Here is a 120,420-nt window from a genome sequence, read left to right on the forward strand (position 1 = left end):
TAACTGCAAAAGCAAGATCATGTCTTACATTAGCTTCTCCATCCATGCAGGCTTAATAGATCACTTACATCAATCAGGGAAAAGGGAAGCCCTTGGCAGATTAAAAAAAAAGATAGTCAGTTGTGGGACAGTTACTGTCAACTGAGTAACAGTTGTAACAGTAACAATATTGGCAAAATCCAAAAATCCTACTAGTTTTGCAGTAGGTGGGTCAGATTACATATCCACTGAGAGCTTTTTATTTATGGTCTCTTTACTGAACTAACAAAGCATAACAAATTAATCTCTAACTGCTAATCACAAAGTCCACCAGGTATGTTTATAAAGAACTGAGTTTCCAAAGAAAACCATCCATTACTTTCCAGACACATCCCCTCTACAGGTTGGAGGAAGATTTAAATTGTGCTTTCCAAAAATCAACTTATTTGGGGATTGGTTCAAGATGGCGGAGTAGAAGGATGTGCTCTCACTCCCTCTTGTGAGAGCACCAGAATCACAACTAACTGCTGAACAATCATTAACATGGAGACACTGGAACTCACCAAAAAAGATACCCTACCTCCAAAGACAAAGAAGCCACAATGAGAGGGTGGGAGGAGTGCAATCACAATAAAATCAAATCTCATAATGGCTGGGTGGGTGACTCACAAACTGGAGAACACTTACACCACAGAAGTCCACCCACTGGAGTGAAAGTTCTGAGCCCTACATCTGGCTTCCCAACCTGAGGGTCCAGCAACAGGAGGAGGAATTCGTAGAGAATCAGATTTTGAAGGCTAGAGTGATTTGATTGCAGGACTTCGACAGGAATGGGGGAAACAGAAACTCCACTCTTGGAAGGCACACACAAAGTAGTGTGTGCATCGGGACCCAGGGAAAGGAGCAGTGACCCCATAGGAAACTGAACCAGACCTACCTGCTAGTGTTGGAGGGTCTCCTGCAGAGATGGGAGGTGGCTGTAGCTCACGGTGAGGACAAGGGCACTGGCAACAGAAGTTCTGGGAAGTACTCCTTGGTGTGAGCCCTCCCAGAGTTGCCATTAGCCCCAACAAAGAGCCCAGGTAGGCTTCAGTGTTGGGTTGCCTCAGACCAAACAACCAACAGGGAGGGAACCCAGCCCCACCCATCAACAGTCAAGCAGATTAAAGATTTACTGAGCTCTGACCACCAGAGCAACACCCAGCTATACCCACCACCAGTCCACCCATCAGGAAGCTTGCACAAGCCTCTTTGATGGCCTCATCCACCAGAGGGCAGACAGCAGAAGCAAGAAGAACAACAATCCTGCAGCCTGTTGAACAAAAACAACATTCTCAGAAAGACAGACAAGATGAAAAGGCAGAGGGCTATGTACCAGATGAAGGAGCAAGATAAAACGCCAGAAAAACAATTAAATGAAATGGGGATAGGCAACCTTCCAGAAAAAGAATTCAGAATAATGATAGTGAAGATGATCCAGGACCTCGGAAAAGCAACAGCGGCAAAGATGGAGAAGATGCAAGAAATGTTTAACAAAGACCTAGAAGAATTAAAGAACAAACAAACAGAGATAAACAATACAATAACTGAAATGAAAACTACACTAGAAGGAATCAATAGCAGAATAACTGAGGCAGAAGAACAGATAAGTGACCTGGAAGACAGAATGGTGGAATTCACTTCTGCAGAACAGAATAATGAAAAAAGAATGAAAAGAAATGAAGACAGCCTAAGAGACCTCTGGACACCATTAAACGCAACAACATTCACATTAGAGGGGTCCCAGAAGGAGAAGAAAGAGAGAGAAAGGATCAGAGAAAATATTTGAAGAGATTATAGTTGAAAACTTCCCTAACATGGGAAAGGAAATAGCCACCCAAGTCCAGGAAGCGCAGCGAGTCCCATACAAGATAAACCTGAGGAGAAACACGCTGAGACACATAGTAATCAAATTGGCAAAAATTAAAGACAAAGAAAAATTATTGAAAGCAGCAAGGGAAAAACGACAAATAACATACAAGGGAACTCCCATAAGGTTAACAGCTGATTTCTCAGCAGAAACTCTACAAGCCAGAAGGCAGTGGCATGATATACTTAAAGTGATGAAAGGGAAGAACCTACAACCAAGATTACTCTACCCGGCAAGGATCTCATTCAGATTTGATGGAGAAATCAAAAGCTTTACAGACAAGCAAAAGCTAAGAGAACTCAGCACCACCAAACCAACTCTACAACAAATGCTAAAGGAACTTCTCTAAGTGGGAAATACAAGAGAAGAAAAGGACCTACCAAAACAAACACAAAACAATTAAGAAAATGGTCATAGGAACATACATATCAATAATTACCTTAAACGTGAACGGATTAAATGCTCCAACCAAAAGACACAGGCTTGCTGAATGGATACAAAAACAAGACCCATATATATGCTTTCTACAAGAGACCCACTTCAGACCTAGGGACACATAGACACTGAAAGTGAGGGGTTAGAAAAAGATATTCCATGCAAATGGAAATCAAAAGGAAGCTGGAGTAGCAATACTCATATCAGATAAAATAGACTTTAAAATAAAGAATGTTACATGAAGCAAGGAAGCACACTACATAATGATCAAGGGATCAATCCAAGGAGAAGTTATAACAATTATAAATATAGATGCATCCAACACAGGAGAACCACAATACATAAGGCAACTGCTAACAGCTATAAAAGAGGAAATCGACAGTAACACAATAATAGTGGGGGACTTTAACACCTCACTTACACCAATGGACAGATCATCCAAAATGAAAATAAATAAGGAAACAGAAGCTTTAAATGACACAATAGACCAGATAGATTTGATTGATATTTATGGGACATTCCATCCAAAAACAGCAGATTACACTTTCTTCTCAAGTGCGCACGGAACATTCTCCTGGATAGATCACATCTTGGGTCACAAATCAAGCCTCAGTAAATTTAAGAAAAGTGAAATCATATCAAGCATCTTTTCTGACCACAATGTTATGAGATTAGAAATGAATTACAGGGAAAAAAACGTAAAAAACACAAACACATGGAGGCTAAAACGTACATTACTAAATAACCAAGGGATCACTACAGAAATCAAAGAGGAAATCAAAAAATACCTAGAGAAAAATTACAATGAAAACACGAGGATCCAAAACCTATGGGATGCAGCAAAATCAGTTCTAAGAGGGAAGTTTATAGCTATACAAGCCTACCTCAGGAAACAAGAAAAATAATCTAAATAATCTAAATAATAATCAATAAACAATCTAACCTTACACCTAAAGGAACTAGAGAAAGAAAAACAAACAAAACCCAAAGTTAGCAGAAGGAAAGAAATCATAAAGATCAGAGCAGAAATAAATGAAATAGAAACAAAGAAAACAATAGCAAAGATCAATAAAACTAAAAGCTGGTTCTTTGAGAAGAAAAACAAAATTGATAAACCATTAGCCAGACTCATCAAGAAAAGAGAGGACTCAAATCAATAAAGTTAGAAATGAAAAGGGAGAAGTTACAACTGACACCGCAGAAATACAAAGCATCCAAAGAGACTACTACAAGCAACTCTATGCCAATAAAATGGACAATCTGGAAGAAATGGACAAATTCTTAGAAAGGTATAACCTTCCAAGACTGAACCAGGAAGAAATAGAAAATATGAAGAGACCAATCACAAGTAATGAAATTGAAACTGTGATTAAAAATCTTCCAACAAACGAAAGTCCAGGACCAGATGGCTTCACAGGTGAATTCTATCAAACATTTAGAGAAGAGCTAACACCCATTCTTCTCAAACTCTTCCATAATTGCAGAGGAAGGAACACTTCCATACTCATTCTATGAGGCCACCATCACACTGATACCAAAACCAGAGAAAGATACTACAAAAAAAGAAAATTACAGACCAGTATCACTGATGAATATAGATGCAAAAATCCTCAACAAAATACTAGCAAACAGAATCCAACAACACATTAAAAGGATCATACACCATGATCAAGTGGGATTTATCCCAGGGATGCAAGAATTCTTCAATATATGCAAATCAATCCATGTGATACACCATATTAACAAACTGAAGAAGAAAAACCATATGATCATCTCAATAGATGCAGAAGAAGCTTTTGACAAAATTCAACACCCATTTATGATAAAAACTCTCCAGAGAGTGGGCATAGAGGTAACCTACCTCAACATAATAAAGGCCATATACGACAAACCCACAGAAAACATCATTCTCAATGGTGAAAAACTGAAAGCATTTCCACTAAGATCAGGAACAAGACAAGGATGTCCACCCTCACCACTATTATTCAACATAGTTTTGGAAGTCCTAGCCATGGCAATCAGAGAAAAAAAAGAAATAAAAGGAATACAAATTGGAAAAGAAGAAGTAAAACTTTCGTTATTTGCAGATGACATGATAGTATACATAGAGAATCCTAAAGATGCCACCAGAAAACTACTAGAGCTAATCAATGAATTTGGTAAATTTGCAGGATACAAAATTAATGCACAGAAATCTCTTGCATTCCTGTACACTAATGATGAAATATCCTAAAGAGAAATTAAGGAAACACTCCCATTTACCACTGCAACAAAAAGAATAAAATACCTAGGAATAAACCTACCTAGGGAGACAAAAGACCTGTTTGCAGAAAATTTTAAGACACTGATGAAAGCAATTAAAGATGATAACAACAGATGGAGAGATATACCATGATCTTGGATTGGAAGAATCAATATTGTGAAAATGACTATACTACCCAAAGCAATCTACAGATTCAATGCAATCCCTATCAAATTGCCAATGGCATTTTTTACAGAACTAGGACAAAAAATCTTAAAATTTTTATGGAGACACAAAAGACCCCGAATAGCCAAAGCAGTCTTGAATGAAAAAAACGGAGCTGGAGGAATCAGACTTCCTGACTTCAGACTGTACTACAAAGCTACAGTAATCAAGACAATATGGGACTGGCACAAAAAAAGAAATATAGATCAATGGAAGAAGATAGAAAGCACAGAGATAAACCCACGCACCTATGGTCAACTAACCTATGACAAAGGAGGCAAGGATATACAATGGAGAAAAGACCGTCTCTTTAATAAGTGGTGCTGGGAAAACTGGACAGCTACATGTAAAAGAATGAAATTAGAACACTCCCTAACACCATACACAAAAATAAACTCAAAATGGATTAGAGACCTAAATGTAAGACTGGACACTATAAAACTCTTAGAGGAAAACATAGGAAGAACACTCTTTGACATAAATCACAGCAAGAACTTTTTTGATCCACCTCCTAGAGTAATGGAAATAAAAAGAAAAATAAACTAATGAGACCTAATGAAACTTAAAAGATTTTGCACAGCAAAGGAAACCATAAACAAGACGAAAAGACAACCCTCAGAATGGGAGAAAATATTTGCAAGTGAATCAATGGACAAAAGATTAATCTCCAAAATATATAAGCAGCTCATGCAGCTTAATATTAAAGAAACAAGCAAGCCAATCCAAAAATGGGCAGAAGACCTAATAGACATTTCTCCAAAGAAGACATACAGAAGGCCAGGAAGCACATGAAAAGCTGCTCAACATCACTAATTATTAGAGAAATGCAAATCATAACTCCAATGAGGTATCACCTCACACCAGTTAGAATGGGCATCATCAGAAAATCTACAAACAACAAATGCTGGAGAGGTTGTGGAGAAAAGTGGACCCTCTTGCACTGTTGGTGAGAATGTAAATTGATATAGCCATTATGGAGAACAGTATGGAGTTTCCTTAAAAAACTAAAAATAGAATTCCCGTATGACCCAGCAATCCCACTATTGGGCATATACCCAGAGAAAACCATAATTCAAAAAGACACATGCACCCCAATGTTCATTGCAGCACTCTTTAGAATAGGCAGGTCATGGAAGCAATCTAAATGCCCATCGACAGGCAAATGGATAAAGAAGATGTGGCACATATATACAATGGAATATTACTCAGCCATAAAAAGGAACGAAATTGGGTTATTTGTTGAGATGTGGATGGATCTAGAGACTTTCATGCAGAGTGAAGTAAGTCAGAAAGAGAAAAACAAATATCGTATATTAATGCATGTATGTGGAAACTAGAATAATGGTACAGATGAACCGGTTTGCAGGGCAGAAGTTGAGACACAGATGTAGAGAAGAAACTTATGGACACCAAGGGAGGAAAGCCGCAGGGGGGTGGGGATGGTGGTGTGATGAATTGGGCGATTGGGATTGACATGTATACACTGATGTGTGTAAAATTGATTACTAATAAGAACCTGCTGTATAAAAAAATAAATAAAATAAAATTCAAAAATTCAAAAAATAAATCACATAACTGTGGTCACAGGAGAAATGGGAAATCCTCAGATGGTAGAAATGAAGGGGTAACTGCAAAAAAGCAGTGAGCTTTGGAAGCTGATGAGCACCTTTCCAGAGAGATTAGTGGTCCTGGAAGGCTTGCCTGGAGATTTTTCTTTTAACAGCAGAACATTGGTCTGGGCCCTTGAGCAACTGAAACTGATACCACTACATAAATTTGAAACCTTTAAAAGATTTGCATGGTGGTCCAGTGGGTAAGACTCTGCACTCCCAGTGCAGGGGGCCCAGGTTCATTCCCTGGTCAGGGAACTAGATCCCACATGCCGCAACTAAAGATTCTACATGCCACAATGAAGATCCTGCGTGCCACAACTAAGATCCAATGCAGCCAAATAAATAAATAAATAAATATTTTTTTAAAAAATAAAAGATTTGCCTCCTAAGTAAAAGGGCAGAGTACAGAAAACCAAAAACCCAAACCCATGCATCAGCACTAAGAGACGATAAGAAAAAAATAAATAAATAAAAAAATAAAATAAAAACACCTATAAATGGCAATGTTCAAGGACAACCATTATAAGAACTGAAATGGAGTGTAAATCTTCCAAACCAGAAAAGAGAAAGAAATGGAATAAGAGAATAAATATGTCACAGGGCTTCCCTGGTGGCGCAGTGGTGAAGAATCCACCTGCCAATGCAGGGGACACGGGTTCGAGCCCTGGTCCAGGAAGATCCCACATGCCACAGAGCACCTAAGCCCGTGCACCACAACTACTGAGCCTGCGCTCTAGAGCCTGTGAGCCACAACTACTGAACCCGTGTGATGCAACTACTGAAGCCCACATGCCTTGAGCCCATGCTCTGCAACAAGAGAAGCCACCACAATGAGAAGCCCATGCACCGCAACTAAGAGTAGCCCCTGCTCGCCGCAGTTAGAGAAAGTCCACGGGCAGCAATGAAGACCCAACACAGCCAAAAATAAATAAATAAATAAATAAAAAGAAAGAAAATAAATATGCCACAAATTCAATATTTTAAAAGAAAAGAGAAAAATATCCTACAAAAGAAAACACAAAGTAAAATGGCAGGAACAAGCCCAAACACTTAATCAACAAAATGTAAATGGCTTAAATATGTTAGTTAATATAGGCTTAGAATGATTTTGAGAACAGTAATACAAAATTCAGCCATGTGCTTTTACAAAAGAGATATCGAAACCTTACAGACATGGTAAGGTTAAAAGTAAAAAGAATAGAAAAAGATGAAACACATAAATCCTAAACAAAAGAAAGCTGGTGAAAATATATTAATTTCAGATAAAATGGACTTTAAGACAAAAAACATCTTTAGGAGCAATGTAGTCTCTACATAATATTTTGAAACCTTTAACACTAGAAAGATGCTTCAACACAGTTTCAAAAACAAAGTAAAAATTTATAAAATTACCTAGAATTACCAAGAGGAATGGAAGAATTCAGCATCAGAGTGAAATATTTCAATAAAAAATGTGCAATTATTGGGAGGTGAAACAGACAAATGTTAGGGTTGTGGTGAGGATTAACTGATAAGGTGTATCATTTCACGTATAAAATTTTGGCTGAGCACCTATTTAGTGTTAGGGCACTATTCTAGACTTTGGGTTAGAGGCATGACACACAGATGTGGTCCCTGATCTCGAGTCAGATTCCAGGACCTGGGGTAGTGTGGAGAAGGTGGTCAGGACACCCCCTCTCCACGGTATGAAATTTGGAGGTGTAGTTCACATAGTTGGGACTTAGGTCTTCTTTGGGTCTCGTCTGTAGCACTTAGGAACTGCACGTATTGGGACAGTAATTTAATCTCAATCTATATATAAAATGGGATGCAGTGCACACCTCCAAGTGTAGGTGGGTGACATAACATAAGGTATTTGAAACTCTTAGCACAATGCTTGGCATAAGTTCTCAGTAATTGATAGCATTTACTATTACTTGTTATTTTTCAAAAAGCTCTGAATCAGCAGTTGCTGCTGAACCTGATGATAAAGTTTTAATAACACTCTGTTTGAAAGCAATGGTGCTTTGTGGATGAATATCAGATGGATGAATCTATTTTCCCACAAATCCTAGTTTTCCAGTTTTTTATTCTTTTTAGCTAACTTTATAGTTCTGCATATTTGAGGCCCACAGTAGGCAAACCTGAATGCTATGTTTACTTTTGGCAGTTCTTAGCGTGCTTAGAATTTTAGAGTCAGGGTAATGCAATATGTCTTTTTTAGCATCCTGGTCAGAATGGTCAATGTCTCCTGGCCATGCCTAGACCGTCTAACATGATATTTGCATAAAACTCAGAATCTGAAACCATTAACTCTTTAAAAAATTTCTTTCATCAGTGGTTGCCTGTTTATATGAGCTGCCATTTCATTTTAAGAGATTAGCACCAAATGTGGCAAGGATTCACAACAGAACAGGTCCCAGTGCATTTCTGCTATCTGTCATTTTTAAAATATTTCAATAAATATTTACTAAATTCTTCTTAGATGACAGACACTTTTCTGTGTCAGGCATAGCAGAGAGCACAATCATGAATAAGTCATGATTCCTACTCTGGAGGATCTCACTGTTTAGTGGGAGAAATAAGGCAGATTAAAAAAAATTACTCTCCCTAAGATCAGGAAAAAGGCAAGGATGTCTACTCTCACCACTTCTACACAACACTGGTCTGGAGATAATAACCAGTGTAATACACAAAAATTTAAAAAGAGAAATAATAACATAAATAATGGAGATGAATAATTAAAACTCTTTATTCTCAGACAACTAAAAACTTCTTTGTATTTTGTCACAGTCTTTGTTTTAAAGTCTAGTTCGTCTGATACAAATATTGCTACCTCAGCTTTCATTTCCATTTGCATGAAATACCTTTTCCCATCTCCTCACTTTCAGTCTCTGTGTGTCTAGATCTGAAGTGAGTCTCTTGTAGGCAGCATGTACATGGGTCTTGTTTTTGTTTCCTTTTGGCCACTCTACATCTTTGATTGGAACATTTAGTCCACCTATATTTAAAGTAATTATTGATAGGTATGCAATATTGCCATTTTGTTAATTGTTTTGAGGTTGTTTTGTAGTTCTTTCTTGTTCCTTTTTTCTTCTTTTTCTCTCTTCCCTTGTGATTTAATGACTATCTTTAGTATTATGTTTGGATTCCTTTCTTTTGTGTGTGTGTGTGTGTGTGTATATCTATTGTAGATTTTTGGCTTGTGGTTACTATAAGGTTTATATATAGCAGTCTCTCTCTCTTCCCATTTATATATATATACTTATATATATGTATATATGATTATTTTAAGTTGATGACTTCAAGTTCAAATGCATTTTAACAGCCTTGAATTTTTACCACCCCCCATTTAATGTTTTTGAAATCATATTTTACATCTTTTTGTTTTGTCTATCCCTTAACTACTTATTATAGATATAGATGATTGTACTACTTTTGTTTTTTATCCTTCCTACCAGCTTTATAAATGGTTGATCTACTACCTTTACTCTATGTTTGCCTTACCAATGAGACTTTCCTTTTGTAATTTTTGTATTTCTAGTTGTGGCTTTTCTTTTCTGCTTAGAGAAGTCCCTTTAGCATGTCTTGTAAAGCTGGTTTCTTGTTGCTGAACTCTTTTAGCTTTTGCTTGTCTGTAAAACTCTTGGTCTCTTCTTCAGATCTGAATGATGGACTTGCTGGGTAGAGCATTCTTGGTTGTAGGTTTTTTCCTTTCTTCACTTTAAATATATTGTGCCACTCTTTTCTGGCTTGTAGAGTTTCTGATGAAACTTAAGCCGATAGTCTTATGGGCGTTCCCTTGTATGTAATTAGTTACTTTTCCCTTTTAGTATTCTCTCTTTATATTTTGTCTCTGCCATTTTAACTACAGTGTGTCTTGGTGTGATCCTGTTTGGTTTGATCTTGTTTTGGACTCTCTGTGCCTCCTAGACTTGATGCCTTTTTCTTTTCTCAGGTTACAGAAGTTTTCAGCTATTATGTCTTCAAATATGTTCACTGTCCCTTTCTCTCTCTCTTCTCTTTCTGGGACCCCTATGATGCAAATGTTAGTATGTTTGATATTGTACCAGAGGTACCGTAAACTGTCCTCATTTTTAATTTTTTTTTTTGCTGTTCAGCTTGAGTAATTTCCACTACTCTGACTTCCAATTTACAGATCTGCTCCTTTGTATCATCTGATCTACTCTTGACTTCTTTAGCGTATTTTTAATTTTAGTTATGGTATTCTTCAGCTCTGTTTGGTTCCTCTTTATATTTTCTAATTCTGTTAGAAACTTCTAACTTCTTACTGTGCTCATCCATTCAACTCCCAAGTTCTTTGAGAATCTTTATAATCATTATCTTTATAATCATTACTTTATTGGTAGATTGCTCATTTCCACTTCACTTAGTTCTCCTTCTGGGGCTTCATCTTGTTCCTTCATTTGGAACATATTCCTCTGTTGCCTCATTTTGTCTAACTATCTGTTTTTATTTCTATATATTAAGTGGGTCAGTTATGTTTCCTGATCTTGGAGAAGTGGCCTTATGTAGGAGATGTCCTATGGGGACCTGCAACACACTCCCCTCTGGTCACCAAAGTTATATGCTCTAGGGCTGTGCTCTGTGTGGGTTGTGTGGGCCTTTTATTATAATGGGTTGACTGCTGTGGACACACTGGAAGGCATGGTTGGCCTCCAGCCCAGTTGGTTGCTAGGTCCTGCCTAATGCAGAGGCTGCCAGCTACTGGTGGCCAGGACCAGGTCCTGGCATAGCTGTTTACAAGGCCTGAGGAGTCCCATCTTGGTGCTGGCCCACTAGCCGGAGGATCCACGTATTTAGGTAGCTGCTTGCAATACTGGGGTTTCCAGGGCTCATGCCCACCCACTGGGTGGCAGGGCCAAGTCCTGGGGCTGGGGCTGGCCCACTGGTGGTTGAGGCATGATCCTGAGGTGGCTGGCTGAAAGGCCTAAAATGTTCTGGAGCTGGTGTCTGCCTGCTGATGGGTTGGTGGGGTCAGGGCCCAGGGGGTCCAGGAACTAGCACTGGCCCATTTGTGGGTAGAGCTGGGTCCTTGGGTTTCTGGCTCAGGGTCCTGGAGGTCCTAGAGCTGATGTTGGCCTGCTCTTGGGTGGGTCTGTGTCCCAACAGTGGATAGCTCGGCCCTGAGGGTCCCAGGGCTAGTGCTGGCCCAGTGGTGGGTGGAGCTGGGTTCTGGTCCCTCTGATGGGTGGGGCCATGTCCTGGGGTGGTTGGGGAGCTAATGGGGGCCCATGGTGGCCAGTCTCCTGGTAGGTAGGGCTGTGTCCCCATGCAGCCAGTAGCTCATCCTGGGGTGTCCCAGGACTGCTGCTGACTGGCTGGTGGATGGGTCTGGGTCCCAAGGCTGATAAACTAGAGAGAGGATTCCAAAATTGTGCTCACCAGCACTAGTGTCCTCCTGGTAAGATGAACTCCCCAAAATGGCTGCCTCCAGTGTCTACGTACCCAGGGTGAGTCCCAGTTGCCTCCTGCCTCTCCTCTCTGGGAGGCTCTTCAAGATAAGCAAGTGGGTCTGACCCAGGCTCCTTTCAAATTACTACTTCTGGGTCTCAGCGTGTGTGAGATTTTGTGTGCATCCTTTAAGAGTAGAGTCTCTGTTTCCTATAGCCTTCTTGTTTTCTGCAAAGCAAGTCCCTCTGGCCTTCAAAGCCAAACATTTGGGGGGCTCATATTCCCAGGGCAGGGGTCCTGGGCTGGGGAGTCCAATGTGGGGCTCTGACTCCTCACTCCTTGGGGAGAATCTCTGATATTGTGATTATCCTCCCATTTGTGGGTCACACACCAGGGGGTGTGGGTCTTGACTATACTGCATCTCCCCCCAACTCCTACCCATTTTGTTGTGGTTCCTTCTTTATACCTTAAGGTGTAGAAGATCTTTTGTGCTAGTCTTCAGGTCATTTATATTCATAGTTGTTCTGTAAATAGTTGTGATTTTGGTGTGACTTTGTGAGGAGATGAGCTCAGGGTCTTCCTACTCTGCCATCTTGGCCACTCTCTCCCATGTATTAACTTTTTAAGAACCCCAAAGTAGAGTATAATACAGAAGCTCTACCTGTTTCTCCCCACTACTAAATCCAAACACCTGGTGACATTACCACCCAGTTGTCTTCCTCTTCTGTGTCTGGGAAGAAGTGTCCCTTCCCCTCCTCTGCAAAGCTAGGTTCCCTATTTGTGCTCTGGATCCCACCCCTTTTTTTTGCCTTATAAGGCTGTTCTTTCCTTTATTAGGGATTCTGCCTCCACCTCTCTTTAACCCTTCACTCTCCATTGGATCCATCCAATAAATATTCAACATTTGTATACTATCCTTGTTATTCTCATCTCCTCCAAGTATTGCCCCAATTTTCTGCTTCCTTACTTAACTACACTTCATTCAAGAGCTGTCTGTGTCATGTCCTCACCTCTTATTAATCCTTCAGTGTATTCACTTTCAGCTTCTGCATCCTCCACTCCATAGAAACCCATTTTCCTAGGTCACTACATGGTGCCGAAGCCAACGGTGTTTTCTCTGTCCTTGCTTTACTGGACCTTTTTGTAGCATTCTAAGCTGTTGGCCACTTCTTCTTTCTTGAAATATATGCTTCCTCTCTTGGCTTCCATGACACCATACTACCCTGGTTTTCTCCTAACTCCCTGGTCTTCTCAGACTTCTTTTCCAGCACCCCTGTTCTTCCTCCCCTCATCTGAACTCTAATACTTTGAGCTCTTCAGGGAGCAGTCCATGGACTTCTTCTCTTCTCCCTTTAAATCCTCATCCCATCCATTCCCATGACGTTTGACATTACTTTATATACTCTGACCCTTAAATGAGTATCTGTAGCCCAGACCTTTCTTCTGGGCCTCAGACTCTTATATTTAATGACTTATTTGATATTTCTAATATCAAATGAAATGGCTCACAGGAATCTCAAAATTAACATGTACCAAAGAAACTTTTCATTCCCCTATTCCTGGCCCTTCATCATTCTTCTTCATCTGGGTAAATTTCATTCAGGCAAAACCAGCTCTATCTTTCCTGCTACCTTTCCTCATTCACTGCTCCTCTTCTCCCAACACACATTCTAATTCATCACAAAGTGCTATTGATTCTATATCTAAATCAATAGTCTTGGAATCATTACGGATATGTCCATATCCATCTCCAGAGAGCTACCTCAGGCCACCACCATCTTTTGTTTAATTCCTGCCTAACGTCTAACCTTGTTTTCCTGTTTCAACTCTTGCCCCATTTCAATCCACTCTCCATGTAGCAGTAAAAATGATTTATAAATGGGTGTAAGATAATGTCTCACACTTACACATAAATTGCACCCACCCCCCATGATGGAAAACTATCAATGGCTTATTTCACTTAAAACACAATAAAACCCTTACCATGGTCTCAAGGCCCTGCATGATCTATCTCCTCACTAACCTCCCCTTGAACTGCTTTTCCACTCACTCACTACACCAATTTCCCTCCTCCCATCAGTACTTCAAGTAACCAATCCCTTTTTCCATCTCAGGGAGTTTTTACAACCTGTGTGCTCTGCCTAGAACATTCTTTCCACCACTCTTTGCCTGGCTAACTCAGTCAACACTCAGTTCTCTCATCACTTCCTCAGTATGGCTTTCTGTCTGCTTTTCTGTCCCTGACAGCCCAGTGTTTTCCATTGTAACAGCCCAATTTGTAAATATATATTTATTTGTGTGTTTGGTTTAATTTCAGTTTTTTTCTAAATATATTTAATCTCTGTGAGGGTAGAGACCAGGCCAGTTTTGTTTGCCGCTGTACATCAGTGGGTTCAGTTCCTGGTCCATAGTAGATACTCAATAAGTATTTGTTGAATGAATTTATTGTTGAATATAATATACATAATGATAAGTTCTCCAACTCTAGGCCAGGATCAATTGTCTGTTTTTCTGTGTAACTGTCCCTACTCCCTTAATCTCTAGTACAGGCAGGATGTACCATTTCTTCCTACAAAGTTCTGTTTTAAAGCCCTCTGTATTTGCATTTACAATGCTACTAATGTCACATGAATGAGAAATAAATCACTGTTCCTATAAATTATTGAGATTTGGGGGGCTGCTCATTGCCACCATTTAACCCGAACTACACTGACTGATGGACTCACTTCCTTGAAGTTAGATGTAGCCAGTGTTACTAGTTCTGCCAAGAAAATGTGGGCAGAAGTCACATGTATTACATGTATCAATTGGTCATATCTCTCCAGGCTTCAGAAGTCATACTTCTGGGTCCAAATGCAGTGGGGAACAAAATGCAGAGATTAGGTATTTATGACTTGGTAAAGAGAGAATGAGATTGCCTGGAAGAAGATCTTTTATATCTAATATAAGTGTGCCTTGACTCTCTCATCCAAATCCTTACTTCTGCCTTTGGGCCACGCAGCATTTTCTTGGATAGAAACAGACCTAGTGGTCCTGAAGTCCTGGATGTCAGAGACTTAGTCCCATCTCTGCTTGGCTCCCCACATGTGAAGTGAAGGGACGTTGTGTACTTACTGCAGCCATGTGGCCTAAGGCAGGCTCTCAGGAGGGGTTCATTCTCCTCATGCCTCCTGGTGGTTGCTGGTGTGTCCCAGTGTGGGATTCAGGAACTCTCCCCTAGGAAGTGTCTAATTGATATCACCAGTTTATTGACAGATGCATCTGGCTGGTAGGTTCTTGGGAGAGTGGCTAAAATACAGTATAAAATACTGCCAAGCTCCAACTTCTGCTTCAGGAGACATTTCCTGAATACCTGCTCTATTCCTGAAAATTAACAAACATTTCTTCTTGCAACCACCAGATAAGGAAAGTATTATCTCCATTAGACAGATGGGGATGTTGGTTCAGAGACCATAGGGATCTTATCCACGGGTGCAGAGCTAGTGAGTGAAGAACAAAGGATTTGAACACAAATATTTGAATCTCTTTCTCTGTCTCTCTCTGTCTCTGCCTCTCTCTGTATGTTAGTGATGTTGTACATACAACTAAATGTACAACTAAGCTCTTAACATTCCCTTCTCTAAATCTCATCCCTGGAATCTTTTTCTTGAAAGCTCTTCCTACTGGCCTGGTGTTAAAGGACATTTTTCAGTCTCCTGGAAATTATTGCTTTGTGACAAAAATTAGTTCATAGAAGTTTGATGGAAGAGCCCAGAGGGGCAAGCCTTGGGAATCAAAATAGTAAAACCTTCTTTCCTGATTCCTGTTGGTTACTCCAGCACAAGCTGTGCTGGGCTGATGTAGGGAACCAGGGATTCATAGAGCTCCCAGCTGGAGCCGCTGGCCCGAGACAGTCCTCTCTGGGTTACTTCATACACCTGAGCCATCACTGTTGTCCAACTGAATACAGTAACATAATCCAGAAGAAGAGACCAGCTGTGGGGTCCGTCTCCCCAGGACACTTCTCAGAACTAATTGTGGGCTTCCCAAGTTGGAGGGCATGCCATAATTAAGGGGATCTGCTGGGGAAGCCACAGGCACCCACAGCCCAGACAGTGCCTCCCATCCCTCCCACCTGCTGCTGCCATACCTGTCCTCAAGGTGCTCTACCAGCTCTTGAAGGTGACTAATTATTATGTGATGGCTCTGCTGGGCATTTCAGGGCCTGTGGTCACTTGGGCCTTCAGAGAATTCCTGGTGGGAATTTGAGTGGCATGTCTGTGTTATGTTAATCTTTGTACAGAACAGTGTCTTCCCACCCTCTTCCCTGACATTTCCCTTCCTTTCAGTGGATGCTGGTAGGAGAGGGCTGGATCTCCAGGCCCTTACTGAAGGAGAAGGCAGGTACTAGGTGTATGAAAGTGAATGCAAAGTTGGGCTCTTTAATTTAGGTAGTGTCAATTACCGCTTCTTGGAGTTGATATCTGCTTACATACCCTATTCTTTTTTTTTTTTTATTTGAAGCAAAATTTATTTTTTATTGAAGTATAATTGAATTACAATGTTGTGTTAACTACTGCTGTACAGCAAAGTGACTCAGTTATACATATATACATTCTTTTTCAAATTCTTTTCCATTATAGTTTATCACAGGATACTGAATATAACTCCCTGTGCTACACAGCAGGACCTTGTTGTTTATCCATTCTATATATACCAGTTTGCATCTGCTAATCCCAGAACTCCCACTCCATCCCTCTCCCACCCCCGCCCCCTTGGCAACCACCAGTCTATTCTCTGTGTCCCTGAGTCTGTTTCTGTTTCATAGACAGATTCATTTGCGTCATATTTTAGATTCCACGTATAAGTGATATCACATACCCTATTCTTACACTCTGGAAAACTGGCCTTTACTGACAGGTGCTGGGCTTTAACTTATTCCTTATCTCATCTACAAAGTCCAGTACAGCACTATGCTGCTTCCTACACAATATAAAACTGAATAACATCTTCCCCACCCCATGTCCAAACAGAACGGGACTGAATGTGAGAGGGCACAGAGGGAACCTGGGGAGACCTTCTGGAGGAATAAGGGAGGCTCTGCTCTGACAGCCCAGCAGGGCAGTTGTTCCTTTCCAGAAGGGAAGTAAGAAGAGATTGTTTTAGCTTTCCGGGGATTTTTCTAGCGTAGGAGCAGTCAAGCCTGTGGTCTACCCCTTCCGGTCAGAGCTGACTCGGTTGGGTGCAGTTAGGTTTGCATGATACCACTGGAAACCATGAGACCATGGGAGTGGGCAGATGTTCCTGGCTCATCCTCCCTCTGCCTGGGGTTGGCTTTCTTTGAGCTACTTCCTGGTTTCCTTCCTCATCCTCTGCCCAAGCCAGTTTCCCCACTTTTCCTTTCTCACTTTCCTTATAATCTTTACTTGTCCATTTCTGGACCACTTCCATCCCTTTAGCAAACACTGTTTCCAAACCCCTTTCAAAATGTTTCTTATAAGAGAGCACCCAGCATTGCCCATGACAGATTTCCAGACCATGAGTAACTCCCATTTGACCTGCTGTTTTCTGGAAAGTCCTATTTCACTTAAGCTAGCATTTCTGGTGACTGGGGTTTACTTAAGCCAAACTCACTTCCCAATCCCTGGATTTTCATTGTTGGTTGTTACTATTTTGTTTTATAAATGTTGAGGGTTTCCTCCCTGACTCCTGATTTGTCCAAATCCAATGTTGATTAGATCTCTGCACTGGTCAGTTACCAGGGTCTACATGAGCTTGTCAGTCATAAGAACAAGGGGGGTGCTTAAGTCGTAATCTCGGGGATCCAGTAGAGAGGAAAGAGCACTGAAACTGGAATTAAAACCTGGGGTTCAAGTTCAAACTCTGCTGTTCGCTCACTCTCAGATCTATTTCTTCAGATGAAAATGGGGCATATAACATTATGTAATACTTATGAGGATACCATGAATTGATGTACATGAAAGAGCTGTAGTGCTGTACAAACCATAGGGCATGATGATGAGTGCAGAGAAGTGTCATGATAAGAATAAGTGTGAGATTAAGATGATTTTCTCTCTGGATGGGAGGGAAGCAGACTTAGGTAAAACATGTGAGAAGAATCAGTGCCTTTCCCTCAGCCCTTTATAGCTGAGCAGAGGTCATTGAACAAATACTGATTGACCACTACTAGAGATACAAAAAAAGTAACATCTAGTCTGTTTTATGCCGTACTAGAGGTAGACATAAAATATATTGGAAATAGACGAGAGAGCAATGAATTTTCCTTGGTGTGGTTGTGTGTGGAAGTCTGAGGCTATGGCCTTTGGGGAGCTGATTGCATTTAAGCTGAGCTTTCAAGGATTTCATTATAGGGAGAAATGGGGAAAAGGGGTTCTAAGCTGAGGGAGTGAACTGGGAAAAGGCATTGAGGTTTGGTGGTGAGTTTAGGGATTGGGGAATAGCCTATTAGCCAAAAGATGGGTTGCGTGGGCTGGGTCCAGATGGGTCCTGATGGCACAACCCTGTATGCTAAGGCAAAGTGGTCTGTGCTGTGGACTCTTGGTCCTTCTCACTGCGCTTGGAATCTTTCTGTTTGCATTGGTTTGAGTTTTAGGAGAGGTTTTCCCTTAAAGCTGTGAGTCTTTGCCACTGCTCACCTACTTTCCCTCCTCTTTAATAATATTTATACAAGCTGTTGGAAGTGCACCACTTTCCAGGCTCACTCCCAATATTTGCAGGTACAAATGGAAGCCCATTTGCTATATGTTTACATATTTAAAAGTTGTAAACCAACTTAACAAATGTTAAATCAAGAGGTTCTATGCTCCTCACTTGACAAATGCACCTTCGTAATCACCTTGAGGGCTAGGTTTTAATTTATAGTTTATGGACTCTGCAGTGAACTGCCCTCCCCCGCCTCATAGTGCATCTCCCCTTTCCACCTTGACTTCCCATCCTCAGCTCTGTCCCACCCTGTGATGGTCTTCTCTCAGGCGGATGAGTGGATAAGGCAGCTCACAAATCCAAGCTATGCCCACTGTCCCCAGGAGTCACCCTCCGGGGACCTCAGGTTGTACATATCAGGAGCCAAGAGATGGTCATACTAAGATCACAGCTCTCCTTTGCAGGAATAGATCAAGGAAAATGGCCAGATTGGGCCTTGGAGTGAGCTGGGGCCATTTGGTGGGAACCCAGGTACTTAGGGTATGCTATAAAAGGGGGAGTGATATAGGCTATGAGTGGTTACTTTCCTTAGGCCTAAAGGACCTCTCAACCTGTGGGGAGGGGAATAACCACAGGAAAAATGGAGAAGCGTCCTTTAAAGGGCAGGCCCAGGACAGGGCCACCTCTTGCTTGGGCCTCAGGGTGGGGCTGTGATGAGCAGCTCCTATCCTTGGTGAGTCCTACTTTCAGGGTTACTGGGCTGACTTTGTAGGCGCACCCAACCTTGCCGGCAGGAAGACTTCTTGTCACCTCCACCCCCCAATAGATCTTTTAAGGGAGTCAACTCTATGCATTGGTGGACAAGAGTCTGACAACATATTTCATAATGCCATAAAATGTTATGACTATTTCAGAGGCTTACTAAGGAGAGGATTACTCAAGGATACTCCATATTAGGAAATCCTGGTCCAAACAGTTATATGAAAATGATAAGCATAAAATAAACTAAAGCACTTCTATCATCTGATATTATTTTCTTTTCCTTAACACTCTGGCTACACTGATGTTGCACAAGAGTTGGGAGTGTCCTGATAGCAACGCACAACTTGTTCAGAGATGAGTGAGGCTCAGAGGACATGAATATAAAGCACCGTTGCACACTTGAGCAGGCTATGCCATTGGAAAGAAGGATGCAAAAAAAAAAAAAACAAAAAAGTCCAAGTATTAACCCACACCATAATACCCTAGTATGACAGAGCTGGAAGAATATGTGGAGTTTTATAGATAGGAAAGGGTCTTGCTGAAAGTGTCAAGGAAGAACAGATTCTTGGTTGTCACCTGAGTCTCTTGTCTCTTAGACTGAGACTCTTTCCATGGCTTCATCTCAACGCAATGTTTGGTTGCCAAAATTCTCTAGATCAGTTGAATGAGGGCTCTGTTTCATAACAAAGGGATGGGAAGCTAGAAGATTTTGCCTTGGAAAAAGATATTCTTTTTTTTTTTTGGAACAAGTTCACAAACTCTGCTCATAGACCCACCATTGAGGCACTCTGATTTAGCCTCCAGGCAAGGTGCTTCATGCATTTCCTGGGAGCTGCTACTTCCCTGGCACCCAGACATGGCTACTGGGGCTGTGTGATTCATTCACAAGATCCTTGTCACCGTAGTTCCTACTTCCATATGAGATTCTCAGAATAATGGTGATAATTAGATAGAGGTGATGAATAGGGGACATTTAATATCACTGATAGTGATCAAGACTGAAAAATTATAGTTGCCAGGTCACTAAGGACTGTTAACTATTCTGGCCTGGCTAATCACCTGGTTCTAGAAGACGTCCAAGAATCACAGAGGTAGGAAATTAGACTAAGAGGCCATGGAGTGGTCCCTGAGGTAACTTCATCATCCTTGGGAACCACTCTATTTTTCCTCCCTTTGGGTGTTCTGTCTTCCTTCTTGTCTCCTTATGTCCTAAATCTATCAGGCCCTCAAGTGTCACCTATAGGGGGTTAAAACCTTTCCCATCCAGGTTCATGTTCCCTTCATGCTCCAGGAAGCTACCAAGCCACCAAAGGGTACTGTTTTCCAGAAGCTTCCTTGTTCTCCTAGAGAAAAATGGCCAAGTCCAAGTGTCTGGTAGACCCTGCAAGAAGACTCCTGCCTTTGCCCTTCTCTGCACATCCTGGGCCTGGGATTCTGGAGGAGTGGTGACAGTAGTCACATGGCCTGTTTCATCTGCTTCTCTCCTGGTAGAGTGAGGCTGGGACCTGGGACCTTTTTCTTGGTCCCCAGGGAGTCAATTTTCAGATGGGTGACAGCTAAGATTGCACTGACTTCTTACTGTCTGTTTCTTCTCTCTCCCTAGAACTCTTTTACACTTTACATTTCCTTTGGGATTATAGAATCCCTTAAGATTCTTGTACTCTGACATCTTGTAGTCTGACAATTTCTGTTCACTGGGTGATCTCTGTCTATGACGCACTTTATGGGGACTGTAAGAGTAAAGACAGAGATATAAACCATCTCTGTGTATTTTCAGAAGACAGACCTGAACGGCGCCAAGCCTGCTTCTGCCATACTGCACACCATTCTCCTTGTTGTTTCATCCCCTACTCTACTCCTCTGATTCTCTCAAGGTCAAAGTTTCTCACTGCTGATACCTCTTCAGTGTTAAGTGAGACTTTTATCAATGAAGCAGTTTCTCCCCTGCCTCCAGCCCCTATAATAGGTGGTGTTGAGCTAGGAAAGCCTAGTCTCTGCTCTCTATTGCTTTCAGAAGATTCTAGAATCAGAGGAACTTGGGTTCAAATCCTGGTTCCCCCTTACCAGCCATGTGAATTACATAACCTCTCTGAGTCCAGACAGCTTTTTCATATAGAAAACAAGAAATGATATCTATCTTATAGGGATATTGTAGAAAGTAAACGAGATCCATATAGAATGCCAAATTTAGGACTTGGCATATATTAGTGGCTTCATAAATCTTTGTCCTCTTCAAAATGTCTCCTACTAGGGAGGTGATTTAACTTTGACCAGTAGACTAGCCTTAGGACTGGAGGCCTTCCGTTGCAGCATTTATAGCAAGAACTATATACTCTCCTAAAAGACCTTAAGGTTACTTGCTAGATCAGTGAGGAGATGTGGTCGTCTTAATTTCTCCAGTCATCACAAAATGTACTAAAATAAAGCTAACAGCATAAGAAATCTCCTTAACTCACTCAATGAGAATCGCTCAGAGTGCTGTGAAGTGGATGCAGCATTATAGCTCATGAGATTACAATTCGCGCTTCAGGAAAATGGCAAATATTATGCCATGAAGCTTTGGGATTACCCACAAATGGCTAAAATCTCAAATATTAATCCACAAATGTCAAGGATCAACTAGCTTTCAAGACTCTGGAGAGAAGGGTAGACTTCTTCCAAAAGTGTAAAAAAGGATGGAAAGGAAGGTCCCATCAGCAGTGGACAGCATCGGCCAGGCATGGACAAGACCACCAGGAAGGACTCGTGCGGAAGGGAAGACTCTATGCAGCAGATTGCTCCAGTTTCCTTTTCCTCTCCTTGAGCACCGGGAAGACTGAACTTAGTCTCGAGAACAGGTCTGAGGTGGCCAGCTTGCTCTCTGTCCCTGATTGCTTCGGGAACTATGCTCCCTTTTTGGGCTGTATGCCTTGGGATGTAAACAGTAGTTTAATGGATTTTTTTAAAAAGCAGGAGAGATGGTGTTCCTTCTTTTTTAAAGGAAAAACAAAGCAAATAGCATCATTAGCAACACTATGTTCCTGTGGAGAGTTCTGGTTCAAGGACAGATTTAGAATGGGAACAGCAGGTGATCTTCCTATACACTCTTGCACCCTGACTTGACTTCCCAGAGGCTACTGTATTAAAACTAGGGAGGCAGCCCTGGGAGGTCTGAAGGAAGCTCTCAAGTTTTCAGATCATAACTATTTAAAAAATATCAATATATATACGGGACTCCCCTGGTGGCGCAGTGGTTAAGAATCCACCTGCCAATGCAGGGGACACGGGTTCGAGCCCTGGTCCAGGAAGATCCCACATGTCACGCAGCAGCTAAGCCCGTGCACCACAACTACTGAGCCTGCATGCCACAACTACTGAAGCCCGTGCGCCTAGAGCCCATGCTCTGCAACAAGAGAAGCCACCACAATGAGAAGCCTGCACAGCGCAACGAAGAGTAACCCCTGCTTGCCGCAACTAGAGAAAGCCTGCGCACAGTAACAAAGACCCAACGCAACCAAAAATAAATAAATTTATTTAAAAAAAAATCACTATGTAAGCCTGAAATCTGCACCTTTGCTTTGGGGAATGGTGATATTTAGGAGGGAAGGTAATGTTCTGAAATGTTCAGTTTCTGAAATGTTGGCTCAGAAATCATGGATTACCTATAAGGTAAAATGAGGGTGTTCTTTAAGCCTCTTTGACTCTACCAAAGCCTGTCATAGTGCCTGAGACAGGGCAGAGTCCTATTAAAGTTGATAAATGAATGGGTGTGTGAATATTGCCTTGTACAGAAGTTGCTCTGAGCCCATCCTTAAAACAGAATTGAGGATGGGGACACTAAAGGCCAAGGATCTGGGAAGGAGACCAAAATTGTCTTCTGCTCAGGGGCCCACAATCCTTGGTGGCCATCATTTACACACGCAGCTTTGCACATGGGTCAAGCCAGACATCTGAGCCGTGCTCCCTTGCCTTTAACTAAAACCAGGTCCCCTCATTGCTCTAATTCATTCGTTTGTTCATTCAGTATTCAAGAAATATTTCTTTCTTTCTTTTTAATCATTTGCTCCGTTTACATGAGAGAGACAGATCTGAGCTTATTTATAGAGAATTTGATTACTCTTGGGACTAACAAAAGACTACAAAGAAGAAATTTCAAAATACTTCTTGAATAAATATTGTGTTCACCATACCCAGGCAGTGTTTTGCACTGACAAAAACACATTAACACATCTGTCTTTGGGGAACTTATTGTATTAGTGAATGTAATCCTAGATGTTGTAACAGACAAACCCAGAAATCTCAGTGGGTAAATACAATACAAGTTGATTTCTTGCTCCTAAAAAGTCAAATAAGCAACAAGGTAGGGGAGGAGAATGCTCAGATCATTGTAATATTTATTTAAGGACTTTGGCTGACTTGAAGCTCTGTTATACTTAGTGTGAGTCTTCCAAGATTACCCTGGACATTGACATTAGCGATCAGAGAGTGGGAGAGAAAATGGCAATCTGGAGATTGTGAACATCACTTTGATCCATATTTCATTAACCAGAACTCAATAATATAGCTTTATCCACATGTAAGGGGGCTGGGAAATGTCGCACCTGGTTGGCAATTGTTTCCCAGCAGAAACTCTCTATTAGAAAAGGAGGGCATGAATATTTGGTTGGCAGGTAGACACATCTGCCACACTTACCTTCTATTAGGTTCAAGTACATAGACAATACACATTTAAGTGAGTACATTATATAGTATTTCAGATGATAATAAGAAAAATAAATCAGGGGAGAGGAACAGGGCTGCAAACAATTGTGAAAATAGTTTTCCCTAATGGTACACATTCGGCCATATTGCCTACAGAGTGTATGTGAGTTGATCCTTTGAATGAGCAAAGTAGTAAGGACTCTCCTTCCTGAGTTGTGCTGGAGCAGCTCAGATTGGAAAGAGAGACTTTACTTGGTATCCAGACAAGCCCACATTTTCATCATCACAATGATGATGAGATTATAGAGTTTATTGAAAGATATTATTGGAAAACATAATAGGTGCAGACAGATAAAGCGGGTTTACATTTGCTTCTTGGCCTTTTCTACTTTTTGAGCTTTTTGTCAGCAGTATTGACCCAGGCAGAAGTTCAGGTGCTTTTAGTTTTGACTCTGTATCCACTTTTGGATAATACCACCTTGTTGGTTCTAAAAGGATCTACTTCGCAGATGTACATAGAAAATCAAGGGTTGATTTTCTCAGTAGTAATAGAGTAATGTGGCCTTTATGCTGAGGAATACTAGCTGGTTACCTAATATCAATGACAGAAGTTTAGTTGGAAAGAAGCTGGTGAGGGACTTTAAATGGTTCTAAGAATGTATGGAGTGATGGGAGAGAGTTCCACATTTGGCAAAAGGCAGAGGCTTAGACATTTCTGAAAACTCAGTTCATTCCTTGCATTGTGGGCTTAATTCAATGGGCATTTATTGATCCTTTTTATATACCTGGGCACCAACAATATAGTAGTAAACGGTTCTGCTCCTGATCTCAGGGGCTCACCATCCAGGCCTGAGAGAAATACTTCAACATCCAGAAGGCTGAATTTCAGCTGGACTGAGAGTACCCATGAGTGCTATGCTAAAAATCTTGGGTTTTATGCTCCTAGTTAGTGAAGAAGTATCAAAGAGATGCTTTTTCTGCTGGGTAGTGGGTGACAGGTGTAGAAACCGGTACTTGCTTACTGTGAGACAGTTGGCAACTCAACTTATCGGACCACCATTTTCTTTGTCTGGAAAGGGAAGATAATAATAACTTCCCTGCTCATCTTGCAGGGCTTTTATAAGGATGAAAACAAATCACATTGTGTGAAAGAAATGTTATTCAGTTGTTAAGAACTATTATTAGGACTGGTTAATAATCTAGACATCTGGGAGAACAAGGGAGGACTTAGGTGCTGGGCAGTGATGTTCTGAGAATATAGCAAAATCTTTCATCTAGAATGGGTGTATGTAAGAGAGAAACCAGTCTTAGCTAAAAAAAACAGAAAACCCAACAACTTAGTAAAAGATAATCTAAACAATGGAATATTTTGAAAGAAAGGTGATTTTTTTTCAAGTAAAGTTTGTTGTAAGTGAAGGAAGTGAACAGGGGATGCCTGTCAGACACAGAAAAGATGCACATCTGGATTCAAAGAGAGGGAGTGAGCAGACCAGAGGCACTGCTGCCCAGGCAGGTTAAGGGCTGGCAGTGAGACTTCTGAAGGGAGCTGGGGATCTGCTAGGGCACAAGCTACCAGAGAATCAACTCAAAAGCAGCAAAGGCTCTACAGCTGTCGACCCAACCCAGCCTAAGCCTTCAGAGAACACGCCAAAGCTTTCCTGAATTGCTCTTCCTCTTTTGCAGGGAGTACTTGGCCCCAAGGGGGCTCACTCTTCCAGAAATAATGACTTGGTTCTTGGCAGCATTTTCTCTCTTCTTATCTTTTATGATTTCCTAACAGTGTTGTTCCAAGAGGAAGAGGTCTGTGTCCAGGAGGCCTCAGGGTTTATCTGACTTTTCTGTGGACTTTGGGACCTCACATGCCAATGCAGTGCATATTATAAACCAAGCAGTCCTTAGGAAAATGAAGCAAATTAATGTCATGTAAGTTGTAGTTGGCCTATTTCAAGACCATGAAATCCCGTTATTCAGCCCAAATTTGAGAATGCATCCCAACGTTGAAAGCATATACAGAAGGTCTTCAGCTTGGGGAAGACCTAATTTACAGCATCTTGAAAAACTGCAGAGAAAGACATGGTCACAAATATTCTTCTGAATTAGAAGTAATCATACTAAGTCAAAGTATCAATATGTCAAAGTTTTGTTACATCTCAGTTTTATAGAAACTAGTTATTACAGAAATAAAATCTGAATGACAACATAAGCCCTTATTGAAATGTTCCATAATAACAGTGGAATTTCTTCTCCAGATAAGAGAAAGAGGCTAATGATTGGCTGAGTGGGAAGTAAATCAATCCTTACAATCAGTTCTCTGTATCCACCGGTTTCAAATCCACAGATTCAACCAACCAAGGGCAGGACATTTGATCCACGATTGGTTGAATCCACATATGCTAAACTGTGATTAGGGATATGAAGAGCTGACTGTGTTCATTGTACTCTAGCCATTTTACATAAGGGACTTGAGCATCTGTGGATTTTGGTATCTGGAACCAATCCACCACAGATACTTTGGGACCAAAGTATATGTTGAGTATTTACTATGGGTAAAACATCTAACCTCTGCCTCATTTAATTCTCACCAGTGTGGATTCCTACACAGCTGGTATAGTTAGCCCCATTTCATAGATAAGGATATTGAAGCCAAGAGAGTGATTTTTGCCAAAAGTCACACAGAACTGGTGGAACTAATATTCAAGTTGTCTACCTAACCCCAAACCTGAGCTCGTTACTCAGCCTTCCCTCTTTACCTTGAGAGTGTCCTGGTGCTTTGGCTAGAGACTGGCTAGGAGGAAGTGGAGGTCTTGTAAAGCTGGGTAGATCAGTGAATAGGGGAAAAGCCTCTCCATCACAGAGGTGTGGGCACTGTTGGGAGAATTGACCCATTACAAAACACCTACCCAAGCTTAACTCCTCTACCTCTCCCAAACTCCTTCCCTCTTATTCCTTTTAAGGCAGGATTTCTCCATTGACATTTTAGACCAGATAATTATTGCTTATAGGAGGCTGTCCTATGCATTGTAAGGTGTTTAGTAACATCCTTGGCCTCTATCAATTAGATACCAGTAGGAACCTTCCCCAGTCATGTCAATAAAACTGATGGAAGAAATGTACACATATTGAGGTATGGGGAAGTAATTCTGGCTTATATATGATTTAACTTAAACTTTATGCTAACTAGAACAGCTTGTTTTGTGACCTATTAAACTACATTATACATATGCTTTAACCATTAAAGAAAAGAGTGCATTGACCAGAAGTAAAAATGTCTGTTTAAAGATAAAGATTAAATGCCTCCATTCCTGAGACACCAGTGCTAGTACACTTCAATGACAAGGATCCTTTCCCAGGCGCCAAGGCTGTACTGACTTGTGGTGTACATGCTGATCTGTCGTCTTTGAAATCTTGAAATAATGTACGCTTGTCATGTTTGATGTTCTTTGTTCTGACAGGATATAAAACTGTGCTGAAAACCATGCTTCTCAGGATCAGTTCCTCAAAGCAATCTGAGAGTCTGAGGCTATAGTCCTCAGTAGCTCGAATAAAGCTCTCTTCTATTTGTATGGTAGATTGATTATTGATGATTTCCTTTGACATTACTTTGTGTAGTCAGCAAGTTATCAGAAAAACCCACCTGAGGTCACCTGGAGTCTACTTTGGACTCAGTACCTAGCACAGACCCCTTGAGTCCCCACCGCCCTGGCTTCAGAGAATTCTTCCGATGCTTTGGTGAGTTCTTCCTGATATATGGACCTCCTTATCTTAAGTTTGAAGTTCCTGTGACTTTTGTTCAAGTTGTCATCTTAAGCCTTGAAGTTTTATTGTGGAACTGGTACAATTCCTAGGTAGAAAGGATCTAGGAGGAATCCCTAGGCAGGAAAAGCCTAGAAGAAATTTTTGTTATATTTCCTAGGTGAAAAGGACCTAGGGAGAATTTCTAAGCAAGAAAAGCCTAGAAGAAACTTTGGAGTGCTTTCCTAGGCAGGGACCTAGAGGTGATTTCTTACCCAGGAACCTAGAGGGAATTCCTAGGCAGGAAAAACCTAGAAGGAAATTTAGAGTTAAATGTGTTGGCTGACCTCTTTTTCAAATTTGGCTTAAATTGGAAAGATTTGTATGTATATATTATGAAGAAGCTCTTTGAGAGCAAAATGAGAGACTGAATCCATTCAGCTCTCAAAAGAAGGGACACTAGTTCCTTCCAGACCAGAGGCATTCTCAGGCAACCGACAACCTAGAGGAAGTGTCTGAGAAATGATCATCATAACGAGTAGTGGTCCCATAGGGAACCCCATCATGACACTTTATGTAGTTTATAGCTGTCCTGGGGATGCACATAAGAATTTGTCATTCAGTGCTCTGAGCCCACACAGTGGTTTTAGACAGCTGGCTGGAGAACTGAGACACAAAAGAGCTGAGCTGACTTGAGGGCAACACCTTGATGAGCTAAGCTCACAAGTAGCACACTTCTTTTTTTTTTTTAAGTTTCAGTTAAAGTTAAAAATTTCTGCCAAGCCAAAACCTCCCTTACTCTACTTTCCCTTGTCCTATAAAAAGCCTGATCCTACTTAAATGCCGGAATCATCTGGTCTTCCAGTAGCCTCGATGCTCACCAGCTGAATAAAGCCTTTAACAAATTTTATTCTGTCATGCAAATCATTTTGTTTTGACAACTAACATATTTACTTTAGACTTTCATTTATCTTTTCTCTCTAGAGTCATGTTTTCTTCTTTTTATTCATTTCTGCTGTTTCATTCTGATTTATAAAAAACTTTTATTCTTCCTTGTCTTCCTCTGCATTTTTTACTTGAATATTTTTTAGATTTTATTTTGCAAATTATACATATTATTCTTTTTCTTTTCTTAGGCAGTTTTAATATTTTAACAAGCATTCTAACTTGAAATATAAAGTTTATCAACACCCCTAATAATACAAAGATTTAGAGCTTTGTAGTTGCAATCACTTTAAAAAATTTGCATTACTAATTTATTATTTATGTTGTTTTGCTTAAACCCACAATTAGATATCAGTGTTGGTGTTTTTGTTATTATTGTTAAATAAAATTAATTATTGCTTGTATTGTGTATTTTTTCATGACATATTTTCTAATATTTCAAATTTCCATCCAGTTAATCCTTTCTTTCTTTCTTTCTTTCTTTCTTTCTTTCTTTCTTTCTTTCTTTCTTTCTTTCATTCTTTCTTTCTTTCTTTCTTTCTTTCATTCATTCTTTCTTTCTTTCTTTCTCTTTCTTTCTTTCTTTCTTTCTTTCTCTTTCTTTCTTTCTTTCTTTCTTTCTTGTGAGTTGTATAATAAAAAACTGAAATTAGTCACATTTATTGATAACAGTAGAGTCTATCATAAAACCATAATTGTGAGTTACTGAAAAGGGGGGAAATTGAGACCATTGGAGTACACAAAGTCTAGAAATTTAGATGCCAATATGTTGGAGAAATCATCTAAGTGAGTTATAAAAATCACCAAGAATTACAACTGGGATAGCATTGGAAAAAGTGACAATAATCTAGTTGCTAAGACATTCAAGAAACAATGACCAGGTATGGCAGATGAATATTACAAGGAAAGCTAGCAGTCAGTATGACCTGATGTACTGTCATAGCATTCTTTTTTTTTTTAAACATCTTTATTGGAGTATAATTGCTTTACAATGCTGTGGTAGTTTCTGCTATATAACAAAGTGAATCAGCTATATGTATACATATATCCCCATATCCCCTTCCCCTTGCGTCTCCCTCCCACCTTCCCTATCCCACCCCTCTAGGTGGTCACAAAACACCGAGCTGACCTCCCTGTGCTATGCAGCTGCTTCCCACTAGCTATTTATTTTACATTTGTTATTGTATATATGTCAATGCTACTCTATCACTTCGTCCCAGATTACCTGTTCCCATACTCATGTCCTCAAGTCCATTCTCTGCATCTGTGTCTTTATTCCTGTCCTGCCCCTAGGTTCTTCAGAACCAATTTTTTTTTGTTTAGATTCCATATACAGGTGTTACCATATGGTATTTGTTTTTCTCTTTCTGACTTGCTTCACTCTGTATGACAGACTCTATGTCCATCCACCTCACTACAAATAACTCAATTTCATTTCTTTTTATGGCTGAGTAATATTCCATTGTATATATGTGCCACATCTTCTTTATCCATTCATCTGTGGATGGGCACCTAGGTTGCTTCCATGTCCTGGCTATTGTAAATAGTGCTGCAATGAACATTGTGGTACATGACTGTTTTTGAATTATGGTTTTCTCAGGGTATATGCCCAGTAGTGGGATTGCTTGGTCATATGGTGAGGAAACACAAGCTTTAAATGACACATTAAACAATTTGAACTTAATTGATATTTGTAGGACAATCCATCCAAAAACAACAGAATACACTTTCTTCTCAAGTGCTCATGGAACATTCTGCAGGATAGATCATCTCTTGGGTCACAAATCAAGCCTTGGTAAATTTAAGAAAATTGAAATTATATCAAGTATCTTTTCCGACCACAATGCTATGAGACTAGGTATCAATTACAGGGAAAAAAACCTGTAAAAAATACAAACACAAGGAGGCTAAACAATATGCCACTGAATAACCAAGAGATCACTGAAGAAATCAAAGAGGAAATCAAAAAATACCTAGAAACAAATGACAATTTTAAAAAAATGACCCAAAACCTATGCGATGCAGCAAAAGCAGTTCTAAGAGGGAAGTTCATAGCAATAAAATCTTACCTCAAGAAACAAGAAAAATTTCAAATAAACAACCTAACGTTACACTTAAAGCAATTAGAGAAAGAAGAACAACAAAAAAAACCCCCCAAAGTTAGAAGAAGGAAAGAAATCATAAAGATCAGATCAGAAATAAATGAAAAAGAAATGAAGGAAACAATAGCAAAGATCAATAAAACTAAAAACTGGTTCTTTGAGAAGATAAACAAAATTGATAAAACACTAGCCAGATTCATCAAGAAAAAAAGGGAGAAGACTCAAATCAACAGAATTAGAAATGAAAAAGGAGAAGTAACAACTGGCACTGCAGAAATACAAAGAATCATGAGGGATTATTACAAGCAACGATATGCCAATAAAATGGACAACTTGGAAGAAATGGACAAATTCTTAGAAAAGTACAACCTTCCGAGACTGAACCAGGAAGAAATAGAAAATATAAACAGACAAATCACAAGCACTGAAATTGAAACTGTGATTAAAAATCTTCCAACAAACAGAAGCCAAGGACCAGGTGGCTTCACAGGTGAATTCTATCAAACATTTAGAGAAGAGCTAACACCTATTCTTCTCAAACTCTTCCAAAATATAGCAGAGGGAGGAACACTCCCAATCTCATTCTATGAGGCCACCATCACCTTGATACCAAAACCAGACAAAGATGTCACAAAAAAAGAAAACTACAGGCCAATATCACTGATGAACATAGATGCAAAAATCCTCAACAAAATACTAGCAAACAGAATCCAACAGCACCTTAAAAGGATCTTACACCATGATCAAGTGGGGTTTATCCCAGGAATGCAAGGATTCTTCAATATATGCAAATCAATCAATGTGATACACCATATTAACAAACTGAAGGGCAGAAACCATATGATAATAGATGCAGAAAAAGCTTTTGACAAAATTCAACACCCATTTATGATAAAAACTCTCTAGAAAGTAGGCATAGAGGGAACTTACCTCAACATAATAAAGGCTGTATATGATAAACCCACAACCAATATCGTTCTCAAAGGTGAAAAACTGCAAGCATTTCCTCTAAGATCAGGAACAAGACAAGGATGCCCACTCTCACCACTATTATTCAACATAGTTTTGGAAGTTTTAGCCACAGCAATCAGAGAAGAAAAAGAAATAAAAGGAATACAAATTGGAAAAAAAGAAGTAAAGTTGCCACTGTTTGCAGATGACATGATACTATACCTAGAGAATCCTAAAGATGCTACCAGAAAAATACTAGAGCTAATCAATGCATTTGGTAAAGTAGCCAGATACAAAATTAATGCACAGAAATCTCTTGCATTCCTATACACTAATGATGAAAAATCTGAAAGAGAAATTAAGGAACCACTGCCATTTACCACTGCAACAAAAAGAATAAAACACCTAGGAATAAACCAAACTAGGGAGACAAAAGACCTGTATGCAGAAAACTATAAGACAATGATGAAAGAAATTAAAGATGAAACAAACAGATGGAGAGATATACCATGTTCTTGGACTGGAAGAATCAACATTGTGAAAATGACTATACTACCCAAAGCAATCTACAGATTCAATGTAATCCCTATCAAACTACCAATGGCATTTTTACAGAACTAGAGCAAAAAATTTCACAATTTGTATGGAAACACAAAAGACCCCGAATAGCCAAAGCAATCTTGGAAAAGAAAAATGGAACTGGAGGAATCAGGCTCCCTGACTTCAGACTATATTACAAAGCTACAGTAATCAAGACAGTATGGTACCGGCACAAAAACAGAAATATAGATCAATGGAACAGGATAGAAAGCCCAGAGATAAACCCATGCACATATGCTCACCTTATCTTTGGTAAAGGGGGCAAGAATATACAATGGAGAAAAGACAGCCTCTTTGATAAGCGGTGCTGGGAAAGCTGGACAGCTACATGTAAAGAATGAAATTAGAACACTTCCTAACACCATACACAAAAATAAACTCAAAATGGATTAAAGACCTAAATGTAAAGCCAGATACTATAAAACCCTTAGAGATAAACATAGGCAGAACACTCTATGACATAAATCACAGCAAGATTCTTTTTGACCCACCACCTAGAGAAATGGAAATAAAAGCAAAAATAAACAAATGGGACCTAATGAAACTTAAAAGCTTTTGCACAGCAAAGGAAACCATAAACAAGACGAAAAGACAACCCTCAGAATGGGAGAAAATATTTGCAGACGATGCAACTGACAAAGGATTAACCTCCAAAATATACAAGCAGCTCATGCAGCTCAATATCAAAAAAACAAACAACCCAATCCAAAAATGGGCAGAAGACCTAAATAGACATTCTCCAAAAAAGATATACAGATTGCCAACAAACACATGAAAGGATGCTCAACATCACTAATCATTAGAGAAATGCAAATCAAAACTACAATGAGGTATCACCTCACAGTGGTCCGAATGGCCATCATCAAAAAATCTACAAACAGTAAATGCTGGAGAAGGTGTGGAGAAAAGGGAACCCTCTTGCACCGTTGGTGGGAATGTAAATTGATACAGCCACTATGGAGAACAGTATGGAGGTTCCTTAAAAAATTAAAAAATGTAGCACACTTCTGATTCCCTACACTGTCCTTTGAAATTGTTAAGACCTTATAAATAAAATGAAAGTAAAAGGTAAACAGTACTTGCAAAGCCTACCATCTCCCAGATGGGCAGCCACCCACTAGAACTCCAGCTGAGTTCATGTACCGTTGGTACTGAACCAATACAGTACTATCAAGTACTTATCTGGGGCTTCCCTGGTGGCACAGTGGTTAAGAATCTGACTGCCAATGCAGGGGACACGGGTTCGAGCTCTGGTCTGGGAAGATCCCACATGCCGCGGAGCAACTGGGCCCGTGTGCCACAACTACTGAGCCTGCGCATCTGGAGCCTGTGCCCTGCAACGGGAGGGGCCGCGATAGTGAAAGGCCCGCGCACCGCGATGAGGAGTGGCCCCCGCTTGCCACAACTAGAGAAAGCCCTCGCACAGAAACAAAGACCCAACACAGCCATAAATAAATAAATAAATAAAATAAATAAAGTAGCTATTAAAAAAAAAAAAAGTACTTATCTGGCCCTAAAATGACCAGGATGGGGCTCTTTTGACATTTTGAAACTAGTTTTTACATATGCAGCTAGAAAATAAAGCTGGCTTGATATAATATCTTTTCAAAATTCTGACCCATAGGGAACAAAAGTATTTCTAGGAGAAAGCTTGAAGTTATAACTTTTACTGTGTCCTTGAAATGTAAACATAGCCTACATCTCCTGAGACTATGGCCTTGGCTTAATCAGTAGAACCTAAAACTTGAAACAAACAAACAAATGAAAAAACAAAAAGGAAGAGACCTTTTCAAACTCAAGTAGGAAAACTATGAGATCTCTGTCTGTGTATATCTGGATGTATGTATGTCTATGTATATGTCATAGACATGATATGTCTCTACCTTCAGGTGGTATTATCAAAATTAATTTGTAAAAAATCTCTATTTAAATAGCTTAAACAAATAGGTGCTTATATAAATTCTCAGAAATATAATAGAAATTTACTCAAAGGACTTTTGGGTTCATGAGATCTGGGAAATATTCAATATTAAATTAATATTCAGTATTAAAGTTAGTTTAAGTTGTTGGTATAATTAATACAGACATGTTTTTAGAGTCATCAACATTAGAATAATACTTTAATTGTACCTGGGTTTATGAGAAGTCAATAGACTCCTGTTATCTCTGTTGGAAAATTTGTCAATAAGAAAATTAACTTGGTATGATGATACTTTCATAAGTAATAAAATAGAAATAAATGGTTTTTAGGTAGATTCTTTAAGAATAATTATGTTTTATGGTATGTTTACTTAAAAATAGTTTCTCCAGATTTTTGTTTACTTGAAACTTTAGAGTTTTGCTAAGTTAAGTTTGATGATGGGAATTCATTTAATATCTAGATCATTTTTAATAAGATAAAATACTGAAACATTAATGCTAAGCAAGTCAATGTTTACCTACTTTTGTCTTTTATTAGAGAAAAACTAAAGATGTTTGGTTTATTGGACACACATCTTGTACCATATTGAGGAAAGAAATTATGCTGTGAGAATATGTATGTTTCTAAGAGGTTATGGAATATGTACATAAGTTTGCCAGTCAGGAAATGCTGGTATACAGACAGTTCGCAATTGTTGCTTCTTGGTTTTTTGCTAGCGATTGAGGTTCTTAAGGGTTAAAAATTGTAACATATATATAATTAAACATACTAGAAAAATAAGAGAAACATTTCAGTATGCAAGGAAAGTAGGATGTGTGAATCCAGTAAAAGAAGATATGAGGAATGGAAGTGCATTTTGTTAAGGTAAAAAGAAAGTGACTTTGTCCTGAATCTGGTTATTTCTAATGGGAAAGAAAATAAGAGACAAATTTGGATATAGAATGTTGTGGGAGGTTTGTGGAAAAGGCACCCTGAGAAAAGTGGTGGTCAGGACTGGCTAAGATGAGATTGAATTTAAAGGTAAGCTGCTGCAAAACTAGAATTTGGTTCTCTCCCTGTTAGGAGGACAAAGTTTTCTTGGAATATTGATCTGTTTTGATAACGGATTGTAAAACTTTCTTTACATTTTAAGCAATCTGTTGTCTTTCTGTATTTGCCTTTGAAATATTTTATTGTCACTTTGGCTAAGTGAATGACTAAACATTTTTTTCACAGTGACTTATTTGACTGTTTTAAAAACCTTTTTGATATCTTTGAAAAACTTTCCCAAACTCAAATTCTAAATGAAGTCTTTTGGTTTAGAACTAACTTTGAGATATTTTTCTCTCCTTATAAAAAGAGAGATATTAAACTAATTAGGCATGTTGTCATGGGAAACACTGTCAATAAATAAAATATTCAGCTTTCTTTATGTGGTAATAAAAAGTAATATTCAGCTTTCTTTATGTGGTGTCCATACATATGGACACTACATATGCATTTTAAGTGTTGCAGACACTTACATGCATTATAAATGTTCCAGAAATTATGTGAAATTCCTGTAAGTCTTATATGTCCTGACATAAAATGTTATCTGTCATCAAAATTGAGGCTCACACTAAAGTGACTGAACTCAAGTATAAGGGAAATGCCCAGCAGACTTTCATGCAAAGGCAAAAACAACAGAATCTGTAAAGATTATGGCATGTATAAAGTCCATTCTACTTCTGCAAAAAATTAACCCCACACTGTCAGACTTTTGCCATCCTGATGTCCTTGTAACATGGCAACAGCCTGCTCCTAAATCAGAGAAATAGAGATGAGTAAGGAATAGCTGTAAATTAAATAGTTGGGCCTTGGAAAACCCAAGACAACTGCTTGGCTCTTCCTGGATCCCTGGCAAACTCCCTTTTTCATTTGATGGGTTAAAGCCTTCCCTTACTGCAAGGCTGGTGCCCTCACTATGACAACGAAACTGTTAGAAAATGTTTTCTACTTGGGGTATACCTTGCACAGTCTCCAGTGATCAATGCACCCACTTTCCTGCATAAATTGTAGGAGCCTTAACAAAACCCTTGCAAACTTCTTGAAATTATCACTGACACTGTTGCCTTCAATCATCAGGCAAGATCAACAGAACTAAAGGAAATATTGGACTCAAGAAGAACAAGAATTAGTTACATGGGATTGAATGAACTGATAAATATAATGGTAATTTTAGTGATTTTTTTGTCTGAACTATTACTGACTCATGGATTCACATCTCTCATTTAAAAAAGTCCCCTCTACCCAAGTGGACTTTGACACCTATTTCTGACCTAGCTTTCACTGACTGAGGCAAGTACCATCAAACCAAGATGAGAAGAAGACATCAGTGGTAGGCAACGGACCCAAGTATCTGCACCAAGCCTGTAAGACTCGCTCTACCAGTTCAATTGAACTGTTTACCAAATGTTTATCTCTCTATCAAATTGAAAATTATTGTTTTATTTCTAGCTTTGCTTTTGCCCCAATGTTCAGGATGAAAAGAACATTGTCTAGTAAAGTTGTCACAGCGTATAGCTACTGAGGGCAATTTAACAGATTGTTGGATCTGTCATCAAACTCCTCAGTGAATACAAGACTGATTTAGGCCCCTCTTAATACCTGTCACCGACTTTTCTGATGTTCCAAACATTACCACTCATCTAGAATGGCCTCTCTCTGGCCTAACATTTCAGGTTCAAATTCTTCAACATATTAATGTGTCCATCCCTTGTCTGATACTGTCCTCAGTCTTTAGAGACCAGATACAACATACCCTAGGACTGCTTCACTCTGTTCCTAACTTAATTAACAGATGTCTTAAAGAGAAAAACACGAGTAAATTATGCCAGCTACTCTGAAATGTCAAATGCCATACAGATAGTTTTTGGAAAAGCTGCAAGAAAAATGATCCGTGGTTTAATACTATGTTAAGAAAACTTCCAATTAACAAGGCTATCAATGAGACTGCTTGTGCTTCCCCAGGTTTTATCTTAGCATGTGGTATTAGAATTGACCCACTTTCCCAAAGATGGGCATATAGATGTCTTAATAGCTGGCAAATAGAATCATTATGTTTACTGGTACATTATGCTACCCCGTTGTTTCTATATAAGGCAATAGATGAACCTCCTTTCTCTGTTCATTACAGAGTCAAGAGATCCATTTTAGCAGGATACCAAGATACCTGGTGGGAAAGTCTTTTGGGAATCTCGATTTGTAGTGCAGTAGTATATGTAAGCAGAGAGATGATCAGAAATCTATCAGTCACCATTGGCCAAATAGCTGAGGACACTGCAAAAAGCATTGCAGCACAACAGACAGCCCTAAACTCCTTCGCCCAAGTAGTATTTGATAACAAGGTTGCCTTAGATTTTCTGCTGGCTTAACAAGAGTTGTTGTGCTATTGCTCACGTTACTTGTTGCACTTATATCAACACCTGTGGAAAAGGAGGCATACACTTTGGAAAAAAATTCCCAAAAGACAAAAAGGCTAAAAGATGTGTGGGAAACTAACCCTTTAAATAATCTCTTTGGTTAGCTTCCTTCAGTAATAGGTCTTTTTTTTTCCTGCTTTGCTTTATAGATGATTGTCATTGTTGTAGTATGTATTATTATTCTTTTCCTAGCTGTCAAGGTACTCATGACATGTATCACTGTTTGCTCTAAGTTGACTGCTCCAAACACATGTATAAAGTTTGTGCAACAATTTGATATAATTGATAATATAGCCTATGTTTATCCATCGTCCTATACCTCTGTGTTTACTTTGGTTGATGAATTAATTACTCCCCAATGAGAATAATTAGGCAACTCTTTTCCTAGAAAAAAGAAAAAGAGAGGAAGTCCTAGCACTGAGGGACATGTTGGACAGGCAGCAACCACTCTGGCATCAAGGGACAAATATTTTGGTCATCACTGCTTTCTTTTGAAAGATTTTATTCAATCAAAAAAGGAAATGATGGAAGAAATGTTCACATATTGAGGTATGGGGAAGTCATTCTGGCATATACATGGTTTAACTTTATACTAACTAGAACAGCCTGTTTTGTGACCTATTAAATATACGTTGTACACTTGCTTTAATTGATAAAGAAAAGGCTGCATTGACCAGAAGTAAAACTGTCCATTTTAAAGATAAATAGTAAATGCCTCCTTTCCTGGGATACCAGTGCTGGTACTCCTTTGATGGTAAGTCTCCTTTCCTAGGTGCCAGGGCTTTACTGACTCGCTGTGTATGTGCTGATCTGTCTTTTCTGAAACCACGAAGGGATGTACTCTTGTCATGTTAGATGTTCTTTTTTCCGACAAGGTATAAAACTGTTCTGAAAACCATGTTTCTCTGGAACTATCGGAGACACTGTCTCCTGGAGTGTAGTCCTCAGTTTGGCTCAAATAAAACTCTCTTCTATGATTATTATTAATTGATTATTGATGATTTCTGTCAACAAAACGTATCCCCAGACATTGCCAAAAAGGCTCCTGGGATGAAGATCCCTCTTCCCCAGTTAAGAACCACTGTTTTATGCTGACCAATCATCCTGGTTTGCCTTGGACTGAGGGATTTGCCAGGGATTTAGTGCTAAAACCAAGACAGTTGGAGACAAATTGGGATGATTAGCCACCCTACAAGTGGAATTTCATCTCCTGCTTTAATAAAGTCTGTTGTGGAGAGGGGCATTGTGTTGATAACATGGTGGTTGTCCTGGCAGTCTTCAGTTTCTGTAGATTATTTCTGTACCAAGCACATCTGCCCAATACTGCTTTCTTCCCCGCTCATATTTTTCAAGGGGTGTAGGGGAAGTGACCTACTTCACAGAGGCCAGCTTAGTAGAAGAAGACCAGAGAGAATGCTGTTGTGTGTGTGTGTGTGTGAGAGAGAGAGAGAGAGTTGGGAGGGGCAGTTGGGTGCTGGACTTTAGAGCCCATTGGTGCTGCCTGGGTAGGTGATATGCATGTGTGTTTACACCAGGAGTTAATGGACACTGGATGGGGGAAGGTTTTCAGCTCTGTATTAATTTGGCCTATGCCTATGAGATATGCACATTTTATTTGGTACAGTATTTTGAAATATTTTTATGAGTTATTCTGACAATTTAATCAAGGGTATTTCCCTGAGAGAAACAAAAGGAAAACCTCAGAAGTGGTTTGTTATCAGGATTATTTTTGCTGTGCTGTTGAGAATACATTTGCAATAGTAATAAAAATTTTGGTTGTTTGCTTATTTATGAAGCACTTCCAAAAATACATCATTTGTCACTCAGCCTTTTGCTCTTGATGTCATTCATTTGTCCATTTACAGGATGAAGATAAGTGAGTTCTGAAAGTGATAAGAGACCTGCTGAGGTCAAATGCAAGATTTTGCATCTGAATAACTGTACTCTGCCTCTTATGACTCCAGACCCCTCCAGGCTCTGGGAGAATGAATCCTGCATGTAAGTTCTGAGTCTGGGTTGCTGTAAACCTAAATGGTAAAATGACAAGTGTAGACGCGGAGGGTGTGAATCATCTCTATTGCCGGGACTGTCACTATGACCATGGCCCTTCCGCCTTCTCCGTCTTCAGCAAGTGGGAAGATGAAGCAGGCTCTGTGAGGGTGGTGCCTAAGACCCACAGTCATCTGGCACCAAGGCACCCTCCTTGCTGATATCTGCCTGTGCCTTCCTCTGTGCTCTTCGACACAGGTGTTGAGGGTGTGATTTGCTGTGTGTGATTGCATTTTCCTTGATTATGTAAACGGGTGGCTTTTGCCAAGAACTCTCCATGCCCCGAAGCTCTGAGCTTGGTCCCTCCCATCAGCTGACTTCATTTCATTTTTTGGGGAGGCGTATTTTTCAAGTTGCAGAGCAGTAATAACTGGCAGTGCCTCTTGGGCATACGGTACCTGGAGTTCAGGGACCCCCAACCCGTGACAATGACAGCAGATGAGTTGGTTTTCTTTGTGAATGGCAAAAAGGTAAGCAGAAGCTGACCTTTTCTCTGGTTTCCCTGATCCCCGGGAGGGATGTGTGTCCTCTGGAAAAGACCTGTTCTTGTTCTCTCTCTTTTGTATTCTCCCTCATTTGTTCGCCTTCTCTCTTTCTCTCTCTTCCTTCAAAGCTGTTGCTACATTTGGGGTAACACTGGGGAAAGAAGACCTTCTCAGGGTTAGAACACAGTCAAGATACTCACAGGGCAAAGGGGTGATGGGGAGGGAAGCGAGAAGAAAGGCGTCTGTGAGTTCCACCCGTGCTCCCTGCAACCTCTTCTCGGTAATAGAGACATTGGCAGGAAGCTGAGAAAGGTGGACAGGGTTCTAGGTGAGGTTGGAGGTCGCCTCCATTTCTGTGTTTAATCAAATGTATCCTAAGACTTGTTGCTTTCTTTACTGAGAAAAGGAGGAGGAAGGTGTTTTCTTGCTAATCTCAGGGTATAAGATGTACACAGCTTTGAGTCTGATATTTCATCGGTGTAAATGTAACAGCTAAGTTGTGTGAGGACGTATACTGACATCTTGTGGCAAGCCACAATTTTTTATTTCTTAAAGGGCACGCTTCTCTCCCCGCGCCCCTCCACCCCACACTTAGTTATACATATAAATATTGCAAACCTCTTACTTTGATAAAAATTGCTCACTTGGATTAACTTCATTGGTGCACAGGGACCTAGGGAAGGTGGGGATGGGATAGGGCAGAGGGCGGTCTTATGAAAAGGGTACCAGTCCTTGCAGTGCTGGAAAGGTGAGAATCTTTGCAAATTTTAATGCAGGTGCAGGGAGAAGAGGGGGCAAGCACATCACAATGTCTCCACCATCCACTTGCTCTCCCTACACGGGTGTTGAGGTGCTTGCGTCTGCTTCAGCTCCCTTGTTGGAAAGGAAAGCGACAGTAAAAGGGTAGCCTTGGTTGCACATTGTGAATGGCCGTGTGCACAGTATGAGTGATTATTATACCCCGTCATAAGAGCAATTTTATTTGTTTTGCAACATTGGCAATTTTGAGTTGAGAAACTGAGTGACTTTGGAGGCAACGTTCAAGAACTAAAATGCATCTAGTGCTTAAATTGTCAGAATATATTTGGGTGACTAGCAGGGGAATTCCATGAGCCATCACAATGTCAGTGCTCCCAGGACTGTTGGATTCAGTTTGAGTGGTATCACTGGGTGGCCCTGGGAACTGGGGTCAGCTGTGCTCTTCCAGGTGCAGAGCTGTCTCTCTGTGCCGACTTCTTTTCAGCATTGGTCTCTGGTAGCAAACTAAGAGGCAGGGCAAATCTTCCTTGTTGGTGGCTGTTAGACTTGCAGCCAAGAATTCCAACGACTTTGTCACATTCAGCAATTACATTGTAGAGATTTAAGAAACAGTCGTTGAATTGGCTTTCTCGACCCATTACTTACACAGTGGCATCTTCATGGCATTTTTCTAAGCAATTTTTATATTGGGTGAGCAAACAGATTCAGTGACTTCCAAGAAAGAGTCTCACTCTAAGGTTTGATTATTTATTAAGCCAACAGTTCACATGTGACGGTGCAAGCTTCTGTTCTTCTTTGGGGACGGTTTGCTATGATGCACCGGATCTAGAAGCGAGCATTTCAAGGTGAATCTGGTTTGGTGAAAATTGTTTCCCCACGTATTTTATTTTCACCTTAGGAGAGCAATTTAAAATTTGTAGTTAGTATCATTACATCAAACCCTACTATCTCTTGAAGCTTCTACTACTACAGGTTTCTGTGATGAATATCAGTGCTTTTAATTTTATAAACACACAGACTTTTGAGAATCTGCTGGAAAGGTGGTGAGGCAATGCAAGGAGAGATGAGGTGAAAGCAGCGCTATAAAAACTAGACCAAGCAAGGGAATTCCCAGTCAAATAAAGACAGCTGTAAGTTTCTTCCCAATTCGATTCCCAAGATATTCTAGATCTTTTGTTACCAGATATTGTGCAAGGAGGTTACCAAAGAAGCTGTTGGTACTTAGTGACTCACTCTTAAATATGAGCTTCCTACTCTCCCTGTTTCAGACCACTGTCCAGGATTCTGTCTTCACTCGCTGTGGTCCTGGAGAGGGTGTAAGATGTAAATGATCAAATACCTCGAGGGCCTTCTGTGGTGGTGACAGGCCTTGGTGACTATGGTTTCCACATCTGATCTAGAGTCAGAGTCGAAGGGAAAGAGCTGCCCAGTGACCCTGATCACCGTAGTGACCGTCCTCGTGGAGGACAGGATTCTTGTTTTTCTCAACAGTCACTCTCTGGTTAGTGGAGATGGTGGCCCCTAGAGGAGTCTGGGAAGATTCGGCATGTAGGGTGCAGCTGAAGGTGTCCAGGAGTGATCCCCACGAGAAGCAGCAGTCAGTGATGAGAAAACACTCACTCAGTCACTCAACCACCCACCTACCCATGTCATCAACATTTACAAGCTCCTCCCAGGCCTGAGCCTATGGGACACATATGCGCTGGAGGAATACAATCTCTAAGACCAGGCACTTACCATTCGGGAGTTTATGAACTAGTTGGCAAAGTGGATTGTGAGTAGGTAAGGTACCATATTCCAAAATGTATTTCCAGATACTCTTCTTAGATATTCTTAGACCACTTTGTATAGTGTTGGCACATAGTAGGTGCCCAATTAATGTGGACAGAATGAATGGATGAATATTAAAGCCCTGAGAAACCCTCTACTGAAGAAATTTAGTTTTCAAACTTTGTACTTTAAAGGTATTTTAAATTTACAAGGAAGTTGCAAGAAGAATAAAAAGAAATATTAAATAGACTAGCCCACATTCAACACCTAACATTTTGCCACATTTGCTTTAACATCCTCTCTTTAAGTATACATACATGTGTGTAGATCTATGCATATAAGTAGATATATAGATATATGAATACATAATTTAATATATATATTTATGCGTGTAATTAATGGGAATAAATACATAAAGTATAAAATTTTCTTTCTGAACCATTGAGGATAAATTTCAGATATCAGGGACTTCCCTCATGGTCCAGTGGTTAAGAATCCTCCTTCCAATGCAGGGGATACAGGTTCAATCCCTGGTCAGGGAACTAAGATCCCACATGCTGCAGGGCAATTAAGCCTGTGCACTCTAGAGCCCGTGCACCACAACTAGAGAGCCCGCTTGCCGCAACTACTGAGCCTGTGTGCTCTGGAGCCCGCGTGCCACAACTAAGACCCAATGCAACCAAGTGAATAAATGAATAAATAAATAAGTATAAAAAATAAATTTCAGATATCATACTTCTCTATCCCTTAAACTAAGAATAAGTGTATTCTTACATAACCACAATCTAATTATAAAAATCAGGAAATCTAGTGTTAATATAATACTAGTCTAATCTATAAACTTTATGCAGAGCGTTATTCCAAGTTTCCCAGTAAAGTCATTTATGGCTTTCACCCCCCAATCCCAGGATCCAGGTTCATGCCTTGTACTTAGTTGTCATATCTCTTTAGTTTCCCTTAATCTGGAACAGCTCCCTAGCTTTCCTTTGTCTTTTGTGACATTGATGTTTATGAAGAGAACAAGACATTATTTTTTAAAATGTCCCTCATTTTGAGCTTGTGCCGTGCTTTCTTCTAATTAGACTCAGAGTCTGCATTTTGGGCAGGATACCAGAGAAATGACATGTCTTTCTTGGTGGATTATATCAGGAAGCACATGTTATCGGTTTTCCCCATTATTTGTGATGTGAACTTTGATCACTCAGTTAAGGTGGTGTCCACCAGTAGTCTTACAATCTCCACTGTAAGATTACTCTTTTCCCTTTATAATTAATGAATAATCTGTGAGAAGATACTTTGGGACTATGTAAATACCTTGATTATCAAACTTTCATCTGCTAGTTGCAGCATCCATCGATAATTCTTGACCAGATCAGTTATTGTGCTGAATTACAAAATGGCCACCCAAAATGGCCACTAGTTGGTATTCTTCTGTCAGGAAGAACTTTCCTTTCTCTCCTACTTGTCTGTTTATTTATTAATGATCGGTTTGGACTTAAGAGTTTCAATTCTATTTAATGGTTTGTAATCCATTATGGCTATTATTTGTTTTGGTGCTTGAGTTTTACCAGAGCAATCTGTTTAACCCAGCATTTCCTAAGCTCACTTCCCCACAGTGTTTTTCTTTTAGAACGCACATTTCCTTTGGGCATCCTGCTGAGCGAGGGTTCTGTGGAGTTTGCTGGGACAAACACTGCAGCCATGCCATGAGAGTGGTATGGTCATTCTCTGAGGAACTCAAGGAAGGTTGGACCACTTGTGGCTGGGGTGATAGGGAAGTGTTTGGGGTCTTCTAATAAGTCAAGATGCAGGTGAAAGAGGAATGGAATGGCCAAAGGCACAGGAGTTAGAAGGTTTAAGTTGTATTATCACTGGAGTATGAAGACCAGCTTGGCAGGGAAGCAGGAGGGGGACAGGCTGAAAATGAAGACTGGGGACACATTGAAAAGGGTCTTGAAAGACAGCCTAAGGAACTTGGATGCTACCTTGAATATGTGGGAGGTCACTGAAGGCACTGAGCAGAGAACTGATGGGATGTGATAAAAGGAGAGCAGCAGGGCAGGAGGAAGGGGAGGCAGGAGCCTCTTAGTAAGCTAAGAGGACCTTATTGCCATCTATGAGAAAGGTAATAAAGATTTTTATTTTGTGCATTTATGATTTCATTTCCAAGAGAAAAGAAACAACTCCTTGTGTGAAATTTGTAACCAGGAAAATTTGAACAAGCTGGACCTGTGGGGTGTAATCATAAAAGAAAATTTATTTCATCTTCCACTTTCCTTTAGACTTTATTCAAGGGTAAATTTTGGTAGTTTCATGACCTTCTGGATTACTCTTAGTGAACAAAAAATCCTATGACCAATTATAAGTTGCCAAACACAGTTTCATTTCAGGACAGAGAGGAGAGGGTAGTGAGAAAGTTCTTATTTATTAGGTGCTGGTGTAGGATGGCTTCCCACTGCTGGGAACCTTCAATTGCAAGTCTCATGACATGGTGCGGGGTGCTGTTTTCTCAGTCTGGCTGTTCTCCCTCAGCCTCCAGTTTTGGGAGGTCCACTCCACACAGACTCTGATGGAGGTCCCATCACCTCCTGTAGTCAGTCTTTCAGGAATGATTTAAACACCTCCAAGCAAGTTCTCTCTCTCACGTATGGCCTGTGCTAGGTCCACGGCACAACAATTTCACATCCTTTGCTCTTCCAAACTCTGGAAGTGCACATCAATCCTTACACTACAATTCTTCCTCAGCTTGTCTGGTAAGACTTTCTCTAGCTTTTAGCTAAGCCAGACCACCATATGCCCTGCTGCATGTGAGCTTTACATGTAGGGCTATAGAAGCCCCTCATGAAGCTGGAGGCGTGAGGCAGATACCTCCTCCTCCTACTTTAGGAAGATGTGAGACTCATAATGCAGGTCTCTCTAAAGAAACTCTTATCACACATTCTCTCCCCTTAATCATCCCGATCACCCAGACCCTTTTAGGCTTGATGATGCATGAGGAGAAGTGAAACAGGTTTTCATAGATTTCCTTTGATGATTTGCATCTGGAACTGGCACCACACCTCGTGGACAACCTTTCTGCCTTACTGAACATTCTGTTCGTGGGCCTTTGGTTTGAGATTTCTCCTCCATTTCTAACCTGTGTTAGTGCTGTTGACTGTGATGACCCAATGCATACCACACTCTGCTATGAGCACGGGCCGGCAGACTGGCCGTCCACCGCCTGAGTCCACCCTCCAGGATGCAAAGCCAGAGGTCTGCATGCCCCCGCTCCCAGCTGTCCCTGGCGTTCACAGATGTGCTCCAGCAGCTGGAAATGAAATGACTTGTTCAATTTGAAGGGAACTTTGCCTTGGTCAGCCCAGCACGGCCGGCGCCGCACCTAAGTGCTCTGTGGTGGGTGCAGAATTTTAGAATTGCAGCGTGTCCGCAGGTACACGATTTGGCTTGCAGCTAATATGCTCATCTTATAGAATTAAGAAAAGCACCTTCGTTTTCGTGATATATGTAGCACATCTCCATTAACTCTACAAATTCTTGGGTGAGACGATGGCTAAGTATACCTCTGATATAGTTTTCTTTGGTGTTTGCTTTTATAGGTGGTGGAGAAAAATGCAGATCCAGAAACAACCCTTTTGGCCTACCTGAGAAGAAAATGTATCCTGACTTTGGAGCCGGGGTGAGGGAGAGGGGGCACTTGGGGACTCATTCTCTGGGCCTTACGCCATTTGCTAGTGACTGGTCTGGAGGCCGTGAAGTGCAGAGGAAAGAGCACTGGGTCAGGGCTCTGGACCCCTGTGTCTTAGTTGCAACTCTGCCACTTGGCAGCTGTGTGACCCTGGGAAGTCATTTGAGCCTGGTGGGTCTGAAATTCTCAGCTGCCGAGTAAGAATATGATTCTTGATGTTCTTCAAGTCTCCTGCATTTAAGGTTCTAGTAATGCCAAGGTTTTATCCTAGGCCTGTAAAACAAGCAGCTCCAAAAGACCCTCCTTAGCTCTGGCAAGCTTCATGGTCATTCCCCTCCCCCCACCCCCAGGAGGAGCAGAGCCTGCCTCAGCAGACCTTTGTTAATACATAAATGGGCTTCCCAGGCAGGGTTTCTTGCTCTGCGAAGGTGGAGGGAAAGTCAGGGGAAAGGGTATTTTTTTGGGAAAAGGATGCCTGAGGTGGGAATTGTGTAGAGGTACCATCCACTGTGGGAAGGGCAGGCACTGGGAAGCATGGGGTGGGGGACTCCTGAGCGGGGTTGGGGTGCTGCTCTGCTCCCAGGGTGGGGAGGACTTCTGTAAGATCCCCCATCCCTTTTCTTCTTTCCTAGTAGGAAAGTATTCTGAGGCTCTGGAGCAAAACCAGCAGTAAAGCTAGAATAGGAGCCAACATTAATGGGCACTGACTACATATGGGTGGAGTTCAAGGTGATTTATGTAGGCTCTCTCACTGATTCACAGCGATCCCTTTAACAGAGGAGGAAGTGAGGCTGGATGTGTTAAGGGACACAACTCTCCCTCGTGTGTTCTGGGCAAATGCTGGCAGACCTGGACTGAAGCCGGGGGCCATGCTCTGAACTTCCCACCCACACTGGAAACTCTCTAGGGGTCTGTTGTGGAATGACACCCATCCTGACCTCTGTCAATAAACCCTGTGGCCCCCAGAGGCAGGGTTGTCTGGTGGCTCCTCGCAGTGACATACTTCGGGACAACAAAGGATCGTTTCAGCACCCACAGAAGCCAGCCTGGAATCCATGGCCTTGCCGCTGGTTCTTTCACCTCCTATCAGATAGCGGCTGGCTCTAGTGTACTTTGCCCTGGATTTTTGACCTGGCGGGGGCAGGTCTGGAGGTTCACAGCGCATGGACCTGATGGCGTTCTTTGTAGACCTGGAGTCACTCAGTGGGATCAGGGGACTGCATGGGACTCCATTTCCAGCCCATCTACCTGGGTGGTCTGGAAAGAGAGGCTCACTCTTAGAGATTGTTGACATCAATTTTAGATTTCTAATACAGTTTTGAAGACCTGACAGCCTCAGAAATTCCTGATCATAGCAGTTGGCTGGTTTAAGGGCCAAATCTCAAATGAAATCCAAACCTGAAAGTTGGCATGTAAATATGAAGTCCTCATGGCTTGCTGTTGCCTGTGTTGAGAGTTGATTTGTGGGAGTTCCAGGCAAGAGAGAAGACCCTAGCCTTGACTTCTACCCTGGCTTCCAGAAGGATGCCCAGGTTAGCAGAAGACCTCTAGACTACTTTGAGCTGCTTCCATTTGTCCTCATGTGCCCCTAGAGTGGTCTAAACTGCTGATCTCATACGTCCAGACTAGTGAAAAGAATAACTTGAGATCTAGAGATCCCTCCCCAGCTGTGCTTTAAAAGAGGCAGCAGCATGGTGGAGGAGGAGTCAGATGGCCGTGTTTGTGCCCTAGCACTCAAGGTAACACAAGTGACTGTCACCTTGCAGGGTGCACATTACATCTTGGGTCTCAGTCTTCCTCCCTTCCTTCCTTCCTTCCTTCCTTCCTTCCTTTCCTTCTTTCTTTCTCTTTCCCTCTTTCTCTTTCTTTCTCTCTCTCTGTCTTCCTTCCTTCCTCCCTCCCTCCCTCTCTCTCTCTTTCTCTCTTTCTTTCTTTCATCAATTCCTGCCCTACCTGCTAACCACATTATTGTGAAGATCAAACGGGTCCATGGGTATAGCTGCTTTCCAAGTAGAAGATGCTTTATCATTGTTAGTTATTAATTTTATCTTGAAATTAGGGAAGTGACCAGGGATAATAGCCTCAGCTCCTTCCATCTTCAGTAGGAAGATAGATGGCCTGGAGGCCTGTGGGCCTGAGGGAAAAGCAGCAGTGGAGCCTGTGTGTCCCAGGGAAAGAGGCCACCATAACCGCTGTTCTCCAGAATAGCCTATTAGTAAGGCACTTTTCAAGCGCAAAGTATCAGAGATTTTGTTTCCCCCAATATATAAGCGGTGGCTCCAATATTGGTTTCTGACCTCAAAAATATCTTCATTTTAATTTCCATTCACATATCCTATGGGATGGATATTCAGAAGCCCCTGGTCCAGCCTTAATTTTGGTCCCTGGACTTCATCAATCCAAAAGGTTCGGCGGGGGGATGAGGGAAGCCGAACTCAGCAAGTCCCATGCTGGCCTGAGTGGCTTCCTTGCACGACCAGCTGGGGTGATGTGAGGTCTGCCCCACATGCCCAGTCTTTGAGGTGCCAGATTTACCTGCCCAGTGAGACCACAGGGTTGGGGGACTGTTAAGACCACACCTAGAAGACCTTGATCCCAAGAAAATCTCCAGGATTAGAGAGCAGTGGAACTCCAGTCCCAGGGGATGACACATGGGTGCTGGTGCCTTTCCTTTTCTGTACAGTGGAACTGGCCTCATTCCCTGCTTCCCCGGGATGCAGGGCAGCCTGTCTGAATGGGAGGCCGTGTGGGTCTGCTGCCTCCCGGCTTGAGGGGCCTGAGCCTGTGTGTGGACGAATGGCTCTTCACTCGAAGCTCAGTCCAGGCATTTCCCAGCAGCCCAACAAAGACTTTTTTTTTTCTCTGAGTTCATATTCTTTAACCCTTGACCATCCAGTGGGGCTGAGAGGGACAAAGCTGGGCTGCGGAGAAGGCGGCTGTGGGGCTTGCACGGTGATGCTTTCCAAGTATGATCGTCTCCAGGACAAGATCATGTATCCTTTGCCTGCTGGCTGCTGGCCTTTGAGGACTATGACGCAGGGGTCAGCTTTTGAGTGAGTGTGCGTGTGTGCGCATATGTGTGTAAGCCCCTGTGTTTCTAAGTAGGCTTTGGTCATGAAGAGGGACATTATAGAATGATGTCTTAGGAAGTATCTTCCTGGCTTATAAATGTGGACAAGATTCTGAACTGCTGAAAAAAATCATCTTTTTAAAATTCAGACTTATATCACATCCCATGAAATCCTTCAGTAGGCCTCCATTGCCCCCAAATTAAAGTCCAATCTTTTTGTTCAACATGTGAGGTCCTTCAAAGGTGAGGTCCCACCTTTCCTCTCCAGTTTTCTTTCTCTTCGTGGGTCCAGCACTCTGTTCATGCAGAAACAATTGTGAACTACCAATGCTCCATGCCCACTCATTTCTTGGTCTTTGCAGAAGCTGTTTCCCGTCTTGAATATCCTTTTCTCAAGGACTTCTCTACCTGGCTAACTCTTACTAGCACTTTAGGACTGGGCAAAATATCACCTCCTCTAGGAAGGCTTCCTTGACCTCCCAAGATTGGGTTAGGTGCCCCTTGTCTCTGCTGGTCCCATGGTGCCCTGTGCATAGCCCTCCTGAAACACTTACTGTAAAATATTTAAATTTCATCTTCACACTGGCTTCTGTTTTCCTGAGTTGAAGGCAAGCTGTTAGAGGACAGAGATTCCATCTTATTCACCTGTTTTTCCTCAGCCCTCGGCAGGGTGCCTGGCACTTGGTTGGCCTTCAGTAACTGATGTTGTCTGTATGAGTGAATGAGCGATGAATAAAGGGATGGATGTGGGGAAGCTATGTCTAAGGGGTTGGTGTCCCATGTCACCTGGGGATTTCCCCTCCCTCTCCCCACAGAGGAATGGGAGAAATGGAGGTGAGTGAAAGCAGAGAAGCAAAAGTGACAGGACGTTCTGAAATTGAAGTGGCTAAGGACGGGCCCTGCAGAGAGAGGAGCACACCTTGGGCCTGGAAACTGCCAGAAGCTTCCTCTTGACTCAGCCTCCAGTGTCGGGCTAAGAGGCAGCTGAAAGAGACCCTGGCTCCCATGCTCCGGCTCAGAGGCCTAGGGCGCACAGATGTCTGACTCCACAGGACGCTGGAGGGGCTCAGGTGCAGAGTCTTGGGTAGAGAGGTGAGGACACCTGTAGAAAAGACAAGAACATAATGTAGTGAAGAGAAGTGACACAGGCATCACAGATCTCCCAGACCCTGCACTCAGGTCTGCTCTGATGACCTGAGTGGTCAATGGAATGACCTTAATCTGGGTTCCAGTCACTTTTCTGCCAATGCCTGCCTGGCCCCCATTTGCTCCTTGCACCATGTTGCCGTGACAACTGTGGAAGGAATCGGAAGTACCAAGACGAGGCTGCATCCTGTGCAGGTAACCAGAGGCTCTTACCAAGGCTGCAGACTTGCTCTGGGTTATTGGGCTGAGTGTCACTGCCCAGGGCAAAGGTGGCATTCTGGCCCAGCAACCTCCCCAGATCCTCGTGGAGGTGAGGGGATGGCTGTGAGGCAGAAAGTGGAGGCACCCGAGCCTGAAGCTCCCTCCTGTGTCTGGGTGAATGGTGACATTGCATGCCCCATGGGAACCAAGAGGTCAACTGGATCTGGGGGCTGGTAAGTCCAGCTGTGTCAGAGCTGGAGGGAGGAGGGGCAGGGGAACTTCCTCACCTTGTGCCCGAGTGTGCTTAGGAAGCCCCCTTGCCGTCTCAGATTGAAGATTCCAAATGCTCTGTGCCCCTTGATAAAAAACCCACCTACTCCCTGCTCCCTCCAATGGTGATTTCATTGCACCTCTCACCTTCCACCCACGGATCATATAGACATGGGTTCATTAAAATGGAGGTTAGCAAGGGCTGAGTCAGAGAACAGAGACATATGGGTGTCTGACCAGTGCTTTCTCCCTGACGGTATCAGGCACCTGAGGATGAAGCGAAATTGGGAACACTTTGGGGAAGAGTGGGCAGTAGTCTGAGGGGTTTGTGGAGAGAGAAAGGATGCTCGTAGACAAGGTGGGATGGAGCCCATGTGGGAGCAGAGCACAGGGGGAAGGAAAAGCCACTGTTCCCGGTGCTTACGTTTAGGGAAACTGAGGCAGGAGGTCCTTAGGAGACTGCATCACGGAAGGTGCCTGAGCCAGGCCCTTTTCTTAATCTTCCCTTGACCGTGTCATTCAGATCCTGCCACCCTTGTGCCCCTTATGCGAGTCTGGAGCCAGGGTCGCCGGTTGAGCAAACTAATTACACTCCCTGGTGGGAGCATCCTGGGCCAGTCATGTGGGGTCAGAGCGGGGTGGGGTGGTATTGCTTCACTTCCGTGTCTTTGCTTCCTAGGCAGGAAAAGGGCAGATTACTAAACTTGTCCAACCTGCAGCAGATGTGAGAAGATTAATGAGGGCTTGTAATTTTCTTTGAAACATAGATGAAAGAAAGAATGAACCGTTTAAACACAGGGATCATATCCATACAATCAGGCGAAAACCCTCTCTTTCCAGTGGTACAGATCCTATTCCTGACGTACTTCTTTTGGCTCCTAATAAGCTGTAGATTCCACTTCCCCTTGTCCATTTATGTTTCTCTCTTGGCTTCTACGACACCACACTTTCCTCATTTTCCTCCTGCCTCCACGCTTGCACCACGTACAGCTCTTCCTCGGCTCAGTCCCTAATTGCTGCAGCACCCTGGGCTCTGGCCTGGGCCGCATCCCTTCTCCACCTTCACACTCTCCCGAGGTGAGTTTAATGCCATCTACATGTGAATGCATCATATTTGTATCTTCAGCTTCGACCTCTCCTCAGAGACCAGACTCCTATTTCCAGCTGCCTACTTGAATCACTAGATGCATGTCTAATCTCAGACTTAACAAAACGCTATTTCCCCGCCCCCAACTTCTTTCTTCCCTGGTCTTCCTCCATCTGAGTCAGTGGCAAAAGCATCCACCCAATTGCTCAAGATAAAAATTTAGGAGTCACCTATGATTCTTTCTCTTATACACCACACCCAATCCATCCAGAAGTAGTAACTACTCTACCTCCAAACTTTACAATGAAATCTTCATTTTTTTTCTCTGTTTCCCCCATTAATGTTTGGTTCAAGTCACTATCCCCTCTTGCCTAGGCCATTTTAGAGTCCTGTTCCCCTGTTTCTTCTCTTGCCCCTACAACTATTTGCTGCCCAGCAGCTAGAGGGATTCTTGAAAAACACAAATTTGATCATATCAAGCCCTGTTGAAATTCCCCTTAAAAGCCTCTCATTATCACACCCAGAATAACAATCCGGATCCCTAACCCTGGCTTATGAAGAGCTGCATCGACTGGCTGCTGCCTGTTCCCCCAGCTGACATCCCTTGTCCCAGGATTCCACCCACCCTGGCCTTTCAGCAGCTCTAGCACATCAGACTTTGGCATTGTCTGTGCTCAGAGGCTTTGCACTTGCTGTTCCCTCTGCCTGGGATACACTCTTCCCTGCTCCAAATTATGTCATTAAGTTCAACTCGAAGGTCACTTTTTCAGAGTAGCTTTTCTAACCACTCCAAATAGACTCTAGTCACGCTGGGTCATGTCCTCTTGTACTAATTCTCTGCATAGCACTGACCTCCACCTCAAATTTTCTTCTCTGTTTTTGTCAGTATTTCCCCTGCTAGGATATGAGCTTCATGAGACCAGGAACCTCATCTCTCTTCTTCACTCTCTGTCCCCAGTGCCTTTACCAATCCTGGTACATGATAGTTTCTCAGTAAATATTTGTCAAATGAATGATTATCCATGCTAGGCACTGGGGATACAACATTCTAGCAATTTTACTTAATGTAAGTTCCAAGAGAGATTCCCAGAGATTAAAAAATAGTGTAGATGAGGAGAATCTCCTTGTAATAAAAATCTTGCAGGTTTGAATGAAAATTCTGTGACATTCAATGCTTTTAGTGAATTCTATATCACACATTTCCCAATTCTTAAGTCCCCACCCATTGGACTTCAAGGATTGCCTTCACATAAGAATACAGCAGCATTCTAATTTGGAATAAAATGCATTCATTTGGTTGATTTTGGATTGTGGGGTAGTGTAGTTAAAAGAACCTGACACAGCTCTTGCATTCACCATGTGTGATCTTGCATACATCTCTTAAATCTCTGAGCCTGCTTCCTCCTCTCTCTAGTGAAGGGAATGAAGGGTGAGAAGCCCCTCTGGCTCTAACAGTCGTTGTTCTTTGAGGGGGCTGTCCTATTAATAACTCCCATGGGTTGACTCCCTCCTCTATGCCAGGGATGATGTTAAGAGTCTTACGTGAATGATCTCACTGAATCCTCTAAGTGCTAGGATGGTCCTAAACACATAGACAAGGCTTAGTGAGTCTTGGTAACCTGGCCAAGGTCACAGCTGGGAAGTGGCGGCACTATGATTTGACTTCATGCCGTCTGCTACCCTACACTGCCTGTTGACATGGGCTGGATCCAGTTGAGTCACAAGGGAGCCTGGGAGGGGTTCTGCAACACAGGTGTCTACGTCATCTGCCCCTTTTAGGAGAGGATCGCCAAAAGCCACGGCTCCCAGTGTGGCTTCTGCACCCCCGGCATCGTCATGAGCATGTACACGCTGCTTCGGAACCAGCCCGAGCCCACTGTTGAGGAGATCGAGGATGCCTTCCAAGGTATGGGCCTTGAGGCAGGGCCCAGGAGGTGGAGTGGCAAGTGGGGCTCTGAGGAGGGCAGGGCAGGGCCAGAGTGGATGCCAGGAGTGGACCAGGAGTTCCAGGCACTGCCTTTTGAGGGAAAGGCTCAGGCCATCCCACCATGTTGGTTACGATTGACTGGAAGGTTGGTGCTTTCTTAATTTGAAGAACACTTGGGTGGTTTGGAGACCTTCTGGGGTCTCCTGCCTTAGCGTTCATCTTCCTGAGGTGTCTTCCTGCTCCCACCCCGTGCTGGGATGGGATAGCCATGAGTGGCCGGAGTAGGAGGAGATCGTTTGGGAAACCGCACAGAAGCTAATGACATGGCGTCTTCCCTTGCTGCTTCCTCAGAGCAGGATTCTGCAGAGCAAAGGCCACATATGAGGAAGGAGGCCATGACTCTGAGCCTTGAGCAGGGACTGGCTTCCCACTTTGCCTTCTGTGAATGGGCCCAGATGGTTGGGTCTGGTATCTGTTCCTCTGCATTGAGTAGAGAAGGCTCCCCACTCATTCAATCTATTTCAATGCATCATTTATTCTGTCATTTATATGAAGTCCTATCATTTGTCAGGCACTATACAGGGTACAGGGGACACAGGGATGAAAGACACAGTCCCTCCTCTCAAGGAGTTCGTACTCTGAAGGGGAAGAGAGCTTATAATGTAGTTTGATAAGCTCACTGATAAAGCTATGAGTAGGCACCATGGGAGGACTTAGGAGGAGCACCTGATTCAGTCTAGGCATTATAGCAAGGCTTCCTGGAAGAAGTGGTAGATGTTTTGAAGTCAGGGATACAAGCAGGAGGAGGATCATTCCAAGCAAAGAAAATTGAATATGTAAAGAGAGCATTTAACTGAGCTGGGAGCAAAGCCACAAACCCCTTAGCTGCTCCGGGGCCTGCGCTGACACTGCAGCTTTTTCCTTGGCCCACAGGAAACCTGTGCCGTTGTACAGGCTACAGACCCATCCTCCAGGGCTTCCGGACCTTCGCCAAGGTAAGTTGGGGCCCTGGGACAGCAACGGCCCTGCTCCTGAAGCAGTAACACTCAGGAATCACAGCTGGGAGGGATGCCAGGGGCCTCTGGGTTACAGAGAAAAAGGATCAGATGGCCAGCTGGCGGGTCCTTCTGCCGCAGGTACCTGGCAAGGGCATTGGGCTCTGCCGTTCTTATTCTTGGGGGTGGAGGGAGGTGGTGGTTCTCATCAATAGCACGGAGACTTTCCTTCCAGGGAAGGCCTGGAGAACTGGTTACTGGAAGACATGCTGCCTAAGAGCTAATTTCCTCCAGGGCATTCGGGCTTGGCATCCTTCCTTGGTGACTGGCATGCTCAGCCCATGGCACAGGAGCTGAACGTGGCAGTTAATAACAACCCAGCCTGACTCAGCACTCGAGTCCCTCCTCCTTTCCTGTCCCGGCTGCTCTCTGCAGCTGGCACTCTGCTGGGCTTATGAAACTGCTAATTAGATCTTCAGACAGTGTGTGAACCCCTGTAGTGTTCATATAACGCTGAGTGAGAAACCACAGCTGGGGTGCATGAGCATTGATTACATAAATGCAGACACACACCTGTCATCTGGCAAGGAGGACGGAGGGCTAGCTTCTCCTTTCTTGGCTTAATCTCCCCAGATTTTACCTGATTTCCCAGCTGGGTCAAGTTGATCCTGACTCCAATCAAACTGTCTCGTCTCAATTTGATTCTGGGTTGAGGGGAGAGTCACAGACTCCTGTGCCTTTCACTGACTTTTAGAGTCGGCACAGTACAAAAAGGAGTATTGTGTCCAAATAGCCCAAAAGGGTGGAGATGGAGATGGAGCCTCTAAGGATGGAAAATGCCACATCCTGGTGAATGCCGTTGATGATGAGGAACCAGGAGGTACGGATTTAAATGAAAATGATTGAAAGCTTAGATTCAGAATCTGCAGACCTGGGTTCAAATCCCATTCCATCACTTAACTGACGCATGATATTGGGCAAATTTCCTTGTTTCTAAAATGGGGATTGTAATAATACCTACCTTACAGTGCTTGTGGAAAGGACTTCCTGTAAAGCTCTTAGGACGATGCCTGGCACTTCTTACATTTTCAGTAAATGGCAACATAAATTATGATGCTGGTACATTTTTTCCGTTACCCATACTTGATCTTCATGTATTGCTTAGGCTTCCCTGAGAACCAGGGATTGTTAATCTTGTGCATGTACTTATTTCATAGGAGGCTTCTCAAAGAAATACAATCTGACCAGCTCTCCTAGTTTCTCCAGAGAGAAGGGCTTTTGAGTGTAGCTGACAATTATACTCCTTCTGTGGGTCAGAGTTTTATCATCATTTACACAGTTCCTGAGTCTATTGTGACACCATGGGAGGAGGTGAGCCGCACCCCCTTCACTCCAGCTGCCTGGCAGTGTACGGCAGAGCAGAGTAGAGCTGGATGTTCCAAGCAGGCAAAGTGACTGACGCACAGAATGTGCTCAGAAGCTCATGCATGTTACTCATTGGAGGCCCCCAAGGCCTTTATTCAGAGCCTTTTAATTGTTACCTTACACACAGTTCTAAAAAGCTCATCTGTCTAGTTTTCATGGCCGTAGCACACACCGGAAGAGGGTGAGGAGAGCATGCTATAGCGAGGCAGCTTGTTCACAGCAGGAAATGACAACGTTCATCTAGCAGCAAGGAAGGAAATGGGGGAACCATAAAAATAAGCCCAGTAGTTTTAGCCTACTGAGAAAAGTGGAAATCTCACTGGGGAAAATCCCTAGCCTCATCCAACCGCAGTAGACCTTGAGGGCAGTGACACATTATTGTACGTTACAGTAATTTATGTCATAAACACATCAAGGAATTATCGAGGAAAAAGATCTAAGTAAGAAGGTGCTGGCACTTTCATTATCTGAATAATCCACTTTTGCAAAATACATCCTTCCCCACAAGGACCAGGTGAGGGAGGCTGTTGTCTTACTGTAAGCAGGGCCTGGTAATTCTCCACATCACTCCTCCAAAAAGAGAGACGTGAAGAGACCCTCTCCTTTCTGTCCAAAGACAGAGGGAAAGGGCAAGGTGGAGGTGTGGCGGTATAAGACAGACCGAGCCGCTCTGAGACCCAGTGGCAAAGCAGTGAATGCAGGAGGGGTCTGCACGCAGGGCAGCATGTGCAGGGGGGTTGAGGCAAGTCTGACAGCGCTTGCACGTTCTCAGAGGCTACACCTTCAGCCTCCTTGGCCCTCTGAGAACTTCCTCGGGGACGCTGGTAGGTGGTGACTCACCCTTTGGGAAACGTTGGCGTGAATGGTGTCTTCTGCGATTCACGTTCGGAAGGGCTACTCCCAGCCTGCTTCCCCAGGAACAGCTGCCCTGGAAATGTGTCCCAGGTCTATGCCTGGGAGTTCCCCCACTTTTGCCTCTTAGCACAACTCCACGATTCTGTAGTGTCTTCTGGGGCCCTGAGCTGAGACTCCTGCCTCCTTGGGCTAGATCAGTCAGGTGAACACACCCTTTCCCACCTTCAGTGCATTGGTTTTGGGAGGTAGCAATCTGGGCTCTATTCTGTGCTCCGCCATTGGCACCCCAAGAGGTTCTGAGCAAGTCCTTTCCCCGTAGGTGATGAGTCATCAGACCTGTACACATCCTCCAGAACAGGCCTGCAGTGAGGGGTAAAGAGTGAGAGCTTTCTGGCGAGAAGTGCCTGTTAAGGAGTGGGAAGGCCATCAGGCACACTGGCCGGGCACACCTCTGGTCCTGAACGTCTTTGGCAGGAGCCCCACAAAGACTCCAGCCTGGGAGGCGCCCAGCCAATTCCCATAGAACTTGATGGTTTAGAAGTAGAGGCATGGGGGGCTTCCCTAGTGGTCCAGTGGTTAAGACTCTGTGCTTCCCCTGCAGGGGAGGCAGGTTCGATCCCTGGTCAGGGAACTAAGGCCTCCTCAGGAAGCAGTACTGAAGAGGAAAGTGGGCACAAAGAGATGATTTGATAAAATAGGACTAGCTTTTATGGAGACATTTTCTCATAAGTAAATATCCCTGCTGCTTCCAGGAGAGGTCCTGTTTGTTTACTCTCAAGTTATTTAATCGACATTAACCAAGTGAAAGTAGTTAAAGCAGAGGCCTTTCCTCTGTGCAGAGGCAAGTGGGATGGGGTCGGGCATCTGCTGCTCCTTTGATGCTGGAATAGGTATCACACCCAGATTTCATTTGATAGTAATACTCTAGGTTCTTTAGCTTCTGTGAAAACTCTTTGCAAATATCTTTGTGTGAATGTTGGTCATCTCTCTAGGATGGTGGATGCTGTGGGGGAAATGGGAACAACCCAAACTGCTGCATGAACCAGAAGAAAGACCACAAGGTAAGTGGGTCCTTTTCAGCCTGGAAGCCTGAGGGCCAACCTCAGATCAAAGGAGCAAGTGGGCTCTCTCCACACTCTGGGCAGTGGTGGCTGGAAGAGGAAACAGTTATGCCCCAACCATGAGGGTGGTGAATGTGTACATGAGCCCTGGATCCTCTGTCAAGACCTCCTTGTCCCTTCTTCCCAGGAGATACCAGCTCCTCCACCAGCCTGCTGGGGTCTGTGGATGAGCTCGCTTGGACAGAGGGCTAGGCCAGCCCTATGGGGCGTTTTAAAGGAGGGGACAGTGTATCACTCATCTGTCCCCTTTTCCAGCAGGTCACTCTCTCGCCATCTTTATTCAACCCAGAGGAGTTCATGCCCCTGGATCCCACGCAGGAACCCATCTTCCCCCCAGAGTTGCTGGTAGGTAATGCCCCATGAGCCCCTGGAGACCTGTTGGGTCCCACTCGTACCCACTGGGGCCTTTATGTCCTCCTTGTCCTGTAGGTTTCAGCCTGAATTTCCCTTCCTTTCTCTGACACCCAAATATCAAGTCCCTGAGACACATACTCCCACAGGGACCCACACTTCTCTCCTTCTCACACGTGTCACTCTGAGGGAGTGGATCCCTTTGGCACACTGTGTACAGTAACAGGAGCTCCAGGAGTATTTGGTGACCTCCTGGCTAAATCTCATGGATAAGCCCTCAAGCAATCCATTCTTCTTTCTGTTAGCAGTCCATTTATATACGAAACAAACAAACAAAGAGAGCTGTGTTCAAAGGACACAATCCATGGCCTGCAGCCACGTCTTAACGACACCTCTCATGCCTACTTTCTCACCTTGATGATTCTGCTCCTTCACTCCAACTTTCATGACCAAAATAATAATAATAATTATAATCAAGCCACTCTCAAGGTTTCTCAAGTGCAGATTTCTCAGGGGGTGGTGAGCTCATGAAGCTCACCATGAGCTCATGAATTCATGCTTTATGAATTCAACAGGCCAGAAAGAACGGCTTTGCAGCAGACCATCAGCATATCTTTCTCTGGATTGTGAAACCTTGAAAAACCATCAGTTTGATTTGGGGGTTTTCTCTCTCAACCCCACATCACCCCTCATGCTCTAGAGCCAACCTTCCATTGCATTCCCTTCTGATCCCCCCACCCCGTACCTCCTGGAGACAGTGTGGGACAGTTCAAGTCACCTTGCGGCAGTGACCTTCAGCAGGTCCCATAACCTTGATCCTCAGGTTCCTCCTTCACCTGTAAAAGATGAGACTAACAGTGCCTCCTTCACTGAGATCTTCTGAAGACTAAGTGACATAATGTCTATAAAAGAGCTGCAACGTAATTCCTGCCTCACTACATGGTGTTCTCCCTCTCTTCTCCCCTGATGTGCATTTTCCGTCTGAATTCAGTATTAAACAAATCCATAGAAGAGTTGATCCCCTTGCAAACTTAAAGCAATGGCCCTGGGAATGGCAGTGGGGAGGAAGAGGCAGCACAGTAAGAAAACTTCATTTTCCAGAGGCTGAAAGACATTCCGCAGAAGCAGCTGCGTTTTGAAGGGGAGCGTGTGACCTGGATCCAGGCCTCGGCCCTGACGGAGCTGCTGGACCTCAAAGCGCAGCACCCCGAGGCCAAGCTGGTGGTGGGGAACACGGAGATTGGTAAGGGCGCAGGGTGGCCCTGGGCCAGTCTGCCCAGTTCAGCCCCTGTGGCTGTGTGTCCTCTGTGTGTCCTCTTCTGCCCTCACTTCCCCATTTCATATGTGGAGTAATGACACCTCCTGTAAGGGTTGTTCTGAGTATTAACCGAGCTCCTTGCTGACTGTTCTCCGTAAACACTGACAGAGAGCCGGCTCTGCGCTGGGTACTCTGGGAGAGCCAGGGGTACCCAGATCACCTGGACCAGACCCCTTCCCTTCAGTGTCTCCCAGTCTAAAGGAGGAGGGAGCAACGTAGCTCACGTGTCTGGGCCGGTGCCTGACGGACACTAGGGGTTCCATAAAGGTCACTCTCTTGCCCTCCGTTTGCTGGGGGTGATGTGGTAAGGCTAGGGAGAGGAGAGGCCCACGTGTGACCGTGCTGGGTTGCCCATGACTGTGGCCACCTGCCGTGCGGTGCCACCACCTGGCACACGAGGCCCACGGTACGTGAACAGGTCAGGGAGACACCAGATGTGCAGCTCTCGGGCTTGGTGCTTGAAGACACAGGAGCAGAGGTGCCCAGGTCCCTGCTCGTCTCCATCCATTTATAAACCTGGCTTGGCCCGTTTCCACTTGGCTGGGACCCAAGCCCAGTGAGGATCCGAGGAGAGGATGATGGCATGGCCGAGGTCTGCCTCAGAGGATCCCTGGTTTGGGGGGACTTGACATGCTTTTAAGCAGCCAAGTCCAACTTGTGGGGGACTCCTGGCTCTGGCTCTGGAGGGACCCCCTGAGCCCTGGGTTCTGGTTGGTTCTTCAGCCACAGAGAGGAGGGCCTGGCTCAAGTCTGTGCTGGTGAAGTGCTGAACTGGGTCACCCTTGTGAGCACAGGTGCTGTACAGAGTCCCCTGCTGCCGTAATGTGACACATCGGGATGGCAGGGTGGCCTGTGAGACGTGCCTCAGGTGATATGACCACAATGGCTGGCCTGTGTAGCCATGACCCAAGGGCCCAGAGTCCCATGAGTTAAGGTGGAGAATGACGGGCTGGAAGAATATTTGGGGTCCTTGGGTATATGACATGTTCCTCGCCACGAGTCACACAATGTCCTGGGCTCAGTTAGATTCTAAGAAAAAGGCATTCACAAAGATATTATAAGCTCCAGGTTAGAAATAGTTGCTTAAGACCATGCCACAGCTCCACCCCGGCCTCCCTCACACACAGTCCTCACAGCGTAACCACCTACAAGCACAATGTCGGGGGACGTGGGTCATAGAGAGCCCCTCGTCAAAACGAGCCACTTAGTGCCTCCCTCTGCATTCTTCGTCCTACGAGCTGATATTCAAACAGGCCAGACTCCTCAAAGCCTGCGCCTGCCTTCAGAGACCCTCAACAGCACGGGAAAGGGGTGGGGGGAGGGTTGATGCACAGACATTTCCTTCTTACCCTTTTCCATCTACAGCCCTGTGGGCGGGGCTGGGAGAGGTGCTGTGCTAACTGGGTCTGAGGAACAGAAGCAGGTCTGTTCACAGAGGTTTCTTACTTGATTCACCCGAAGGACAGAATCCAGACACAGACATTCGGTCGCACCAAGCTGTGCACCTTAAGAACTCAGACAGCTATTGGGAACTGGGAGGCCAACTTGAAGTTTTCTCTCTCAGTCAATTTTCCTGTTTTGTCTGAATGTTAGACTTTCATATCATATTACTATTACATCCCAATTCTAATAATTGCTCTGGTACTGAGATATGCCCGTTCTTAGCTGTGTAATTTGGGCAAGAAATTTAACCTCCCTGTGCCTCAGTTTCTTCATCTATAAACAGAGAAAAATCACAGTATTTCATAGGGTTATTGTGAGGATTAAATGAGTTAAAATATGTAAAGTGTTAGAAGCATTCCTGACTTATTTTCATGCCCTTTTTCTAATATTGTGATTAAACACACGCACATATGCACACACGCGCACACACACACGCACACACACACACACACACCCCCTACACACGAATTCAAGTTCATCTTATTTGAATTCCGATGGGGTTTTTTGAGAGGGAGAGAAAGACATAGCTTTCAGGCTGATTGTGCGGAAACTGCACTTAATCCCACATCTTGTCCACTGCACCCCCTCATCCCAAGACACCCACGGAGCATGTTACGATCGTGAATATGTCCTCCGTCCTGTGTGCAGTGGTGGGAAAAAATGCCCTGGTGATAAACAACAGACCTATAACTTGAGGCTTCTCGTTTGTCTTGAGGCATTGAGATGAAGTTTAAGAATCAGCTGTTTCCTGTGATCATCTGCCCAGCCTGGATCCCTGAGCTGAATTCAGTGGAGCACGGACTGGAGGGTAAGGGGAAGTTTGCCTGAGCCCACAGAGGGGCTGGGATGCTGGATGTGGGTCATGCGGGGGGATGGCGAGTGCCAGGAAAGACTGCTCTTTGGCTCCCGCTGCCGCCTGCTTTTCTGGGGGCCGCCCTGCAGGGGGGAAGCGGGCACCCTCAGTGCCCTCCTCCACGGAGCACCCATGGTAGGGTGCCAGCGGGCAAGGGGCTTGGGATTCTCCGTAGTTGTTCTCTATCCTGGCTGCATGCTAGAATCGCTCATGGAAATAGGGGGTAGGTGGGGGGAATTTTTGGGGTGCTTTTTTTAAAAACATGCCAAGACTTCACCCTCAGAGATCTGATTTTATTGAGTTGAGGCCTGGGGTTGAGTCCTGGCTCTTTTATTAGCTGTGTGGCATTGGGCAGGTCACTTGACCTCTCTGAGCCTTAATTTCCTCATCCATATAAGGATGTGCATCCTGGTTTAGCGTTACTGGGGTTGCTGTGTATGGAAGTGCTTTCCGAGCTGTGACGGGGGCTGCTGTGTATGGAAGTGCTTTCCAAGCTGTGACGGGGATTGCTGTGTATGGAAGTGCTTTCCGAGCTGTGACGGGGATCGCTGTCATTCCGAGCGTGTGTTCCCAGGTATCTCCTTTGGAGCCGCTTGCTCCCTGAACTCTGTGGAAAAGACCCTGCTCGATGCGGTTGCTAAGCTTCCCACCCAGAAAACAGAGGTGTTCAGAGGCGTCCTGCAGCAGCTGCGCTGGTTTGCCGGGAAGCAGGTCAAGTCTGTGGCGGTGAGTCCCTATTTGGGGGCCCAGGATGCACGTTTTCATCGCAAGGCGAGGGGGGCTAGCCTGGACTCTGCTGCAGACCCAATGGGTGTCAAACTTAAGTGCTTAGAATTGCCTGGGGTGTTTGTTGAAAATGCAGATTCCTGGGCCCCACCCTCAGAGAGTCTGACGGCGGGTCTGGAGTGGAGCCCAGGGGTCAGGTTTTAACAAGCCCCACAGGTGTTTCTGATGAAGGTGGCCTGCGGGCCACCCTTGGAAGCACCCACGCTGTGACTCAGTCTTTACCCCTGAGGTTGGAGCCACCTGCCCCCCTCTTCCTGGACTTGGCCGAGGCTGCCAGCAGGTGGATGAGAGATAAGTTAGGGAGAAGCCGAAATAGGAAAGGGGACTGCCTTTCAGAGCTGGGGAGAGAACCAGAGGTAGACCCCCTGAGAGGAGGGAGAGGCCCACCTGTTGACTGTTTGTAATAAGTCTTCAGCCTAGCCCCCAGATTCTGGGTTTGCAGACGGCGTTCTCACACCTGGCGCGCCATTTCAGTCTCACAGTGGTTGATGGAGTTGGGAGAAAAGCTGGCCCTTCCATTCCACTGCTGTTGTTGTTTTAAATTAGAACAAAAAACAAAGCAAAACAGCCTACTCCCATTCTCATCACCCTACCCCAGGCACCTGCCTCCTTTGATTACAGTTAAGGAGACATAAACCCAGAAAACTCTACTGGGTTCCCAAGCTCAGATGCAATCTACTTCTGGGAAGGATTTTTTTTTTTTTTTTTTTTTTCCTGGAGCAACTGGTTTTCTTCCTCTTTTCTAATAATAGGAATCCTGTGTCTGATTCTCCTTACGTTCTTTGCCAAGGAAGCTCAGTTAGAACACACTGTTCATCCTTAAGGCTTCCTCCTCATTTTCCTTGATCTTTATCTTTTATTTCTCTTTTACTAAATCTCTATGGCCTCTGTGATAAACCACCTCAACCCTTTCAGAAAAAGTTTGAGTGAAATCGATCAAACAAACAAACAATTTAAAGGGGCTGATCCCGGTTTACCGACGGGTAAACTTCAGAGCTGAGCGCCAACCCCAGGCATTGGAATCTCTTGCATGTTGCCCGAATGCCCGAGCTCTTACTGTGCTGATCCTGTGTCTCCACAGGGGTGGAGAACCTCAGGGCTCTCCGTTCAGAAGGTGTCCCCCACCTTCTGCGTGTTCGGGAGCCAGCTGTGTGAGCAGGGCTTCCCTGGGGTGGGCTCTCTCACGCGCTCTCTCTGCTTGTCCTAGTGCATTGGAGGGAACATCATCACAGCCAGCCCCATCTCCGACCTCAACCCTGTGTTCATGGCCAGTGGGACCAAGCTGACCATCGTGTCCAGAGGTGAGCTGCCTCACGCAGTGGTCAGGAAAGAGGGCTGGGGATGGGGTGGAGTCTCACAAGATAGGTCACTTTCTGGAGAAGCAGAGCCCAAAGTTCAATGATGCAGCTTTCCTAAAGTTTGGATCCCTGGCAACTGCAAAGGGAGATGTACCCAGGTTGGGGGCCAGGAGAGCTGGACCATCACTTTATTAAGAATTCACAACAGGACCTGTCAACCAGATGCCTTACTGAGCGGTGTGTGCTGGGGCCAGAGTACACTGCTCACCACAGCTGATTGCTGGGTTTTCAGAGAGTCTGAGCATTTGTTAAACATGGCAGCGATTAAAACTTAAACTATATAACCTTACAATGAAATAAAGTATATGAACAAAGTATTAATAAAGTATAATAAACAAAGGTAATGGACTTATATACACAATCAAATGTAAAATAGGTAGCTAGTGGGAAGCAGCCGCATAGAACAGGGAGATCAGCTCGGTGCTTTGTGACCACCTAGTCACAAAGCTATGCATATACATATATCCCTAGTGGGATAGGGAGGGTGGGAGGGAGATGCAAGAGGGAGGAGATATGGAGATATATGTATATGTATAGCTGATTTCACTTTGTAATAAAGCAGAAACTAACATACCATTGTAAAGCAATTATACTCCAATAAAGATGTTAAAAAAAAACCAAAGGCAATAAGTACTCAAAATTCACCACTTCCTAATTATTTTATTTCATTTTACAGTTGTCTATGCCCTTGAGGTTATTTCCATTTATTATATTTGTAGAGTGGAAATGCTACATAATGGTGTACTCCTGTCCATCTTTCCTCGTTGGAGGGTCCCCAAGACCACCTCTAGGTTTGATGACTCTTAGGAGGTCAAGGAAGACTCACAGGACCCAGCATAGAGTCTTACTCATGGCTATGACTTATTACAGCAGGAGGGTAGAAAGCAAAATCAGCGAAGGGGAAAGATGCATGGGGCAGAGGAAACCAGACACAAGCTTCCAGGGCCTCCTCCCAGGGGAGTCACACAGGACATACTCAATCTCCCCAGTAATAAGTTGAGCTGTGACAACACATGTGAAGGGTAGTCTACCAGGGACGCTTGTTAGAGACTCAGCACCCAGGGCTTTTACTGGGGGCTGGTCATGTAACCCTGCCTGGCACATACCAGAAGTCCAGACTCCCAGAAGGAAAGTCAGGTGTTCAGCATAAACCATATGATGTGTACAAACATTTCAGGCCCAGTGAGCCGTTCTTATCAGGGAATGGTGGGAACTCTCCTGAAATCCAAGGTCCCACAGGATAGCTAGTGGCCAACATTGTAAGCAGGACTTTCAGAGGAGGGCAGGTCTGCTGTGTCAACTCTTTGCTACCCGCCTTCCAACATCACACTGAGCGATGTTGCTCTTTTAGCTTTACATTGGCCGTGGTAGGAGTATTTATACCACAAAAACTAGCAAATGCTTTGAATCAGGGCTTTTTCTCAAAGAACTGATTGTTAAACAGTCACCAGCACACCAGTGCTTAAGGATTTCAAATGCAGCACCTTGGTCCCCGTTGTGCCAGCCACTGCCTCTGACTGTGGGCATCAGAGACCAGGATGGAGAATTCCACTGGTGGTCTGTCCTGTGCTTTCCTCACATTGGTCCCTCTCTATCTTGCCTCTGTACAGGCACCAGAAGAACAGTTCCGATGGATCACACCTTCTTCCCTGGCTACAGAAAGACCCTGCTAGGTCCAGAGGAGATACTGCTCTCCATTGAGATCCCCTACAGCAGGGAGGTGAGATGCTGTCAGAAACATCCTGAATCACCCCTACTCCTGCCAGGCTCCAGACAGGGAGACCAGAGCCTGCCTCGGGAACCAAACTTAGCATCTCTTCACTTTAACATTGATGTTCTTGTCTCTGAACCTTGCCTTTAACCAACCGTATTACTCTCTGGACAATGAGGAGTTTCAGGGTAGGGGGCACAGGGCATAGTCAATGAAACCAGACAGGTAGATGTGTGATCCTGAGTAAGTCATTCATCTTTCTGAGCCCCAATTTCCTCATCTGTAAAATGGGCCCATGTTACTGACTGTGCGGGTTATTGCGAAGACTGAAAAGAAAGAATGCATAAGGTTCCTGGCAGATATCCAGGAGCTGGTGGAGATCACCAGCTAGTGCTAGCGACATAATTCCAAGAACACATCTAGTTGTGGAGTATCCCCGCCCCAGTTTTCGTATGATGAAGTGTGGAGTTTGCGTGCTGGGTAGAGAAGCTACCTGTGAGTCAGGTCCTCACATGCTGACCTTGGGCTTGACAAGGTGCTTTTTCACTGACCTTGCCCTGTGTTGTCTTGGATGGATTTCTGCTTCACGAGACGGTTTTCTGGCTTGTTGGGGCAGGTCTGGGCTCTTCTGGCCGCCTTGCTCTTGTTCCTTGGGGCCTGTGGTGTCTTGAGCTGGTGTGGTTTTGTCCTATACATTCCTCAGTGGGCCTTTTAGAAAAGTGATCTGTGAGAGCCAGGAACCAGCTGTAAAGGAGAGTATTAAGGGTTTACCAGAGCTTGTGCTTTAGTGAGTGTTACAAGGCATGTTTTGCCCTTGCTGATTTTGACCTCCTTAATGAGAATACTAATTAAATTAAAGCAGTTATATCCCTGTAGTGGTTTCTTAATGATTTTCCAGCTTGTCCTTATAGACCATTTTGAACAGGGATTCCCAGAGTTTTTGTATTTCACAGATCAGTAGATTTTTTTTTTTTTTTTTTAATTATGAGGTGGGGAAAGGAAGAGGAAACAGGCGTAGCACTGCCCAGTTTTTATTTTGCCAGGTAGGGACATTAACAAAAAACATTTTATAAATGAAAAGAGGTTTTAATACCCAGAATTAGGTCTTTCTCAAGAAAGAACAGCTGATGACCTGATGCTGACACTGCATGAACCCCGGGAAAAATGTTGCCCTGGGCGAGCACAGTCCTGGAAGTGAGTGGCTGGAACCTGTTCCAGAACCGAGCTCAAGCTCTGGGCTCATTGCCCTAGGGCCATGTTAGACATCAGAAATCTAGACAAGCTTTCTCATTAGGAGGAGTCTCCGTGGCTTCTTCAACCAAAGCCTGGGGCCATTTTGAACCTGAACAGTGGGGCTCCTTGCTTCTCCAATAAACCTTTCCTTAAACCTCCCACCTTTGACATTCATCAGAACTTGTAGTGCCAGGGTGAGCTCAGACCTCGAGCAGAACCTGAAGCAGATGGTTCTTACCTGGAAAGTAACTCACGCTCTCCTCCTATCTCCAATGACAGAGGTTGGCTTGGATCCGGGGGAGATGTATGTTCAAAGCACAAAGGCAGCTACTGTTTCATAGTGAGTCTTTCTTTCAGGAAACAAGATTTCTAACCATAGCCAGTAGACTGGTAGGAGACACAAGTCAGGGAGAGCATCTGCAGAAGCCACAAACACCTCCATCTGATGCTGGGTTTCAAACACCCTTTGGCATCGCACTGTACCTGCTTGAGAGGTGGTCAGGCCAGTGGAGCCTTCAGAACAGCTCTGGGGAGGCCGGGTGGACATGATACTGGGCACCAGGATAGGGAAGCCGTGGTGGGGCTGAGCCAGTCTCTCAGGAGCCTTCGTGAAAGCACCTTGCCTCCTCCTGCTCTTTGGTTGAGAGCACCCAGTTCTCCTGTGTCCCTGATTTCCCATTTTCCAGACTGATAGGCAGAAATCCTGGCCCTGTCCCAGCTTCCAGGAACATTATCTGGAACTTCTCCTGAAAAGGTGGTAGTTATGTCCCGATCTTTGACCTCTACCACCAGCTCTTGGCTGCTCTGTGATGGTCTTACCACCTCACCCCATCTTGTATCCCTGCTTCAGGCTCACCATTTGCAGTCCTTGCAAAACAAGGTAGGAAACAGGTATTTTTCTGTTATTTTCAGGGTGAGTTTTTCTCAGCATTCAAGCAGGCCTCCCGGAGAGAAGATGACATAGCCAAGGTGACCTGTGGCATGAGAGTCCTGCTCCAGCCAGGAACCACGCAGGTAAAGGAGCTGGCCCTTTGCTATGGTGGAATGGCGGACAGAACCATCTCAGCCCTCAAGACCACGCAGAAACAACTATTGAAGTAAGAGCTAACAGCAAAATGAAATTGCTCCTGCTGCTACTAATATTATCACTGCTGCTGCTACTACTATGACTACCAGCAGTATTACCATTGCTGCTACTACTGTTACTACTGTAGCTGCTTCTACTACTACTACTGTGATTACTGCTGCCACTAGTGGTATTACTGTTAATAGTGTTGCTGCTGCTGTACTACTATTAGCATTGCTACTACTGCTGCTGTTACTACTTATTGCTGCAGCTACAACTACCATTACTATTGCTACAACTGCTGCTGCTTCTACTACTCCAATTGCTACAGCTAGTGCTACTCATATTATTTCTGCTACTATTATTACTACTGTTCTACTACTACCATTACTGTTATTCCTATTGCTATCACTACTATGACTAATATTACTATTGTGGCTACTGCCACTATTATAGATGCTACTACTACTGCTGTCTCTTCTACTACTAATATACTATTATTGCTGTTACTCCTAGTATTACTACTACTGGTGTTACTGCTGCTGCTGCTTTTAAAGATGCTACTATTAATGCTATTCTTACTGCTATTACTACTACTGTTACTGCTACTACAACTATTACTATTGCAACTAGCACTGCTGCCGCCACTATTACTACTAATAGTATCACTACTGCTGCTGCTGCTACTTCTACTACCAGTAGTATTACTGGTGCTATTGCTATTACTACTGGTTCTTCTCCTATTTCTATTATTACTTCTGCTTCTACTATTACTATTGCTTACACTACTACTACTATTACTGCTTCTGTCATTGTTAGTATTACTACTACTAGTATTGCTGCTGCTACTATTGCTATTGCTACTATTACTGTTACTGCTGCTACACTATTATTATAGCAACTACTATTACTATGGCTACTATATGGCAGCGGTTGTACCAAGCACTTTGCTGGCACTGTCCTATGTAATCCTTACAATAACCATATGGATAGGTAAAGCTTAACTTTGGAGTTTGGTTCCTTGGTTCCAATTCCTGGCTCCAATACTTAACAGATGAGTAATATAAGTCAAGTTACTTAATTTTTCCATGTCTCAGTTTTCTCATTGGTAAAATGAGTGTAAAAATTTTCCCGACTATACCTTTTAATTTAAATTAAAAATGACATTTCATATAAAGCACTTGGGACATTACCTAGTACATTATAGGAACTCAGTAGATTTAACTATTAATATTTTTGTGGTCTTTAAAAAATTGCATCTATTTTTAAAGAAGAGAAAACTGAGGCTCAAGGAGGTTAAGTAACTTGCCTAAAGTCACATAACTATAAGTGTCTGAGCCACATTTTGAGCTGAGGTTCGTGACTCTAAGGCCCTGTGCAAACCACTCACACAGTGGATTCTGAGAGCTGGGTGGGAGCGCTCTCCCACAGCCTGCTCTCTGGCAGGTTCTGGAATGAGGAGCTGCTGCAGGACGTGTGTGCAGGCCTGGTGGAGGAGTTGCCCTTGTCCCCAGATGCCCCAGGTGGCATGATTGAGTTCCGGCGCACCCTCACCCTCAGCTTCTTCTTCAAGTTCTACCTGACAGTGTTGCAGAAGCTGGGCAAAGAGGACTCAGAAGATGTGAGTGTGGGGCCTGGGCAAGGCAAAGACTTCCTGCAGCACTTGTGTTTAGGGATCTGGGAAGCTGGCCGGGATAGGAGAGTGCCGTGGACCAGGTGGTAAACGTTCCTCTCCTCTGGATGTCTAAGGACAGAGGAGCAGGGACCAGGGACACAGCCTAAAGAGCCACATGGAGATGGGAGCCAACTGGGTGGCTGAGAGGCAGAGCACTGGGCTGGGAGTCGGGGGTGTGGGTTCTTGTCCTGGCTGTGTCATTACCTCAGGTGAGAACTTGAGTAGGTCATCACTCTTTCTGTGTCTTAGCTATAAAATCTGGGGGCGGGTAGACCAGATGATCCTTCCAGCAGTGTAGCTGATACAACTGTGGTTGTGTAGTTAGAATGGGAATGTGATGTGATGAGAACGTGAGGTGGGGCTGCTACAGTCAGGGGAGATGTGCATCCAGGAGAGGATGCTAGTTGAGGTAGAGTCCAGCTCCTGAGATGGGTTTGCCAGCAAGTATTTATTTTGCACCTATTACATCATAAGATTCTACTGTGTGCACTAAGGGTGACAGGGGGGAGCCTAGTGTGGGAGAGAACGCGATCAATAAAGGTCAGCCTGGTGTGACAACTGACGAGATGGAATGGGGGGTGGGGCACAAAGGAGAGAAGGCTTCACAGCTGTGGGTGCAGCGGAGTGAGATCCCTTTTTATAAACATTTGTAATACTTAATTTTTTCTGATTATGTAAGTAATAAACTTGTGGAAAACTTGAGAAATTCAGAAATGTATAAAGAAAAAATTAAAATTACTCTCAGATCTTAGATAAAGCCACTGCTAATATTTTTTCTTATTTCTCTCATCTTTTTCCTATGTTTATCTGTCCATCTGTCTGTCATCCTATTTGTCTGCTCCATCTCTCTCTCTCTTTCTATCTGTCCTTCCATCTGTCTATCTATATATCTATCATCTTCCTATCTTTTGATCTGGATATATCATTTTCTAAATAGATTTGGTGTCATGCTGCATACAGAACTTCACGTTCCCCTTAATCTCGTTGAGATGATACTATGAGAATTTCCCCTACCACTAAATATTTCCCACAGAATTGAGGAGAAAAAGGATGACTTTTCCAGGAAGACTGAGGGAGAAGGATATTCCCAACAGAGAAAGCAACATGCATAAATGCAGGAAGGAGGGAAACTTTGGTTTGGTGTGTCAGAGGAAGTAGGGTGCAGGGGTGGGGGAAGAGAAGCTGTCAGAGCCCACGTTCGGATGTTGAGATAGATCCAGCCAGTACCAGGAGTGTAAATGAGGAGATGAGAAAGTTGTTACTTTTACCACTTGGGAACAACCAAGGATGGGACCAATGATGGAAATAGTCATGATCACCTCTGTTATCTTGTCTCCACAGAAATGTGGTAAACTGGACCCCACCTATTCCAGCGCCACCTTACTCTTTCACAAAGACCCTCCAGCCAACATCCAGCTCTTCCAAGTGAGTACAGACGGTATGTAGCTAATATCAGTGGCCCTTGCAGGGCAACTTAGATGATGCTGACCATTGGTGAATGACTGACTCACATTGTATGTGGGTGCTTAAAGGTCCTTACCGTTGTGCATAAATGTCTAGTGAAGGAAATGGGAATTATATTAATGTGAATGAAGCCATTTACCCCCTTGCTCACCTAAATTTCTCTCTTGGGATTCCTCTCATCTTCACCTGCTCCTTAAAAAGCTTTTTTTCCTCATTTTGTTTTTTTCTAGTTCCTCTGTAGGGCTAATGTGCAAAGCTAGGAGTTCTCTTGAGCATGTAAACTAAACAAAATTTTAAAACTCCAATTTCTATCAACAGTAATTTTTTGAAAGGTATTAGTCAAAGGGTAAATGTTTTGGATTTTTGTGGGCCACATAGTCTCTGCTGCAATTCCTCAACTCCATCATTGCAGCACGAAAGGAGCAAAATGCAATACACAAATGAATGCGTGTGGCTATGCACCAATAAAACTTTATTTGTAAAAACAGGGAGTGGGCCAGATTTGGCCCATTGTCAATGATTTGTAGACCCCTGCTCTAGAGTGTAATGGTCCAAAGCATGAACTCTGGGCCTGACTGCCAGCACTTGAATCCAAACTCTGCCATCACATAACTGTGTAACCTTGGACAAGTTACTTTCTCTCTGTGCCTCTTGGGCAAGTTAATTATACCCAGCTGCAAATGTGGCTAATGAGGGCCCCTGTTTCACAGCATGGTTTTGAGGATTCAATGGGTTAATAAAAGTGAATAGCTTAGGTAGTTCCTGGTATATAGTAAACTCTCAATAAATACTAGCCATCATTATTATTACTTTGAAAAAACACACAAAACAGAGTTTTATTGTAAACTGAATACGTTTTAGAACATTTTGAAAAATATAGAAAAACATAAGAAAATAAAAATCCCCCCAAATCTCACCTCCAAGAGAAAATCATTATTATGTTTGTATACTTCTTTCCATTTTTTCCTATGCATATGTGGACATATTTGTACTATATTTATAACATTTTTCCACAGAATTTTGAATCATTACACACACACACAATGTTGTATGTCCTGCTTTTACACTTAGCATGAGCATTCTTTCCTTCTAATTAAAATTCTTCAGAACTGTCTTTTAACAGTTGTATGTTATTCCATCCTGTGAGCATAGCATAGTTTATTTACCCAACCCTCAACAAATGGACATTTAGGTTCCTTGTTTTGTTTGCTCCTGCATACAGTCAGCCCTCATCTGTGGATGTGGAACCCATGGATACAGAGGACCAACTGTACTGCCCCATTTTATATAAGGGACTTGAGCATCTGCAGATTTGGGTATCCATGGGGGTTCCTGGGCAGATGCCCATGGATGACTGTATAGTGATACTGTGACCACTCTTCTCAATGCCTTCTTACCTGCCTTCTGTCTCTTTCACCCTGTTCCCCGCCTGCCTCCTTCATTCTCACTCCTTACATTTGCTTTGGCCTGAAGCTCTCCATGGCTCCCTGGGGCCTCTAGGGGAACTGTGTCCTCTGCAGCTCAGCCTGATTGGTGGCCATGTTGTTCCAGGAGGTGCCCAAGGGTCAGTCTGAGGAGGACATGGTGGGCCGGCCCCTGCCCCACCTGGCCGCGGCCCTGCAGGCCTCTGGGGAGGCTGTGTACTGTGATGACATCCCTCGCTACGAGAATGAGCTGTTCCTCCGGCTGGTCATCAGCACCCGGGCCCATGCCAAGATCAAGTGCGTGCAGTAAAAACACTTGGGAAGGGGGGTGCAGGGAGCACCTGCCAGGCCCTGGAGATGCCACGCCGACAAGCCTCCTCCAGGGCCTCCCAGTCCAGAGAGGAACACGGGAACTCTTGTTAAAACCAGTCTGGAGAGGAGCAGGAGATGTGAGGGGCTCAGGGGTGCTGGGAGGGTGGGGGGATGACATTGGAGAGATAGGCAGGGGCCAGATCAGGAAAGCCTTGGGGTGTTGAACAGGGACGTTACACTTGGCTGGAAAAGCAATGAGGAGCTGCTGAAAGGCCTTTCTTAGATCTGCACTGTGGATATTGGGCTAAACTTCAGTGTAAGTCTTCAGGAGAACTTGAGTCAGCACCAAAGGGAAGAAGGAGGCTTCAGCGTGCCTGGCATTGACTTCCTATTCCAGTGCTTAGCAACTTGACCTTGGCTTGTGTGCTTAAGCTCTCATTTTCTCCATAGGGTACTTTTGTGAGGATCAGTGATAGTGTCCACAAAGGACCCAGCAGAGAATAGTCACTTGTAGCCGTTTGTTGAACTTTGAGAACCCAAATGGCAAGAATTGCTACCTCGATGATGATGATAAAAACACTCACATCACACAGTATTTGCTGCAGCCTGGTTTAAAGCATTTTACACACGTGGCCTTATCTCTTCCCCACCACAACCCTATAGGCAGGTCATATTATTATCCCCATGTTCCAGATGAGGAAACTGAGTGGTACAGCAAGGGCCCTAATGTGCTGAATCTGGATAGGTATTAGCTGTGATGTGGGTGTTGGAGATCTCCAGAGTAAATGCTTTTCGGTTCTCTTATACTTGGAGACCAAAATAGGGTATTGTACAAGGTCCATGGGGACAAACATGTCCTATTCATCTTATAACTCCCACAGCACTCAGCACGGTGGCCTCCACATGGTAAGCATTTAATCAGCATTTGCAAAATAGGATAGGATAGGATAGGATAGGATAGAATAGAAGGTAGAAAAGGGAAGCGTTAGGGTGGAGGAAAACCTGTCAAAAAGAAGGCAAGGTTAGGGCTTCCCTGGTGGCGCAGTGGTTGAGGATCTGCCTGACAATGCAGGGTACACGGGTTCGAGCCCTGGTCTGGGAAGATCCCACATGCCGCGGAGCAACTAAGCCCGTGCGCCACAACTACTGAGCCTGCACATCTGGAGCCTGTGCTCCACAACAAGAGAGGCCGCGATAGTGAGAGGCCCGCACACCGCGATGAAGAATGACCCCTGCTTGCCGCAACTAGAGAAAGCCCTCGCACAGAAACAAAGACCCAACACAGCCAAAAACAAATTAATTAATTAATTAATTAATTTAAAAATATATATATATATTTAAAAAAAAAAAAGATAAGGTTATCCAATTGGGTAATGGGTCTTTTTTTTCCCCCCATTTAAGTTCATGGATCCCTGAATTCTATCAATAGACCCTTTGAGGGTATAGATCCCTGTTCTAGATGATAGTATCTGTTCTCCCTACGGAGGGATGGATGGGATTGGATGGGGAACTACAAGGAGCAAGATTTATAAGATATAAAAATATAGCTGAAGATATTTTAGAAATTTTCTCTATTATACAACCTTTTGGGAAAAAATTATTGATACACAGGTAGAAGAACAGCATAGTTCATCATTGTGTCAGGTGACAGGTCTTCCGCTTCAGTTTTCCTCCCTGGCCCCTCACATTCCTCCTCCTTCTTGCAGGTCCATTGATATTTCAGAAGCTCAGAAGGTGCCAGGGTTTGTTTGCTTTCTCTCCGCTGATGATATTCCTGGGAGTAACGAAACTGGACTTTTTAATGATGAGACAGTCTTTGCAAAGGATGAGGTACGTCTTGGACTCTTTTAAAAAAAATATGAAGTTAGTGGAATGAGTATTTAAGTTTTAATTTGTGTTTTTTCCTCCAAATTCCTGATCTTGAAAAGATTATACATTTGCACATATCACGGCCATCATCCAATTAGCCAGTATCCAGGACAATCAGTAAAGGGATAGAATATGCCTGGTAGCACTTTTACTTTTAACTTAATGTTTATTTATTTATTTAATTGATGGCTGCAGCTTGTACATAGTATAAGACATAGTAGGATGACTCCATGCCAAAGTGGCATTAAAAAAAGGCTGGTGACTGTATTTTAACTAACAATCAGGTTCTTAAGTGTACAATATTAAGCTCCTTTATTAAAAGAAAATAAAAATACATTAAACAAACCAACCAGAATAGAAATTACAATTACAATACCACCACTATGTGTATTGATAATTCACTTACATGAAAGTTTATCTATTGATTTCAACCATATATGGAGTTCTGCCAAAAAAAAAAAAATTCCAAACATTCAAGGCAGCTGCTACAAAAACCTATATACTCATAGGACAGTTGTCAGTCATTTTATAATTTCAGTACAGATCAAATGTTGCAAATTGGAGGTTGATAGGTGTTGCTGAAGGACAAATTCAACTTATTATTAAGGTAAAAGTGAAGGAGAGAATGAAAAACTATAACCCTGAGACACAAGGACTCCAAAAGGAGAGCATTTGATAGGAGACAAATTGCTTTACAAACTTCAAGAGCCTCTAAGACCATAACTAGCATTATGGTTAGTGAGAATCAGCCAGGTTCAACAACCACTAGGCTAACCAATTAAGTCAAGAGCTTAATTGGGTTCTGAAGAGGTAATTATCAGAGACAGACATGTTAAGTATTGGTTCCTATTGTCAGAAATCTCATATTCCAAAGTGATGAGTTGGACAATTTTTTTGTTTATTTTTGGAGGGATGTTGGAAAAAAATTATCCCTGAAGGAGATCCATAAAGTTTCTATAGGAACTGAATTTATTAAATGAAAAGAAAACAATAACCATTAATTATTTTATAAATCTAACAACCAAAAAAACTGGTTTATAGGCCATAATGTTTAAGAACCAGTATTGGGGAATGACCACTTTGGGTCATCTAGGTGAAATATAACACATGATTGCTGCCTTTGAGAAACTTTTGGTATAAATCTGAGAAACAGAAGATCAACGAGAGCAGAGTGGTAGAAAGAAAATAAAACTGGAAGTCAGGGGTTAAGATTTAGTCATGGTCTAGTAATGAGGCAATTGTGATCTTGCTATCTGGGTATCCATCTCTTCATATGAAGAACAAGGGTGTTGGGGTAGATCTGAGTTGACAGATATACTTTATGGTGCCGTGCTTTCCATTCTGCTGCTCATGGCAGACATCACTAATCAATCACCACATTTTATCCTGGGCAGCTTCTCAACAGGCTGCCATCAGATACTAGTTATCCCCAAGTCCTATTCCAGTTCTAGTGATTCTAAACACTTATGAAGAAGCACGAACCCCAAATAGTAGGATAAGAACATGAAGAGGCCCCAGGACATTCCTTAAATGTACCTTAAAAAATTATGGGGGCGGGACTTCCTTTGCTTTTTTGAACAATCAGAAATAATTTGCTTCATGAGGAGCACGTTATGGTCTTTAACCATCTGGCTCTGCTCCTAGGTGACTTGTGTTGGGCACGTCATTGGTGCTGTGGTCGCCGACACCCCAGAACACGCACAGAGAGCCGCCCATGGAGTGAAAGTCACCTATGAGGATCTTCCAGCCATTATCACGATTGAGGTAACTGGGGAATGGGCTGCCTGGAGAGGGGAGAGCTACCTGTCCCTGGAGGCACCTTTATTAGGATCCTCTAGAGGAGATTCGAACAGCAGGTGGAATCTGACCAGATAAGTTTTTAAATCTCCTCCAACCTGCGATTGTGGGGTCCTATGAATCCTTCCCCATCATGATCCTAGACTCAGTCCATAAATGGCCAAGCTGAGTTCTTCCTTCCCAATTTCAGCTCCAGCTGGTTCCTTGAGGGATTCTTTGCTGTTCCTCAAGATCCAGGGTTGTATGTCTATATCTAATGAAATAGAGAAATAGGACACCCTGGGCTACAATTGAGCTTTAAGTCTATATAAGAAACTTACAGAGATGGCTGTGTGACTTATGTGGGAAGAGAGAGGTAATAATTCCAAGAGCTTCTCTTCTCCAATCCCTTAAATCCACCTTCCGTCCTTTAAAGCCAAGTCACTGAAGCTTCGTTTTAATCCTCAGGATGCTATAAAAAACAATTCCTTTTATGGATCTGAGCTGAAGATTGAGAAAGGAGACCTCAAGAAGGGGTTTTCGGAAGCAGATAATGTTGTTTCAGGTATGGCTGCACGATGCAGCAGTGGGAATGGGGTGGCCCTGGTTTATGAGTTAAATTCAAGAGCTGTACCTGAGCCCTGGAGCAAGGGAGTGATTTCCTGACATTTCCTAACAGAAGAGTCTCTCTGTTGTTTGTAACAAAATACTAGACAGGTGGCTGGGAAAGAACTTCAGCATCTTAGTCTCTACTCTCCTGTCTCTAGACTGGACATACCTAAGTGATTCTGGAGACATTATAATGTGTTGGATTTGGAAGACTGTCTAGGGAAGATAAGGGCCACAGATGTCTCTAACACAATATTGTAAAGCAATTATACTCCAATAAAGATTATAAAAAAAAAAAAAAGGGTCACAGATGTCTGACTAGTCTTGGGTCTGCCCAGCCTCTGGCTACACAGACTTCTGGTCCTCCCCATCTGCCTGAAGGCAGTCTTCACCCATCTCCAGCTAGTGCTCTCTCCTCTCCTCCCCCTTTCCCTCCTGCACTGTGAAATTAGGTCCAGAGCTCTCACCGCAGAGCAAGGCTGCCTATCAGCCCCCTTTGGGGATGGTTTTCTACATTGGTTTCTGTGCGTCACTAAGTTACTAGTAAGCCAGCTATCCAGCTGGACTGACAGCTTTGGGTCTGGAAGACGCTGTTTATTTTCAGCTTCTGAATCACACCTGTTAATTCCTTTTTTACTTTTTCCAAAATTTTACAATGATAGTCTAAAAATCTTTCATTTCCACTGGCTGCAGCAAGAAGGGAGCTTCACACCTGATGCATTTCGGTGTCGTTCAGATTTCTTTGTTAGGGTGCGGGGGTTCAGCCCCCAGATGGCTAAGACTTTGAGACCCTTTTCCATCTCAGCTGGGGAACTGAAAGGTTACCTGTGAACAGCTGGTAACTGCACAGGGCCCTGGATGAGTACATTCTCTCCTTAAGCAAACTCACCATCTCTGTAGCATCGGGCTCACCGTGAGGAGTCTTGTTGCTTCCCCAGGCGAGTTGTACATCGGTGGCCAAGAGCACTTCTATCTGGAGACTCACTGTGCCATTGCTGTCCCGAAAGGCGAGGCAGGGGAGATGGAGCTCTTTGCGTCCACACAGAATATCATGAGTACCCAGGTAGGTGTCCAGTGGGTCAACAAAGGGCCGGGGAAGAGGGAGACATGAGCCGATCCAGAGGGGATGTGAGGGTAGTGGTTCGAAGCCAGGCCCTGTCACCAACAAGCTGATGTCATTGAGCTTGTTATATAACTTTCTCATCTATAAAATGGGGCCTGTCCAGGACGTTGTAATGATTAGATGAGTTTTAAAACTTGGATGGAGCCTAGAAAATGTTAGCTTTTATCATTCCAATGCTATATTGCCTTGGTCAGATCATATCTGGCCTCAGTTTCCTCATCTGTTAAATGAAGGGGTTGTGCTAAGTGAGAGCCATGGGGACCACTACATTATCTGCAGTGGCTCAAATATTCCTAATTTCTCTATTGTGTGTAATAGGACAGTGGTTGCCAGTGTTTTGGGCAACAGGTCTTACCCTCATGACCCACCAGTTCCTGGCCAAATGGAATGAGTTTTGGCTCTGAAAGTATGCTGTGAACAGCTGCTCACCCCTCTGGTTAAACACGAGTGTCTGCATTCAGTGTGCAGTGACTGATGCGCGCTAGACCCTGGCACCACTGCCCAAAGGCTGCCCTGGGACAGGAGGGGGATTCTCGAATCAAGGAATTTCAGAGTTCATAGCAGTAATTAGGCTTCTGTGTGTCGGGTAGGCTCTGGGTCAGGCCTGAAGTAAGTCCAGGTGGCATATGCATTCACTGGGAGTATTTTGTTCTTTTGCCCACAGTCCTTTGTTGCAAAAATGTTGGGGGTTCCAATAAACCGGATTCTGGTCCGAGTGAAGAGAATGGGAGGAGGCTTTGGAGGGAAGGAGACCCGGGGCATCATGATGACTGTGGCTGTGGCCCTGGCTGCATACAAGTGAGTTCCCCCCGTGGGCTCTGGGAAGAGGAATAAGGCTGCCTCTGCCAGGAAGGCTTCCTGGATTTCCTCCTTTGGGAAATAGATTCCCCCTGCTTCAAATTTTCACAGCCCTCGGTTATTAGAACTCGTGGGCATAGGGGTGAGGGCAAAGTCACCTGGTTCATTGTATTCAGATGTATGTATCCATGTCCTATCTCTCCTACCTGGCTGTGAGGACCCCAATGGCAAGGACACACTCCACACCCCATACCCCACACCTGCATGTCCCCCACCTTGTCCAGCACAGTGTCTAGACAGCGAAGCAGCCCAGTGTACCAGGTGGAGAAAGAAGGCTTCCTTGCTGTTTTTATCCCTGAGACTCACAGGGCTGGGCTGTTGTAGAGGTTTCTCATGCTCTGGTGCCTCCCCCAGGACTGGCTACCCGGTGCGCTGCATGCTGGATCGTGATGAGGACATGCTGATAACTGGCGGCAGACACCCCTTCTTGGCCAGATACAAGGTTCTAGATGTCGGGGGCTGTGCCGGGTGGGCAGTGCCCTCTGCTTAGGAAACTGGGGATAAAGATTCAGGGATCCTGGGATATACTCTGACTTTTGTCATGACTACCTGTAGAAATTCAAAGAAGGGATAACAAGGAGAGAAATTCAAATCAACCAACAGCAACATAGGAGGGTGATCCTGGGGGAGGCTGGCAGGCCACTTCCCAAGAGATGCCACAGGACGCTGTGCATGACTTTTGTGAATTTGCTGTGGTCCAAATCTGGTCTTTGTCCACTCAGGCTTGGAAACATGATTTGTCAGCGGATCTGGGGTAAATCCATCCCACAGTATGGCCTAATGTTAATGTGTTTACAGCCTGATGTCAAAGTCAGAATGACCACTTAGTAATTTCCAATGAGAAATACAACTTTCCAGGGGCCTGGTCAGGTATAAGCTGTTAGGGTGCCTGCTCGGCCAGACCATGTATGGCTGGGCACTACCCAAGTGCCCTGTGGGACTGTCCCTTTTCTGGGTTTCTGTGGATGACCAACTACTGTTCTGACCATGCATCCTCCCCTCTGCGCACCAGTAGAGCCTTACAGGTCCCAGTCTAGTGCTAGAAACCTGGGAGCCCTCTGTCTCCACAGGTTGGCTTTGAACATCTCCTCTTTAGCCTCTTCTGACTTTATTCCATGATTTAACTCACCAAAAGGGATTGTGTTTCTCTTATTCCCAAATTCTTGTGGGCTCCAAGAAAGTAACTTGGTCTTTTGGGATTTCAGCTTCCTCACTCATGAAATGACCTGTCAGGGTTTGTTTAGATAGTTTACATGAGGTTGGGGATGTGAAAGCACATTCATGCTTGTGCAAGGTGTAACTTTTGCTGTCTTCTGGCCAAAAGCTGTGAGGGAGTCTCCAGTTTCTCTCCTAGTTTCTCTTCCCGGCCCTCCCCTCCCTGACCTATCATGACCAATGTTCTTTCTTCTACCTCCTCACTTCCGCTGGTAGAACGAGAAGCCAGGAGTAGGGAGGAAGAAGGAGGAGTGTAGGGAGAAGGGGTGTCCAGGGTCCATCACTGGGGAGATGTTAGTTCCTCTCTTCTTCACCTGTGAAGTCTGGTGATCTCTTAAGTTCTACTTTATTTCGTGGTAGGATGTCTTATTCTTTCTGTTTTCTCCAGGTAGCATAAGTGGGAGGAGATGGTTAGAGACAGACAAAGGAAGGGGACAGTTGAGAACTCACTCTCCTTTTTTTCAGGTTGGCTTCATGAAGACGGGGAAGATTGTGGCTCTGGAGGTGGATCACTACAGCAATGTCGGGAACAGTCAGGACCTCTCTCTCGGTGTATGTAGGACATGCCCCTGCATCCGGGGTGACTGGGAGGTCACAGGTGTGCCCCATAGCCTGTTTGCACACGCGGGGATAGGCCTCCTCAATTCTTGCCTGTTGTTGCAGTAGCCTCCTACTTGGTCCTCACCTTCAGGTTCTCCATCCTTGGTTATTCTCTAAAGCATGGAAGTGATCATATTTCTTATCTGACTAGAAACTCATCCTTCTGGTGCAAGATATTTTGCCAAGCAAGTAAAGTTAGTTACAAAACTTTATGTATAGTACGGTGACATTGAGTGTGTGAATGTAATACTAATTTGAGTGTGTGTGTGTATAATGATATGCGTGACAAAAGTCTGATAGACAATACTCCAAACAGTGACTGGGTGGGATTAAGGGGGGTACTAACTGTCATTTTCTATATTATGCATTTCTGTGATGTTTGAATTTTAAATAATGACTTGATTTACCTTTTTAAAAATAATTTAATTGAAATATAGTTTACATAACATAAAGTTCACCCATTTGAAGGACAGTTGACCTTTGAACAACGCAGGCATTAGGGGCACCACCCCCAACCCCACAGTCAAAAATCTGTGTATAACTTTTGACTCCCCCAAAACTTACCTACCAATAGCCTACTGTTGACTGGAAACCTAACCAATCACATAAACAGTCCAATAACACATATATTATATGTTATATGTATTATATATGTATTTTTACAATAAAGTAAGTTAGAGGAAAGGAAATGTTCTTAAGAAAATCATAAGGAAAAGAAAATACAGTACTGTACTATATTTATCAATACTATAAATTTACATAATCTGTTTATAAGATGAACTGTCTGTCTGTAAGTACCTACATCAATATTATCTTATATGATACAAAACACTGTAGATGTTATATGAATTACCAACACTAGACATCAACAATGAAAAGATAATGTGAAAGAGAAATTCATGTTTATTTACAGATACAGTGATTCATGCATTGATAAGGAAGCAGCAGCAGTATGATTGCTTTATGGTAGCCCAGTGTAATCAATACGATTGCTTCAGGATAGCCTAGCCTATACACTAATGAATGAATCGTTATAAAATTTTTATGGCATACAGTAATTTTTATGGCATATAGTATATGATTACAGTCATAGACATAATATAGTACTGGAAACATTGTTACATTTTTAAAAACCCACTTCCCTGTGATGATAGGCTGATAGGCAGTTTCTCCAATTACAAGAGAGGGGCATACTGAACAGTAATGTAATTCTTTGAAAGCAAAGTTATAAAACAGTAAGAAAACTAACATATTATTTTATATTTAAGATCACTTATGTTATACCTATGTAAGGATAGACTAATATCTACATATATCCTATGCATTCATGTCATACCTTTTTCTTATTTTTTTGATATTTCTAGCCTATTCAGTTCATCTGTGAGATTTTTCAAATTGTTGCAAATCTCCAAAAAAATTTCCAATATCTTTATTGAAAAAATATGCTTATAAGTGGACCCACACAGTTAAAACCATATTTTTCAAGGGTCAACTGTTTTACAATTTTACGGTTTTAGTACATTTAAGGAGTCAGGCAACCATTATTGCAATCTAGTTTTTTTAACACTTCAATCACCTCAAAATTATCTCTTATGCCCATTTGCAGTCACTCCTGTTTCTACCCCTCAGGCCCAGACAACTGCTAATCTACTTTCTGTCTTTATAGATTTTCCTTTTGTGGCCAATTAATATAAACGGAATCATATACTATGTAGTCTTTCATGTCTGGCTTCTTTTCTCTCAGAATAATGTTTTTGAGGTTCACCCGTGTTTTAGCATGGATCATTCCTTCATTCCTTTTTTTTTTTTTTTTTAACTTTTTCAGGAACAGAATTTATTTAATGGCTATGTTGTCATGTGGTTGGCAGCAAGAGGAGTTTTGTTTTTTTTGTTTTTTTTTTAATTTTATAGCTACTTTATTTATTTATTTATTTTTTATTTTTGGCTGTGTTGGGTCTTCAGTTCTCGCGAGGGCTTTCTCTAGTTACGGCAAGTGGGGGCCACTCTTCATCGCGGTGCAGGGACCGCTCTTCATCGCGGTGCGCGGGCCTCTCACTATCGCGGCCCCTCCCGTTGCGGGGCACAGGCTCCAGACGCGCAGGCTCAGTAGTTGTGGCTCACGGGCCCAGCTGCTCCGTGGCATGTGGGATCTTCCCAGACCAGGGCTCGAACCCGTGTCCCCTGCATTAGCAGGCAGATTCTCAACCACTGCGCCACCAGGGAAGCCCCGCAAGAGGAGTTTTATAGAAAGATTGACAATAATGTTTTATTAGAAAAATGAAATAATTTAACAAAATATATAGATGATGGCAAAATAATGCAAAGAGGAACAAATGTGAATTAAATATATCAACCTAAATTTGAGCAAAATGCTCAGAAATACCCAATTTTAATGTTTTCACTTTTGGAAAAAAACTGTCCATTATATGAATATTGTCCTCTCTAAAACTCATTCAAAATAATAATTTTAATTGAAAAACTCCCATCACTTAATCATGTCATTATATTATGCATTCAAAAAAGTTCATTTTCTTCCTACTATGTCCAGTACAATAATTTTCATGCTAAAAAGAAGGGCTCAAAGACATACAACAACCCTTGTGTATCAAAACTTAACCATTATCTAATGGCATGGATCTGCTCATGGGTGATACAGGCCGAGATGTAAGTGACAAAAACAAATCTTTTAGAAGGTGCTTTTACATGTAATGTTGCTAGATTTGTTCTTATAAGTTTTGCCTCATTGTTCTGTTGCTTTGCATTTCAAGAGGTGGCTTTATCATAAATTGTGTACATTAGGATCTGTATAGCCAGGCACTTTCATGAGCAAGTGACCAAAAATTTGACTTAAACTAGATGAAGCCAAATGGAAACTTACTGGATCAGTCCAGGCAATAGTTCTTGTGAGGTATGGCTTCAGAGGTTCAAACAGTACCTTTTTTTTTTTTTTTTTTTTTAATCACAAAGTTTTATTATCATGGTCATAACTATTTACACATTTTTCATCTTTTTAAGAATATGAAACATTCCTCTTTCTTATTTAATGCCTCTCTCTTAGAATTTTTTTTTTTTTGTATTATTATGGCAAACCTAATTTTGGTTAGGTTTTTTTTTTGTTGTTTTTTTTTTTTTTCCACACACACACACTGTATTTTATTTTTACAAGAGATAAATAGACTGACACCAAGCATTGTACCATTCCTTTTTATTGATGAAGAATATTCCATTGTATGAATAGACCATTTTTTGTTTTCCATTCACCACTTTAAGGACATTTGGGTTGTTTCCAGTCTTTAGCTTTTATGGATAATGCTGCTTTGAACCTTCTCATATGACATATACTTTTGTCATTTTGCAAATTAACCAAGTTACCTTGGTGGTACTACATTTTAAGTTTTTTAAATCTTAATTTTATAACCATATTAGTTATATATGCATAGATTCTTGTTAAAAAAAAAGTCAAACATTTCAGGAGAAGCAGAAGTTCCCCATTATTCCCACTTTGAATGTGCCAAGGGCTTCTCTAATTGGCTCAATTAGGAAACATTATACTTCAGATCTAATGTAGGAAACTGTTCAAAAAAGAAAACATTTCTGGTAGTCTCACCAAATATAACACTTGCTTCTCGGTGTTGTAGGAAAATCAGGTTGAAAAAGATATAGGACTTATCCCCAAAGATTTTACAAGTGTTAAAATTCAATCCAGCAAATATTTATCGAGTCCCTAGGGTGATGACGTATAGAAGAATATGGCATTGTTTCTGCCCTCAAGAAGGTCACAGTATGGTGGGGGAGACAGATAATAAAAGATAAAATGAAGTACAATTGACAAAGTGCTAAGGGAAAGCAAAAATGGAATTGAGACATATAAAAATCATCTAGGATGACTAAGACTGAAAAAATCAAAGACCCCCAAAAGCAACCTGTGGGAAAGAGGCTATAAATGGGGAAGTAAACTAAAGCCAAAATGAAACAAACAAACAAAAGCTACCATTTAGCTCATCAGAGAGATGAGTTATTACACTTTAAAGAAAGAACAGGATGCTATAAAAATGAAGCAGTCTAAGAATAAAAATGAAGCCTTGTGAATTAAAACTGTGAAAACAGAAGGGTTGAAAGAAACTTGAGGTGCTCTCTTAAAAAAAGAGAAAACAATGGGGAAAAATAGCAAGAAAATATAAGAAAATTTGAGGACCAGTCCAGGAGATCCAAATAATAGAAGTTTCAGAAAGAAAGAATAGAAAAAAGAGAGAGAAGGAAAACTATTAAGAAATAATTCAAGAAATTTCCCAAAACTGATGGGCATATATTTTGAGATTAAGAGAGCCCATCCAGTAACCAGCACAATAAAGGAAGATAGACTTATGCTAATGTACATTATTGTGAAATTTTAGAAACCTGGGGACAAAGGAGATATTACAATTTTCAGGGAGGAAAAAAAAACGGAACTCATTCCAAGAGTTGGAAAGGTATTGGTTGGATTTCTCAGTACTGGGGAGCTAGAATGCATTAGTAAAATGCCTTCAAAAATGCTGAGGGTAAATGGGAAACTTATTGCCAGCCTAGAATTCTGTATACAGCCAAATCATGAATTAAGGGTGAGAGTAGAATAAAGACATTTCAGACATGCAAGTTCTCAAAAATGTACCTTTAGATATACACTTTTTGGGAAGATATTGACGGTTGTACTCCAATAATATAAGGGTGTAAAACTAAGAAAAGGGAAAACATGGGATCTAGAAACAGGAGATTCAATGTGGAGAGAGGCAGAGGGAATCCTTGGGATGAATGTGAGGGGAAAACCCCTGGGTGACAGCTGAACAGAAGCCTAGGGGCTGCCAATTTAAATTGAAGTTGGCCAGAAGGCTCCAGAAACAATTTCTTCAAAAAGATGAGACTGATAGAAAATCAAATGTGTTTGAACATATTGAAAACAAATTTGTAGTAATATGTGCATAGAAAATGAAGCAAATGAAAAAAGTAAAGATAATTGTTAACTCCAAGGGGGAAAATATTATCAAGAAAGAGAAGTAAACCTGGTATAACTACATGGTTCAGCTGTGAGTGATGTTTACAGAATGATTAAATGGACGGTTGATGAGAAGAAAGTATAACTATACAAGGACGAGGCGAGACAGGAAGCTGGTGTATATGTAGAGAAAGGGGGTTGGGCGGGAACTAAATCCTCCTTTTCCATGATGGGAAAACAGTATAAAAAGTCTAAAACTGAACAAGTCAAGAAATGGCAATATAAACACATTATTTAGAGATGTGGAAGACAATGTAAATAGCTGACAAAGAGTAAGTGGTTGCTTCTGGGGAGTGGAAGGAAGAAAGTGGAGGAGGCTGCTGTTTTGCATAACATGGCTTATGGAAGTATTTGATTCTTTAAACTATTTGCAGTACAAGTTTAATGGGAATAAAGTCACCAATTTTTTAAAAGAGGCAAGTGATCAATTCCAACTAGAAGATCTGGGAGGGGCTCCTCCATGTGGGAGCTGAATGGGGATTTTAGCAGGTGGATATGGTGGGGAGGGGCCTCACGGGTGAGAGTAACATGCAGTCAGAAAAGAGGATCAAAAGTATATTGGGGGGACTTCCCTTGTGGTGCAGTGGTTAAGAATCCGCCTGCCAATGCAGGGGACGTGGGTTCGAGCCCTGGTCCGGGAAGATCCCACATGTTGGGGAGCAACTAAATCCGTGCACCACAACTACTGAGCCTGTGTTCTAGAGCCCGAGAGCCACAACTACTGAGCCCGCGTGCCACAACTACTGAAGCTCACACGCCTAGAGCCCATGCTCTGCAACAGGAGAAGCCACCGCAATGAGAAGCCCACGCACGGCAACAAAGAGTAGCCCCCTCTTGCTGCAACTAGAGAAAGCCCGTGGGCAGCGATGAAGACCCAACGTAGCCAAAATAAATAAATAAATAAATTTATTTATTTAAAAAAAAAAACTGTATTGGGGAAAGGTCAGTAAGTGTCTTGAATTCCATGCTTAAAAATATACAGACTTCACTCTGGAGATAGTAAGTGCCACTTTGAAGCAAGTGCTTGACCTGCTATGACCTTATATTTCAGAATGAGGCATAAATTAGAAGGAGGAGACACAGGAGGCCAGGAGTGCACTAAGGAGGTTTGCGATACCCCAGGAAAGCAATAGTTTGGGCCTGAGGAAGAACAGTTGACTGTGGGCCTGGCAGAGGTGGGGATGGGATGGGCACAGCCCTTGAAATTCCTTTTCTGAGGAGCCAATGAAATCCATGCATTGTTCTCTCCCATTTTGGTTTCTTCTGCTTCAGATAATGGAACGAGCTCTATTCCACATGGACAACAGCTATAAAATCCCCAATGTCCGGGGCACTGGGCGGCTGTGCAAGACCAACCTGCCCTCCAACACGGCCTTCCGGGGCTTTGGGGGCCCCCAGGCATTGTTCATTGCCGAGCACTGGATGAGTGACGTCGCGGTGACCTGTGGGCTGCCTGCGGAGGAAGTAAGCGGGGAATCTGGGGGCACAAGTCAGAGGGGGTTAGCCTGCTTTGTATCTTGGACATCTCCCATGGGTGTAGAGGATGGGCAGGCGCTGGTGAGGGGCGGAAAGCTCAACTTCCAGTTATGCCCCCCTGGTCTCTTGCCACCGACCAGGCCTCAGTGTCTCTCTCCTTGGGAAGGTACGGAGGAAGAACCTGTACAGAGAAGGGGACCTGACACACTTCAACCAGAGGCTTGAGGGTTTCAACTTGCCCAGGTGCTGGGATGAATGCCTGAAGAGCTCTCAGTATCACGACCGGAAGACTGAGGTTGACAAGTTCAACAAGTAAGCGCCAGGAGGGGAGGCGCCTGACGTTGTGGGGCTCTCTGGGTTTCAGATTCTATAGCCTTCTTGCTGAACTCAAAATAAGAATAATAACTTAAGAGGTAACTTAGGAGGCTGCTGTGTTTGCTAACTCAGTCACAGCCATCTCTTTAAGATCCTGAAATGGTCTTCAGCCCTGGGGCTCGGGGCTCAGCACTCAGCCTCATAGCACGTCAGTGTGGTCCATCTTTATACGTTTGTCTGCCTTCTGGGCAGACGATGTTCTAGAGAACAACGGCCTGGGACTAAGAACACCACGTTATGTGCCTACCTCTGACACTAATCTATAAATGTGACCTTGGCAGTCACTCCGTCTCCTTGGGTCTCAGTTTCATCATCTGTAGAGTGGGGATAATTGTGCTGGCTCTGTCTTTCTGACAGAGTTACTTGGATAACCAAATATACAGCACAAAGAAAGTATTATCATTATCATCAGTGAGCCACAGTTCCTCCCTGGGGCGAGTACAGTCCATGATCACCAGAGCACTCTGACCCAATCCGAATCCCACTCAGGGAAGCAGAGCAATGACACTTTAAAGTCAAGACTTTCAAGGGTGGGCCCTGTTTCAGCTCCACTGGAGGATCTAGAACCCAAATTTCCGCTGTTCTCATTTTGTCTACACAATTGAAGCACAACTCAGTTATGACAGAGACTAAGTGGGCAATTCCAAGGATGTTTTGTCCCAATTTTACAAAGATAGTGACATAAAATATGTCCAATCTGACATGAATATAGTGGAGAAACTGCTATGAGATTTTTTTTTTTTTTCCTTCAGGGAGAATTGTTGGAAAAAGAGAGGACTGTGCATAATTCCTACCAAATTTGGAATAAGCTTCACAGTTCCTTTTCTGAATCAGGTAATTGCTTTATATAATTTTGTCCATCTCCACTGCACTGGGGCCCCATTTCCCCCTCTGCTTGCAGTGTTGCAAGGGAAAGCCCATTGTCACGGGAACAGAGCTGACCAGAGGAACTCTTTGCTGTTTAAATGAAAGTTGAACTTGCACATCCCTATTTGATCTGGGGTCAATGTCTAGTTCTTATCTTCCTGCCTATAGGACTATGGACATCTGTTCTGCCTTTCTGATCCCATTTCTTCATCAGGAGAATCAGGACAAAGACCTACCTCCCTCTTAGGATGGGTGACAGAGAGATATGAAAAAAAAAAAGTCGTTTTGCAAACTACTGAAAGACTATATAATTAGATCATGAGATTTATACTGCTTTGATTTTTCTGTCTGAGGTTTCTATCCAAATTTCTACTGCTGGTTTTCTTTTTCCTGGGCTCCAGTACTTTTGGTCCCAGGCCTTAAACTGAGTTAGGATTTGCTGAATTTTCTGTTTGGTATCGTTCTGTTCCCTTAGGCAGGGGCCCTGATCCACGTGTACACAGATGGCTCTGTGCTGGTGAGCCACGGGGGCACAGAGATGGGCCAAGGCCTTCACACCAAGATGGTCCAGGTGAGCAGTCTGGAGACCGTGGGCATCCACCCCAGCACTGTGGTGTCTGCGTGAGGGAAGATGCTGTGAAAAAGAGAGCAGTGCCACGTACCAGAAGCAGAGGCGGGCCTAGGCTCTGGCCCTAGCCCTGCTGCTCATTTACATGTGACCGTGGGCAAGTCTGCCCCTCCTCTTGGCCTCAGTTTCCCCATCTGTGTAAAGGGGTTGGCCAGGTGATGATTCAGGCCACTTCCATCACCAGCCCTCTAGGGCTCTGTGACTGTGTGTAAGGTGTGTGTGTTATGCGTATTAAGGTAGCTGTCTACCCTCACTCACACGGGACTCCTCCCAGGGGTGCTGAATTAGAGTTGGCATACCTGCTTGGCCTGTGGGCACGGGCCAAACTGGATTTTTTTTAAAGCCAGGGTTAGTTTAAAAAGGCGTTGCTCATCACCATTACATTTATGACTTTTTTTTTAATCCAACCAAACCACTCCATAAAGTGCTGCTTCAGATTCAGACAGATGTGAGAGCATCCAAGTCTCAGTAGAATTATGGTTTACGAGATGATTTTCTTTCCTGTAACAGTGAATCTGAATCCCATCTTGGGGAGAAGGTAGCCAAGCCCTTCCCTAGGGAGTGACGTCCTCTCTGTTCGCAGGTGGCCAGCAGAGCTCTGAAGATCCCCACCTCTAAGATCTACATCAGCGAAACAAGTACTAACACTGTGCCTAACAGCTCTCCCACAGCTGCCTCTGTCAGCACCGACATCTACGGACAGGCCGTCTACGTAAGGAGCCTCAGGGGCCACCGCGCTGAGGGCCAGCCCAAGGCCGGGGGCCTGGAGAGTCCCCGGGCTGGGGGCTGGAGTGGTTCCTTGCAGGCTCGCGGCTGTGGCCATGCCTCTGGCTCTCTTCTCCAGGGGACACCAAGCTGAAAGAGGGGCTCAAGACCCACAGCCGCTTCCATCAAGGCCAGGAAGGATGAACGTGGGAGGGCAAGGGCAGCTGGAGGGAAAGCAGGGGATTCTGGGAGGACACAAGACAATGGAGTGAAATTGAAATTCGATTGTGGGGTCAGCCAGGTCAGACCACGTGCTTTGTTTGATGTCATCAAACAAAGGCGTTTGATGGGAGAAGGCACCTCCTTAGGGGTCCCTCAACATCTCCCCCTCTGTCAGCCTCAGGACTGGGTCAGGAAATGCTCTCCAAGCAAGGGCCAGCGGCTTCTACCCGGGGACTCAGACATTCCCAAGAGGGTGGCAAGGCTGTCCGAGTGGCACTCTGGGCACAGCATCGCTTGGAGGACCTCGGGGTTTTGTTTGGGTCTGGGAACGCAGAGGACTGATGTGTCTGCCATGTGGGGCATGTGTTCTTCAGGAAGCCTGCCAGACCATCCTGAAAAGGCTGGAACCCTTCAAGAGAAAGGATCCCAGCGGCTCCTGGGAAGACTGGGTAAGTCTGAGCTGATTCAAGTCGCTTTTGCAAATTAAAGTGAAGTTAAGAGCAGGGCTTTGTCCCCGACCCTGGGCAGGAATAGGATGTCGGGATCTCGTCACACAGGCAAAGAGAAGTTGAGGTGCTCTGTGTGCTTTCACAGGACAAGTCAATGCTCAGCCATACTGGGCCCCTCTCTACAATGTTCATAGTTGAGGGAAGTCACCTGAGGAGAATTTTTGATCCAGAATCTTGACAGCCCTGTGGGAACTAGGGGTTCGGCTACCCTGAGCCTCAGAAGACGGGGTGAGTGCTACCTCTGCCTCACTGAGAAGTCTTGGTCCCTCGGGGCTGGTCCCTCGCCCCACTTGTTTGCAGTCTTGATGAGCCTCGTTTTCTCCAAACCTCCATCTCTCGGAGGGCTGCCCCAGGAGCCTCTCCCCTTGCCCAGCTCTGGGGTCCGGAGACTCTATCTGTGAGGGGGCAGGGAAAAAGATACTGCCCACGGGTTTATATCGTCTCTGTGATTTTAAGAGTGACACAACAAGCACTCATGATAAGAATGAGCCCAGTTCTCTGATTTCTGGTTCAGAAGCCTGCATGTCAAAAACCCTCAGAGGGAGCTGCAAGGAAGTGTCCCTCAGGTGGGAGACCTCAGCTCCTCCCATGAGCAGAAGTAGCAATGGTGGCCCTGCCTCACCTTCCCCTAATGTTGGAGTGAAAGGACTGGATATAATAGTAACACATAAAATGTGACCACACGTGAACCAGCACAGATAGTACAAGTCTCCCTCAATAGAGTCAAAGAAAATAAGCTATTTCTCTCTGACTCACTCACCTTACTATGCCTCATACAACCTGTACTTCCCTGCCCACACTCATAGACACCACATGAATGTGGGTTGATTTTGGTAGTTTGAATTTTAGTATGGATTTGTAAGGCAACGTAATTGTTTTTAATAATGCCTTTCCGATCCGTTGACCTGGGCTTTGTCCTCAACTATCGGCCATGTAGTCCAGTGTTCCTTATAGGCAGATAACCCCCAAAAGGCCATTATCAGAAGGGTGTGATCAGGAGATGACAGGCATCAAAGCTCTTTAGTGTTTGTACTGTACTGAAAAACAAGCCATTACTGCCACCACTATGATCTATGTATATATTTGATATCATGCACATATAGTAAGGATCCTAGAGAAATTTTTTCTCTAAACCTTAGTTTTCTCATCTGTAAAATGAAGATAATAATCTTCATAAATGCTGATCTTATAGGATTGCACTGAATATTAAGTAAGACAGTATCTGTAAAGGACTCAATAGCATCTGGTATATAGTCAAGTGCTTGGTAATTGACAATGATCATGATGCAAACTATATCAGTAACAAATTAAATCTTAGAGCTGTGGATATTGAAAGAAAGAGAAAGAGAGGAAGGAAGGAAGGAAGGAAGGAAGGAAGGAAAATGTATTATGTAGCTAAAGAGATAGAATGGGTGGAGAGATGGATAGCTTTATTAATAGGAAAGTATAAATAAGAACACAAGGCTAACATGTTAAGTATCAAATGAGCAGTGTACAGAGCTGCTGTTGTAATGCCCAGATTAGGGAGTAATCACAGGAGAAGTGGATGAAGAGGCAAGCTTGAGCTGGTTGCTGAGGGAAGAAAAGGATTTGGGCAGATATAGCAGAGGACCCACATAAACAAAAGTGCAGACGTGTGGGGACATGAAGGATTGGGAGAGACTTAACACTTGATTTTGGCTGGAGTAACAATGGTATGTGTGTTACATAAAGCCAGAGAGAAGACTGGGGTCCTGAATGTCAGGCATTTGGTCTATTGCTCTGTAGGCAATGGGGAGGCGTGGAAAGCTCTAGAGTAGGGGAGTGACATGGGTAGTGTGGTGTGTTAAGATGATCCCTCTGACTGGGCTGGGCTACACGGCAGGGCGAGGAGGCGACTTGAGGCAGGAAGACCAGTTAAGAGGCTACTGCAGTGCTCCAGGCTTCAGATAAGGAGGACCTAGTGCAGGGGGTACGGTGAGAAGGGGAGGTAAGGCATGGAAGTGAGAATCAGTAGTAAAAAGAGTTGATCAGCTTCCAGATGAGGAGGACGAGCTCCTGAAAGTTTAGTGCTGGGCCAGGGTTTCTGGAAACCATGGTTCCCCCTTCCTGATGGCCATTTCCTCTCCTCAGGTCATGGCTGCCTACCGGGGTACAGTGAGCTTGTCTGCTACTGGGTTTTACAGGTAAGTAAGGCACTGATCTCGCCCATCTTACAGTGTGTTGTCATCCTAACCTCTGCAGGGCCCTCCAGCACTGAACTCTGTCAGCCTATGGTCAGGAGAGAGCAGTTCCACCAAAATGCATGTCTCTCCAATGGACTTCCACTAGCTTCAATTTAAAGATCCTCTAAAATACGTGGGCTTACAAAACTATGTGCCAAAAGCACGAGCTGTCATATCGGAAGACCTCTGTTCTAGTTCTGGTCTTAAAGTATACTATTCCACTTGGGGGAATCACTGGTTCTCTCTGAACCTGTCTCCTCATTTATTGACATAGTGCGTCAATTACCAGCCACTCTCGCCTCAGCGTTCTCCTCAGCAAGAACCAAAGGCGTCTGGTGTTCTGAGTTACCCGTGTGTGTTACTTTGTGCTACGTGTCAGATTTCTTTAAGGAGGCTTTCCTTCAAAAGAATGAGAGGAGGATTTAGAGCACATAGTCCTGTTACAAAATGCAGAATTCAGTGGACTTAAAGTGAGTTTTAGAAAAGAGCACGTATCTTCCGCAACTTTAAAATTCAGTAGCAGAGACCCTGTCCAACAGCTTTAGAAGCTGTAAAAAGATATGATCGTATTTACTGTCAGCCATAATGTTTTAGCTTTCTCTGGGAAATTTAACTAGGACCTTTTCTTTCACAGATCAGTGGATTTGGAAAATAGTTCAATGTTTGCTTTAAAAGGTCTTGTGTGAATTTATGAATATATATAATATACATGTAATATAAATGTATATATATACTTTTAGGGCAAAGTAATGTTTTGCCAGTGCTCCTTGGGTTATGTAATATTTGACCTATGCAAACACAAACTAATGCAAATTTTCTCATAAGTTCCTATTTCATTTTTAGAGTTGATAAAACTGGGGTTATATCAGGGAACACCCAGATGAAGATGGTGAGGTCAGAGGTCAAAGAAGGTGATGATCTCCTGGGAGAAACCTTTTCCCTCAGCCCTGTATTGGTTTTGTTTTCATGCAGATTCTGATCACATCAGCTCACATCATTATTTCTGTGTAGTGAATAGAATAGCACAGATACAGAGTGTTATAAACAGAGAACACACACACACACACACACATTCGTATATGTTGACTCATGCAAAATTGGAATCTTATAAGATATTCAGGATTGAAAAAGAAAAAAATTTATAAAAGAGCATCTGTTTTTATTAACAACCCTTTGCTCAAATCATTTGTTGAAACTTAGAAGGGGTCAGTAGATGAGGAGTAATACCAGGCAAATTGGCAGCTTTAAGAGGCACCCAAGTTGGCACGAGGTACTGATCTTACTACCTTTCACCTTGAGAAAGGTGAGCAGCCCCGTGAGCAGGTGAACTTGTATGAACAGCTCACAAGCTGGCCCAGAAAGAACCTTTGGTTCTGAGATCTTGAATTCCTATTCAGTAGATCATTTGGAGTGTAGCTTACATGTCCTTCATGAGCTCAGGCAGATCTGTCACCTCTCTTTCTACCATGTAGAGGCCAGCATGCTGGGACCCTCCACTGCTCAGCTCTACAGAATGATTCATATAAAGGCCATTGGCAAAATAGAGCAGAGACAAGGGACAAAATGCTCCGGAGTGCCTGGGTTTCATGAACAGGTTCAAAATGTTCAAAACTCATGGACTTTTTAGAAGAACAGCTGAATAAAAAATAAAACCTTTAGCGTCTTAAGATTTTATGGGACAAGCTATTTGTGTTTGTATGAGTGGGAGGCATGTTCCTCTTAATACATGTGCAGTATTTTCTCTTTTCTCCCCCAGGACACCCAACCTTGGCTACAGCTTTGAGACAAACTCAGGGAATGCTTTCCACTACTTCACCTATGGGGTGGCTTGCTCTGAAGTGGAAATTGACTGCTTAACAGGGGATCATAAGGTAAGAAGTTTGCAAAACTTTAGTACTAAAGGGAAAAAGAGAAACGTCTGAAATTGCAGTACAAAGAGTTGATAGGAATGAACTTTCTGGTTGGGAAAATAATGTGTTAAATCATGCCTTGACAAACTTCCTATAAAGGACCAGAGAGTAAATATTTTAGGTTTTCTGGGCCACAGAGACTCTGCCTCAATTATTTCACTCTGTCTTGTAGTGTGAAAACAGACATGAACGTGTGTCAACAGATGCTCATGGATGTGTTCCCATAAAATGTAATTTATGCACACTGAATGTGAATTTCGTATAGTTTTCATGTGTCACAACATATTCTTTTTATTTTTGTCACTCATTTAAAAATGTGAAAACCATTTGTAGCTCACAGGCCCTAGAAAAACAGGGGATAGGCTGGGTTCAGCCTGTGGAATGTAATTTGTGAACCCCTTCCTTACATGATCAACCCAGACACAGACAGGTTCAAAGCCTCAGGAACCTGGGGACCTGCCCTTCCTACTCACACTCCTGCCTGAGTGTGCCTGGAGTGCGCTGCTTGTGAAAGTACTACTCAGGTTGGCACTTAATAACCTAAGGGTCACCAAAACCCATCTATCATTCCACACATCCCTTTCTTTTCAAACTGCTTTTATTTTGCTGTCTGCACTAGAACCTCCGCACAGACATCGTCATGGATGTTGGCTCCAGTCTGAACCCTGCCATCGACATTGGACAGGTAAGACTCCTGGGGTGTCAGAGTGGTGACAGACTTGGCCACTGATGTGCTCCACCACCTCCTAGGGTCCCCAGACACAGCATGTTGTCCACTGTCATTTTTAAGCAGGTCTGAGCACGGTACCAAGTGAGTCTCCCTGAGTGGGATTTAGGTAGATGAGAGCCCACCCACCTCTCAGGGCGGAAGACAAATCCACATGGTTAAACCTGGAAAGGGCACTCATACATCAGAAAACAAGATGATGGGTGGTGGGAACACTGTGTGTGCACACACTCAAATGCACGCACACATGCACACACACGCGCACACATGCGTAGTCTGAGCGGGAGCATGAGGGGGAGTGGAGATTGAGTTTGGGATCAGTGTGCAGGCCGTGGGGTCTCGGGTCAGAGGCATCTTCTCCCTCCTCATTCCTCTTCCACCGAGGACATCTGTTGCACACTAGGAAGTAAATGCTACCAAGCGCGGGGCGGTGGAGGGTCCTGGGAGCAAAAGACATGGGTTCCAGCAAGAGGAATAAAGGGATGGCTGGAAGAAAGTCACTTTGGGAAAATAGAGTATTAAGCAGAGCAGCAGAACAGAAAAAGACAGAGGGAGGAATCAAGAACTGAGGTATTGAACATCTGGCAGAAAATGTTCATTGTGTTTCTCGAAACTGGATAGTTACTGATTATAGAGAAACTTAGTCATAAATCTGTTTATTAACTCACTGAACAGTTGTGGTGAGGAGCCCCTCCTACAGGCAGGCGCAGGGCTCAGCATGGGAGACACAGATGCTCAGCCCCCGGTCTCCCCCAAACACACTTGTTTAGCTACGATGGTGCTGCATAGCACGACTCTGAGCAGTGAGGCTGGGAGAGCAGACGTGTGGGCCAGCAGAGCATGGCAGTGCCCTTTAAGAGATCTGTAAGCTACAGCAGAGGCGCTCTTCTCCCGGAGGGCAGGCAGGGCTGGGAGTTCAAAAAGCCTCAATTCTACTATCCAGGAAAGTCCTCCTCTCTTGTGGGGCTGCCGCAAAGCGCATGGTCCCACTCAGCACACAGGAGGGACGTGGGCCCCTGCGGGACGCTCAGCCGCCATCAGCCCCCGAGCTTGCTTCTCAGCTCGGGGTCGCCATTCCTCCCCTGGCAACGTGGAAGGAACATCTCCATCTGCCGCGCGGCAGGTTCTAATGGGAAATTACGCCTACAGCTGCATGTCCCTCCTGGAATGGCCGCCAAGTTCTGAAACTGATTTCAACCTCAGTGCCTTTGCTCTGCCTACACTGATGCCTGGCAAAGGCCCGGATCAGTTATCCTGGGCTGGGGCGGGAGCCAGGGAAGCAGTGGGGGGCTGTTTTCAGCTTCTTTCCAGGCTCCACTGCAGGTGGGGCTTGGTGCCCGCTGTGGGAAGCAACACCTGTCTTTGGGTGAGGGGGGCGGGAAGGCAGGGTAGTCCCGGTCTCTGCCTGCCCTGCAGGTGGAAGGGGCATTTGTCCAGGGCCTGGGCCTCTTCACCCTGGAGGAGCTGCACTACTCCCCTGAGGGCAGCCTGCACACCCGCGGCCCCAGCACCTACAAGATCCCTGCGTTCGGCAGCATCCCCACGGAGTTCAGAGTGTCCCTGCTCCGCGACTGTCCCAACAGGAAGGCCATCTATGCATCCAAGGTACTGTTGCCCTGGGTCTGTGCTACCTTCCCGTCTACACTGTGGGAAACCACGGGTGGTGATGAGGGCCTCCGGCCACCCACCATGTGGGTCTGCGGGGGGCTCGTGTGGAAGAGAGAGGAGAGCCTGACACGAGCCTTGGTGAGGGAGATGGAGGGGTGGGCAGTCCTGCCTGGGAACATGGGGAACTGGGTCGAGGATGACACCAGCTCTGTGTGGTCCAAGCCAGCTCTTGCGGGTACGCTCAGAGGGATTCCTTAGTTCAGTCCTGTAGGTCGAACCCTGACCTACACCCCCGTCTCAGGTGTGCATCCCCGATGCTTGATCTTAGAGATGATCTCACAGGTCCAGCACCCATGTTGTCTCATGAGAATCAGCCTATTCACTGCACATGGGGCAGTGCCTCTGTGCACACACTTTCACCTCCTTCAGGGTCCACCACTACACCTTAAGTCTTGATCAGCACTCCTGGATGGTTATAACCATCCTCTATTTCCTCCATGCCCTGAATACGTATGAAAAAATTGTTGAAAATCAATCAAGCTGATTGATATAGTCGTTGGTCTAGGAAGGAAGACAGATAATTACTTGTAACCAATGAGACACAGCCCTTTGCTCATCTCACGGTTTACTTTACTGTGGGAGGGCCTGGGATACTTTGTGATCCTTGCCATTGGCTCTTACACTTTACTGCACATCAGATCACTGGGCGGTGGAGCTCATGATAAAAATGCAGCTCCACTGGGCTCACCCTTAGAAATTTTGATTAGGTAGGTCTGGGGTACAGCCCTGGAACCTGCATTTTTAGCAAGTGTCTTTAGTGATTCTGATATAGGCAGTCTGTGATCTATGCTTTGGGGGGATAAAACAACCTCTGCTAGAAAATAGTTTAATTCCTATTTGTCATGATGCCTCTATTTCAGCAAATTGTAAGAATAATTATGATGCCTGTAAATGTTGGTGACAGAGCTGCAGGTGGATTATTCCCCTAGGCTTATTGCTGTGAGGAAAGGGTCAGATTTTTTTTTGTCTGTAAAATATAGTTACTTAATATATCTTTCAACGGTCCATTGTATTTGCATGGTGTCATCAGAGAAAATCACATAGTAAGAGTTAGAAGAAATAGACCCACAAGGTTGAGTCATTTACTAGACTGATTGTTCTCAGCCTCTGATTAATTTTGACCGTCCCTCCTGTCTTGCTCGATGCAGCCACTATTGCCGGCTGGGCTACCCGGCATCCCCAGCCCTGCAGATGTGGAAGCTGGGCCCTCCCCTGACTCCCCGCCTATACTCTGCTCTGCCCACTCAGGCTGTTGGGGAGCCGCCCCTCTTTCTGGGCGCCTCCATCTTCTTTGCCATCAAGGATGCCATCCGCGCAGCTCGGGCTCAGCACACAGATAATAATACGAAGGAGCTTTTCCGGCTAGACAGCCCCGCCACCCCGGAGAAGATCCGTAATGCCTGCGTGGACAAGTTCACCACCCTGGTATGATGCCCCCTCAGTCTGGGGAGGTGGGGCATAGACTGGGGAAGGTTCTCTTGCAGAGAGAGGGGTGAGACGGTAGGCTCTCTCTCAACTGGGAAGCCTTGGGTCCACGCCCGCCCTCTGCTATGCAGTTGAGGTACCTCCTCCAACCTGCAGGAAAATAACAAGAAACCCCTTAAAGCTGCAGCTTGCAGCTAGGCCTCCTGAGAGGAAGGAGGGCTGTTTGATGCACATTTATCACCCACAGATTTCATTATTTTCCATAAAGTTGAGGGTGATGGATAAAACTCCAGAAGAACCTAATCTTTTGTGCCCATCCCTGGCACTTTTGAGACCCTTCTTTGTTAAACACACTGTGTGAGGTACTAAGGAGATGGAGAGAAAAAGAAGAATTAATTAATGAATGAGATGGACCACATTTGTTCTGTAATTACCCTGTGCCATGCTGATACTGGGGACACATAAGTGCCCTTGAAGAATTTGCAGCCTTTTAGGAAACCAGATGATTGCACTACGTGGTGATCGGTTACTACCTTGGAGGCGTGTGTAGCAGTGAACTCCATGGTCACTGGAATCATTTTGGGGAAGCCCCTATGTGATGCTTGTGGAGACAATGCCTGGCAAAAGGAGACTGTGCCGGGACAGTTTCATCCACTGTTGGAGCCTCAGAAGCAGCGCATTCTCTGAGTTGGGCTGAAGTGGGCCCTGCATACACAGGACTCTCCAACTGCCTTTGCAGCCTCTGTTGAGTTAGCAGAACTGGATTCTTCCTGATACCCAAGTTGGATTTCCTCTTGGGTATTTGATAGGAAATTCGATAGGCCTTTTGGGTTTCAAGATGAAGTGGGTGCTCATGAACCCAGTGTTCCAGGGATGGGAAGGGTACAGGAGAAGCCCTGGGGGCAGGCAAATCTGCCGTCAGTACTGAGGGTGAGGAAGGCAGATGGGTCCCCAGTCAGGCTGCCCTTTAGGTTTTCCAGTAGATTTAGCTTCAGCGTGAGGACCACACAGCCCATGTGCGGGGCTCCCAGGCAGTGAGATGCCCACACCTGGGCAGCAACCTTCCCATAGCCCAGAACCTTCCCACCGTGGCCCCAGTGCTGACCGTTACCCAAACCCCATTCTCACAGGGCAGAGGTGCTGCATGGCCCCCAATAAGCGCACACAGATTGCAAAGTTAGCTCCTTGTAAACAGTCTGATGCAGAACTCAATGATTTGATGAGCCCCTCCCTCTGAGGCCCTAGACCTAAAGCAAAGATTCTAACCTAAGCCCCTTCCTTTGTGATGCTACAACACACCAGTGATTTAAAATCCCTGCAATGGATTTGCATGAGCAGCTGATCCAGGAGCCAACTGTGCTTTTGAAGGACTGTGTCACATGACAAAGGACCACTTCTGTATTTGGTCATCCCTGGATCTCCACAGCCTGCCACAGTGCTTACCACATGGACCGTGCTTAATAAAAATAAACGAATGACTAGGAAATTAAGGGGTCCTGCCCTGGGGGCACTCCCACCAGCTGGGACTGCAGAGTGGTGTCTGGTCTTGGAATGGTGGTTGGCACTGGTGTCCCGAGCTCTGTGAAGACCCTGCAATAAGTTCTCTATTGTTCCTTCCTAGTGTGTCACTGATGTACCAGAAAATTGTAAACCCTGGTCTCTGAAGGTCTGAAGAAAAAAGCCCCATTGGAGTCTTCTTATCCTACACTGGGGATTCCGTGGAAGATGGAACTTGCCCTGCAGAACATGAATTTATAAAAGTTGCAGGATGACAACGGTGTGATTCATCAGGATGGTGTTTGGAAGAACACTGAATGCATTGGAAGATTTTGATCAAAAATATGATTTATAAACACAATGATAAGCAAATTCAGAAATGTTAGGCCCAAGTGGCCAATAGGCAATTAGCATCATTTCATGTCTGTTGTAATCATGTATTTGAAATAGGTTTAGGAAGTGTTTGTGCTATGTCCCAACTCACTGGACAGCCTGTATAACCTCGTGTTGACAGCGTCTGTCCTTCAAAGAGGATTTCCACAAACCTCCAGAAGCGTAAACCAAAGTAACTCTAAATCTGTGTGCCTTCCTCAGAAAGCTTTTCCTTCAAACCAATGAGCGTCATATTATAACCTCATATCCACACTCAGATTTGCAGTGGGACAGTGGGGTGAGATTCAAACCTCTAAGCACTTCATTGGAGAGAATAAAGAATGAAACAAATTCAAGGTTAATTGGATTTAATCTTCTTAAGCTGCATAAAGTAAGATTATTCTATAACACCAAAAGCCAACAAACCCAGTTATTGAGTACCTACAATGCATTAGCTTCTTCCTCTTCTCCTTTGTGCATTAAAAAAAGATCAGGTTTAAAAATCTTCAACTGAAGCCAGTAGTTCCCATCTACAAACGAGGCTACTCGAATCAAGATAGGCCAGAGAAAAAACAGTCAAGGAGCCTGGGTTCTCTTCCCAGCCATGTCTCTAACTATCTTTGTGACCTTAGACTGTCACTTCCCTTTTCTGTGCTTCATTTTACTGCAAAATGAAAGGATTGGACTGGAATAATCTCTTAAGGTCTTCTCTGGATCTAAACGTCTATAAATATATGACCTAAAAACTCCAGTTACATAAGGGAACTGCAGTGCTCAGAGGCTTGTTTCCCTTACTGTGATGTGCTATCTGGGCTTCATGAACTTGACTTAAATCCCCCCAAGTGTCTGAGGTTGGAAAAGAGAATAGGAGAAAGGCAAGGATCCCCTCTACTTGTTCCGACGGGTGATTTCATCACTACCTGGTGCTAGGTGGACAGTGTGACCTTGTCATGTGCCTTTACTGTATAAAATATCCAACATTCTGCTGGATGGGATCCACGATTCTGGCCACAGAAGGAGGACAGTGTAAACCACGCAGCTGAGCCCCGTGCTTGATGTCACTAAGAAATGAAACTGTCAGCTGGTTGGCATGTGAGAAATGCTTATTAATCATCATAATCACACCAAATGCTGACATCTGCCATATATTAGCCAACCTTCATTGCTAGAGAATACACACACCATTCACATGTACACACACACACACTTTCTTACAAAATTCCTTTCTTCAGAATATTCTAGACTGTTTTACAGCATGATGAAAACTGAAGAGCTTTAGAAATAAAACCGGTATTTGCACTGAGATCCACACAGGTCCGTTTCATTGATCTTCTGGAATGTTCTAGGACATGGCCTGAAACTGAGATGTGTCTGTCAGCTGTTATTAGTCTATCAGGGCTGAGCAATGACTGAATTCCCTTCTGAGCTTAGGAACAGAGGCAAGGCAGGGTGGTCGTGAAAATCAAACAGGAAAGTGCTTTGTGAGCTGTAAATCACCGTGCTATTCCGAGGTGTTGCCTTCCTCAGACACCTGGCCTTGCCTTGTTGTCTTATCTGTAAACTGCTTCAACTCTGTACAGTGAGGGTTGGTGTCGCACAGGCGATGCCAGCATTGACTGCAGTATCTCACTGCAACCTGCAGAGGGCAGTGGAAGACTGGACATGAGACCATAGTCTCCAGCTGGCCCGGCAGCTTCGCGTCTGCTGCAGGTTAGTTACCGGGGAGCTGATTTAGTGCCTCAGGATAGACCGGGTGTCTTCAAAGGTCTCTTCAAGAGCCGGATTTGAAGCTGATTTAGGGTTTCAGACTGACAAAAATCTCCTCAAAGGAGCTCTCAGAAGACATGGGTCAGCTGTGGGAGCCTGAACTCCTGGTGAATGGCTGGCAGGTGAAGGCAGGTCTTACTTTCTCAGCATCTACAACTTGCCAGGTGCCAATTTTCGTGTTTTACATACGGGGTCTCATTTAATCATCCCAGTGGCCTTAAGAGGTAGTACTTTAATCTCTGTAATGACATGAAGAAGAAACCCTGCCCACAGCCGTGCAGAAGGGTTACTCACGGGCATTTACTCCTGGAAAACAGGCTGCGACTGAGCCATGAAGGCAGGGAAACCTGGCATATACCGGGAGTCCATCTGCCTGTCAGAGTGGACCCGTGCTACGCAGGCTCCCAGAGGTTGGAGGAGGCCCCGATCGCCTATCTGTTCGCCTGTGTGCAGGTTAGGATTCTCACAGGGGCGTGACTAAGCCGTGGACTGTGGTCCGAGGGCAGCTGATGAACTTCAACATACTGCAGCTAGAAGGTGGCTAGGCAGCCCGGACGGGGAGGGCAGGATGGATGGAGGTCGTAGGAGGAACCGTGGGCAAGGGATAAGGACAGAAATAGTCCCAGCGGATTGATTTACGACTGGGAACATCCCCGGGCCCATGGTATTTTTATCTTTAGCGGAGGGGGAGCCTGGAAACCATTCCTTTTGCTGCCTATTTTAGATCCTGGGACAAGGCTGTTCGGAACATGCGGCTTCCTTGACCTGCTGAGGCTTGACGTCACCCTGGGGCCCCCCAGACCCAGGGACCTGTCCTTTTGTTTTGTCTCTATCCTGGACTGGGGGAGTACATGTCCCCAAGGCAGGAGACAGATCCTGTGACAATCTCATCACCTGAAACAAAGCAGCCCACCGATGGGAATGGAAATGTCAGGAACTGCCCGAAGGGTTTTTGGCATCATCTCTGTCCTTGAACTGGCCTAGCCCTGACCTTGTCCAATCTTCTAGACCGACTCAGCATCCTAGAACTGGAAAGAACTTGGGAACCATCAAACTCAAGCTATTTGTTTAAGAGCCAAGAATCGTAAGCCCAGAGAGGGTAACTGACTTGTCTACTGTCCCACAGCCTTTTAGTGGGAGAGACAGGCTTATGACAAGGCTGCCTGACTCCTGGTCCAGATGCTTTAAACTAAATCATACATCCACTAGTCAAGCGAGCCTTCTCTTAGGCAACCTTTGGGTCAAATTGCGGGGAAAATGATAGAATTCTAGTCAGGTGGGGTGGGAAGAAGATATGGACAGCTTGGAGCCCAAGACAAGCACTGTGCCCTACTGTCGCCTGTGATCTAGGACAGGATGCTGCAATTGGAATCCTTCTGAAGCTCCACAGGTGGGAACAAAATAGTAAGTGCAAAACATTCCCTTGTTCCAAGTGATGGGCTAGGTCATCTATGCGAGACTTGCATAGGGGCTTGGCTGGAAACGGACTTTGCTGCCTTTAGCTCATCACCTACCTCAGGGAATAAAGAAATGAAATATAGAGTTTGAGATATTGGAGAGAGAGTATATCTTTGAAGACAGCAAGATGTATATCCTCCCTGTTAAAGAGAAAGGAGGGAGGGAGGAAGGGATGGAGGGAGAGAGAGAGAGACTGTGTATGGGGCAGCGTTTTCCCCCACCAGGTCAGGGGAGGGGGAGCTTCAGGGGTCCACTCAGAGACCTACATCCTGAGAGCTTCTTGAGTGGCTGTGGTTGGATCAGCCTGAGGCAGCAGAGCAGCAAGAGGAAGTGGGTGAGAGGGAGTTACCCATCCTCCAGTGTCAGGGCAAGGATACCAGTGTGGCCACACTGGAGGAAGCCACCCAGGAGGACTGCCTGGAGGGGGCGATGTAATCCCAACAGAGGGAGAGACCATTTTGTGCCTAGGGATCAAACTAGCCTCCGGTCAGCTTGCTCCAGGGTGGCCCACTGGAGCACCTTTCCGAGTGCTCTACTGTGCCTTTGTGATGGCCCGAGCCTGAGACCTGAGATTTCTCACTCAGAAATCTTTCCTGAGATTGAGCCCTGAATGTTGGGGGAGGGGGCTTAAGAACAGCAGTGCCCAGGCTGCTCCCACTGTTCTGATGCACTCAGAACACCAGCCCTAGAAGCACAGAGCGCGTTTCTGAGAGTCTGGGCAGCGTGTGGCTTGCTGCCTTCTCCTCCTGCCTGCCCATCCCCATCACATCCTAGCTGGGCTGGAGACCAGGGCCCTTCCTCTGTGCAGCCAATTGTCCTCACCCATCAACAGTGTTGAACTGACCCATGCGTGTGCCCTGTGTTCTTCCTCCCATGAGATGTGTATTTCCTGAGGTCCTCCTGTCCATGTGATGTACTGGAGGGAGGCTGCCTTTCCTTGCTTCCGCCCAAGGCTGGAGTGAACACCTGCCCTGGGCAGGGGCACCAGCATGCCTCAGGCAGTGCTTGGCTATTTAGGAACTGAGTGTGGGCGGGCCAAGCCCCTCTGCTTCTCCTCTTCTTCCTCTCTCTGGGGCAAGTCACTTAGTTCCTCTGAACCTCAGTCTTCTCATCTGTAAAATCGGCTTGAATAATCATACCAACCCTGCAAGAAATTTTTATTTCTAAATGGACACGCATGAGGTATCCACCGCAGCATGGGGAATTGCCCTTCCTGCAAAAAGATTATAAATGGAGATACTCAACTTTGGTACTTGCTTCTAGTCCTTTATCAGACCCACATAATTGTTTTGTACTATAGTTTCTTAAAGCATTTCTATGTACTGAAACAATTATACACAGAAGTGGAACATCTTGTCTATTACTCATGTTTTGAGTATTGTGTTTATAACCAGATACACTGTGAATGTTTGTTTCCCTGTGGAGGGTCTGTTTTTCCTTTAAGAACTTTTTTCTTGAATAAATTCAATTACAATGTATATCAAATATAAGTAATATGGAGAAAAATAAAAGACACGTATATACTTCCCACCCAGTTCTAAAAATGTTTGTTTGCCCATATTTGTTTCTCATGCTTAAAAATGAATAAGTACAGTTGAAGCCTTCCATTTCATTCCACCCCCGCCCTCAGACTTGCCTCTCTGCCTTAAGGTAGTCAATATTCTAAGGTTGGTGTATATCCTCCCCCTTCATGTTTTTATGTTACATGTATATTCATTCACAGGCAACGTACAGTAGTTGTGCATGAATGTGTTTCAAAAGTCATACCCATCAACCACCAGAATGACTAAAATTAAAAAGACTAAAAACTCAAGTGTGAATAAGATGCAGAGTAAGTGGAACTCTCACACACAGCTAGGAGAGTAAATTGGTAAAACCCTTGGGGAGAACTACTGAGAGTCTCTACTTAAAGCTGAAAGTCTGCATACCCCCGAACCAGGAACTGCTGAGCTTATACCTAAGAGAAATGCATGCACATATGCACCAAAAAAAAAGTCCAAGACTGATCATAAGAGCACTGCTTGTAACACCTCCAAACTAAAAACATCTCGAATGTAGATCACCAATGAAAGGCATAAATTATCGTGGCACATTCCTACAATGGAATCCTAGCATAGCAAAGAGAATGAATAAACTATAGCTACATGCTTCAACAAGGATGCGTCTCCCAAACATAATATGGAATTAAAGAAGCCAGACAAGAAACAAGTACACACTTTGTATGTGTATGATCCCATGTATATAAATTTCAAAAATAGGCAAAACCAATCTATAGGATTAGAGGTTACGAGAGTAGTTACCTTTGGGCAGGGGTAGCAACTAGAGTAGAGCAAGGTGGAGGAGACGTCTTCTGGGATGCTTGGTAACATTCTATTTCTTAACCTGAGTGTTGGTTACAAGGGTGTGCCGCTTGGTGAAAATTCATTGAATGGTTCATTATGATGTGTACATTTTTATGTATGTATATTGCTCTTCAATAAAGTTTCCTTTGAAAAAAAACCCACATCCATGATATCATATGGTGAAATCCTTCTGCAACTTGCTTTTCCACTCAACCTTACGTTTTTAATATGTATTCATTTGATCTAGTTCAGCCATTTATCTGTTATGTAGTGTTTTATTGTATGTATATGCCAAATTTTATTTTTTCATCCTCATACTAGCGGATGTTCATGCTGTTTCCAGTCTTTCATTGTTACAAACAACACTGTGGGAAACATCCTCGAACATACCTCCTTCTGCAATGGGTGAGAATTTTCCTCCACGGCCCATACTCCAACTTCGCATTTCTGGGTATGTCTACTTTGTTCCTTTATTTCTGACTGTTCACGTTATGTTTTAGTTGAGTCTCTTATAAATAGTATATAAGATGAGGGTGTGTGTGTGTGTTTAAATGCAATCTGAGAATCTTTCTAACTGGCAAAATAGGGTATTTACAGGAATTGTGATTAATAATGTATTTTGATTGATTTCTGTCATTTCATTTGGTGTTTCTCTAATGACCGTGTTTACTCTCTTTTTCCCATTGTCTTCCACTGGCTTAATCAAGCTATTTCTTTCCTTGCCGCCCTGCTCTCTCTACTAGTTTTTTGGTTCTACAATCTATTTCTACTCTTTTAGAGATAATCTTTAAATTTTTAACATGCACACTGTATTTAGAAAAGCCTATGTTTAATTAAATATATATGCTGCCACGAAACAGGTTAAGAACCTTAAAATGCATGAACTCTGATCATCCCCTCTCTTCCTCCATCTCTGTAACTGAGTGGTTTCACCTTGTTCTAACACTTTCTTTAGTCACTGTTGTGTTATCCTTGAAAAGTTTAGTTGTATTCATATGTTTACCTTTGTTTTCTCATCATTGCTTTTATATCCCACTCTTTCTTCTGGGTTCAATTTCCTTCATTAAGAAACACATCTTTTAGTAGTTTTTCAGTCAGAGTTTGTGAATGGTAAACTCAGTCTTTTTTGTAAAAATGTCTTTATTTTGCCCTCATCCTCAAATCATGATTTAGTTGGGTATTGAATTCTAGGAAGCAGCTATTTTCTCTCAGTCCTTGCCATATATTTTTCTGATGTCAGTCAAATTGTCATTCTTTTGCAGGTAATATATCTCTCACTGGCTGCTTTTCTTCTGTTAAGGTATTTTAAGATATTCCATTATCTAGGTATGTGTTAACTCTTTATTTATTATGCTTGGGATTCTCTCTGCTTCTTCATTCCTATGTCAGCGTCAAAGGATATTGGTGGAGATCTACTCTGCTCAGTCCCTCAGGGACCAAGTGTAACAGAGGCTCCATCATCTGGTAGTTGCACCAACGGGGCTGTGAGGTCTCTTTGGAGCTCTTACTCTTGACCTTCTGACTTCAAGCTCCCTCTTCTTTTTGGAACGTGGGGGTCTCCCTTTCTTTTTTTTTTTTTTTGAGCTCAGCTGGGTGTTATGTTACATTTTCTTCTACGTTTCTATCCCTTTGAAGCAGAAGAAGAACATTCATTTAATTAAAACTTCATGTTGCCAAGAAGTTGAATCTTTTAAGAGGTTATATTCTAAAACACTTTAGATAACTTTCAATCCTATTTATTTTGCATATGAATTTACATCTCAGAGCCAACTGCCGGAGCATGATTCCAAGCATCTCCATATTCATATATCCTTCTGTTGCCCATTCTAGTTTTCCTTATGCTGTCAGTATCCATCATCAATCAGCTATTCCTTTCTATATTTGCAAATATTTCTAGGGTCCATCTTTCAATTCCTAATTGCCACAGCAATTCATCTTATTAAAATAACCATCCGTACAGGCTGTGAAACATACTTCCAAGAAAAATTTAGCACTGACTACACATGAGGGGCTGTGCCCTGGAAGGAAAATAAAGATGAATAAGCCTCAGATGCTGCCCCGAGTAGCACATCATCTAGTAGGATAAATATGACATGTACATAAATAACCCTAAATATATAACCAAGCGGGACCATGGCAATGGCTGAAGAGGCTCAGGGGCAGAATGCTTTGAGACTTCAGAGGGGACACACCGATAGATGGATAAACTGGAGAAGGCTTCATGGAAGTGGCATTTGTACTGACTGATGGTGCTGAAGGATGGTGTGTTAATTTTCTATTGCTGCCGTAACAAATTACCACAAATTTAGCGCGTTAAAACTACACCTTGTAATGTACAGCATGGTGACTATAGTTAATAATACTGTACTACATATTTGAAAGTTGCCAAGAGAGTAATTATCCCACAGTTCTGTAGGTCAGATACGTGGGTACCATGTGGCTCTGCTGGGTCCTTTGCTTAGAGTTTCACAAGGTCAATATCAAGGTGTTGGCAGGGCTGCATTCCTTTCTGGAGGCTCTGCAGATGAATCTGCTTCCAAGCTCATTCAAGTTGTGGGCCGGATTCACTTCCTTGTGGTGGTAGGACTGAGGTCCTGATTCCTTACTGGCTGTCAGCTGGGGCCTGTCTTTGCTCCTAGGGGGACATTCACATTCCTCCTCATGCTTTCCATGTGCCCCACCCCTGCCCCCAGCAGTGAGGGCGAAACCTCTCATGCTTTGAATATCTGTGATTTCTTCTTCTTGTCTCTTCTGACCCCAGCTGGGGAAATTGATTAGATTGGGCCCCACCTGGATAATCAACCTATTTTCAGGTCTGTAACCTAATTTACATCTGCAAGGTTCCTTTTGCCTTGCAAGGTAAGGTATTTACAGGATCCAGGGATTAAGGCATGGACTTCTTTGGAGAGCCATTATCCTGCCTACCTTTGATGGGTAGAATTTACATAGGCGGAGCCTGGCCAGAGGGCTCTTGAGGCAGAGGAAATGGAAAGAATGAACTTTGGAGACAGGAGACCTGCTGCAAGGAGCAGTGAGAACAGCCGGGTGTCCCCCTAAGGAGCAAAGACAGGCTCCCAGCTGACATGTCTATTAATATTCTTCCTCCATGTTATTTTTAATGGATACATAGTTTCCTATTGTATGGATGGCACCGTGGTTTATTTAATGAATCCCCCAATGTTGACATTTGGCTCGTTCCCAAGTGGTTTCACCGTCATAAACAATGCTGAGATGAGCATAACAAAGGTTGTTTTTATGGACACAGCGGACAGGATGTGCTCAGACTCCCAGCAGGAATGCAGAGGGGAGCCTGGGTGCAGTGGCAGCTGCTGGGGTGAATGCCTTCTTGCCCGTGTCCTCAGCGGGGCCTCTTGGCTGTTCCCATGTGTGTCTTGTTTTGCAGTTAACTTGATCCAGTTGCACCCAGGGCTCCAGTTGGGACCCTGGAACTGCGGCGTGAGGAGGGGGTGTTGGAGCAGCGGTTGAGCGCTGCCGCAGACGGTGGGCGCTCAGGGTGCGAAGGCAGTAAAAAGGAGTGACGGTAGCTGTGTGCAGAGCAGGGCGGGTTAAATGACTGCCCACAGCCGGCTGACCCTGCCCTTTATACTGCCACATGGAAAACCAACCTGATTACAAAAAGCTATCGTTCTAAAGCAAATTTTGGAGGGATTATTTATATATATACACACACGTCTGCTTTAGCTTTAAGATTACTCATATTTTAACAGCAAGCTACATGTCTTAAAGTCTAGTTATTGGGAATGTTCAGGCTGGTTTATACAGCCAGAGACAGGGAGGGCAGTGAGGAAGGGCCCAAGCAAGGTGGGCTCTCTATGTTGGAGAAATCTTCTGGTTTGATCCTTGAGTTGTGGCAGCTGAGAGAAAACTAAAGTCCTCTTAGAGGGAATGGGACCAAGGAATGAGAGACTCAGAAGCCAAGCCTGGAGATGCAATGTGAGAGGGAGAAGACCACAGAGAGGGCTGCAAGGACATAGGGGAAGTGATAAAGGAAAAGGAATGTACATCCACACAGCACTGACTGTGGACCAAGGGCTTTACCTATCTATCTCACTCACTGCTCACCACAATGCTCCGAGCTGGCAATAGGATTCCCTCCTACATGTGCAGAGAGGGTGGCTCGGAAAGGTTAACCAACGGGCTAAAAAAAGGATGGCAGTCAGGATTTCATTCCAGGGCCATATGGTTCCTGAGCTCTGGCTCTTTACCTAGCGCTTTGAAAGATGAGTAAATTACGTGCCACCACTCTATCCATCTATACATTTATTCATTATTTCATTTATCCACCCAACATGAATGAGCTGCTACTAAGTCTCAGGCACTGAGATAGGGTCCAGGGATTGACTGGTAAACAAAACAGACATTATCCTAGATTTTAATAGACGCATACATTAGACAACCACACAGGTTAACTATAACTTTGCAAACAGTTGTAAGAACTAAAAAAGAAAATTGCAGGCTCTATACGAAAGAAAGCAGGGACTCTTATTTTAGGCTGGAGGATCAGAAAAGGCCTCTGTGGGAATGTGACATTTAGGCTGAGACTTGAAGGATAGGTTGGAGTTAGCCAAGCTTGAGTGTAGGGAAGACTATCCCAGAACTTCTGTGATGATGGGAATATCCCATATCTGTGCTGTCCAGTATGGTACCAATGAGCCACATGTGACTCTTGAGCCCTTGAAATGTGTTTCATGTGACTGAGGAACTGAATTTTAAATTTTATTTAATTTCAATTAATTTAAGTGTATATATAAAAAAGCCACGTGTGGCTAGTGGCCATTGTATTGGACAGCCCAGCTCTAGAACAAAGGGAAAGTTTGTGCAAAGGACCTGAGGTGGAAAAGGATTTGGTGGCTTCCAGGAGCCTAGTGTTGGGCTGCAAGGGGGGAGATGGAGCAAGGTGTCCAGGCCTCAGGGGGGTTTTCGATTTTACTGCGATGGGGAAGTTGTTGAAGGATTTTCAGAAGAGGAGTATCTTGGGCAATTTTACTTTTTAAGAAGCTCACTCTGTGCTATGGCAAAAGAATCATAGAGGGTGAAAGTAGGAGAAAAGAAACCAGGGAGGAGGGGATGGTGACGGTTTAGCCTAGGGCGGAAACTGGAAATGAGGAGAAGAGGACAGTTTTGTGCTACTATTTTCAGGTAGAATCGACAGAACATGCAGTTTAAAAGAGACAGAATCCATCTCCCTAGACCTGTGTTGACTAATATGGTAGTCACCAGCCCCTTGTGGCTACTTAAATTTAAAGTAATTAAAATTAGGGACTTCCCTGGTGGTCCAGCGGTTAAGACTTCATGTTCCTAATGCAGGGGACCCAGGTTCGATCCCTGGTCAGGGAACTAGATCCCACATGCTGCAACTAAAACCCACATGCCGCAACTAAAAGATCCCACACACGGCAGCTAAGATCCCACATGCTGCAACAAAGACCCAGTGCAGCCAAATAAATAAATAAATTTAAATAAATAAATAAAGTAATTAAAATTAAATGAAATAAAAAATGTTGCTTGCCCACACAAGGCACATTTCAAGTGTTCAATGGCCACACCTGGCTACTGGCTGCCATTATTGGACAGTGTAGCTTTAGTGAACATGTCCATCATGGCAGTAACATCTACTGGCTAGTGCTAAGATCATTTGGAAAAGTATTTACAAATGGTTCTATAAGAGATCAAAGAGGTCATTTAGTCCAACACCCTCATTTTAGAGGTGACCTGTTGGAGGACGCCCAGGTGATGTCACTAGAGGGGTACCCACGCAGGCTCTCCTATGGCAGCCTCCTACGCTCGCTTGCTTTGTAAGCATCATTGGCAGAAACTCCAGCTTTCCGGCTCCTGGAAGGCTCAGGCCTGATCCTGACTCAGACCACTTAATCATTCCATAGCAGCCTGGAAGGAGAAGGAAGGGTGAGATATAAACAAAACATAAGCACCATTATTGTTTCCAGCTAACATGGCCCAGGGCTGGAGGCCCGGAGGACATGTCCTTAGTCCTTTCAGCAGGAAAGGATGCATTGCCTCTGAACACCACACGCCACATGGGGAGCCTCATTTTGTCATTCAGTCCCATCCCCTCACTCAGCCTCTCCAAAGATACCAAAGAAGTGGGTTCCAAAGAAATACTACCTGCTCACGCTTTACACTCGTCTAGATCCCAAGTAGATCTTGTCATTAGAGAAGCAACAAGAAAAAGAAAAAAGAAAGGAAAAAACTCAACTAGCGAAGCTTCCTGGTGACCTGGTAATTCTGGGAACAATTAAGTGAGTTCACAGGAAGGAGGTGAAACGAGAAGAGAGCCTGTTTTCATCGCCTCTGAGCTTCTGGTTATGGGCAGGGCTTAGCTTCGGATGAGTCAAGTGGAGGAAGGGGTGGGGGAAACTGTGTGAGGAGCGGACTTGGGAAGGAGACGGTGGAGGACAGCAGACGTCTAAGGGTTCATGATACCCCCCAACACCCTGATTTGCTCAACCTTGGACAAACTTTACTATGGCACAGAGGGTTCATCTCCACCTCCCCTCCCACAGCGCAGGCTGCTCAGGAGACCACCACATCCCTCCTCAGTGGAGGCAGCGGTGCCCTGACAGCATTCCAGCATTTCTTGTTGCCCTGTGCCTTCTTGGACTGCAGAGAGATGATTCATGACTATGACGTACCCATATGTCATCCCCCTCAGACAATGCTTGGCTTCACATCCCTTACATTAGTGTTTTCACTAACATTTGAGTAGACTAACGAGCAGAACTCCCATTAGTTGAGCCCCATCTATGTGCTGGATGCTGTGCAAAGTGCTTCACGTGCAGTAGCTCAATCAAACATCATGAAGAAAGTGAGGCTCAGAGAAGTTACAGTAACCATATGATCCAGTACTTGTACTCTTTGGTATTTACTCAGATGAAAACTTTACTCCATACACAAACCTGCACGTGGATGTTTATAGCAGCTTATTCATCATTGCCCAAACTTGGAAGCAACCAAGATGTCCTTCAGTAGGTGGGCCGAGAAATAAATTGTGGTACCTTGGGACAATGGATTATTATTCAGTGCTAAAAACAAATGAGCTATCGAGCCATGAAAAGACATGGAGGAACCTTAAATGCACATTACTAAGTGAAGAAGACTATCTGAGAAGGCTCCGTAGGATATGAATCCAACTATATGACATTCTGAAAAAGGCAAAACTATGGAGACAGTAAAAAGACCAATGGTTGTCAGGGCTGGAAGGAGGGAGGGATGAATAGTCAGAGCACAGAGGATTTTGAGGACAGTGAAAATATTCTGTGTGATACTATAATGGTGGATACCTGTCACTATACATTTGTCAAAACCCACAGAATGTACACCACCAAGGGTGAACCTTAATGTAAACTAAAGACTTTGAGTGATAATGCCTTTGGGTGACAATGTAGGTTCATCAGTTGTAACATCAGGGCAGGATGTTGATGGTGGGGAAGCTCTGGATTGGGGAGATGGGGATATGGAAGTCTCTGTAATTTCTGCTCAGCCTTGCTGTGAACCTAAGACTGCTCTAAAAAATAATCTACATTAAAAAGTTTCAGTGTCTGTCCAAGGTCCAGCCTGCGTGGAGAGTGGAACTGGGACCCAGTGCAGAGCTTTTTAACCCCAAACACCCTGATCTTCACCTTCACCCTATCCCACCTCAGTGTAACCTTTCATATTATACTTCACAAATACTTTTGTTTTTAATTCACAGTGACTCTATGATGCGGGCGTGAATCCTATTTTCTAGGTAAGGAAATAGGCTTCAAGAGGTTAGCTAACTTAAGTTACGAGTTGGGTGAGTGAGCAGCTGAGTCAGAACTTGAATTTAGGTCAGCTGACTTGCAACTCTGTACTCTCAGATAACACCTTGACCCCCCCGATCCAGAAACTCATCTGACCTAGAAACACACAGAGTGGTGTCCGCGCTGATTGCCTCCACCTCCCAGCTACAACGTGACGTTCGCAAGATGTTGAGTTATTCCATGAGCTGCTAGCGGTGGATGGATCCCTGTGTGTCACGGGACTTGGGTCATTCTCCACCAAGGCAGGATGCCATTGGTCCACACCCAGAATAAAGGGGTGTGTGCTACATGGAGAGAGAAGGGACAAGGGAGGTGACTGGGCTTGTGTGCCGGGAAATTGAGATGCAGGCCCAGCACCTCCCGCCTCACCCCAGAGGGCTCGGCTCCTCTTCCCACTGACGTAATGGGCTTCTGGGCCGCCTCGTGGGTGGCCAGACCTCCTGGCTGCAGGGGAAAGCTCGCAGTAGGAATGGAGAGGCCCTTTGGAAACACTGGGAACATTCAGAGCTCCCTTCTCCCTAGGTCCCCTCCCTAACAGGAAGTTTGACAATGCCCTCTTCTCCTCTGTACGCTGAGAACTTCCCTGATTGAAATCCTGACCACATGCTGGGCTCCCCTCTCCTCTTTCTTTCCTCCGATTCCAGGCCACACTCCTTTCCCTGTTCTCTCCTAGGACAGGAGGAGATGAAGGGTGCCACACCCTGTCCGTCTGTCAGGTTGGTGCCTTCTTTCTTGACCAGTCTACACTCTGGCCCACCGATTTCACTGCTCTACGAGGGGACAGCCTTCGAAATAGTGGAATGTTGAGCACACAGCCGCCCTGCTGCAGAAAAACAACTCAAAACTTAAGGCGATATCCACAGGGGTTGCCAACATGGAGTCGGGCAGGTTGGACACCGCCCAAGGGTGCCTGGCACCGGGGGTGAGTGCTGAGTGGGGTCTGAAATAGAAACCTTGGTATCTTCACCAGGCTGTACTCCCTGAGCCCAGAGGGGCATCTAATGAACACAGACGTGCCAAGCTACCTGAGGTATTTTAAAGGCGGTGGTGATCACTGTTGTAATCGACATTGCTGTTGTTATTTTTAGTCCTAATACTTGACCCAGCGTGGAAAGAGGCTGAGAGATTGGGAGTCAAGGCCCCGGGTTCCATGTAACTTCTCCACTTATAGGAGGTAAGGACTTTGTAAGTCTCTTGGCCTCAATTTACCAAAAATGCTTCCAAATACATATTTTCATTGACTTTCAGAAAAGAAAAAGAAAAAAAATTTTAAAACTCTGTAAAGAAAGCAAAGCTTGAACTACCAGTCCCATTTCACAGAGGCAAAGTTAGGTGATTTGCCCAAGGCCACCAAGTTAGTAAGTGGCGGAGAAAGCATGGGACCTGGGTCTTCTCTTTTGGTTCCAGCCTACCTCTCTCCAGCACACACCCACCCCCGCTCCAAACCCGCCACGGTTTAGCAAACCTATACACACTAGTATGACATTTGAAGCACTCTCACATTTGTTATCTTATTTGAGTCTTAAAATGAACCAGACAAAGAAGACAGTGGATGTGTTTAGGGCAGGTTCTGCTGATATCTTGTTTAATCCAACACTAGGGGGATGAGTGTCCAGAATTAGCCACGAACACAGTGAATGAACACAATTCACTGGCCGTTCGCTAAATGATATTCTCTTATTTTTGCATAGCCCTTTGCAGTTTAAAATGTCCTTCCAAACATAATATTTGAAGCTCTCATTTGCTCTCCCACACAAGCCAGGGAGGAGCCGGGGCAGATCAGACCGATGAGGGTGCGGCAGTGAGAGGAGTGGGCTGACAGGGGCAGAAGCTCGGGGCAGAATCAGACATTCTGGTGCTGAGCCAGTGCCCCGCCCAGGACTCCCTTCTGCCTGGAGCCATGCCCTAACCTATTGGTTTTCAGAACTCTTGAGGGCTTCCTGGAGGTGACTACAGGGCTTCCCCCTGAGGTTTGTGTGTATGGGGGCGGGGGAGGGGATCATTTGCATCTGCTCTAATAACATTAAGTTTTTAGTAGATAATGCATACACAGTGAACAGACTTCAGAAGATGTATTTATTTGGCCAAACACACGTGTGGGTGCTTGGCCCTGTGCCAGCATGCCAGACAGAGGCAGGATCGGCGTGCGGTGTGGAAGCTTGATTAGAGAGTGCTCTCGGGATGGACATCTGTGGAAGGAAGGGAAGGAGGAAGCAGCACTGAAGTAAGGGGAAAGCTGCGGGCTGGTGCAGCGGCAACAAAGGCCTCCGCCAACACCGTGGGGAGCCCGGAAGCTGGGGTGGACCTTCAGAGTCGGATCGAGTGGTGGTGATGGTACAGGGCTTTTACACCTCCGCATCCACCAGTCACTGGATGCAGGTTGCCCTGGGAAGAGGGTGTCATTTGGGGCGAGGCAACTCTCTACCACCAAGGCAGTTCTGAAGGGGGTTCTCAGCTGGCAGCACTTCCAGCAGCTGAGGGAGTAAGTTCTTTAGTCCTGAAGCGGCCTCTGGGCTGCTCAGCACAGCATCTTCCATGGTCTATCTTTTGTGCCACTCAGACCCACTTCTTCTTAGAAGTTCTGGAAGCAGCTCCTCCAGGATTCTGGTGGTCTCTTTTCCTGGGAGACACTTACAAGAGGAAATGAGACAAACCCCAGTTGGTCTCAGGGCCACAACTATGCTCATATCTCCATCCTTGTTGCCCACACCCTCAGCCAGCCCTTCTACTGGTCTCAACAGCTTCCCTGGTGGTGTGACCCAGATAGACCCTCATCCCTGAGGTGTTTGAGTCTCTTCAATGCTTTTCTAAGCCCATGACTGCTTCATTTTCCATATACTGTCAAGATTGGGGCAAAGAGTAGCAAGGGCACCCAAACGAATGGCCTGGTGCCCTTACTTCTCCCTGCCCCCACCAAGTAACAGCAGCCTGACCTCCTCCTGTGACCATGTCAATCACCCCTGCCAGGACGGTGAGTCTGCTTCTTACTTTCCAGCCTCATGACACACACGCACACACTCAAACTCAACATGTGCAGGTGGCAGCTGTAGCTTATCATTCAATGGACCTCCTTGATCCCAGGTAGAAGCTCCCCTTTAGAAAACCCATTGGATGATAACAACAGGTTTTTCTACTTTTTATTTCATTACAATTTTGAACTACAAGGAAAAACATGACAGACCTTAGTTGGGTTTCTTTCTAAGTAAGCATCAGCAGGCCTCCTCTATCATTTTCTTCTAGGCCCTTCCAATCTCCAGAGACACTTCTGCTCTCAACTCTCTTAGCCAGAGCCCCTCAGAGCAGAGGCCCCCAGGCCCCCACTGGAGGCAACTGCTTTCGCGGCCAGGGGCTGCTCTTGCCTGTATCAGAGCCTGTGGCCTCACCCTTGGGTCCTGGTGCAGAAGGCATTCTTTCAAGGGCTCCAAGTATTTTTAATCATCCGTGTTTATGGGACCTGGAATGGGGCAGGGCTCAGTGGGCGCTCTGTGGTTTTTTTCTTTTTCCTGGACAATCAGCTGGGATTGTCAGGAATTCCAGGCCGTGTGTATTTACGGAAGGCCATGGGGTCCTGAGAGAGGAAAGTGACATGCTGACCTCCCTTCCCATGAGCCCCTGGGAGCCTAGAGCCTTCTCCTTTCCGTTCCCCAGAGCCTGTGGCCCCAAACCCAGGACACCATCCAGGGCGGGGGGGGGGGTCACTGAGATGTGCAAGGAAGGCAGGGGAACTTGGCCGCAGAGCCTCTAATCTGGGGTGTCACCCACCTCTGCCCCTGCCCAGTCGGCAAGTATTTCCAGAACGTCTCTCGTGGGCACGCAGTGCTTTCCTCAGACTGGGGAAACTGCTCAACTCAGGGCCACTTAAGGAGGGAACCAAGAGACAGAGAAACCGGTACAGCCTTGAGGGCCAGAAGCACCCAGTAAATGCTCACGAAGGGAGCGATTATTCCCAGCCCGTATCCATAGCCTATTGCCGACTCTCTATGTGAGCTTCTTTCATTCCAGCCCCACCTGCAGCTCCCCCGGGCCACAGGGCAGCCCCTCCAGAAATGTCAGTGAGTTGCAGCCTGGGTCTGAGAAGCACGTGGCTGACCACCACCTCCCTCCCCGCCAGCCCCAGGATATTTTTGCAGGGTGCTTACCAGTCTGGGCCCAGCCGAGATCTTCTTTTACCCAGTAATCCTGCTGGCAGACAGGTGTGAAAGGAACCGAAAGCAGACAGCACGGTCTGTTGATTGAATTATTGCTCTTCGGAGCAGCTGAGTTTTGGTCTGGAAAGCTCCTAATGGCAGGTCTGTCTGTGGAACAAGAGCAGACATTGTGAGCTTCAAATAGGGGCTTGACAAGCCACAGCTGACGACACTGAACACTGAGCAGCCAAGCCAGTCCGGGCAGACTCCTGTGGCTTTGGCACCCTTTCCCTGCACCTCAGGTGTGGGCCGTGGTGCTCAGATGACCTCCCGTGCTGGCCAGAAGGAGCCTGCAGCCAGGACGGGGAGGACGAGGCAGGGACACCCCTCGGGGGACGCTGAGCCGTACGTTGCATGGTCCAAGAGGTGCGTGTCCTTTTCTTTATTCACTCAACAAGCATTTGTTAAGCACCTATATCATTGGCCAAACGTTGTTCTTCCCTGGGGATACAATGGTGAGCAGAGAGTCACAGTGGTGAGTGGTCAAATGCCCCGTCTTCCTGGAACTTCTGTTCTCTGTTGCCCTTCGTCTGGTGCCCCTGTCTGGCCGTGAGTTTGCAGATGAGAGGAAAGCTTTTCAGGTGCAGAGTCTCCGAGAGCAAGCGTCTTGCAGAACGTGGCCCCAGGCGTGAGGTTATGCCAGTGTGGGCCCTGAAAGACCCCAGTGAAGTGTGGTCCTGTCAGCATGCTTCAGGCAAATCCTGGCTCCTCAGACAGCCTCAGGCGCCAGGTGAACGGCTGGCTTTTCGTACTGCCCCAGGTGGCCATTTCTGATGGCCTGTGTTTGGTGGGGGAAGGGCAAACCACGTATCAGTAAGGACTAGCCATTACTTCAGATATTCTCGGGGGTACGGGCGGAAAACCGTGGGCGAGCGAGGCCATGTCTCAGGGTGTTTGTGCAGAATGAACGGACAGGAGTAGCGACCTATCCATCTGTCTTTGAGCTGTTCGGAGACCGCGGGTCAAGGTCTTTGTCGGGGTCTCTGCTGGCACTGTAGTGCTCCAGTCCGGGCCACCGTAACCCTCACCTTCCACCCGAGCCCACGTGAAACAGCCACACCACCTCCGCGTGGCCTGTTCTGGGCATGCTTGACTGCCCGCGGCCCTGATGGCGTTGCTCCCGCCTCCTCAAACCCGCAGCCTAGTGTGGCTGGGTGGTGAAGGGCTGTGAAACAAGGGCGTTTTCAGCAGCGAAAGGATTCAGAAGGGGCACTCGAACACTGAAGGATCAGTCAGGCTATGCCTTTCCTCTCTGGTTGTCTCAATTTACAATCCTATTTTCTTCCGTCACAGGCATTTATTTAAAGCCAATATCAAGGGTCCCACTCTGTGTCAGGCATTGTGTTTACATGAATTGTTTCATTTAATCTTCCAGACAGTCTTGTGAAGAAGCATGATGAAACCTTATCTTACAGAAGAGGGAACTGAAACTTAACAAGGAAGGAAGTTTGCCCAGCATCCCTCAGATAGTTACGGGGTTTGACCCTCATGGGCTGGCCTTGGAACTCCTGCCCTTAACCTGCACTCTGCGGACCCTCCAGGCCAAGTGATGCCCGTGTCATGCTTGTCTCATTCATGGTCAAGGCTGAGGTTCAGCCTTGAACCTGTCATTCAGTTAGTTCTGGAAGGTGGCTGATTTTCTTGTCTCTTCCTTTCAAGACCTAGGGCTCTGCCTCTCCATGCCTGAGGGTGAAATCTGCCTAGGCCCATAACCCAGCAGTCCCATGGGAGTCACCTGCCACTCCTATGTCCACCATCCTAGGTGCCTTCC

General features: G+C 44.3%; 1 protein-coding gene and 1 long non-coding RNA gene across 4 annotated transcripts; one reads left to right on the forward strand and one right to left on the reverse strand.

Moving 5' to 3' along the window:
- The first annotated feature begins 39,997 nt into the window (after nucleotides 1–39,997).
- XDH (xanthine dehydrogenase) lies at nucleotides 39,998–102,378 on the forward strand. Of its 3 annotated transcripts, none has more exons than XM_007191377.2 (36): nucleotides 39,998–40,091; nucleotides 46,232–46,289; nucleotides 49,217–49,313; nucleotides 50,623–50,731; nucleotides 53,874–54,000; nucleotides 54,955–55,016; nucleotides 58,289–58,357; nucleotides 58,673–58,762; nucleotides 59,870–60,011; nucleotides 62,245–62,337; nucleotides 62,957–63,108; nucleotides 64,376–64,469; nucleotides 66,137–66,246; nucleotides 68,383–68,567; nucleotides 69,983–70,157; nucleotides 71,553–71,636; nucleotides 73,227–73,396; nucleotides 75,118–75,241; nucleotides 76,925–77,044; nucleotides 77,525–77,621; nucleotides 78,604–78,728; nucleotides 79,453–79,586; nucleotides 80,001–80,088; nucleotides 81,327–81,413; nucleotides 87,763–87,954; nucleotides 88,133–88,278; nucleotides 89,094–89,175; nucleotides 89,684–89,779; nucleotides 90,420–90,548; nucleotides 91,138–91,212; nucleotides 93,385–93,437; nucleotides 95,233–95,347; nucleotides 96,006–96,071; nucleotides 97,530–97,718; nucleotides 99,030–99,206; nucleotides 100,828–102,378. In XM_007191377.2, exons 1-36 carry the CDS (start codon nucleotides 40,050–40,052, stop codon nucleotides 100,876–100,878), a joined length of 4,005 nt encoding a protein of 1,334 aa, XP_007191439.2. In that variant the 5' UTR covers nucleotides 39,998–40,049; the 3' UTR covers nucleotides 100,879–102,378. The 3 variants fall into 3 exon arrangements, with proteins under 3 accessions (XP_007191439.2, XP_007191440.2, XP_028024616.2); XM_007191378.2 differs by having other exon boundaries at nucleotides 58,676–58,762; XM_028168815.2 differs by lacking the exons at nucleotides 39,998–40,091; nucleotides 46,232–46,289; nucleotides 49,217–49,313; ... (1 more) ...; nucleotides 53,874–54,000; nucleotides 54,955–55,016 and adding an exon at nucleotides 55,848–55,896.
- Nucleotides 102,379–116,519: 14,141 nt separating this feature from the next.
- LOC130709440 (uncharacterized) lies at nucleotides 116,520–118,756 on the reverse strand. The gene is made up of 2 exons (XR_009009984.1): nucleotides 118,602–118,756; nucleotides 116,520–117,092 (listed from the first exon to the last, which is right to left on the reverse strand). It is a non-coding gene; the product is annotated as an uncharacterized LOC130709440 (long non-coding RNA).
- Nucleotides 118,757–120,420: the final 1,664 nt, after the last annotated feature.

This window comes from Balaenoptera acutorostrata, chromosome 12 (genome assembly GCF_949987535.1).
Source record: "Balaenoptera acutorostrata chromosome 12, mBalAcu1.1, whole genome shotgun sequence".
NCBI lineage: Eukaryota > Metazoa > Chordata > Mammalia > Artiodactyla > Balaenopteridae > Balaenoptera > Balaenoptera acutorostrata.

Coding starts and splice junctions, on each gene's coding strand:
- XDH (XM_007191377.2), top strand. CDS start 40,050: ATGACAGCAGATGAGTTGGTTTTCTTTGTGAATGGCAAAAAG. Junction 77,045..77,524: donor CAGCCATTATCACGATTGAG/GTAACTGGGGAA, acceptor TTTAATCCTCAG/GATGCTATAAAAAACAATTC. Junction 87,955..88,132: donor GTGGGCTGCCTGCGGAGGAA/GTAAGCGGGGAA, acceptor CTCCTTGGGAAG/GTACGGAGGAAGAACCTGTA.